Source organism: Dipodomys merriami, unplaced genomic scaffold, assembly GCF_024711535.1.
Source record: "Dipodomys merriami isolate MVZ:Mamm:240054 unplaced genomic scaffold, mDipMer1.0.p SCAF_4, whole genome shotgun sequence".
Lineage (NCBI taxonomy): Eukaryota > Metazoa > Chordata > Mammalia > Rodentia > Heteromyidae > Dipodomys > Dipodomys merriami.
In genome coordinates, this window is record NW_027205603.1 from 54,337,071 (window position 1) to 54,481,249 (window position 144,179).

The 144,179-nt window shown below is 36.5% G+C and overlaps 1 protein-coding gene across 1 annotated transcript; it reads right to left on the reverse strand.

The window, feature by feature from the left end:
* Window positions 1–9,170: 9,170 nt before the first annotated feature.
* On the reverse strand, window positions 9,171–117,859 carry Cngb3 (cyclic nucleotide gated channel subunit beta 3). Its single transcript, XM_069991703.1, has 16 exons — window positions 117,783–117,859; window positions 85,683–85,837; window positions 84,660–84,812; window positions 83,748–83,956; window positions 76,831–76,881; window positions 72,236–72,322; window positions 67,682–67,746; window positions 66,846–66,968; window positions 56,649–56,790; window positions 53,986–54,145; window positions 51,594–51,691; window positions 38,902–38,985; window positions 32,043–32,161; window positions 12,987–13,133; window positions 12,579–12,753; window positions 9,171–9,428 (listed from the first exon to the last, which is right to left on the reverse strand). Exons 1-16 carry the CDS (start codon window positions 117,857–117,859, stop codon window positions 9,171–9,173), a joined length of 2,103 nt encoding a protein of 700 aa, XP_069847804.1.
* Between the last annotated feature and the right edge of the window lie 26,320 nt (window positions 117,860–144,179).

The following is a 144,179-nucleotide window of genomic DNA, read 5'->3' on the forward strand; positions in this document are numbered from 1 at the left end:
CATAGTACATTATAAACAACAGTGACAAAAAAAACCCACAAAAAAGCAAACAAAAAAACCCTCTTGTGTACCTATCTTGGGATTTGTTTTGCTTAGCATTTGGGTTGGTTCCATATCTTAGCTATGGTAAATAATGCTGCAATAAACATAGTTGTGCTGGTAGCTTTAGTATAGCCTTGTTTGTGATCATTTGGGTAAATGCCCAAAAGTGGGATTGCTGGGTCATAGGGGAGGCTCTGCTCTATGTGGAGTCTTTTGAGGAACCTCCATACTGCTTTACAAAGTAGTTGAACAAATTTACACTCCCACCAGCAATGCAGTAGAGTTCCCTTTTTTTGCCATTAATTTTTGAGAAGTAACACTTTGGAATTCAGTAAATCAGAGGAACTTGCTTATTGAAATAAATATTTGTGTCCATGGTGAAAAAGTGTGCTATTAAAAAAAATCATTGGTTTGCTGCTTCTTTACCCCTTTAATGCTTAAAGTGTTGATCCTCTGCTAAGTAGTGGCTTTTTGCTTTTTCTTCTTTCTCTGCAGACTGTATTAGGCTACATCACTTTATTCAGCTAGTTCTGTGCATCTTTCCTGTGATTGGTTATTGAGCTCAGTTCTGGTAGGGCTGGGGGAATAACTTTATGTTTAAATTAGCAAGTTAGTCAATAGAGTATTTGTTGGTTTGACAAATAACATGAGCATGGACTATAGAGAATCAAAAAATAGAGATTTGTGGGAGAAAGAAAAAGTATCAGAAAAGCTTGTATGATTAAAGTCAGACAAACACCCCACTACACATAAACCTTGTCCAACTGGGAACTTGAAATCTAAATTCCTTACACATATTTCAGTGGTTCAGTTCCAAAAGAGTAGTTAAATCCATGTGTGAGTTAGAACTCTGGGAAGCTGGCTCAAGGAATATCAGGTGGACCCCCTGTGTATTCTTAAGCTCTTTTTTCATGGTGCGTTGTTTCCAGAGCCTTTAAATAAAACTTCTAGTGCATATGAGTATGTTTTGTGGAGTATGGTGAGCCCTCTTGGAAAACATGGTGCTTATATTAACCTAGGACAAGTTAACAACTACTGTGAATCATATTTTTCATCTGAAACATGGTGAAGATGATAAAAAAGTTATAACATTCTCAAGGGCTATTATAAGAAAATTAAATCAGTTAGTTAATAGAGGTATAGTACTCAGAGAATATTTTGACACATTGACATTTGACATTGATGCAGAACATGCATGTATTAGTCAGATTTCCATTACTGTGACACCTATATGAGACGATAAACTTACGTAGAGAAATGTTTATTTTAGCTCACAGTTTTGGAGGTTCTTTCTATGATTAGTTAGCCCTATTGTTTTTCTGGCTGTGGCAAAGTAGCACATTCTTGTAGGAGTGTGTCACAGCAGTATTGCTCAAGTCACCAGGACACGGCCCTGGTCCCTCACCTCCAATGACTTAGAGACTCAATTTCTGAGACTCCACGACCTCTCAATAGCAACAGTCTGGGAACTGGTCCTTTAACACATGGAGTTTTGGAGGATACTCAAGATCCAATCTCTATCAATTCTATATAAGTGCTAACTATAATTATTTTGAGCCTGTCTGAAATCTTAGCATGGGAGACTTGTATTGCTTCAACTTTTAAATATGTATGTGTAGGAAAAATTTTTCCTGACTTTACTCTGATTAGAAAACATGTCTTGTTTTAAAATAGTTCTTAATTGCTTACTTCAGTGGATAACCCTGTTGTGGTATATGTGTATAATTGAAAAGTGATTCATTTGTGTACAATACAATATTTGAACTTTTGATGAGGCCATCTCAAATGCCCCATTTTGTGTTTATTTGGTGATTATTAGCTAACAGGCAAGAGGAGAGTAGCGGTTTCGCCTTCATGAAGATATTTGGCTTAAGCTAATGTTAAGTTTGGAATGTTTAAAGAAAGAAATGGTAGTGGGATGGGCTGGGAAGGTGCTCAGTGGTAAAATGCTTGCCTTGCATGCATGAGGCCCTGGGTTCAATTCCTCAGCACCAAATAGCAAAAATAAAAAAGCAGGAAGTGGCGCTGTGGCTCAAGTGGTAGAGTGCTAGTCTTGAGCTGAAGAGCTGAGGGACATCGCCCAGGCCCAGAATTCAAGCCCCACGACCAGACCAAAAAAAAAAAAAAAAAGAAATGGTGGTGGGAAGTGGATGGATATTGGTTTAACCTACATCATCTTGCTTGGAAGCAGGCTACATCATAAACTTGATGATATACAGCATGCCTTTGGGAATGAAGTTGGGAGGTTGTTCTGTACCCAAAGCATTTTGAAGACTTTGTAACTGGTACACATGGAATAAAGTATAGAATATTGAAAGATAAAGAAGCTGAATGAAGATAGGAAGTATATGAGGGGAGAATTCAGTCATAATACTCAATGTTAAACTAGGAAAATTGAGGGGGTGGATAGAGGTGGGAGAGATGGGAGAGAATGATGAAAGGGGTGATATTGATCAAGATGCATTATAGTTATAGACTAGCATGTTGAATTCACACAACCACTTAAGGATATTAAAAAATATAACTTAAGAAGAAGAAAAAGAAGAATCCCTGCCATCTTATTAAGCATATCTGAATGAGAACTTTCTGGTAATTTGTAAATCCTAAGCTAGGAGAATGAAGAGAAGGTAAGATGAAAATCTGGAAGGTTCTACACATTGTACACCAGATGATTATTTCAGAACAGGCTCAGCCATGAGACTGAGGCCTGCTGGAGTGGTAAAGGCAGACTCAGGAAGTCTAGGGCCATGGACAGGGAGAATGTATATTTAATTTGAAGATCCTGTGTACTCAGCTGCTTTTTAATTGCAGACACACACAATTATTCTATGCTAGAAAAATGAAGTAGAGCAAAAACCACTGGGATTTGCCTCTGATTTTAAGCATCGAAGTTTTTAATAAGTCATCTTTTTTCAATATTGGGCTTAAACTCATGCCTCATGTTTGCTAGGCAGGTGCTCTACCACTTGAGCCATACTCCCAGCTCAGATTATCTATTTCTTTTTCTTTTAAATTGTTACTGTAAAGGTGATATACAGAGGGGTTACAGGACCATAAGTCAGGTAATGAGTACCTTTCTTTCTGAAGAGTATTACTCCTTCCCACCCTTTCTCTCAGTTTTTCCCTCCCAAACTTCCTACTACAAATTGTATACTTCATTTTCAACTAGTGTCTAGTGAGTATCATTGCTGTATTTGTTCAACCTTTGTCCCACCCTCCCTAAAACAGATAAACTTACATATAAGACAAAAGGCACAGGAAGCAAAAACAGCCTCAAAGGAGGAAAAACAAACAAACAAAAACAAAAAACACCCTCTTGTTTCCATTTCTTGGAGTTCATGTCAATAAATATCATTTTATATGATCACATGCACATGTCTGTTGAGCCTTTGTGATACTCTTGTAAGCATCAGATTATTTATTTCTATTACAATTTACATTTTCCTCTGTCACTCTCTTTATATATTTTATGATCTGTTCGATTTACAGTAATGCAGAAATTAGGCATCAATAGAGTGCTGTATTATATGTTATTTTCTGAAAATGCAATGCATATGTCATATTTCCATAGACATCTGTATACTTTTTAGTTATATGGATTTTAATTATATGGCCTCATGTGTGCCAGGAAGTGCTCTGCCACTGCCTGACATATCAACATACAGTGTTTTGTCTATGCTTTAAATCTAGAGCCTATAAAAACTACTTTTGGTAGTCAACAAAAGACAGAATGCTCAGAAAAGTTTGTTTACTTGAATCATAGCCTCAGAAACTTTGCTATATGAAATCTTATCAGCAACACTGATGCATTGCACATTTGTATCCATTTTGACACACAGAAGTGGCCAGATGCATAACTTTAAATGCAAGACATTTTGGATACAACAGTCTCTTTTTCTGACTGTAGTAGTTTCTGTAGTCTGTTTCTAAGCTTAATATTAACCTTTCTTGTCCCAGGCTTTATGTTAACCCTTTAATGGACAGTCTTTTTAAAATCTGTCTGTGTCACAGATCACTCCACTTAAACTCAACTTAAACTCTCTCTTCCAATATTCCATAGTAAGCTTGTCCTTCCTCTGTTTGGTGGGATACTATTTACTCAGGCGAGTGTTTTCTTTTGTTGCAACTTAATAAACTTGGCTATGTTATAGTTATTTCCTGATGGTGCTTTTTGCAGAAGGGTTTTATAAAAATACACATGCATGGAATTATGGAACATATCTTTTGTTTTGTTTTTCCTTGTTTTTTAAGAACCCACCTACAATATCCATGTTGCAGTATGCAAATCTAATCCATTAAATTCAGTTTCTGAATAGAGCTCCATCTTATAAACATATCTGCAGTCCCACACTTCATATTGTTTTTATCCATTCTCCTAAGTTGCTTCCAGTTCCTTTGTGCTCTAAAAATACTGTCTCTCTACATGCCATTTCCTCTTATAGATCTGCTGGGGAATTTTCTGCTGTATATATACTCTGAAATAGATATACCACCAGGATTTTACTAAATATATTGCCAGAATAGTATTTCCAATGTACATACTTGCCAAAACTTGGCATTATTTTTTTGCTTTCCAGTGTTCTCCAACTAGATGGATATAAAATGGTTTTCTTTCTCTTCTGATTTGTATTTCTGTGAGCACAAGTGAAGCCAAGAATATTTCCTGTGTCAATTGTTATTTGTTGTTCCCCTCCCATAAAATACCTATTCATATACTCTCTCGCTTAAAAAAAAAACAACTTTGTTTTCTGTCTTTATACTAATAAAGCTTAGAAGTCAGTCTTTGTATTGTTATAATTTATAGCTAAGCAAAACCAATTTATACTTAGCCAGAAGTTAACCACAGTAGAATGATGTACAGTATGAAAGTACAAAAGACAATCCATTATAATTGCATCATAATAGGTTCAGAGGCTGTTGGGAGAAATAAAAATGTGCTCAGCTTGGAATCCTAGAAAAGAAATGATAAAAAAGAGAGACTATTGTCCAGGCTAAAGCAAGCAGCACAGACAAAGGCCTGAAGAAGGAAGAGATCAGTTTAAACAGAAGGTATGGTTGTGGTAGTGTTAATTAACTTTGAATAAAAAAGATTTAATTGGTAGAGAGCTAGTAGATCCCTGTGATAGTTAATGTTAGGCGTTAACTTGACAGGTTCACAGGGTACAGGCAGGATGTAAGACCTTGCTTGCCAGTATGTCATTGAGGGGGTTTCTGGATGAGATCAGCATTTGAATTGGAGGACTGGCGAGCAAGAGTGGGCATCATGTAATATACGGAAGTAGATGGAGAAAGGAGAATTCCTGTTCCAGCTGGTACATTATTAGTCTTATACTGACTTAGACCAGAATCATTATGGCATCTGCTTTCCTGGTCCTCTGGCCTTTGGAATCAGACTGGAATGATACCACCAGCTCTCTTGGGTCTCTCTCATGCAGATTGAAGATCATAGGTCTTTCAATCTTCACAACTGTGTAAGACAATTCCTAACAATAAATCCCTTAATCATGAATATTGAAATGTCATAAAGACCACTGAAATGTCTCTATATAATATTAAAACATTGAATGTCATGTGAAAGACTAAAATCTCTATATGCAATATTAAAATATGTAATAAGTCTTATATATAGCTATAAATTTTTATTACCATAAGAAATTAGCTCTTGCAAGCACAGGATGATTACAATTTTCCATCTTCAAGCTGGAGACCAGGAAAGCCAGTAGTGCAGCTTACTGGTTTTGTTTCTCTGAAGAATCTGAACTAATATAGCCCCCTGGGTAACATGATCAAAAGTGGGGTTTCGGAAAGTTCTGATTTTCTTATGACAAAGGACTGAGAACAGATTGTAGGTAAGAAGTGGATCTTTATTTAGAATGAACAGAAAATATTTGCTAGGCATTTACATTGGGATTAACAAAGAAAGAACTATTAGAAAGGTTAACAAAAGGAAAAAAAATGACATGTAAGTAATGGAAGAGCTATTGATTATTCTTGTATTGAGGGTTGAACTCAGGGCCTCATATCTTAATAGACCAGCACTGTCCAACTTGAGCCACATCCCCAGTCTTCCTTTTTTTTTGTTTTACAAAGAACAAAGAAAAGTTTATTTAGAGTATTTTTCTCTTCTCTTCTCTTCTCTTTCTTTCTTTCTTTCTTTCTTTCTTTCTTTCTTTCTTTCTTTCTTTCTTTCTTTCTTTCTTTCTTTCTTTCTATCTCTCTCTTTCTCTCTCTCTCTTTCTCTCTCTCTCTCTCTCTGTTTCTCTCTCTGTTTCTCTGTTTCTCTGTTTCTCTGTTTCTCTCTTTCTCTCTTTCTCTCTTTCTTTCTTTCTTTCTTTCTTTCTTTCTTTCTTTCTTTCTTTCTTTCTTTCTTTCTTTCTTTCTTTCTTTCTTTTTATTGTAAAAATACCTTACAGAGGGGTTACAATTACATCTCCCCACCCCCCCTCCAAGGTTGTAAAGTTCATTTTTGACATAACGACTTGTACATCTCATTGTTGCAATGGATCCATCTGTATCCCTATTTAAACGATTTGTTTTTTTCCCTTCCCCTCCACAAATTATACCAACATCAAATACAGTGAGAACAGGGATTATACCGTGGGAGAGGGACATACAAAGCAACAAAGAAATCATCTTATAAATATGTTAGAAAGAATTGCATGAAAGAAAAAGCATTTGAATCTTTATCTTGGGGTTCATTTTGCCTAACATCAACTTATCTGACCTTTTCTGCTTGTCTCAGACATATACTAGTTATTGCAAATAAGGGAAACCATGGGACCTATGTTTCTTTGGGCCTGGCTTACTTCACTTAATATAATTTTTCCAAGTCTTTCCATTTCCTAACAAATGGCCAGCCCTCCTTTTTTGCTGGTTATTTTGGAGATGGAGTCTAGTGAACTTTCTGCCTTGGCTGGCCTTGAACCATGGTCCTTCAGATCTTAGCCTTCTGTATAGCTAGAATTGCAGGTAGGAGCCACTGGTACCTATATAAGTTCTTATACTATTTTAGTGTGTATATTGGGAATAAGAGGATGATGATAATATATAAGGATAATTTTGGAGGAAGTTTAAGCAATAGAAGAAGGTTGCAATGATGTTATAACTTTTATTTGAAGAAGTTACAGAATGTAAGGTGTTCATGAGTTCATGAGTTTTATTTATTTTCCTTGTTAAACTTACTTTCTATGTTTTCTAATCACTCTTTCTACACAAAACTCCCATTCATTAAGTATTTGTCTATATTTCCTTTTGTAAAACTTGTCTTATTTTGTGCTATTAAAACGCTGTATTAAAAATGGCAGCTTTAGGGCTGGTAAGGTGGCTCAGTGGTAGAGTGCTTGCCTTGCATGCATGAGGCCCTGGGTTCGATTCCTCAGCACCACATAAGCAGAAAAAGCCAGAAGTGGCACTGTGGCTCAAGTGGTAGAGCACTATCCTTGAGCTGAATAGCTCAGGGACAGCACCCAGGCCCAGAGTTCAGGCCCCATGACCGAATTTTTAAAAAAGGCGCTTTATCTCCAAATGATATATATTGTTATATCCATTTGCACATGGTTTGCTGAATACCATGTTGTAGTCTCTTGGGCTAATACAATTTGTTAAAAATCCTTTCACAAAGCACTACTGCAGTGGCCATCTTCTGGGATTTGGAAATAGCCTTATTAAACAGACCTTGATGTTATACACTAATGGCATTTATTAAAATGGAATTCTATATGTATTATTACTTCCGACATCAGCTTGGCTTTTTTAGTCTCCTCACAGCATGCTGCTTTGGTAATTATGCTAATGCTAGCTGATTCATGAGGACAACTTCCTAAAATGCACTTAATTAACTTGGAGATTTTGTAAACAGCTGTACGTGTAGGTTCCGCAAATCGTGGGGATATGTCAATCTGACATGTGTACAGTCTGCCTTTCTAACCTCATCACTTTTTTTTAAAAAAAGCTAAAACTTAAAACAATATGAAGCTCCAATCTGGTACCTTCTTAATGAAGCAAGTGCTTCAGGAAGTGTAGGAAGTGTCACTTTTATTATTATTATTATTGTTCTATTGGTACTGAAGTTTGAATTCAGTGCCCCTTTCTTGTTAGGCAAGCACTCTACTGTTTGAGCCACACTCCCAGTCCTTTTTGCTTTAGTTATTTTTCAGGTAGGGCCTTGTGTGTTGTCCAGGGCTAGCTCTGTGCTGCTGTCTTCCTATCTCTGCCTCCTGTGTAGCTGAGATTATAGAAAAATACCATTGGTCATTTTTTGCTTTTGTCTACCTCAAACTGCCACTGTCCTACCTCTGCCCGCCAAGTATCTGGGATTACAGCTCTGGGATGGCACGTTAGCCAATGTAAAGGTGAGAGAGCATCTGATTCTGCCAGTCTGAGTCTGTTGGGCAAGAGGCGATAGGTAGATATTTTTGTTTTTTAAGTTAAGAAAATACTAACATGCATTTCATTGGAAAAGAGTATAATTTTTCCATCATGTTTCTGCAATGTGATTTTGCCAATTTGTGGGTCTCGGTGACCAACATTGCTGTTTGGTGAACATCAGATTTCTTTTCAAAAGGCTTCCTTTCTGTTTCCTTTCATTCTCAGCTGCGATACTAGTAGATATTTTCCTGACTCATCATTCTCATTTAAATGGAAATCACTTGAATTTTAAACTTATTTGATATAAAATCCCATATCCCACTGCAGCTCACGAGGTGTTATTCTACCTAGGACGGTTAGCCAGAATAAACCATTCTCTGCCAGAAATTAAACAAAGTACATTAATTTAGGTGAAAACTCAGGATAGTGGATTACATAAGCCAAGACCAAACTAATCAAAATGGGAAGAAGAGACATGATAAGGAGGGAACAGAAGGAAAAAATAAAAACTACCATATATGATTGTAAGAAACAGCAGTTGCACAAAGATAATGACAGTGGAAAACAGGGTGTTTTAAATAATCTCATTACCGTTGCATGAAAATGACATTTTCAGATAAGTCATAGAAGCTAACCTAGAGATTTGCCTGGAGTTTCTCAAGGAATCCAGCAAGGTTGGTTCCTCTTATTGGTGTAAATGACAGTCCTGGATACAATCTCTTTGGGAACTGGCAAGGTTACATCTCAAGAGAATCAAACATTTATTGCTCAGCCTTTTCCTTGACTTCAACAGTCAGAACCTCTTCCCCAACCTGGGTGGAAGGAGCCATGCTTATGATGAGAGATTGATGGGAAGTTCCTCTGGGTAAAACTGCCCTTCTAATCAATGGGGGCATTTCTTCTGCTGTAGGAGGACTTGCTCTGCATTTGTCTCTGTCCATTGCTTTCTCTGCTAGCTCTCTTCCTTTATCTTCATATTCTTCCCCTTTGCCCTCTCCTTTGGAATTTTCATTTTCTTTCTGGAAAAAAAAGCAGGCACAAAGAATTGGCATTAAAATTGCAATCAAAGATATTGGAGTCATGACCAGGACAAACACTGCTTGAGGGAAGTAAATGTGTCTGTTTGCTTCCAATTGTCATTGGACTATGTTTACTGGTGTGCTGGAGGAGGAAGCTGAGCTGTTTTGTGGGGTTACATTGTTAGTCTACATCACATTTTTCTCTAGCCCTGACAAGGAAGTCTGTTACTGTTGCTCCTTGTATTCCTATCATTATTAGATTCAGGACTTGAGAGACTTTGCTTTTACTTTTAATTTTTTTTGCTTATTTCATCTATTTTATGGAGATGAAATAAATATTTTTTCTTTAAGTGGTTGTACAGAGGGGTTTCAATTCAACATGCCAACTTATAAGTATAATTTACCTTGATCGATGTCACTCCTTCCATCTTTCTCCCAACCTCAAGTTCTCTCATCCCCTCAAGTTACCAGTTCCATTTTCATATACAGTCATTGAATTTGGATATGAAATTTTTAGTATTTGTGTTTACTAAAATATTAACCAAATACTATATAAAATACCTGTTCTCTGTTCCTTACTGATAATGCTTGTAATTAACTTGCAAAAGGCTTACCCAAAGTTTGATTCTTCACAGATAGAATTGAGATTTTTAAGTTGACACATTTACTTACATAGTTCTTTATCTTCATATGTCTGTTGTGTAGATGATTATTTCTGGGTTGATATTCAGTGAGATATTTGTCTTTCACTGTGTATCTTTTTTTCACTACAGTTTGGATATGTAAAAATTAAAGAGGCAAACTTAAGTCTATTGAATAGGACTGACTGCATATTTACTCATTTTCTAAAAGGTCCATAGCTACCCATTCCTATTGTTGTTGTAAAATAATGACTAAGTTTAAAAAAACCAACTTTCTGCTCTATTTCTCAATACCTTTATTTCTCTCATAGCTTTATTAGAAGAGTCAAAGAAATCCAGAAACAAAAGAGAGGAAAAAACAATCACATTTGAGTACTTTTACATTTTTAGGAATCAGAGATGTAAGTCTGAACTCCGAGTAATCATTTTTTGCATTGTAGCTAATTATGATCTTACTTAAATTCTTCAGTCTGAATCTCAGCTTCTTCACCCATGACATGAAAGGCTTGTGTAAATATATAGGTATTTTTCTGTCATTAATAATTTTGACATTTATTGATTGAATATTTGTGAAAATGTTTACTGCAATATTGGCCACATAATGTATTGAAATTTCTGTTTATATGGTTTAGCTGCATGTGTATTGTTGACTCTTACTCATGGTAATTCTGTGTTTTAAAAAAGTTTTTATTAAGTAGTTGTACAAAAAGGTTACCATTCCATACATAATTCTGTTTTATGAGGTGAAGTGAGTACTGGAATGGCAAATATGAATCATTGCTCCCAGAGGAGATACAGAGTTCGTCCTGTGAGTCTTTGCCCTTGTGGTGGTTTTGTTTTTTTTGTTTGTTTGTTTTGCAGATCCCGGGTCTTGAACTCAGGGCTGGGTACTTTTCCTGTGCTTTTATGTGTTCAAGGCTAGCACTATACCATTTGAGTCACAGCATTACCTCCAGCTTTGGTGGTTAATTGGAGATAAAAGTCTCACAGATTTTCCTTGAATCACCATCCTCAGATTTCAGCCTCATGAGTAGCTAGGATTACAGACATGAGCCAGAAGTGGCTGGCTAGGCCACGTTTTGTTAACTGATCAATACATAACTATGTTCATGTATGTTTCTATATACTTTTTAAAAATTGGTTTGATGAATTGTTGATTCCTTACACTAAGCTCATAGACAACAGCTTTATAACTAGTGCTGGAATAAAATTTATCCAATATACACATTTTCTGTGTAAGAAATACCAAAGTATTTTTGCACATAGGAACTTATGAACTTTAGTGCTATTTGGGGGGGCACTTTTTTCTTCTTGTTTTATTCTTCATCTTTAAAAAATTATCTTTAAGTAGTGTATAACAGAGTTGCCATTCACAAAGGCAGTTTACAAATACAATGCATCTTGAACACTGTCGCTCCTTTCAACATTCTCACCCACCCCTCCCTTACCCACGCCTTCCCTCCTCTTCTTAACTTTCTAGTATGCACATTGCATTTTTGGTGGCATTTTCCTTGGGGGTAATTTTAAACAGCAAGATCACCAAAACTTTTTTTTATTGTCCGTCGTGGAGCTTGAACTCTGAGCCTGGATGCTGTCCCTCAGCTCTTCAGTTCAAGGTGAGTGCTCTACCATTGGAGCCAAAGTACCACTTCTGGTTTTCTGGTGGTTTATTGGAGATAAGAGTTTCAGTTTCACAGACCTTCCTGCCTGGGCTGGCTTTGAACCATGATCCTCAGATCTCAGCCTCCTGATTACAGTCATGAGCTACCGGCCACTGACTAACATCACCAAAACATTTTTAAAAGCAAAAAATGAAATAAACAATGAGCACAAAACAGATCACAAAAGGATCATTCCTTTGTAGTGTAGAGGTGAAACAAGAACTAGAGGGGCAAGAATTCTCCCTCACTTTGGAGTATATGTATCAGATAGATATTTTTTTCTCTTCTGCATATGAATTTGTTCATGAATGACCACAAAATTATCAGGAGTGTTCATTTGTATATTACAAATATATTGAGTAAAGAGATTCACAAATAAAGGAGCCATAAATAATAAATTTGAGGAGCTGGGAAGGTGGTTCAGTGGTAGAGCGCTTTCCTTGCATGCATGAGGCCCTGGGTTCAATTCCTCAGCACCACATAAGCAAAAAGAAAAAAGCCGGAAATGGCGCTGTGGCTCAAGTGATAGAGCGCTAGCCTTGAGCTGAAGAGCTGAGGGACAGCGCCCAGGCCCAGAGTTCAGGCCCCACGACCGGACCCCCCCCAAAAAATAATAAAGTTTGACAGAATTTGAATATATATATGTATATATAAAGGTAATCTATGTACACTTGTGAGGATTTAGTGGGATGATATATGAAGATAAAGCTTCAATAGGGACGTATATGAAGTAGTACTTATTAGCATTAGATTAGTCCACATTAGTCCAAATTCTGAAATGGAATTAGAATGGGAGCACATCTGTGCTGTCACTCTCTATCACAGCCCTCCACTTATTCCCTTAGTACCTGAGCTGCTTGTTCTCTTTTCAATGTGAAGAGTCTTCCAAGATCTGCTTTTCCTGGGCCTCTCAGAAAAGCTTGAAATATCTTGGGTGTCTCTTTTTTTGATGGGAAGAGACAGGCGAGTCCTTTTCTTGGAGGGGTTATCTCTGTGGCCTTACCCTTCTGCTTTAAAAGCACCCTGGGGACAGGAGAGAAACATTGCTTTGGGTAGCTCTTGGAGAATTTCTATAACATCTACAAGAAAAAAAAGGTAATTTCTCCTTCTTGCGAATGTTCAATGGATACTGCATTGGGCTGTGTTTAAGAATATTTCATGTGACTGACTGCAGTCATAACACACCCATCCTTACCTTCGATTCTAAAGAGTAAAGCTCCCTTTGTCTATATCGAATGGAGTTTTCAAGTCTGTACCTGGCTTTCTTCATGAGGCGCTTTTTGGAATCTGGATAATGCTGCAGAATTTCTTGGAGGGTCTTTTTGTCTAGCGTTAAAAGGTTGGCAAATCCATGGGCCACCACATCAGCAGTTCTACGGCTTCCCCCTCCTGTTGCGAGAAGGCTACAAGAGAGAAAAGCAAGTCTTGGCCATCCGTTTCATTCCTCCCATCCAAGTACTAACCAGGACGGACCCTGCTTAGCTTCCGAGATCAGACGAGATCGGGCGCGTTCAGGGTGGTATGGCCGTAAGACTCCGTTTCATTTCTCTATGGAGACGTTTTAACAAAAATGAATAGCAAATATTATAAACATTTCCACTCAGCATATTTGTTCTTCATAACATAGGCCTCATGTTCAATGGGAAATTGTTGTTCCACTTGAGGAAAGAACATGTTCCCCACCGTAGCCCCTGAAGCCTGTCCTATCTAAGAGTAATAGGAAGCTAAGTACGTCTAGTAAAGGTCACAGCACAGGGACATATTGTGCAAAGACTGAGACTCATTAACCCTTCAGTTTTTTCCCCTCCCCTACACTTTGCTTCCACACCAATAGGAAGGATGACCATGGATTATAGCAGCAGCTACAATATGCAAATGCTCCTGGAGGAGGAATGCCTAAGGAAGTGACATCATCGGGGGAGACAAAAACCATGACACAAGAGGCATCTGAAACTTATGCATCTGTAGATATGGCAAACAGTTCACACACTTTAACTCCTAGTCAGATAATCTAAAACTTATTCCTCTATTTATCTCAGATCCTATCATCTGTAGCATCATGTTGTGCTTTCAACCATTACCAGGAATGCTAAGAAGCACAAAAAAGAAATAGCCTGAAGAGACATAGTATGGCTTAGAAACAGACTGAATTAAGACAACATTTGGAATAAGAATTCCAATTAAAATTAAGTGTGCTAGGTGTAACAGTGCACATCTGGTAATCCAAGCTGCTTAGAAGATGAAGGTAGGAGAATTTTGGTCTGAAGTCAGCCTATGCAAAAGCATGAGATCCTATCTGCAAAGCAAACTGAAAACAAAAGGAGGGAGTGTGTGAATCAAATGGCAGAGTGCGGGGCTGGGAAGGTGGCTCAGTGGTAGAGCGCTTGCCTTGCATACATGAGGCCCTAGGTTCGATTCCTCAGTACCACATAAGCAGAAAAAAAAAGCGGAAGTGGCACTGTGGCTCAAGTGGTAGAGTGCTAGCCTTGAGCTGAAGAGCTGAGGGACAGCGCCCAGGCCCAGAGTTCAGGCCCATGACTGGACCCCCCCCCCTCCAAAAAAATGGTATAGTGCTTGCCTAGCAAACACAAGGCTCTGAGTTCAATCCCCAGTACTGTCAGAAACATATAAACAAAAATAACTGCAATTAATCTGTTAAGAAAAAAACAAAAATGCTTAAATAGGGATACAGGTTGACCCATTGTAACAATAAGATGTACAAGACACTATGTTGAAAATGAACTTTACAACTTGGGCAGGTGGTGGGGGCAGAGTAGTTGTGGAGGTGGGAGGGAAGGGATGGTAGGGGAAAAACAAAGGAGGAGGCAACAACGCTCGATAAAAAATGTACTCATTACCTTACTCATGTAACTGTAACCCCCTGTACAGTATTTTTATAATTTAAAAAAGTATATAAAGAAGAGAATTACAGAAAAGAAATCCAATGGAAAAAGTAGATTAGTCATTATGCAAGAGCCCATGACAAACATAAACAGAAATGGAATTCTAAAAAAGAAAAGAAAGCAAAAAGAAATGTTAAAAGTAAATGACACTAAATAGAAATGAAAAATGTCTTTAATGTTACCATCAGTAGACTGGCCCAGGAAAGACTCAGCTAGCTTGAAGATAGGTCAACAGAAATTATCCAGAGGATAAAATGAAGAGGAATAAACAGAACTGAACATTAAGAACTATAATATAATGTTAAAAGCCAAACTATACTTGCAAGTAGAATAGCAGGAGAAGGAAAACAGAATGCAATACATCTTTGAAGCAGTGAGGGCCTAAAACTTTCTAAAACTAATGTCAGATACCAAACTCTGGAAGCAGGAGACTGGGGAACACTAATCAGGAGAAATATAAAAGCAAACCAAAACTCCAAGCTATTCCTAAGCATATATTCAAGCACAAGAAACTAAACTAAAACAAAATATCTTCAAGGAGCTAGGGGGAAGAGGGTGGATACCTAACATATACAGAAACAGGGATAAGAATTATAGTGATTGTTAATCAGTAATCATGCAAGCCAGAGAGTGGAGTGAAAGATTTTATATGGTTGGAAACAAGCCACTAAAAATTCTCTATCACTGAACACATTCTTTAAAGGTAAAGAAGAGTAGCCTGGCACCAGTGGCACATGCCTGTAATCCTAGCTACTCAAGAGGCTGAGATCTGAGGAATTTATGTCCAATAAACTACCCAAAAAAGCTAGAGGTGGTGCTGTGGCTCAAGTGGCAGAGCACTAACCCTGAGCACAAACAGGCTCAGGGATAACACCCAGGCCTTGAGTTCAAACCTTAGGACTGGAAAAAAAATCAAGAAAAAAAGTAAAGAAGTATATAATCATTTGAATTTCTTGGATGTTTGTTGTAATATTTCCTGTGGCATCTCTGATCTTATTAATTTGAATCTCCTCTCTTCTTTTTTTTCATTAATCTTGCAAGTGGTTTGTCAATTTTATTAATTTTTTCAAAAAAACATTTTGGTTCATTGAGTTTATGTATAGTTTATTTTCTATTTCTATTTCAAAACCTACACTCACAAAAGAAGGAAAACTGAGCAGAAATGAAGTTTTAGATACATACAAACTGCCTAAATGGAACCAAGAAAATATAAACCTTCTAAACAATCCAATAACATGAAATGAGGCAGAGTAAGTAATCAGAAGTCTTCCATCAGGGAAAAGACCTGGGCCCAGATGGATTCACCACTGAATTCTATAGGACTTTTAAAGATGAGCTAATACCAATACCTCTCAAGATGTTCTGTACAACAGAAAAAGGGAGAGCAATTCCGACTCATTTTATGTAGCCAATATCACACTCATCCCCAAACCAGATAAGGATCCAATGAAGAAAGAGAACTATAGACCAATTTCTTTGATGAACACAGATGCAAAGTTATTCAATAAAAGCCAACAGAACCCAGAAACAACAAAATCATACATTATGACCAAGTAGGCTTCATTCCACAGATGCCAGGCTGGTTTAACATATACAAATCAGTAAATGTAATTCACTACATCAAGGACAAGAACAACATGACTATCTCAATAGATGAAGAAAAAGCCTTCAACAAAAATACAACATCCATTCATATTAAAAGCTTTGGAGAAATTAGGGACTGAAGGATCATTCCTTAAAACAATAAAGGCTATATATGACAGACCAACAGCTAACATCATACTAAATGGGGAAAACTAAAACCATTTCAGGAACATGGCAAAGATGCCCACTCTCTCTACTCCCCCTTCAATATATTCTGGAATTCTTTGTTGTTGTTGTTGGTTGTGGGGCTTGAACTCTGGGCCTAAGCACTGTCTCTGATGAGCTTTTTAGCTCAAGGCTAGCTAATGCTCTACCACCTGTGCCACAGTGCCACTTATGGTTTTCTGGTGGTTAATTTGATATAAGAATCTTACAGGGACTTTTACACCTGGGCTGGCTTTGAACTATGATCTTCAGATCTCAGCCTCCTGAGTAGGTAGTATTACAGGAGTGAGCCACCAGCACCTGGCACTATCTGGAATTCTTAACCAGAGCAATAAGGCAAGAAAAGGACATTAAAGGATTCACATAGGGAAATAAGAAATTACACTATCCCTATTTTAAAAAGTAAAGGAAAAACAAAGACTTCTCACAATAACAAAAACAGGAAATCATTTGTTACAAAATCAGCATGCATGAAACATTAAAAGAAATTCTTCAGAGAGAAAGGCAATGTTATAGATTAGGAACTGACTTCTCCATCAAGAAAGAACATTGGAAAAGGAAGAGATGAAAGTGAGATAAAATATTTTATTTTTCTTATCTTTTTCTTGTTTGAATTACATTTACTTTTTCCAAATAAACATTTATTCTTACTTTTGAATTAACATTTGAGTGGATTTCTTTATGACATTTTTATGCATGAATATAATGTATTTTGATCAAATTCATCCTTTTCAGCAAATTCTCTTGTATTTGTTTCTTATTCTAGCCTCTTCCTCCTTTTTCTTATTCTTTGTTATTCTCAATTTAAATAAAAGCTAATTGTTTAGCCACTTCCATAATCCTACTTATTCAAGAGGCTTAGATCTAAGGATTACAATTTGAAAACAAGTAAATCCATGGGACTCTTATCTCCAATTAACCACCAAGAAAGCTAGAAGTGGAGTTGTGGCTCAAGTGGTAGAGTACTAGCTTTTAACAATAAAGGTCAGGGATAATACTCAGGTGCTGAGTTCAAGCCGCAGGACTAGTGCACGCATACACACTCACACAACACAGACACACTAATTTTTTAAATACTACGCATTTGGTCATGTATTTGGTAATAAAGCATATGATTAAATGCAATGAGTGAAAAGTGTCATAAGAGCTAAGGGAAGAGAATGCGATGAAGCTCTACATGAGAAAATTTTTTTTGGGAGGGGGTTGGTCATGAAACTCTGGGTGTGGGTGTTATCCCTCAGCTCTTCAGCTCAAGGCTAGCGCTCTACCACTTGAGCCACAAGGCCACTTCAGGTTTTCTGGCGGTTTATTGGAGATAAATCTCATGGACTTTCCTGCCTGGGCTGGCTTTGAACTGTGGCCCTCAGATCTCAGCCTCCTGAGTAGCCAGGATTACAGGCATGAGCTACGGGCTCCCAGTTTAAGTGCTATAGTTTTATGTGTACGTAGACAAGTTGCTTTAAAATGCATATTTAAAACTTTAGGGCAACATTAAATCTTTCTGTTTATGTTTTTGACATGGTCTTCCAAGTTAATCACAAACTTGGAATCCTCCTGCCACCACCTCCATATCGTAGGATTATAGCATAAACTACAATATTGGCAAATGAGAGTTTTTAATCCTGACCAATCTTCTAGGGTTACAGGTGTGTGCTGCTGGCACCTGTCTAAGTATAATGATTGTGTTAAGAGAGGAGATAAAAATGAATCATACAAAATGATCAACTAAAATTAGAACAGGAAATAGATTCTGGTGGCTCACATAATCCCACCCTCTCAGGAGGATAAAATCCAGAGGATCATGGTTCAAAGGTAACCTAGGGAGAAAAAATTCACAGCTTCACAGAAATATGGCTCAAAATATGGCTGAAGTGGTAGACCATCAGTCAGTAGACCATCAGTCAAACAAATGTGAGGCTCCGAGTTCAAACTCCAGTATAGGCAAGAAAAACATACAACCCAACAAGAACCAGACAGATGTGATGTACATCTAAATCTTCACACTCAGGATGTAGAGACACAAGGACCTTGAGTTCAAAGCCAGAGCCTCTGTTAATAAGACACAGGTTCTATCTATCTATCTATCTATCTATCTATCTATCTATCTATCTATCTATCTATCTATCTATCTATCTATCTATCACAACTCTATTCTACTGAAATTCTTTCTTTGCAATGGCTATTGATATCTGAAGGACAATGATCAAATGAGTCTATTGAATTCACCTTCCTGAAGCCTCAAACACAAGGTAACCCAGTGGTTAGGCAGGGCTGGGTGGCACTGGGAAGCTTAACTGGAAACTGAGAGCCTCTAGGAGTGTGTCAGACTATCAGAAGAGAGCGGAAGTAACATATTTAAATGTCAAGTTATTTTGAGATTTTTCAAGCTTTAATTAAGCTTGCCTACAGGTTACACGTTTGGAGTGCTTGATGAGGTTTTGAGCGGAAGAAATAGTCTGTCTGCCAGATGGATTTTGCCCAAACTCTCTCAGCAATGTTTAAAATAGCATCTCCCCCCCCCCCCCCCCCCCGTTGCCCACAAAATGCTTCTCCAGCATTCTACCAATGGAAAGTTTCTCTCACTAAATCGCTTAGTAAGAAGGTTCCTAAAGATTCTCGGCTGAGAATTTCTTAAAGAGCCCAGGCCAGAAGACAAAGAGTTGAGGTTAATGTGAGTGAATTGAGCAGTGGCCCAGGAAACAAAGGAACTGATTCTAATTCTAGACCTAAATCTATTTTCTGTGACCTTAGACTCTAGGGCTTTCTTGATTTTCAATAGAATTCTGTAAGCATTAAGTCCCTATTATGTATGCAAACTAGTGACATGAGGTAGGGAAAGAGGGGAATAGAGGAAAACTATTAAAGCATGGTGTGATTTTGTGAAAACAATACATGGCTTAAGGACCAAAGAACTTTATCATTTTCTAAGTGTGTTTAATTACTAATATTTCCTGTAGAAAACAAAGCCATCTTTAGTCTATTATAGGAATCTGATTATTGTTAAAAACTAGTTGAGCCATTTGTGGTGGTGTTCCCATGTAATTTCAGCACCCAGGAGGCTGAGGCAGGAGAGTCACAAGTTGGAGTCCAGTTTGGGTGACTTAGTGAGCATCATGCCTGCCTTGGCTGCATAGCAAGGCCCTATCTAAAAAACAAAGAAACAAAACAAAACAAAGCAATAAAACAATAGAGTTCAGTGTATTAACATGTCTGTAATCTTAGCTACTCAGGAACAAGAGGCCAGATGATTTGGAGTTTGAGACCAGCTCAGGCAAAAAGTAATAAGCCCCTATCTCAAAAACAAAATCAAACTTAAATAAACTTCAGCTATAACTCAGGTGATAGAGCCCTTGCTTAGCAGGTACAAAGCCCTGAGTTTGATCTGTAGTACCACAAAAGAGAAAAACAAAAAACTACCTCTTTGTAGAATAGTCAATTATGAAGAAACTGGGGTGAGGTAAGATTTAGGGCTGAATAGTTTTAAGCCTTGTTTGCAATGTCTGATTGGACATTAAGCTACTTGTTTTCTACTAAGTATGCCGAAGTTGTATGAACAAAAGTCGTTATATGAATGCTACAGAGAATAGTGTATTTAGACACTATGAGAGAGAACCTGTGTGTAAATATCAAGAACAAGCAGCTATTTGAACACACGCACACACACACACACACACATGCACACACACCATACACATTGCTATGATTTGAAAGTGTTTCCTAAAGTTCATTAGAATCTGAATTTCTAAATTCACCTATGGATGGTATTGGAGATGGGGTTTGGAAACTTAGTAGAACTAGATCTATCAGCAGAGCCAGCAGTCTTGCATTGTCTTGCCATGTGGTATCTTCTGCTGAGATAGGATTCGGTACAAATGTCCTCACCAGAAGTTGAGAGAAGATACTATGCTATGTCTTGGTATTCTCTGCTTGGGAAGATGTCCCAGAGCTATGAACAAATTAACTTCTGCTCTTTATAAATGATGGATTTCAGGTAGTTTCTTTTAGCTACAAGAAATGAGTTAAGATGTACATACATATTCACATACACATAGGCAGCTTATATGTATGTTTGTTTCTTTATGAAAGAGAATATTCAGATTCTTACTAGTCACTTACTGGTTCTAAGCAGTTTGCAGTACTGCCACACATGACAATACAAAATTTATGAAGTATAATGTGACTGAAACCTCCTAGGATTGAGCAATGCACACCCTGCATTGTTCTTTCTAGCTAATGTATTCAGAAGGCACTCACCTGGAAAAACTGACTATAAAAGAACTTCTATTGGATGGAGAAGCAAAAAAGGATGACAAAATAGAGAGATAGATGAAATTAATTTTAAAAAGTCAAAGCTTTGCCAATAGAGGCTTACACATTTGATTTTAAATCATTCATGGTAGAAACAGAAATCATTTCTTGGTTTTCAAGCAGGGCTCAGTGAAGAGGCCATGTTGTAAAATGGGGGAAAAATATTGTATTCTTGCAGTAGATCACAGTAAAATACCTGGGACTATAATGCTGTGCATTGTTTTTAAGCATAGTTCCATAGAAGTAAGCCAATAGATGCAGTGCTCTGGTCAGTGCAATGTGTTCCAGATATCCTGTGCTTTTTGGTTGTTGTTGTTTCTCTGAAATGATCTGTGATATGTTTAGAATATTTGAAGAAACAAATAATGCTTACACATTGCCTTTTTTTGATGGGCTTCATTTATTCATTCATTCATCCATTCATCCATTTATTCACTTATTTTTGCAGTGCTGGGAACTAAACTCAGGCCTCATACATGTTAAGCACTTGCTCTACAACTGAGACACACTCCTATCTCACCACTGGACTTTGTTTTTTTTTTAGTTTTTTTTCTTTTGTATGGATTTGAGATTATATAGGTGATTGTGTTTTAGAGGTTAATCATGAAGAAAAAGATAAAGAATTCCCTGTATGAATTCAAATAAAAATAATTAAATGAGATATAAATGAATTGTATGTAGAAATGATATGCTCCTGTAATAGATTATTTCTTGGGTTATAAAGATAATTAACATCTGTCTTTAAGCTGTTTTCATCTATGAGTAGAATAAGTTCATATGAAGGCAATCAGACCAGTAAATATTAATAACAATATTAATAATGTAAGATAAATAACTAACACTGAGTGCTCACAGTAAGCCAGGGTTTCAATTGTGTATGAGTCCAGATAACATTTTTTAGTACTATGAAGTAGGTTATACATTGTTAGGACTCTGTTTTGCCTGAGGAAAAATGAAGTCTTAATTAAGCAACTTGGTCAGGTTTATAAACCGCAAATTATAACATTGGAGTGAAAACATAGCCATTCTGCCTTCATTGACATATAAACACAATTCAATATAAGTAATGTCTTGATAATTGGAAGAAATGGAAATATTTCCTAAAAGAAAGTATTTCTAATCTCAATACATTTGCTCATGCAGAAGTATTACCTAGAGTAGAAGAGAGACTAATGCAAATACTTGAAATAGATAAAGTGTCACATCAATAATGAGGGAGAGACTAAATGTTAAATATGTGTTCTCTTTAAGCACATTTCTAATTGGGTTGTATTTGTTGGGATATGAGATTAGATAACCCATGTGTATTTTTTTGTGTGAGGTATTCTTTTATGTGTGTGAATGTTATTGGTAAAGACTATTTTTCTTCTCCAGCTTAACTCAGAACAAATTCTAACCAAACTTTTGTGAGTGAGCAAATATCAGAAGACACTGGGGGGTCACCACTGCCTGGGCTTCTGGCTCTTTGCAGATTCTCTGATATTCATAAACCATGTGCTGAAAAACACACATGTGTTGGCTTAGATTTATTTTTTAATAATATATCTTGAGAAATGTCTGTACACATGGATTTTTGACAAAGCTGTGGAATTTTAGATTTCACAGATAGAGAATGAACAGTCCCTTTACAGGCTGTTAAATTCACCTTAAAAATGAATGAAAAATGAAAACTGTGAGGGAAAATTCCCAGGAAGAATTTTTTTCCTTGATTCTTCCTGGGAATGTTATATTTGCTGGGTATTTTGTATTTTCTTCTCTGCTTACTTACCTTCTTTCAGATTCCATAGGAATGCTTTTCTATGACAGTTTGGTTAGAAAATACTATATTGAGTAAACAAGTTAAGTGTGTCTTTGGATTCAAAACAGCTAGCAAGGTCTTACAGATGTACATTTCTTTCTTTTTTTTTTTTGAAGTAAGATTTATTTTCTTTATTAGACTGTCATTGATAAGTGAAGGGTAATAAAAGGTAATTGCCAATTTTTGGGACCTCATAACACTTTTCTCAAAAATCCACTTTAATATGAATTTTAACCAGCAATTTTAACCAAAAAATGAACAGATTAATTCATAAATGGAGAAGTCACAGTAAAAATTTGGCAGAAATTCATTGGTTAAAACACCAATAACTATGGATATAAAACAAAGTAAACATAATTCAAGTTCAGTATATTATAAAAATACACGATGTTTAATTGTATAGTATGGAATGAAATAAATATTTGCACAAGAAAAATCTAAAAACATAAATTTTTACTTCTGAAGTACATCATTAAAATACATTTAAGTTATATTCATGAAAGATTCAAAAGCATTTTAAGAGGCTTCAGAAACACCAGAGATATTTTTTTAAAGCAAATATATACCACATATAAAAATAAATAATGGAACTCTTGTGCATGTGCTTAAAGACAATAAAATAAATAATGAGAAATAGATTTCAATTCTTTTTTTCAAATGCTTTTATTTCGCCATTTAATTTTTTTAAAAGATGACCAAAACAAAGAAACAAAAATCTATCTTAGGAGACCAGAGTATTTAAACTGGGAAAAATAAGTATGTAGACATCTTTTTTGTTTTGTATTATGTACTTGTTGAGTTACAAAAAAAGTGAACATTGTTCATGTTGCAGATGTACATTTCTTATAGAATGTTTACTATAGAAATGTTTTTCTTTTTAAACCAAATCTCTTTATGTGGTTTTGTTTAATAATGATATCAATTGGATAAAGTTGTTCTTATCTGTACTTATAGATATGGAAGCTGAGTTTTTGAATGAGCTAAGTGATTTAAGAACACATACTGAAAGGGATTTACCACTGAAAATGAACAAGCAACATTGGAGATGGCTGTGCACACCTGTAATTCCAGCTGCTTGAGAGATAAAGATAGAAATGTGGCAGTTCAATGTTGGCCCTGGGAAAAAGATAGTAAGACTTTATCTGAAATAAAGCTAAAAGCAAAAGGTCCTAGGGACTTGCAAGGCTTTGGGTTTGATCTCTACCACTGGAAAAAAGAAAGAAAGAAAGAAAGAAAGAAAGAAAGAAAGAAAGAAAGAAAGAAAGAAAGAAAGAAAGAAAGAAAGAAAGAAAGAAAAAAGAAAGAAAGAAAAAAGAAAGAAAAAAAGAAAGAAGAAAGGGAAAGAGAGAAAGAGAGAAAGGGAGGGAGGGAGGGAGGGAGGAAGGAAGGAAGGAAGGAAGGAAGGAAGGATGGAAGGAAGGGGATAGAGACAGACACAGATGGACAGACATGGAGAAAGAAAAGAAAGAAAGAGAAAGAAAGAAAGAAAGAAAGAGAGAGAAAAAGTAAAAAAAAGAAAAGAAGGAAGGAAGAAATTAAAATCTAAGAGAAGAGATAACTTGAAGGTGTTTTCCTTATACAACATCTGCAGTGATAACAAAGAAGTCACTGTTTTTATTATTGATTCTTATTGTACAATTTCTTTGTCAATGGACATAGGAGGAAGCCAATCCAGCTGGCATGGAGAGTTATGTTAGGTCTGACTGCTAGGATCTACACTCCTCTGCTGTTCCATGTCATGACAAAAAGCGGCCATTTATCATTGCATCAAGTCTCTTAGGAGGGCTCTTGAGACTGTTTGAACAAATGTGAAAAATTATGCTGATAACACAGGGATATCAGAAGACCTAAATAAATTATGCTTTTTGTTTTAAGCAAAAAGATGCCACACAATCAAAAGGACTATACTCCAGAGAATGTAAAATAATGAAAATGCAGACAAGCACTTTTAAACTCAGGAACCATTCACATATTTGAAATAGGAAAAGTATGGAAATGAAGAGTGTTTTCTCCTTAGTATTTAACCAAATATTCTTACCATTGCTCATACACATGTCTACCTACTACTTTTGCCTCTTAGGAAATAAGGACAAAACTTTAATAAAAGTACAGCAATGCTATACTGATGAAGAATAAGAATATATATTTAAATACTCTGAGACATACACATCTCCCTGGACCACTATTTTAAAATTGACTATTAGTAAAAAAAAAAAGTAGGTAAACAATGATTTGACAAGAAAACAAGGATTTAAAATAAATTTTCAAAATTATATTAAGTGAAGTAAGCCAGGCTCAAAGAAACAGCCCCATGGTTTCTCTTATCTGCAATAACTAGTGTATGTCTAGGACAAGCAGAAAAGATCAAAAGCTATGTACATATGATCTTATAGGATGATGCTAAGCGAAATGAACCCTAATATAGGGACACAAGAGGTTTTATCTTTCTTGCTGTTGTTTTCAAGATACTTACAATGTACTATGTGATTTTTTTGTTTCTTTTGTATGCTTTCCTGCTCCATGGTATAATCCCCATTTTCCCTGTATTTGATACAGTGCCCTGCATCTTGTATATACATTTTTCTTATTTGGGGAGGGGAAGGGAAATAACAAAATGCTGAAATAAGGATACAGGATGACCCATTGTAACAATGAGATGTACAAGACACTATGTTGAAAATAAACTTTACAACTTGGGGGGTGGGGAGGAGGAGTTGGGGAGGTTGGGAGGAAAGGGATAGTAGGGGAAAAATAAAGGAAGGGGTAACAATGCTTGATAGGAAATATACTCATTGCCTTGCTCATGCAACTGTAACCCCCTCTGTACAGTATCTTTACAATAAAAATATATAAAAAATAAATTAAGTTTTCAAAATATTTAGCCTTTTCACAATAATACAAAGTAAATATCAAAAAAGAAATCCTCAGAATTGGTGATCTGGCCTGGGTAACTGATGTAAGAAACAGACCATAAATATCTTGTGTGAAAACCAGAATATGCATAACCTATAAGAATATACTAATATCTAAATTCTTTCCAAGAAGTTGTTACATATGATGGAAAAAGCACGGTGAACAAAAAAACTGCAGAAGGCAAATGATCACATTTATGAAAATAAATAAGCCCATAGGAAATTAATTCATTTGCCCAAAAATGTACTGAGTATCTATTATTTTCCAGGCCCTATTTAGAGAAATACGAATTAAAACAACCTATTAAAATGCAAACCCAATGAGATTAATAAAGTAATATCAGCAATATTGAGGAAAAATAGCTATACATTGCAGGTTATATTGTAAATTGGTTCAGTTTTTAAGAAAATAATCTGCTTATATATTACAAGAGTTATAGAAATGTTTCTACCTTTTAACCTACTTATTCAACATTTGGAAATAAACCTAAAAGAAGTAAAAGAAAGAAAACCAAAATACTTTTACAAAGATAAATATAACAAGATTATTCTTACTAATAAAAACTGACAGAAAAGGCACAAGGCTGAATATGCATATTCATGATAAGAATGAATATATATTTGTACATTTACAGAGATAGAAAGATAATTGCATCTACTTATTTTCTCAGTAACTCTTAGGCATTTATATGGGCCAATTGCTGTCCTAAGAGTGAAGATGTACATTGGGCAAACTACATATGGGGTCTCACAGGATTTTCGGGGGTCTTTGTGCAAACTAGAAAAATGTGTCCTTACTGGGTGGATGCAAAAAGATCAGCTAGAAGAATGCACCATTTTGTGTTTTTGTTTTTGTTTGCAAAGTAAAAGGCACTTACACATGAGAGAGAGAGAGAGAGAAGACACTTAGCAGAGCTCATGGCTCAGGAATGGAATAAGGGCTGTGTTTCAGTCCTTACAGCCCCTCATTGGATATCCTGGTATAGGGATTCCTCCCTCTCCTCCCCCCTTCTTCATTCAACTCCCTCTTCTGTCTTTTGTATATTTGTTACCAGATATAGGACCCATCAAGATAATCTCATCTTGAGATTCTTAGCTTAGTGATATCTCCAAAGATTCTTACTCCAAATAAGATCATATTCACAGGTTGTGGGAGTTTGAATATGAATATGAATATAACAAGTTTTTACAAAGACAGCCCTTCACTCCACTCTACACACATCAAGTGAATAATTCTTTTCATACTCCACAGTTGGGCTACTAGGGCTATGTAAAGCATCACTGCCTCCACCCATCATTTGAAGAGTACCAAAGGGTCTATCATCAGTCAAACCATTGTTAGTTTGGTCATAAATGTCCCCCAAAGGTCCATTTGGGGGGAGGCAGAAGACATGGCAACCAGGATGGCACTATTGGGAAGTGGTAAAAAGAGGTGAGATCTAGGGGGAGGCCTTCAGGTCATTGAGGTTGTACCCATAAAGGGTGTGGGATACAGTAGTGGGATCTCAGCCCCCACCCCCCATCCCTTCTTCCCTTCCTTTCCTTTCCTTTCTTTTCTTTTCCTTCTCTTCCTTCCCTTCCCTTTCCCTTCCCTTTCCCTTCCCTTCCCTTTCTTTTTCTTTTTTTCTTTCCTTCCCTCTTTCTTTCTTTCTCTTTCTCTTTCTTTCTTTCTCTTTCTCTTTCTTTCTTTCTCTTTCTCTTCTCTTCTTTCTTTCTTTCTTTCTTTCTTTCTTTCTTTCTTTCTTTCTTTCTTTCTTTCTTTCTTTCTTTCTTTTCTTCCTTCCTTCCTTCCTTCCTTCCTTCCTTCCTTCCTTCCTTCCTTCCTTCTCTCTCTCTCTCTCTCTCTCTCTCTCTCTCTCTCTCTCTCTCTCTCTCTCTCTCATTCTCTCTCTCTTTCTTGATCCATGGCCATGGTATGAACTGTTCTGCTGTGCTACATGCTTCTATTGGAACATACCATCTTGCTACAGACCTGACAATACAGGGCAAATTCTCAAGCCATAGTCTATCTATAAATCTATTTTTTTTTATAAGTTGATTTCTTGAGGCATTTCTCACAGTGGTTGAAAATTCACCAACACACCAATATCCTGAAATCATTGTCAAGTCTGAAAGACACACTGGTCCTTGTGAAGTCTTTGTAATGCCTGGTGTCCTACGCGTACTCTCATTGTTGGACCCAGTTGAATCCCTTGGTACTGAAGCTGTGATTTTACCATCACAGTTGTTTGTGAGGCCCAGGAAATTGTTTCCTGATCACCTTTGGCTGGCACTGTATGGCCTAGAAAGAAGAAAATGACTGGTCCTTGTGAGACACTCTGCGTTAGGTTATAACGGATCCTGAATATAATCTGCTTTTGTCGTTTTTAATCAAGCTACAATGAGCATTAATTAATTAAAACTTACTAAATGATACAACTTTAAAAAATAGAAACAGCATAGAAATAAAAATGACCGTTTATTGCATAGTTATCATGTAGCTATTAGTAATATAAAGATAAATAAGTGCTAGCTCTTGTATTTTAATATCTCAGTCTGTTGGAAAGATCCATCTAAGCAAATTAACTATAAATCAGCAGTAGTCACTGTAATGAAGGAACAAATGAAATACTGCAGAGGCAAAGAACAGGGAGCTACTATTTGTTTTGGGTAACTAGAGGTAGCTTCAAAGAGATGGCATTTGAATTAGTTTTTGAAGGATGAGTAGGATTTTTCCAGGGGGAGGACATTCCAAGGTGAGATGAAACAAGTACAGAATCTTAACAGCAATACAATGGTAAAAATTCAGTCATTTCAAGAAAAGTGAGATTTCTACAGATGCAGAAGGCAGACAAAGACTGGTTAAATACATTCAGCAAATAAGACTTGACCCTAACTATACATGTAATAAGGACAATGGAGCCACTACAATGGTGTCATCCCTTGGCAGAATCTGGGTCCTTCTTTTAATAACGGGGTGTCTGTTCTTTTCAGGTGTTAATCAGAAATGTGGTCTGGATTTTCTTCAGGACAGGCTATAAATTTATATTTCAGCCAAAGCTTTGCTCTTTTCGATTAATATATAATGTCCTTGAAATCCCTCAGTCCTTTTCTGTTTTATTTATTTTTTTCCTAAGAAAAAACAACCATCTCTAAAAAAGCTACATGATCGTGCAGGATTTTGCTCATTTTCAGCAAAGGTCACAGCATTTCTGAGTAGTAAACACCATTACTGGATTCTTCCAGGGTCTGGGTGTTTGGCAGGCCTGGTTCTTTCTGAAATAAATGACTAGTGCTCCAGAGCTGGAGGACAGCTGTGGGGCTAGGAGGCGTCTGGACATCTGGAAGAGACAGATGCATCCGGTTTCTCATCAGCCACAGCCAGAAGCGAGTCATTGTAAACCCCTCCATTTTGCTTGAGTCACCCGCACTTTGGAGCAAGTTTGGAGTGTGTCTGGCCTACTGGTGTCCATTTGGCTTTGGAGACTAAATGGATAACAGGAAATTTATTCGAGAAGGTGCTGTCAGGAATCGAGGATGACTTTCAGTTGCAACCCAGCAGCACCTGAATTGTATCCCTAGCTTATTCCTGTGATAATATCAGCAATTGATATACTTGTATGAATAAAGCTTTATTCTTCAGAGAATACTCAACCCTTGGGAGAGGCTAGCTAATTAACTTCTGCAGCGTTTCAGATTAGACTTGGCATGTTTTATGGCCTTGAAGATAACAGTGATTATTAAGTCACAAAAATATTAAATCACCTTTGCAAGGATTCCAAGGAAGGAAATGACAGAAAATAGACAAAGAACACAGGGCTTGGACTTTCTGAGAAGTGTTTACACAATTTCCCCAGAGTGGTACCTTCACAGGAGTGATTACCCAGTTAGACAGGAGGAAAAAATTTAAAAGGCAAAGCAATATTATCAACAGAGACATACATACTTCAGTATTCAAAGGAAACTTTAGCTATGCCTATAGGAAGTCATCTGAAGTTCTTAGAAACACAGAGAAAATATGTGGGCAACCTAAAGTCAGAGTTTAGAAAAGGCCTTTTCTTCTATAGTATTGTGTCTATAGACTCAGATCCATGAAGACTCACATTTGGATGTTGTTCCTATCACTTCTGAGTGTCTCATCCTTGGCAATATGCCTTGCCTTGGAATAACCATTCTCTTAATTATGGAATGGTTAGTAACTACCTGACAGTATATTTTGTCCCCCTCTGAAGAACCAGCTTTCTACGTCAAGACACCACATCTTTTACTTGAATCACTACAATTGATTTCTGACTGTCCTCTTCTGTCTTCTTTTTGTATTATTGCTCCTCTGCTATCTCTTCATCTCTTCTATATAGCCATTGGAATTGTCTCTTAAAATAATAATTCAGAATATCTAATATTTTGACTATCCTTTTCTACCAGCACCCATTTCTTACCATCTTTAAGAGGCTGTGCCTGATCTAGTCCTTGTTCATCTTTGTGTCCTCACCTTGCCATTAGATCTTTGTTCTTGTGCTCTAGCCACATTGTCTATTTTTGTCTTTTGACAAAAAATGTCTGTCCATCTGTCTGTCTGTCTGTCTGTCTGTCTGTCTGTCTGTCTGTCTGTCTGTCTGTCTGTCTATCTATCTATCTATCTATCTATCTATCTATCTATCTAATTGTGCCATATTGGGGCTGAAACTCAGGGCCTGAACACTGTCCCTTAGCTTTTTCCATTGAAGAGTAGCACTCTTTTTGCTTGTTATTAAAAATCAGAGTCTTGAAGGGTAAACAAAGGAGGAGGCTGCAATGCTTGATAAGAAATGTACGCAATAACCTGCCCATGTAATTGTAACCCCTATGTACAGTGTGTTCACAAAAAATAAATTAAAAAAATGTTATCAATCCCCCCAAAAAATCAGAGTCTTATGGACTTTCCCGCTTAGGCTGGCTTTGAAACACCATCCTCAAATCTCAGCCTCTTGAGTAGCTAGGCTTACAGGCATGAGTCACTGACACTTAGCTCAACAACCTTGTTTTATCACTAGGCTTTTTGCCTCTTCCCAATTTCTTCCACTTAGTCTCTTAAGTCAGGCCAAGCATTATCTGTCCAGAAAGGCCATCCCTGATCACACAATCTAAAGTAACATTCCTTGTCACTTTATAACAATTTAGTATGTTCAGAGCCATTACCACAATGTGAATTATCTTATCTACTTTAAGGTTCCAGTATTGCCACTTTCTCCACACTAAACTAAGCTCTGGGAAGGACAATGTTCTGTGTACTTTTTTGAGCCATGCATTTCCAGAGTTTAGAACAACGTGTTACAATCTGACGCGGACTAGGCACTCAATGAATATTATTTTCTTGGATGAATAATGAATGGTTTTAAATGCAATAATGCTTATGAAAGTGTTTAGCTCACAAAATCCTTACATTTTCTTTCTGCATTTTTGTTTTTGGAGACATTCTTGTTTTAGGATAAAGTTTTCCTGGCCAACGGCAAATAATGGTAAGAATGGTTAATATTTGTGGAACTTTTAAATAGATGTAAAAACGGTTCTAAATGCTTTCAATGATCTGACTGATTAGCCAACCCTCTAAGATATGTATTATTATAATTGTAATTATCTGAAGGTGAGGGAACAGGTGGATATGGGGTTGCTGTAATCCCAGTACTTGGAGGCTGAGGTACAAAGAGAGTTCCAAGTAAGCCTGGGCTACATGGATACATGGAATGATAATGGAACTGAAGAATAGAGGGTTTGTGTGGCAGAAAAACAAACCTATGAAGTGAAGAAAGTAGAATTTAGATTCAGGCAATTTGATGCTACACCTCTGAGAAGTTCAGGAAGCTACTTAGCTTATCAGATCTTTCACTTTTCAACTCTCCTCAACTTTCCTGTCATTTTTCATTCATTCATTCTTTCACTCATTTATTTGTGTATTCATTGAACATATATTGAACATCAATCTATTTTATTCTGGGCACTGCCTTACATCTTGGACCTAGGACTAAAAAAGCAAAATGACCCAGTGTCTTTCTCCTGTCCTTCTGAGGGAAAGGAAAGAAAAGAAGAGATAAGTGGAAATGTGAACATCCTTATTTTACCAAGGCTCTCAGCACAGTTAAACATTGGACAAATTCAAGCTGAAAATTTACTTATTGCATATTTATAAGGTGATTTTTTTGTTGCTTTGTATGTCTCTTCCCCACGGTATAACCCCTGTTTTCACTGTATTTGATGTTAGTATAATTTGTGGAGGGGAAGGGAAAAAACAAATCGTTTAAATAGGGATACAGGTTGACCCATTGACACAATGAGATGTACAAGACACTATAAAGTTCATTGAAAACGAACTTTACAATTGGGGGGGGGTGTAGTTGTGGAGGTGGGAGGGAAGGGATGGCAGGGGAAAAATAAAGGAGGAGGCAACAATGCTCAATAAGAAATATACTCATTACCTTGCTCATATAACTGTAACCACTATGTACAGTATTTTCAAAATAAAAAAACATTAAAATTTATGTATTAATCCAAAGATTGTTATTTTATAACAGTAATGGACTTCAGTATTTTAGGTATTTTACTTCAGTATTTTAGCTTTTTACATACCTGATTTCTCCAAACACTGTGCCAGCTTTCAGAGTAACCAGAACCTGAGCACCATCAGGGCCTCCAAGAACTTGGATTTCTCCTTGCTTGATGATATACATTTCCCTTCCAATTTCTCCCTGTGGAACAAACATAAAGAGGAAGTAATAAACTTGATTCTTGAAAATTATACCACACATTTTGAAATATACACTCTTCTAGAGGAGTGACTGCAAAGGAAGGAAGCAGGAAACATCACTGTAAAAGTAATTTTCTGAAGACTTGAGGTGATGGCTGACATTGGTTGAATGTATCACGTGAAGGAAATTGTCTGGAAGACAATAGTTCCCACGCTGTGATCTCCAAGTCACCACTTGACATGTGACAGTATTTCAGTCAGCACACTGCTCCAGGAACAGGCATGTCAGAGGAAGTAACCAATTGCATATATGGTTAATGCTGGATTTGGTGATCTCTGCAATGCTCTGAAGAAGGTGTCTGGACTCTTCACAAGCCATGAGTTGTAGTCATTCATAGGTCAATTTTATTCTTCTATCTTTAACATTAATGGTCTGATTTTGGGACTTGAGGCATAGGAGACCTTTCGGATATTATTTCAATTTCATATTTGGAGAGATTGTTAATACACCAGGTTGTTTTTAATGTTCTTATTTCTCTGTGAAGTCTCCTGGAAGTGAGGGTCATAGCTGGGTGCTGATGGCTCACGCCTCTAATCCTAGCTACACAGGAGGCTGAGATCTGAGGATCACAGTTCAAAGCCAGCCCAGGAAGGAAATTCCCTGTGAGACTCTTATCTTCAATTAACCACCGGAAAACTAGAAGTGGTGCTGTGGCTCAAGTGGTATAGTGCTTGCTTTGAGCTGAAGAGCTCAGGGACAGTGCCTAGGCCCAGAGCTCAATCTCCATGACCGACCAAACAAAAACAAAACAAAACAAAAAAGAAGTGAGGGTCATGATCCATGTCCAGTACTTGCGAATTCAACTCCTTGAATGTTCACATAGTTACTGGCTAGTGGTATTATTCTGTGTACATAAAGTAGTATGAAACAACAAGTCAGCATTGTATAATATAAATGCATTGATTTTTGATGTGCACTCAATACCTGGTTTAGTCTGAACTACAGTCTGTTAGGTAGGTATGTGATCAGTCCCATTTGAAAACTCTGGACCTTAGATGAATTTCTTGAGCTGGAGGTATTTTGGTCAGGTTTCTGTTATCTATTGAGGAAAAAAATTAGCTGAGTATCCTTCACATAAGTAGAACCTAGTATGCCTATGCTGGAACTCTCTAGTCTTTTCTCATGTACATCTTTTTGTCATTATTCCTGACTGTATCTTTGGGTACACATTTCTTAAGCTATACACATAGATTTATGCTGAATTATATGAGTACGTTGGGTAAATCGCCAAATAACGAGTGACTGTGGAGTCCTTGGGCACCTCTCTTATTGCACTTTTTAAAAAGGATAAGCATGACTTACAAGAACCTTTATTACACTAAGGTCAGGAAAGTCTGGTTAAGAATAAATAGGTCAGTTTGCATAATACTAGATGAAATACTTAGATAACAAATCCTACATGTCAGAGTAAAAATATTAATCACTCCCAGCTATTGCTTTGGCTTGAAACTTGTCCCCCACATTCCAACTTAAATTCCAAACCTATAATTTATTAATGGCATTTGGAGATGAAACATTTGGGAAGTGATCAGGTCAGGAGCTCTGCCTTCATGACTTGATTAATCCATTCATAGATTGATTTTCACAAGATTGGCTTTACTACAGAAGCTTTCTTGAAAGTTTGTTCTGTTTTCTTTTTCTTTTCTCATGTGAGGTCAGGTCATGATTTAACAAGAAGGCCCTCAGCCATAGTTAGCACCATGTTTAGAAGGTCTTGAACAAAGTTGCAAGGCTAGTAGTTGACATCATAAGAATTGGCAACAACTATGTCACCTAACTGTAGAATACATGCTTATACAATACATTCAGTGATGAATCCAAATATCAGGACTGATTTCTTAAAAACAAATGAAATAGTTACACGTACTTTTTTTTATTTTTAAGGCAAGATGTTTGGAAAATTAATTTTCCAAGAGGTACTCTGAGATGTAATGAGGAAGACAGGGTCATATTCCTTATTTTTTGCATGAAGTGGTTCTCAAGAAACTGGAATGATTTTTCGAAGGCAGTTATTACAACTGACTGGAGGTGAAAGTACATAATGGGTACTTAAATATAGTTCAGCACTTTTAATTATTTCTTAATGATCATTTCAATAATTTTCCAAGGAGATCTAGCATAATCAACGAACCAAAACTTCCACTATTTCTTGCATATTTCTAGGCTAATTTAAGCCTTTCCTGCAAGTCTAATTAGCATTCAAATGAAGTAGACTTCCCTCAGAGAGTAAGAGCTGACAGCATGTGCAAAATAAGATCGAACTTAGCTCTTGCGGTTGGTTTATGCAGTAATTTGGAGAAAGTGTAGAAATGCAAAAACTTCAAGAAGAATGAGGTAAACCTTAGTGAGAGTACATGTGTACATGTGTGAATTTCAGGGTTCCTATAAGAGAAGGTCATTTTCAAGGTTAGTAGAAAGATTAGTGCTTTGTACAGTGTAGTTTTTGGACCACAGCATGTCTTAAGAGCTTTTTTAAAGGTGAAATTTTCAGGTCTCAATGCAAGGATATTGAATCAGAATCTCTGGGAATGAAACCCCAGTAATTTGTACTTTAAGAAGGTCTCTGGGTCATTTCTATATGACTACATAGCATCCAGAGAAGATTGCCCAGGTAGTCCTGAAGCTGTCTAGCCTTTTGCCCAGTGACTGAAGAAAATCAAAGTTTTCAGAGGCCAATGAAGAACCAATGGAGCACGCTGTAGAAGGAGCTATGACAGATAATATAAGCCAGTAAACTTTACCCAGTAAGTTTAGTACAAACTCCCTCTCAAACCCTGCCATTTTCCAATTATTTGGGAAGTGGTGCTGTAGCACAAATGGTAGAGCACTAGCCTTGAGCTGAAGAGCTGAGGGATGGTGGCCAGGCCGAGTTCAGGCACCACAACAGACAAAAATAATGAAAGAAAGAAAGAAAGAAAAAGAAAGAAAGAAAGAAAGGAAGGAAGGAAGGAAGGAAGGAAGGAAGGAAGGAAGGAAGGAGGGAAGGAAGGAAGGAAGAGAAAGAGAAAGAAAGAAAGGAAGAAAGAAACAAAGAAAGAAAGGAAGGAAGAAAAGAAGAAAGGAAGAAAGAGGAAAAGGAAAAAAAAGTGATTCACATAGGGAAAGAAGTCAAACTATCCCTATTTCAGATGACATGATCTTTTATCAAAAGGACCCAAAAGACTCTATCCCCAACCTCTTGAATGATAACTTTAACGAAGTATCAGTATACTAAATTAAGCCACAAAAATTATGTTAACAATGTACAAGCAGAGAGAGGGAAATCAGGAAAACAACTCCATTTTCATTAGCCTAAAAAAAATCTGGAATAAGACTAACCAAAGAAGCAAAAATACCTTTATAGCAAAAACTGTAAAAACAGTGAAGAAAGAAATCAAAGACAAAGCTAGGTACTGGGGACTCATCCCTATAATCCTAGTTACTTAAGAGACTGAGATCTGAGGATTGCAGTTCAAAGCCAGCCCAGGCAGAAAAGTCTTGGAGATTATTTTCTCCAGTGAATCACAGAAAAAACCCAGATTATGGATGGCTCACATCCCATAATCTTAGCTACTCAGGAGGCTGAGGTTCTCAGTTTGAAACCAGTCCAGGCAGGAAGGTGTGTGGGACTCTTATCTCCAATTAACTTCCACAAAGTACAAGTGGAGCTGTGGCTCAAAGTGATAAAGTGCTAGCCTTGAGCCAAAGCACCCAGGGACAGTGCCAAGGTCCTGAGTTCAAGCCCCATGACTAGCAACAACAACAAAGTAACAAAGTAACATTTATGGAAATGAACTCCAGAAAATGTAAATGAAGTTTTTTTCTTTGTTACTATTTTTATTTTCTGTACTTTTTGTCTTATTTGTTCATTTATCTGTCTTTAGGAGAATCAGTGGTGGGTGGGGGGCACAGAAACGAAGAACAAAGGGAGAACAAATGCAGCAATGGTACTCAACTAGACACTATGTGGAAAATGAACTACAAAATGTATGTATGGACGGGAGGAAAAACCTGGGAGAGAGTGAGGGAAGGGTTGATATTGTCCAAAAAGAAATGTCCTCTTTACCTGACCTTTGTAACTGGAACCCCGTGTACATCGTCTTTATAACAACAATAAAAAAATTAAAAAAATCAATACCCAAACTAAAAACTCAAAATTGTGTTTTGAAGTTTTCCGGTCTTATTTCTGCTTCTCTTCCAACTTCTTCTCTTCTTTGTATTCATGGAACTGTTTTTTTTTTTTTTTACTACTGGAAGATAAAGGTGATGTGATAAAAATTAGAAATGAGAAGAGAAAGCGACATGTACGCTCTGCATTTCACACTTTGTTAAGCAAATCTGGATTGCTTAGGGGCACAAGTGGTAAAGTTGCCAGGAGTTATTTCCATGTGCAGTCCCATTGGTATTGGAGCAAATTGAAATGGCATTTTTGGTGCATTAAGGCCATATCATTTCAATACAGCGCTTACCAAGGGGGTCTGTAAATGAACAGTGCTGGGTATTGTAGTTTCCATTGCAATGAAAACAATTTCACTTTACCAGTCTGTTTACTTTTAACTTCTATGAGTCTGTGTGGAATTATATATTCCTACAAATAGTATATTCTTGAAGTCTGTTTTGTCACACTTTGTCCTTCCATTTGTCCTTCATTTTCCCTCTTTTATCTGTCATAGTTCCTTTGGAGTTGGTCTTCTCTGATGGTTTTCCATTGACATATGAAAACGTTTTTTTCTTTCCCTAGATGGAAGAGACAGCCTTGGTCTATTCTTACATTTTCTTACTTCTCTTTCAGTCAGCTTCTGTTACAGGTCCAGCTCCCTAGCATTACCTCAAGTTCCATCTTCTCTCAGTAGACTATTTCCACCTGGATTTGATATCACCTGGTGTCTTGAAGTACTTCACATTATATTTGATTTTGTCTTTTCCCATTTTCCCTGTCACTTACTCACTGGCTTCCATTCTTTCGCTATGCTAAGTCCTGTCTTACTTATTGGCTTATGGCTTCAGCTCTTTATCATAAATACTATCTTGTTCATTGTTTTAATTTTTTCCCCTTTTTTCCAAAGAGCTATCTTTCTTTAAGTAAAAAACAAAGTCAAACTGACAACCACCTTCTGTCCTGCAAACTAAATTAAGTACCTCATCCACTACACACTCTCCTGGAGACTTCTATTTCCCTTTGGAATTCAGCATTTATTTTGTATTATACATTTACACAGTTTAATTTATTGATTGCCTTTCTCTCCCATTAGGTCAGAGATTTGGCTGAGTGTTAGAATCATATGGAAACTTCTTTCAAATTTAGATTTCATTTTAGCTCCATCCAGCCAACTTAGTTCCTAGATGTGGGTCCCAGATTCCAGTGTTCAGGTGACTCTGATGTGTATAGTGAAGCATAGCATTCGACTGCAAACCTCTGGATCACCTTTGCTCTGCTCAGTTCCCAGCATGGCGCATGATCCAGAGAACTCAAAAGTTTCTCCTGATTTTCATTCAATAGGCCATTCTAAAATCTCTCTGACATTTATCTCACTGTAGTTCCCTGCACGTCTCCAGACATCTTTGTTTCCCTCTGCTTTAGCTCAGGCAGGGTTCTTTCCTGTCCTCACAACACCTATTTCTCCTTTGACCTGACTCACTCCAATTCATTTGTTTAAAAAAACTTAGTATAAACATCTTCTTTAGGAAATTTTTATCAGTGTCAGGAGGGAAAAATTGTCTTATTTAATGTCCTAAAATGCCCATGCTTATTTTACCATTATTTTGGATTGAAATACTTCTCATTCCTATTCATCCTTGAAAACTCTCCAGTCTTCCATAGGTTCAAGCTTATCATCTTGCTGTATTTTTCATTTTATTAATGTCTTTACCATGGAGTCAGATTCTCTGGCTATAAAACCCAAGGTTCTAATTACTTCTCTCATCTGAGAGATGCACAAAAATATTTATACAATAAGAAGTTCCTTTCTATAACAACCCATTTTGAAATTGATATATTCATAGACTGGAATATGATGCAACTTTAAAAATGAGGTTTGTAGAGTAGTTATTAATGTGTAAAATGTTCATATGACACATTACTGCCTGAAAAAACAAATTTCAAACATTTGTACAGTAGGATGCCACTTCCATGAAACAAGCTGTAGCTACCCATTAATTTGTATAAAAAGATAGGCATAACAGAAGAATAGTGAGTATATATGAATTGTGGATTTTTTGTGTCTTATGTATGTTCTGTTTTAAATTACCAAATAGATATTTGTGATCACAAAATGCACAGGAAAGTTGTCAAAAGCACTGATTGTCAAAAGCATTGATTATTGACTAGCTGGTTGCACAAATGGAGGTAACTCATAGTTCACCAAAGACATAAAAGGGTAGAATCACCTATCACTTCTGTAATATTCCTTCTCATTAAATATCTGGGATTAATGGGGTGTAGTGATTGGTAATTACATTTGCACAAGGCAGATTTTCAGACCTTCCACACTCCTATCTTGTGATATATGTAATGAGGTCTGTATTGTCTTGTTCCATTTTTAGCTCTAAGAGTACATGAATGTTTTATAGAACTATATATCATAATTAGTTCTGTTCTGTGGAAGTCATCCTGGACTTTTATTTCAACTATGCTCTTGACCTATGCCAGAATTTCTCAGATGTATTTATTAGTTGTGTATTTGAAAGTTGTGAGCACTCACCTTTTTGCAGACAAAGTCACCAGGTAAATAAATAGTAGATTTCAACTTTAGCAACATGTCATAAATCATCTGGGTATCACAACCCTGTAGAATGGGAAAAGTAATTTTATATACATAGATAAAAGACCAGTATTTCCAATGAAAATCACAACATGGTGAAAATAAACAGCAATAGATACTTGTATTAGCATTGGAAGACGAACTGCAAATGATATGGCCTTGCCATGACTCAAGCTTGAGATAAAAAGTGATACTTACTGTTCTATCGTAAAAATAAAAAATCTGATCAAGTAGATATGGGATGAATCTCTTTGTACTACTTATTCCTATGTGGTCTTTCAGTTTATCAGTTTCCTAAGGTGTAAAATTATTTATTAAAATGGTACATATTCTCTTTTGGAGGTGAATATTGAGATGATCATTGTTCTAAGCCAGTCTGGGCAAAAAAAAAACCCCAAACAGGTAATGAAACCCTATCTCAAGAGAAAAAGCTAGGCATGCTGGCATGTGCCTTAGTCATAGTAGGAAGTGTAAATAGGAGGATCATGGTCCAGGCTGACCTGGGTAAAAAGTGAGATTCTTCTCTAGAAAAGAACCAGAGAAAATAGGGATGATGGTGTGGCTCAAACAGTAGAGCACCTGCCTAGCAAGTTTGATGTCCTGAGTTGGAACCTCTGAAGCCCCTAAACCAACCAACAAAACAAAAAAAGGTACTTTTATATCTTACCAGTAAAATATAAGTTGGCAGCATTTTGTGTAGTAATTTTTGTAATCTCATAATAAACTGATATGCTTCATACTTTGCTTTTTGTTCAGACCACTTTATTACTTATATTTTTCTATCAAATGTTATTTTAAGTACTCTCCACTCTTTCAGCCTACAAATACACAATATTGTATCCATACTGATGGGGATGACCACTGTCCCCAGCCATTGAGTGAGGTAGTCTGAGTAAAAGGTTTGTTTTTATTGTTTCTCTCTCTCTCTCTCTCTCTCTCTCTCTCTCTCTCTCTCTCTCTCTCTCTCTCTCTCTCTCTCTCTCTCTGTGTGTGTGTGTGTGTGTGTGTGTGTGCTAATACTGAGACTTGAACTCTGGGTCTCCTGCTCTTGCTAGGATTTTTGAGTCATGACTAGTGTTCTACTGCTTGAGCTATAATTCCATTTCTGCCATTTTACTGGTTAACTGGAGATAGAATTTGTAGATATTTCTGTCCCTACTGGCTTTGAACTCTGATCCTCAGATTTCAGCTTCCTGAGTTGCTCGGATTATAAAGGTGAGCCAAAGACTCCTGGTTCTTGCAAACTTTTATGCCAAGTTTTGAACTTGTGTTCAATCTCCCAGTCTCTACTTTCCTAGTAGATAGTATTACAGGATTACACCACTGCAACTGCTTGTCTTTTTAGGATAGGGCCCTGCTTCCTGTAGGAGAGTGAAATACCTACTTTTTGTTTGTTTGTTTGTTTGTTTGTTTCCAGGCCTGGGGCTCGAACTCAGGGTCTGGGAACTGTCTCTGAGCTTCTTTTTTTTTTTTTTTTTTTGGGTCCAGTTGTGGGGCCTGAACTCTGGGCCTGGGCGCTGTCCCTCAGCTCTTCAGCTCAAGTCTGAGCTTTTTTTGTTCAAAGGCTAGCATTCTACCACTTGAGCCACAGCGCCACTTCTGGCTTTTTCTGTTTATGTGGTCTTGAGGAATGGAACCCAGGGCTTCATACATGCAGGGCAAGCACTCTACCACTAAGCCACATTTCCAACCCTGGATGTCTTTTTAATACTGAGAAAAATGCAAATGGTGTTTTATCCATCAGTGGATATAATATTGTGTATTTGTCAGCTGAAATAATATTTGATTGCAAAGAATACAACAAATAATGTGGTCTGAACAAAAGCAAGATATGGAACATATTATGAGATGGTGAAAAAATACTACACAAAATACTGCCTACTTATATTTTATTGATAAAATACAAAATTCTAAAAATGATAAGAATGTCCTAAAAAATTATCTTCGTAGCCTCGTTGTGAAGAAGGGACAATGAACCTGGGAAAAAAACCTGATGAGACTTCAATTTTAATTTTTATTAATTTAAAATGGTAATAAAATAATTTCTTTCTCTGCAGAGAAATACATTTCATCTCTCCTCTCCAATTTTTCCTGCAAGCTCACTGGCAGAAAGCACTAATAAGAAGACCAAATCGATGGGAAGTGTTAGACCAATCTGGGAGATAAGCCCTAAAATAGATAAGCAAACAATTAGTGTTATGTTTATAGGAAGACACAGCACTCCATCAATAGCTTTCAGCCCAGGGCTTAGATATTCTCAGAGAAAAAACAGTGGAGCTATTCTGAATATGACTTTTTATGAACATTCTGGGCTAGGACGTGGAGTGAATCACACAAACTGAACGTAACAGCTGCATAAAGATGTAGAATTTGTCTCACCCATGAAACCATTCTGTCTGAGGATGGCGTTCTGGAAAGGGGCCGCTGCTGACTTTGGACAGCTGTGGTTCAGGACAAAAATCCTTCTCATCTGGATTTCGGCTTAGTGAAATAAAGTTTACATTATGAAAGCATTCTATTTTATGATGTGTTGGAGGGTGTTTCTTTTTATTTTTTTCTGTAAAAAATCGTATTTTTCTCCAGATACGCTTTGCTTTGTTACTACATCATTAAAACAAATTCCATCCTAGGGCTAGCTTTTCTTTTCTTTGTGATTTAGTTCCTTTCCTTTTCCTCCCTCTCTTCTCTTCTCCCCTCCCCACTCTTCCCTTTACTGGTTAATTGAAGATAAGAGTCTCACAGACTTTTCTGCTTCAATTGGCTTTCAAACCGCAATCCGGTAGGGTCTAGGATTACAGGCTGAGCCAGAAGCTCTGTGTTAGCTCCATTTCTTTGACAGAAGTCATTAGGAAGTTTTCTGTTTAGCAGAACTGAACTTCCTATGGTCAAAAAAAAAAAAAAAAAAAGGAATTGCTTCTAACATTTGATTTCATGCATCAGCTAATATTTGCTTAGTGTCTAGTATGTCCCAACCCTGTGAAACCCTGGGGATACCACCGAGCACAACCCTTATTTTGGTCATGTTTACAGCAGCATTGGAATTTGAATGCAGGGCCTTGTGCTTGCTAGGCAGGAGTTGTACCACTTGAGCCACACACATAGCTCTTTTGATTTAGTTCATCTTTCAGATCCATACTTTGGCCCAGAACTTCTTTGGACTGGGATTCTTCTATCTGCTTCCTGCAGAGATTATAGATGTTCTTTCTATAAAATGAAGATACCTGTGCAACTGTCATATTGGTACTGAATATTTGTACTAAATTGTATTGTTTTGTTAACTTGTTTAATTTTTTCAACCTCCCTGTGAAACCTGGCATTAATGAACATATTGAAATCACTCTTGTTTTTCAGAGAAAAGTTGGAAGTGTCAGGAAGGCTTTCTGACTTTTCCTCAGGTCACACCTATAACAGGTGTCAGAGACAGACCCTTCTTACTGCAGAGTATGGGTTTTGTCTATATCCATATCAACTTGAGGTCAAGGTGTACGTATTCTCTGGGGTATCCCCACAGCCCCACCAAGGTTGGGACATGCTGCACATAGATAAATATGGGCTGATGTGGGGAATAATATGTTAGGAGCTCTGTAAAAACTGTGTTACCTATTTGAGTAAAGATTGTGGATATTAGAGTTAGGGGAAATCCTAGCTTTGTTCCAAATGCAGCCTATCTATAGGTTAAATGGCTTGTTGCTATTCACAGAAAGTTATTTTTAATAATGGAAAAGTGGCCACAATGGTAAAGTTAGTAAAATTTATCATTGGAGTGTCTACTGTTTTACTTCTATAGGACATAATCATTTCTAGGCTCATTTTTTGCTTTCTTTGAAACAGAACTTAATATATTATCAGTAATGTAGAACCCATATTTCAGTATTAGCTGTGGTCTCCAGGGCTTTTTCCAACTCAGCTTTGTTTATGGTGAGAGGAAGTGATTTGGCCTATTTAAAACTTGATCCTCAGAGCTGAGAAGGTGGCTCAATGGTAGAGCACTTGCCTTGCATGCATGAGGACCTGGGTTCGATTCCTCAGCACCACATAAGCAGAAAAAAAAAGCTGGAAGTGGCACTGTGGCTTAAGTGGTAGCATGTTAGCCTTGAGCTGAAGAGCTGAGGGACAGCACCCAGGCCCAGAGTTCAGGCCCCACGACCAGACCCCCCCCCCCAAAACAAAACAAAACAAAAAAACTTGATCCTCACTAAAGGAACAAATGATGGCAGCAGTGAGTCTCCAAGAAGTCTGAATCTAGTTGCCCATGCCATTGAATTGGCCAGGGATGAAACTCATCAGAAGCTGTTTGGAGCAGCCACATCTAATGTAACAAAAAAAAAAAAGCCATATGATATAATGTCACATCTTATCAATATTGAGCTTTAAATCATATCTGGCCTAACTCTACACTTAACCTTTGCAAACACTAGTGAATGTCACCTTTCCTGGGGAACTGGCAATACTTGTACTTTTCCATGAGTTTCAGGTTGTCATGGTGAGAAATCATAAGATGGATGGACTCTTAAGGATGAGGTGAATTTATCTTTCTCTGATCAAATAGGGAAGAGCTTGATTTTGCCTATGTGGGAAAGTACATCAGTCTGATGTCTCAGTTATAAGGTAATGAGAATTGTAATTTCCTATGTGCTAGAAACTGATATAAGCAGTTTAGACACTTGACACAATCACCACACAACAACCAAATATGCCATCTTATTTAGTTTCCTTAGCTAATGTGGGGACTCTGAAGAACAGGATGGGTGCAATAACTGGTTACTGTCTCCACTCAGTGCTTTCACACAGAGAAACTAATTGGGATATGTGGCTAAATGGAATTCTTCTCAGATATAAGATTGCTGTTCAAGATACTTTATAAAACCTTGTAATCATGCTTTATTATTGATATCCCTGTGGTAAAAATAGCAGGTGGTAAAAAGGTATAGTTTTGTGGTAGCATGGACATCCGGTGATGGTGAGTAAATGCATGATAGCTTGTCTAAATGGGGTGTCACTGCTGGAGATCTGAGTTTGAATGGTACAAGTAAGTCATTTTGTCATTCCCATCTATTCCTGAGCCAGGAATAGCAGCACTGTTTGCTAAATAATCACAAATAGTGAGTCATAGGTCACATCAATGAGTCTTTTTTGGGCTGGGTTCTGTATTTCAAACAGAGTGGCAAACAGACACATTTTTCCTTCTCTGATAGACAGTGGTATCTAAGCTACAATTTTGTTCTCTCTAGGTCCTGTGAATTCCCTTTGTTTGAGCTTAGGCCGTTTCTATAGGGTGCAGTCTTAATTCCAGCCACTAGGTGGCACAGCAGAACTCTCATTACGTTTTCTATTTCTGGCACTTCAGTGACAAGTGTGATTTCTACAGCGTTTTTAATTTGGTAAAATATAACTAAAAAATAAAAATCAGAATAATAGCTCATCATAAAAGAAGAAAAACCACCAATTTCATCAAAGTAATATCTCCTTACTAGTTTAGTACCTATGGTTAGGCCTTGGATAAAATGAAATCTGCAAGGCACAGCATCCATTTTGTGAAAAATTAAAAAAAAATTACAATGAAAAATTTCATGTTTAAGCTGTTTCAAAACTGTGATCACCCCAGGTTAAAGCAGATAAATGTATCAGTAAACCATAATTGACCAGAGCAAAATTTTAGTTAAAAAAAAAGCCTTAGATTCTACTTCCCTTAGGGGAAAATACTGGTGATTCAAGATCTTTTGTAGGTGGAGAATAGGAAAGAACATTTAAATTTAGATCTCTAACAAATGTGTAAAGTCTAGTTCTGTGAAAATGGCCAAAGAAGTATCACTTCACACTTGAATTTTTTCCCTCCATCTTCAGTACAGGATTTTAAAATTAGCACCTTGAACTCGAATAGCTTCCTTACTGTCTTGCATTCTACCACTTGAGCTACATATTCAGCCTGGCATTTTGCTAATTTAATTAAGGATGGATCCTAACAGACTTTCCTGCCCAGGCTGGCCCAACCTTCATCCTCCAGATCTCAGCCTTCTGAGTAGGTAGGATTACAGGTGTGAGCCACCAGCATCCAGCGAAATTTAACTTTTGAGTCAAAATGAAACTTTCCCTCATTGCAAAGCTTTGATTTGAAGTTTGATCCTATTGGGAAGTGGTGGAGCCCTTGGGAGGTGGCCGGGGCGGGGGAGGGGGGGGAGCTCATAATAGAAGCTGGATTATAGAGGACATATCTGTGAAAGGTATATTAGTACCTCAACTCCTGCATGTTGTCTCTTTGCTTTCTGATCCTCATAAGGTAAACAGCCTCTTCCACCACATGCTCCCACCAGGATACACTGTGGTGCCACAAGCCCAAAGAAACAGAGTGGAGTAAGCCTCTGAAATCAACAGGCAGAATAAACTTTTCCTCCTTATTATCCCAGTGATGAAAAGCTAACATACCCACCACCTACCACCTATCTCTGGTTAGGTTCATAGACCATAATATACCAAGAATTCCTGTGCTTACTCTCTGTCCATTGCTTAGAGCTCTAGTTTGCTTCTTCTGTAACAATCAGAATAGTGCTGGATGCCAGTGGCTCACTTCCTGTAATCCTAGCTACTCAGGAGGCTGAGATCTGAGGATCACAGTTTGAAGCCAAATTGGGCAATAAAGTCCATAAGACTCTTATCTGCATTAAACCACTCAGAATAAGTCAGAAGTGGTTTAAGAGGTACAACACTAGCTTTAAGCAAAAAGAAGCTCGAAAAGAAGCATCTAGGCCCTGAGTTCAAGCCCCAAGAGAGGCACACATACAAAAACATCAGGATAGTAACAAAACATATCTTGGAAAAGTACTAGCTTGCTTGCTTTGAAAAGAAAATAGAACAGACTTCATTTATTTAAACAACAGAAATACTTTTTTCTCAGTTTTGGATACCTGAAGCCTGATAAAAGCCAGGTGTTGTCAGGATCATTCTTTTCTGAGGTCTTTTTTGTAGGCTTGCTGATAGTTACCTTCCCTGTGTCCTCAAATGATCTATCTTCTGTCCACAATTCCCTTGCAAGTCTCTGTATATCCATATTTCCTGTTCTTATGAAGACCATAGTCTCTGGGTCAGGACCAAGCATACAGGTCTCATTTTAACTTAATCATCTCTTTAAAATATAGTCATATATCTCTTCAAATATAGTCATATGTTAGGGGTATAAAATTAGTCATTTGAATTTTGGAGGCAGTGGACATAATTCAGGTTCTAGCAATTGAGTTTTGTGAGAATTAATTCAAAGAAGGTAATGAGGTAGTTTGCAAAATGTAATACATAATATATATTCAAATAAACAAAAGCTGTTATTTTGTGCAAATATATGTATCTCTTTTAAAATTCAAGGTGAGTAAAAGTTTGATTCCTTGCATTTTACTTCATCCCATACTCAATTGAAAATGCACTGGCAAATGGAACTGGGGGTAAAGCAAGGTGCCAGCACTGTTGGAATTGAAGGATTACATGTGATTTTCATCTGGTATCATCCTAATGGTAATTAGGATGCTATGGCATTGCTTACATTCCTTTTGCTAAAGCCTTATGATATCCATATTCTACTAAGAGACACAAATTTCACAAGGCTGAATGGCAATGAATACAGAAACATTTGCACTACACATTTAGTTCTAATGTAAAATTAAAGCACACTTGTAGTACTAGGGTGAATTTCAGTGTAATATAAAATTAGAACAAAAGAAGCATGTGTTCAAAAACTAAAGCAGGTTTATTTAACTTAGTATTGTACTCTGGTGCTAATAGTATCTATTTGATCTATAGTCACACCCAGATTTACAAAAGAGAAGAAGGTTCTAAAAATTTTGGCTAAAGTCCCAAAATATAAACTTGATAGCATTCTTTTTGGCATTTGTGAGCTTAGTAATTATGAATCTCCTTGGTAACCCTATCTGCAAGGATACAAAATTCACCTTTCAACCTTCTATAGTAGTGCTGGACCTCTATCTGTTCCTATTTCTATCTTGCTTTTCAAAGATACAGAAGATTTGTTTCCAGGAGAATTCAAGATGGAGTTTGCAGTCATTGTTTTTGAATCTAGATAATCTGGTAACTTCATGTGGCATGATGTTTTGTGTTGGAAAAACTGAAGTGTGTCCTATCTGTTTTCTCATTTCATAACTGCCTATGTAGCCTATCTTTCATGGACCCTTCTAGATTCTTCTTTGTTTACCACCCTACACTCTAGTTCCAAAGACTTCTTTCAATGAATATGTCTATTTTTTCCACCTTTGTGAGCCTCCAGACCCTCTATCTCTTGACAATTCCCAAGTGCCCTTTTGGGCACTCACCCCTTCTTTGTGGACTCAGCTCCTGGGGTCCAAAGGTGGCTCACAGAGAGCTCAGATGACTGATTTAGAAGCAAGGCCAGCATCAATAAAGTCTATGTTATAAGACATAGGATATGGGATTATCAACCCATTTCTTCCCTAGAAAATAATAAATGCATATAAACTGTAAAGTCTGTCTCCCAAAAAGTGAATTTAAAAAGATTCCATACCTGCTTACTTTTTACTTCACTTGGCTTTGGAAAAAAAACCCTCAACCTTCATTAAACAGAAATATAGATAAAATGGAGTCTTTCTGGGAAGGAATGCATCTTTAATGGAAATGTCAGGAAAGAATCTGTTTATATACACCGCTAGCAAGATGTGGAGATTGAACTTTTTTTCAATCAGATACTACTGACTTGATAGATTTTCAAAACCATATGTAAAAGTGGAGGCAGAATTGTAAACAGAAAAGCTGGAACTTACCCACAAAACTCTTTGACATTTAACTTACAGTATTTTTTTCCTTTAGGATGAAAAACCTAATTGATGTCATTTTTAATTTAGTTAGATAATAAGGCATAAAGAACTTTAGAACATTTTAAAACACTGTCAATATGCTCTAGTGGGTTTCGTGTGTTTTTGATCAGAGCATGTAAGACAAACAATTTTATTGGGCCTAGGACACAAATAGATATGTATGTGTGTATTTAAAAATAAACAGCAGAAACACATTTTTGTCCTATCCTTTCTTATGTGTGAGGTGCTGTTATATATTCACCACTTTATTAACTAGTTGTGACTCACTTAGATTCATTTACTTAGGCATCAGATGATCAGCATCAGATGACCAGCTGTAGCATGCCAGTTATTTTTCTATACAGCCCTGCCAAGCAATGAAGGACCCCCATTCATAGCCTTCCTGAGAGGTCAGAATTTTGTTTGTACTTTTTAATTGTAAAAATGCTGTATAGAGAGGTTACAGTTACATGAGCAAGTAATGAGTACATTTTCTATTGCTCATTGTTGCCTCCTCCTTTGTTTTCCCCCTACCATCCACATTCTCCCCCTTCCCCCCCTCCCCCACCAAAGTTGTAAAGTTTGTTTTCAACATAGTGTCTTGTACATCTCATTGTTACAATGGGTCAACCTGTATCTTTATTTAAGCATTTTGTTTTATCCCTTCCCCTCCTGAATTAGAGAAGTGTACATACAAGATGCAGGGCACTGACATCAAATATAGTGAAAATAGGGGTTCTATCGTGGGGGAGGAACATACAAAGAAACAAAAAAAATCACATGGTACATTATAAATACGTTAGAAACAATAGCAAGAAAGAAGAAAAGATAAAGAAAAGCAAATCAAAACAACATTGAGATTCCATCTCACCCCAGTAAGAATGGCTATAATCAAGAAATCTAATAACAGCAGATGCTGGAGGGGATGTGGCCAGAAGGGAACCCTACTGCATTGTTGGTGGGAGTGTAAACTTGTTCAAGCACTTTAGAAAGCAGTAGGGAGGTTCCTCAAAAGAATACACATAGAGCTCCCCTATAACCCAGCAATCCTATTTGTGGGCATTTACCCAACTATCACCAACAAGGCCATACTAAGGCTACCAGCACAACTATGTTTATCGCAGCATTATTTGCCATAGCTAAGATATGGAACCAACCCAGATGCCCCTCAGTAGATGAATGGATCAAGAAAATGTGTGTGTGTATATGTATATATATATATATATATGTATATACACATTTTCTTATATATATGTATATATATTATGTATACACACACACACACACACACACACACACACACACACACACACACACACACACAATGGAATTCTATGCCTCCATCAGAATGACATCACCTCATTTGTTAGGAAATGGAAAGACTCAGAAAAATTTTTTGCAGGCCATTCCATGATGAATCTACTCTCTCAGGCTCCATGTTGAGAGAACCCCTGCACTAGAAATTGGAAATTACTCTCCTATAATCTCCAAGAATGGACACCACTATGCCCAGCTTGCTTTTTGAAGTAGGGTCTCGCTAATTGTTTTGCTCCAGCTGGTCACAATCCTCCACCACAATCCTGTTATCTCAGCTCCCAAGGAGCTGTGATTCCAGACATGAGCCCTCCACAATTGTGTATTTACAAGGTACTCGTTTCTTCATGCATTACAAGTTCTTTTATGTCTACATTGGAATGGTCACGTCAAGTACCATGACTTAAAATACATCAATGTGCTGATGGGTCCAAATTTATTGTTTAAGCTTGAGCCTCTTCTTGGAACACAAATTTATGAATCAAACTGTCTACTTCCATGTGGAAGTTTAACAGTTACTGCAACTTAACATCTGTCTTAATCAGTTTGAACAGCTCTAATAACATATCATAGATGAATATAATTGTGTTTCTTATAGTGTTGACAGCTGAGGAGTCCAACATCAAGGTGCTAGTATGTTTGGTGTTTTTGTGTGGGATGCTCTATTTTCTAAGATAGGCTCTGGAAAGGAGGCATTTTGTGTCCCTTATAAGACTAGAAAAATTGTATTAACTTGGGGCTGCTTTTACAGAGGTGTTAATCACACTCAGGAGGGCAACATCTCCATGACTTAATTACCTAAAAGCCATACCCGCTTCATATTGTTGCTTCCGGGATTGAAGCTCCACATGGGTTTTGGAAGAGATAACCATCTCCTTCACTCTTTTCTTTTTTATACCATAGTAATTCATCCCCAATTCCCAGCATCATTCTTGTTTTCCCCCACTCCCCTTTCCATGATCAAAGAGGGAAAACTGTAGGCTCTCCCCTGGCACACACTCAGTATTAGTGTTCTTCTCACTGATTCTGCCCCCACAACCCTGGGTCTGGTCACCAGCATCTTTTCTGAAGACAGTTATGCTACCTTCCTTTTTGCATCTCTGACTCAACATATGTCATTCTTAAGGTGCACTGTCAAGCCATTGAGAAAGATAATCCTCTTCAAATTGGTCTCAAATAAAACATTTTCTCCTCAAGGTCTTCAGTATCTTTGTATCTTGGAGAACCATTCAGTCCGAAGTTACACTTTAGCCTCTAAGCTCTTCCATGAGCATGATCTCTTGTGCAGCCTCCCTTGGAATTATTTTCTCTGACTGCTCTTATTTTCATCACTCTTTTGGTCTTCTCAAAGTGTGTTCCTAGTGCAGAGCTCTATCCGGTTTACCTTTCTGTAACATCTCCCTATTCCTCTCTTTCCTCTCTGTGTCTGCACTGGTCACTCCCATGGCTTCTATGATCCTCTTTTCAGATGTACTTCATCAGAAAGACCCATTATGATCAGTGCCATCCACATCCACCTCAGTCCCTTTAAATTTGTCTCATGGCATGATGGCTTCCTCATGTTATATATTATTTCTCTTTCTCATTTTTCTGGAATTTAAGCTCCTTACATGTAAGTATACCAGCTGCCAAAATGGTGTCCCCAAACCTAATAAAAACTTAATAAATATTTGTGGAATGATCTAGTTGAATAGATGAATCAAAGAATGTCACACAGAACTCAATTTTAGGAAAGGAAAAGTTTTTCTTTGTGCCAGTCATAGGGCTTGAACTAAGGACCCAGGTGCTGTCTTTAAGCATTTTTTGCTCAAAGCTAGAGTTCTACCACTTGAGCCAAAGCCCCACTTCTGGCTTTTGGTATTAAATAAAGATATGAGTCTTATACACATTCTTGTCCAAGGTGGCTTCGAAGTGTCATCCTCAGATTTCAGCCTCCTGAGTAGCTAGGATTATAGGTGTGAGCCATTGGTGCCTGGTAGCAAGGAAAATGTTTATGCATCATAATCCATAAAGGAAATAGTAAAATTAAAATCATTCAAAAGTTAAAATCATGTTTGTTCTTTTTCCTAAGAAAAAGTCACTAAATCTAAATTTAGCTTTTTAAAGGTCTAAGTGCAAAATACCAGAACAAATCTATGATTAGGCACAATTCTCTGATTGTCAGGCCAATCCAGAGCTAATTTGAGGCTTGATTCATCATTCATTGCCGGAGCACATTCGTAAATGCAAGGTGGTACACATACTAGCAAAGATAGAGAGCTGTAGAGTTTAATTATATTTAAATTAATGCAAGAAAAATCTGAAGAACTCTTCTTCGTTGACACCAATTAGAAGAAAAAGGCTTCTAAAGAGTAAGTCATCTGTTGAGGAGAGACCTGTAATTTATTTGGCTCTCACAAATTTTCTAGGTTATTTTGACTTTGCTAAAACATAAGGCAAAAAATCATGTCTTGGAAGAGATTTTTCAGATAAATTGATCTTAATTTCTAGTACTGTTAAAATACTTGCCTTGAATAAGTCGACTTTGTTGAGGACGCTGAAGTTCATATCAATGGCGATAGACAACTGCATTGTGGTTGGCAGGGACTCAAGAAAGCCAGACTCATCTTCGTGAAGATAAATATGGGTACCCCAAAAGAAAAATAATTAGGGAAATAACTTACCAAAGTGTAAGTAGAAAATATGAAAAATGGAAGAAATAAAACACACATGTAATAAAACAATCAGATTCTATGGTTTCATGACATCTATTGGATCGACATAACTAGCACAATTGTACTACTGTGTATGTATATGAAAGAAAAAAAGTATTTTTTTAAAACTCTGGCCAACATACTAAATAATTTCAGAGTCTTTGCTTGCTGAAACTTTAGATAGGGAACTTAATGATTGGAGGACAAAGCCTAGTGAACAAACAAGGGTAGGAAATAAGATCTAATTTTTATTTTCTGTGTTTCTTGTCTCCAGCCCTAACTTTCTAGGGATGGTTAGTAATAAGGAGCAGCAGGTGGTGTGTGAAGGCTTTCAGAGCTCTGTCATGCACATTATCTTATTTGACTCTGTGACATCCCTAAGGATAAGCATTATCATGGCTACTTTGCAGACAGAATGAAAACAAAAAAGAACTAAAACCCAGAGAGGCTGTAAGTGACTTGCTGGATTGCACATAATTAGTAGGTGGCTCAGCTGGGAACAGGATCTAAGGCAGAAATGTACTAAGTGAGTAAATTCAAATTATTGTTACTTAGTTGCTTATTAACTCAATACAGAATGTGAATACATTACAGATTTTGTTTTATATTAAAGATTTTTATATGTGAATTAAACAAGGGGCCTTCAGACTGACAAAAAGTTTCATAAACAAAACTGCCTCTGCTTAATGTCTAGTATACCCAGGGTTTATGAGAGTTGATTAATTTTTATGTTTCCTTATATCTATTTAGAAAAGAGAAAAATCACTCTGTTAAATCCCTATTTTAATTCCAATAGAGACTGGATATATAAGCATAAAAGCATAGGGCTGTATTATTCTAGTTACTTCCTAGGTTGGACTAGCTACAACTGATCAAGGGACAAATGTCAAGGCAGCATTCTTGTTGCTTTGGAGGATTTGTTCCCACTTGAACTGCTCTCGGGTAGCTGTTCAAGAGAGAACTATGCTTAATCATAGTCATTTAGGGGGAGGTTCTAAACATGAAATATATCTTATGAGTGAGTGACAGAAAGTTCCATTATAAATGACCAGTGGGTCCTTTCTGCTTAAGAATATATGTCTGTTTCTTTTCTAAAATACTTTTATTGTAAAGGTGATACACAGATAGATTACAGTTATGTAAGTCAGGTATTGAGTACATTTCTTTTGGAACAGTGTCTGTCTCTGTCTCTGTTCCATGTCTGTCTCTGTCTCTGCCTCTGTTTCTGTCTCTCTCTTTAATGATACTTGGTATTGAACTCAGGACCCCAGAAGTGTTTAATAGGCATTCTGTCACTTAAGCCACTCTCCCGGCCCCTCTTAGGTATGTCTGTAACCTAAGAATCTTATTTTTGTCCTAGAGTCAGTAATTTTATTTAAATGTCTCATTGGCCCTAATTCCTATTTTTATAGCCTCCATTAAATGTTGTATTTAATTATTAACTAGCATATTATCTTCAATTCTCTTCATATCTTTTTATATAAAATATTTTAACTCCAGCATTGTGCTATAACTTGTAGACACTATTAATTAGAACCAACTCTGCCCTGCACTAGAAGAGTGTGGCCTGAGTGTTTATGTCCTTTCATGGGAAAGGGTGTGGGGGGGCTTGCAGGAAGAGGAAGGGTTTGGAGAACAGGTGCATATCTGGCTTACAGTGGGCTAGTTGTTGGTTCTGTACCCTTGATCAAATTTCTTAGGAGCCTCTGCTGTTTCCTTGTCTCTTAAAGTGTGCCTAAATTTTCAGATTAAAAAGATTATTTTTTAGCCAGGCACTGGTGGCTCATGCCTATAATCATAGCTATTCAAGAGGCTGAGATCTGAGGATCATGGTTCAAAGCCACCTGGGCAGGAAAGTCCGTGAGACTCTTATCTCCAATTAACCAGAAAATCGGAAGTGGCACTGTGGCTCAAGTGGTAAAGAGTTCACCTTGAGCTGAAGAGCTCAGGGGCAATGCCCAGGCCCAGAGATCAAGCCCCATGACCGACAAAGTTTATACTGACTGAATAAGTGTTTTCTCTTTCAAGAATTATCTATTCCAACAAAATATAACTCATCATTTAAGAAAACATTTCCCATGGTATTAAGCTAATATCTTAATGACCATTTAATTATTTTGATTTTTAATTCATCTTCTTTTTTACTTCACATAATTTTTTATATGATTAGGTTTACAAGAATTTAATCAATAATCTATCATACATACCTAATATTCTTTGAGAATCCCATGTGTATTCAAACCAAGTTCGAACACGATTCTGCACCCTTTGAGGAATGGAATAATTGTTCATGTAGGCAATGGTATGATCCATACAGACACGGAAGTTGTTCTGACTGGCTGTTGATGCTCCAATTATATCTCTCATCTAAAATCACAAATATGGTCACTCTGAATCCAGAAGAGGAATTGAAAGTTACTAAATTTGCAGTTGAATTAAGTGTTTTTATATATCCTTTTATTATTATTACTATTATTATCTTTAGATAGCTGTACAAAGGAGTTTCAATTCAACATGTCCATTTGAATACAATATATCTTGATCAGTGTCACCCTTCCCATCATCTTTTCCCATCTCTTCCAATTCCAACTTTACAAGTTGCCTGCTTCCATTTTTACATACATACATTGAATATTATGACTGTTTTCTCCGAACTTTCTCTCTCCATTCACCTGCCTCTCCAACTGACTTGCACTAATAAGACAAATTCCAGCTTCTAATTCCTTAGCTTCCTGATTTTTTAACATACTGCTATTGGATCCTCATGTCATACCTTTTCCATAAAATATTGGGTAACAATAAGACTTGTCATATCACCATACTTGTGAGGACTCAGTCATATAGTATAGGTGACTACACACACATGTATATCACAGAGGAAATTGTTAGTTGCTATTTAGAAACCAATATAGCCTGTGCATATTTGAGAAACGTGTAACAAAAGGTGAGGAGGAATTAGCTAGTTCATTTTGGTGAATCTCACACTGCAAGCATTCCCCCCAGATTATCCAATGTGGTGTACTACACAGACTCACTTCATCACGAAATTGCCACCTCTGTGTTTTCTTTGTGTTGTTTAGACAGATGAAATCAAATCTCATCATGCTTAAGGCACAGCATTCAGCAGAAGCTGAAGTGTGCTGAAATTACTGAAGCATCTTCTACTGCTGTGACAATACTTAAGAAACTGTCAGGTTTAGTTCTTGGATGTTTATAACTCAGCCATAAAAACCCACTCTAGGTTAAAAGCTCATCTTTAAGGTCTCAGCACAAAAAAGATATATTGCTTAACTCTTCCTCTCACATAGAAGGAAGAAAGTGGTTGTAAATTTGCTTTGAGTGTGGGTTTATAATAGGAACAAAGCCAGAGCCTCACTTTCATGCCAAGTTTGCTCATTCATCTAGTAGCTATGGAGCCTTTCTGCTTATGAAAAAAAACCCAACTATATGATTTCTTTTGAGTCTTGCTCAAATAATGACTTATATTGTAATGTCTTTCTAAATTTCTGTTTTTAAAGCATTAATAAGTTCTCTTTCAAAAGTATCTTCTGAAGAGATATGTAGACAATCCCACTGTATCTATCTTTCTGAAAACCTTCTTCCACAATCAAAAGAGATTGTTACTCCTAACTGGTACCTAACTATATATATATATATATATATATCCAGTCATCTAAGGCAGGGAGACTTAGAATACTGTGGGTTGGCTTGGGAGACTTAATAGAGCATTAGTTGGAGACAAAAGACAAGAAAGCATTCATATTTGGTTTTGAAGGCCCAAGGGTTTTTGTAGCAATAATAATAATGGTGTTATCCATCAGCAATCTGGAGTTGTGTTGGTGTAGGAATTGAGACTTATGTCTTAGCCCAATCTAAAGAAGAATATGGGGGTATGAGCAACGAGCAATCAGATTCTATGAGTTGCAATAGAGAAACGAATATTTCAGTTAAAAAATTTGCAGTTAAAAAGTGATTAGTTTTAAGATGCAGTCACTGGTACAAATACTTGAGGGAATTTTAGTGAGGAACAAAATATTTTCCAAATGAAATTTTCTTTACACCTTCTTTTTCCAGTCCATTAACTTGTTTAGGGTGGAACTACCACATCCTGTTTATCTACATTTTCCATATTTCCCTTTTTTGAATTGTATGGGTGTATATCTGAAGACCTCTTGCCTATCTGATGGTTATATAATTCCTAGAGATAGTGATGAATATTCCACGGAAGGTCATCTACATACAAATGAATCCAGGAGCTGATTTTCCCAGTTTCCTTCTTTATAAGGTCTTCAAATGGACTCCACATTCAGGCCACTATCTCTCTACACTCAGTGCCAAGAATGATAGAAATTGAAATAGTTCTACAATCAAAGCTTCTTGAAAAATTACTCACATTAACTAGCCATAATCCTGCTTCTCTTTCCTTACCTACCCCTGTCCTGGAGCTTCCCTAGTTGATCCAGTTCCTCTCACTCCTCATAGAGTGATGTGCTCCTCCTCTTGAGACCTATGAGTGTAACAAGCTTACTTTTTCATTGGAATTGTATCTCAATTTGTTTCTTTCTCTGAAAGTCATAATGAACTTTGCTGACAGGTTTTCTGATAGATGTAATGGTTAAGAAATGAAAAGACAATGCTGATTTAAGCATGTTGTTTTTACTGTCATTAAAGTAAATGAAAGATAGTAGGGACAAAGTAGGAAGAAGAAGTGGAGGAGAAGAAAGAAGAAAAGGAAGAAGAAAAGGCAAAGAGGAGGGATGGGGCAAGAAAGAAGAACCATCAGGAAAAATTTAATTATTTTCTCCATAAAATTTACAAGTACTTTCTAGTTTTCAAAAATGAAAACCCTAGGGATTCATATTCAACTCACCTGGCCAATCAAGCTGGAGAACACGAACACGCCACAAAAAAAATTCAAGAGTTGAAAAATAATTTCAAATGATGTTTGTGGTTCTGGAAGGCCCCCAATGGTTATTAAACTTCGAACTGCCCAATAAAAACATCTCAGATACCTGTGAAAATAAAAAAGAAAATACATATTTTATTGAATATTTTCTTTTTTAGGTTATGAGATATCATTTTGTTTGGGAGCATCGATAACTACTAAATTATAACAACTTTCTTATTAATCAAGGAGTTTTCTAATGTAAACTTCTTAATAAACATTGTGAAATGACTAAGCAATTAAACCCTAGGAAAGTTTTAGTCTACTTCCCCCCAAATTTAGTAGTCTAAAACAATCATTTTATTATGTTCATATTTCGTGAATGAAGGGTTTATGAAAGGTTGCTCAGAGATGACTTGTCTATGTTCTGTGATGGTCCTTAGCTGGAGAGGCTAAGGTTGGAGATTTCTTAAAGATGTAATCTTAGGTCATGATTCTTATTGTTGGATGGGTTGCTATATTCTTCTGTATAGTAGAATATAATTGGAATGCCCAAGGTAGCCTCTTCCCTTACAGATCTAAATCTGGGTTGGGATGGTAGGGAAATCTGAGGCTGGTGATTACTCTCTACCTTTTGCTTCCAAGTGTGAGTAGTTTGGGTTTCCTCACAACATGGCTGCCTCAGAGGAACTAGACTTCTTATTTGGCAGCTGCTTGCCCCAGAACTAGTAAAATATTTTGTACAACCCAGAAATCCTATAGCAACTTAATTTCTTATTATGTTTTATTTGCAAACTAAATCATTTAGGCCTGTTCTCTCTCCACTGAGAAATAGCAAAAAATTTGAAGCCATTTTAAAACTGTCCAACAAGTAAGTTTGAAGGAACATTATAGAGATTAAGTATATTTATGCTGATTGGAAAACGTTTTATAGTTTGAATTTAATTGTTTTTGGTAATTGCAAATAGGACAGATAAATACCTTCCTATGTTATCTACCCACACTTTATTATATTATTGATATGAAAACCACGGTGGAAACAGCAGTGAACTACATGAGAAACATCTTAATAGGAAAATTAATATTGAGTACAATAGATAATTTATTTAGAGCTTTAGTACTGAAGTAAGCCAAATATTCATAGAGATATACAGGATAAAGATTCAATACTCTATTTGGACAATTGCAAAATGAAGAGGCTGATGCAACTATAACCCAGAGAAGAAGAACAGAAAAGAGTATGATAAAGATTAGAAAAGCACATTAATTTGTCTGTATTTTGTTGTAGAGTTCATGTAGTTCATAGTGATCTAGGAATAAAAGTTAATATTAAAACCTTGCTGTGGAATTACAATTATATATGTTATTTTTTGTGCATTATTAGGTATTCCATTTGTTAAGCTTCATGCAATTCCGAGACATCTGGGACAAGTGTTCTCATTGAATCCATAAAAATGATCCCATATGTAAGGAATGGCTTCAGATATTTTAGACTCACTTGCATTTAATAGGTCTGTATTATCAATTTTAGTGTCCATGGTAGACACAGAAATATAGAAAATTTTACAGAAACTTGTGTCCTGGTTGGGCTTTTATTTGTTTATTCTAGTGAGTGTTATTATTGTACATTCGTTTTTGAGAAAGGATGATCTATTCCCTGTGGAACGGTGTATATTTTTATGATCTTCAAGTATTGAGAGGTTGAGGTTTTCAACTAATGAAACAAAGTGAATCAACATTTAAATATAAACAGACATAGAAAGAAATGACACCTTCTAAAATCCAACACCTTTTGAAGGACATGGGAAATTTTTGAAAATCTGGTGGTTATAAGAACAGAAAAGAGGAGTCTGGAGAAAGAGGTGGAGAAGAAGCTGGGGGCTAAACAAACTCTTGTGTAGAAACTAGTTTTAGTGTTCCAGTGAAAAGTCCAAGCCTAGAGAGTCACACCATGTGTGCCATCATAGTACAGAGATTTTGGTCAGAGAGGAAAAATTCAGGCAGCTTGGTTAAAGAGACAGATTCGAACACTCACTGGGGTCTGCAGTGGTGGTAGTGGCAGCCACCACATCAACAAAGAGAGCCCCAGACAAAAGTGCAAGAGGTGGTGGAGAGAAGATTCTACTCACCACCAGCAAGGACTGACAAGGAGCAGAAATCTTCTTCCTGCTGACCATAGATAGTCACAGACCATGGATGGCCCGAAACCAAGGGAAAGGCTTAAGTACCACACAAGACATCCTCAGTCCTTCTCATGGAGCAAAGGTGGGAAGGTAGCCCCTCCCCACCACTGGAGAAGAACTCTTTGATAGTTACAATGACTGGCCCAGAGCAACTAGCTCATAATTCAGGCCTAGGAAGAAGACAATAGAAGCCATTCAACTGGTCAAAGGAACCAGACCTGCAGGGTTCAGCTCCACCTCAGGAGAAAGTTGTGCTTCCCAGGCAGAGAAAGCTCTGCCCTTGGAAGAGTAACTTTCTTTACTGGGTAAACAGAGCCAGAGGCTGCCCCTCCCCACTGCAGCCTAGGCACCAGACCCAGTGCAGGAGGGATAAAAGAAACACAATTGAAACTCAGTAAACATAAATCCTGAGAATGGCTCCAGGCTGGGCTGCATGAGTGTCTCAGGATCTAACCCCTCAGAGAAAAGCTACTGATTCCTGACAGGCCTCAACCCTACCCACAACCTAGCCCCATCACAGCAACTCCAAGCTAGAGGAAATAGCCATCTCCTTCTTCTGTGATACTCAAAGCAGATCTCCCTCCCACTGAACTAGCCTGGGAGGAAGGTCATAAAGTCCCTGGTAAGGCAGAGCTTCTTTCTGCCTGCTTAAACAAACTGAAACCAATTAAGCCACAGGAAAACCAAACACCACAAGCAGACCAGAGACTCTACCAAGAGACTGGTTACGGACACAGGGGAGACACAAGATGCCCTTCCCACAAAAAAATTGAAGAACTCTTTGTTTTCTACCTAATTTTTAAAAACTAAAAAAAAAGTTTTTAATTTTTTAAATCATTTTATTTTTTTTTTTAATCCTTGTTTTGCTCTTTTTGCTTTTGGTCCTTCTGTATTTTTGCTTTACTTAATTGCAGTCCTGTTCATCCCCAGATATATACCATCTTCGATTATTAGACCTTATCCTTCATTGTGCGCATGCTTAAGTCAGATATTCATAATTCACAAACTCTCAGCCTTAATTCCCTTAATTGTAGTATTATTTCTTACACTTATATAATTTTTTAAGGATTTCATTTTTTAATTTTTATTTTTTCCTGTTTATTTATTGGAGATAGGAGTTTCACAGACTTTCCTGCCAGGGCTGGCTTTGAACTGTAATCCTCAGATCTCAGCCTCCTGAGTAGCAAGGATTACTACAGGCATGAGCCACCGGCACCCGGCTTTTCTTGTTTCTTTATCTGTCTTCTCTTTTCCTTCTATCCTTTATGATGAAAGCTCTGGAAAAACAAGGAATCCATGGAACATTCCTCGATATAATAAAGGCTGTGTATGACAAACCTACAGCCAGCATTATACTTAATGGCAAAAAGCTAAAGCCATTTTCTCTAAATTCAGGAAGGAGACAGGATATCCACTCTCTCTACTTCTCTTCAATTAAGTATTAGACTGCCTACCTAGAACTATAAGACAAGTTGCAAATATAAAGGGGATCCAAATAGGGAAAGATGAAGTAAAACTCTCCCTCTTTGCAGATGACATGTTCTTGTATTTAAAGCACTCCATGGACTCCACTCCCAAATTCCTCTAGCTGATTTGAAACTTTGGCAAAGTAGTAGGGTAAAAAATTAACCCTCAAAAATCAATTGATTTTTTTTGTATGCCAATGAGAAGAGTGCAGCTGAAATCAGGAAAGCAACTCCTTTTGTAACAGCCCCCCCCCCCAATAAAATACCTAGGAGTTAACTAAACAAGTGAAGGACCTCTATGATGAAAACTTTAAAAACCTGAAAAAGGAAATTAAAGCAGAACTAAGAAAGTGGAAAAATCTTCCATGCTCCTGGATTGGGGGGATTAACATCGTGAGAATGGCAATACTGCCAAAGGCTATCTACAAATTCAATGTGATACCTATCAATATCCCAACCTCATTCTTCAATGAAATAGAAGAAGCAATCCAAAAATTCATATGGAACAATAAAAGACCCTGGGTAGCAAAAACAATTCTTAGCAGAAAGAACAGTGCTGGAGGAATATCAATACCAAATTTCAAACTCTGCTACAAAGCCATAGTAATCAAAACAGCTTGGAACTGGCACAAGAACAGACCTGAGGATCAATGGAATAGGACCTAAGATGCAGAAATGAGCTCACAGACCTATAGTCACCTAATCTTTGATAAAGGAGCTAAAAAAAAGAATTGAAGAAAGCCTCTTCAGTCAATGGTGCTGGCCAAATTGGTTACACACCGTAGAAAACTAAATCTAGATCCTTATCTATCACACTGCATCAAAATCAACTCCAAATGGATCAAAGACCTCAAAGTCAAAGCAGACACCCCGAAAACATTACAGGAAGGAATAGGAGAAACTCTAGGGCTCCATGGCACAGTTTGAAATTTTCTTAATAAAGTCCCAGAAATCAGAAAAGGTTGGACAAATGGGATTGCATGAAATTGCATAGCTTTTGCATGGCAAAGAACATAGCTAGCAAGATCAACAGAAAACCCACAGACTGGAAGAAGATCTTCACTAGCCATACAATGGACAAGGGTCTCATAGCTAAAATATACTTAGAACTCAAAAATTAACACCCCAACAAAAAATCCTCAAAGAAGCAACTGCCTGATTAATAACTGGGCTAAAGACTTAAAGAGAGACTTCTCTGAAGAGGAAATAAGAATGGCCAATAGACAAATGAAGAAATGCTCAACCTCTCTAGCTATAAAAGAAATGCAAATCAAAACAACATTGAGATTCCACCTCACCCCAGTTAGAATGGCTATAATCAAGAAATCTAATAACAACAGATGCTGGAGGGGATGTGGCCAAAAGGGAGTCCTACTGCATCGTTGGTGGGAGTATAAACTTGTTCAAGCACTTTGGAAAGCAGTATGGAGGTTCCTCAAAAGGCTCTACATAGAGCTCCCTTATGAACAGCAATCTCACTTTTGGGCATTTACCCAAACGATTACAAACAAGGCTATACTAAAGCTCCCAGTGCAACTATGTTTATCTCATAGTTCAGATATGGAACCAATCCAGATGCCCCACAGTAGGTGAATCAATCAAGAAAATGTGGAATTCTATGCCTCCATCTGAAAGAATGACATTGCCCCATTTGTTAGGAAATAGAAAAAAATCATATTAAAGTGGATGCCGGTGACTCACGCCTATAATCCTAGCTACTCAGGAGACTGAGATTTGAGGATCATGGTTCAAAGACAGCCCGGGCAGGAAAGTCCTTGAGACTTATCTCCAATAAACCACTAGAAAACCGGAAGTGGCACTGTGGCTCAATCAAGCTTGCCTTGAGCTGAAGAGCTCAGGGACAGTGCCCAAGCCCAGAGTTCAAACCCCTCAACCGACTCCCCCTAAAAAAAAATCATATTAAATGAAGTAAGCTACGCCCAAGACACATAGGTCCCATGGTTTACCTTATTTGCAATAATTAGTATATGTCTAGCAACAGCAGAAAAGGTCAAAAGCTATGTACATATGAGCATATAAGATGATTCTAAGCAAAATGAACCACAAGATAGAGACACAAGAGGTTTTATTTTTGTTGCTGTTGTTTTTAATGTACTTAATAATGTACTGTGTGATTTTTTTTTGTTTCTTTTGTATGTTCTTCCCCCATGTTATAACCCCTATTTTCACTGTATTTGATTCCAGAGCTTTGCATCTTGTGTATACATTTTTCTAATTGGGGAGTGGAAGGGAAATAACAAAATGCTGAAACAAGGATACAGGTTGACCCATTGTAACAATGAGATGTACAAGACACTATGCAGAATATGAACTTTACAACTTGGGGGAAAGGGAGGAGTTGGGGAGGTGGGGAGGAAATGGATGGTAGGGGAAAAATAAAGGAGGAGGTAACAATGCTTGATAGGAAATGTACTCATTACCTTAGTCATGTAATTGTAACCCTTTTGTATAGTATCTTTACAATAAAAATGAATATTAAAAATTAAAAATATTAAATGATAAAAAAGAGCAGAAAAGATAATGAACTCTTTAGTAGGGTTTGACATCACTGTGCAAAAAGAATAAAATTTTCTCTTACCAGGCTTCTTTAGACTTACTAATGCCATAGTGAACTTGATGTCAAAGACAACTATCTTGAAGAAGTGTAAAAGTAATTTTCTGGATTGCAGTTAACTTTTCTGATTCTAATTTCCAATATTATGTTACATAATTTATTTTGATCACAGTTCCTGGACCTGTGCATCTCTTTAAATTAAGGAAATGTATTAAATCTAATATTGCCCAAGAGTGGGGAGGGACTAGATTTTCTCCCTACACAGTCAATTCTATTATAAGAATTGGGAGTCCGGTCACTTCCAAGGTTACTTCAGTGTTAACAGAAACAAATACACACTCTGACTTTTTTCATTTTCTTATTTACACATGTTAAAAATAACAGTAAAATGTAAAATTTTGACATTGACTTTCCAGATCTAAACTATGAGCCTTGAACTTTTTAAAAATATTCAATTGTCTGCAGTGTTAATTGGAAATTTTCTGCCCTTATGCTTTGTGGTTTATTATTTTTTTTCTCAGCCATGTCTTTTACCCAGACAGGCACACAACCAAAGATAGGATTTGTAATTTAATTAGAAGGCATCACATTGATTTTCTAGGATTAGCTTAATTAGTCAAGTGTGTCTATTTCTAATATCTACACCCCAGGCAGATGGAGTTTTTCCAGGAGATTCTATCTGGCTGATTAAATACATAGACTACACACACACACACACACACCCACACACACACACAATGAAATTATACATGTGTACACACAACTCCAAGTTAAAGCAATAAAGCAGAATTTTACATGAGAAATTTAAAGTGGAACATACAAATTCTTCCTCTCTGAGTATCTAAGGAATGGAAAAACTCAGCAGCAAAAATAAGAAACAATCTGATTAAAAAAGGAGAAATAACATATATGGACATTTCTTTAAAGAATATATGTGAATTCTGCAGAAGGATATGAAAATATGAAAAGCTCAATATCATTAATCATAGGGGAAATTGAAGTCAAAGCCACAAAGATAACATCACAGTTAGTAGGTCTATAATTAAAAGAATATTTTATCTTCCATGGTGGTATTCTAATTTGCATTCCCAGCAGCAATATATGAACTTCTTCTTTATCTGCATCATTGACAGCATTTTTTTTCTCATTTTGATTACAGCCATACTAACTTGGGTGAGATGACATTTCATTGTGGTTTTTGTTTGCATTTTTATATTTATTAATGGCATTGCATACCTTCTCAGGTACTTGTTGGGTATTTATATGTCTTTTTTCTAGAAATATATTACAAGATCATTTGGTCATTAAACTGCCATCAAAGAATGGAAGAGGGATTCTTTTAGCTTCCCAGTTTACACACACACACACACACACACACACACACACACACACACACACACACACACACACACACACACACACAATCACAGGTTCTTGAAATAAGCTCATGAAATGGAAAAGAGAAATATTTCCTTCTCCCTATGCAGAAAATGAGAATTAAAGACTCAAAATGCCAGCTGTTATCTGCTGCTTTTATTCTTTGTGAGCTGGATGAACATATATATATATATAGTCATAATGTCTAGCAACCTCCCACTGTTAGAAAATATTTCTGAGTTGTCATGATGGTACTGCTTACTACTCTAAAATATGGAGGTACTTTTGACCTCCTTGAAACTTAGGTGCCACTTACTGTTAGTCTTTAAAAAAATGTATTCATCTATGGATGAATAGTTGTGCTGTCTCATGTTTTTTGGTTATTATGAGCAGAGCTTCTACAAATTTTTTTATACAGATTTTTTTCTCTGGCTGTATATTTTAAATAATTATCTTGGGTCTGGGAAGGTGGCTCATGGTAGAGCGCTTGCCTTGCATGCATGAGGCCCGGGGTTCGATTCCTCAGCACCATATAAGCAAAAGAAAAAAAGCCGGAAGTGGCTCAAGTGGTAGAGCACTAGCCTTGAGCTGAAGAGCTGAGGGACAGCACCCAGGCCCAGAGTTCAGGCCCCCCACGACTGGACCCCCTACCCCCCAAAAAATAATTATCTTGGGTAAATATCTAAGCTTGAAAATGTTCAGTTGTAGGTAGGTGTATGTTTAGTTGTAAAAGAAATGAATTGATCTTTCCCAAAATGGTTGTGCCATTTTATGTAATTCCCAAGATAAGACTTCTCAACAAATGGAATTTGACAGATTTGCCAAAGTTAAGGTAATAAGATTTACAAGATAGAGTGTGGAAACTTTCATCAATTCAAGTAATAAAATATCATATTGAATATGTCTATTTTTGTGGTCAAAGTGTCTCATGCAAGAGTTAATTTTAAACATAGTAGTGTATTATCACAAGGAGCTGAGTACTTGGTAAAACTAAGTAATAACTTTATTTCTATACTTCAACAGGTTAAAATTATGTTTTGTAAATCTGAAAAATATAAAAAGATAGGCAATACTAAGGTAAATGAAATCTGTCACTGTTTAAAAAAGAATATATAAGAGATCTACTAGCTTTGTCAACTTTATTGGATTGAGAAATGCCTAAGTGATTAGTAGAGCATGCCGCTGGGTGTCTGTGAAGGTATTTTAAGAGAGAATTGCCAATGTGGGGAATGCCTTGTCCAGAATATGAATGGTATCTTCCTGTAGTCTGGAGGGCCTGGACAGGGGACAAAGGCAAACACCTGCTAAGGTAGGCATTTTTCCTTTCTGCTTTCTGGCTGTGATGAAGTGAACAGCTTCCTTCTCTTTTTCTCCTGCTTCTGTTGCTACACAGTAATGGACCTAGCCTATACAGATTGTAACCTGTAAACCTATGAGTCAAAATTGTAAGATTAGCCATTGTAGTAAATGTGTATTTGATATAATTAGTATATTAATTTTCTGTAAAATTAGTTATTTACATCAAAATAAATACATAAAGAAATTTAATCCACCTTCTAAAGAAAATTACTTATTAATAAATTTTGGTTAGGAACCTATAGGTTTGGTTATAAACTTTCTAAGATTAGATTTATTCTCTGTCTGTTTCACTCTCTTTCTCTCTGTTTCTGTCTCTTGCTCTCTCTCTCTGTCCTTCTTAGTTCATGGGTCTTCTAACCATAAGTTTTAAAAAATAAATTCTGGTTAAAAGCTCTAAAATTTTAATTCCTTGTACATATCCAGTGTCCTTTAGGTAGGTAGTGTATTATTTTGCAAGATACTTTCTCTACTACTCTATCATATAATTTTTTCTCCACCTCAAGGGTGGAATGCTGACCTTCAATTGTGGCTTACTTTCTTTCTGCAAGGAAATTGCCTTAGAACATGTTCAATGTCACTTCATTGGAACAGAAATTCCTTAATGTCTACTTTATATCAAGCCTTCATATTTACATGAAGAAAACTTTTTTTTATAAGTATCTCAGTTGCCATTTACTGAATCCTGATTTTTTTGCATTGCATGTTTCAAATGGTTTCTTTTATTTCCCAGACACTTACATAGTTAACTGTCAAATTTTATTTATGATCCTTGTTATTCTCTGTTTTATTGAGTTAGTGGGTATAGCTGACTCATAAACCTATAAAACCTTTCAGTAGTAAACTAATTAATCATTGCACCTGCCCTCTAAATAATTAACATTGTTCATTACTAGCCACCAGCATTGGAGATAATAAAAAATCCCTTATTACTCAGATATTGAACATAAAAGCTTCCAAACTTTTTTGGTCATAATCCTGAGTAAGAAATGTATAACACAAGCCAGCCCAGGAAACACATATGTGCACACATGGATCCCTAGTATCAGAGAGATTGATATCTTCTAACTCTTACTTAAAAATACAGTGACCATAGTACTGGGGTTTTACTGTTCATGAATGGGTTGCTATTGACAATGAAAAGACACTGACTTTAGAAAAATCCATGAACAGAAACAGAAACTTAAGAAAAATCAATAAAAGCTTCTTTCAAAATTGAACTTACTTGTTTCCTTCACCATTATAAACCCATTTAGTTGTGCCAATTCCTTCATACTTTGAAGCACAGTAATAAATGCAGGCATTGATGTGCAGAATAAACAGCAAGTATCCAGTTGTTCGAATGATTCTGTCAGAGGGAATAAATGCACAGTAAGGATTCATGTGGTTTCTGGAATACAGCCTACTTTAACATTTTCTTTTTCTCTAACTCTCCACTGAAACCCCTTGTTTTAGATTTGCCAATTGTTAGCTCTCATTAGTACCATAGGAAGTGAAGGTACTTTGGAAGATTGTCTGACTGCAGAATTTTGAGTAGGACTGACAGAGTGTAAAAACCAAATATTCCCTTCTTTTCACAGATGGTGTAAGTCACTCTGTGAAAGCCATGCCTCAAGGGTCACCTCTCCAGTTTGAGTCCCATAAAATATGTCATGCTGATTTAAGTGGCTATCTCTGAAAAGCTCTCCTGGGTCTTTATGCAACTATGAACTGTGACTAGAGGTCTCTGTGTAAGAAGTTCATAATAGCAAATGAATGAAACTTAGAATACAAATCAATTGTCATGAGAGAGATGGAAAGCTGACTTACAAGAGCCTGTGTAACTTGCTAAATTAGGTAATAAGTCCTATTTCTCAATCCAGTTTTCTTCTAAAATCTGGTATGATTTCCATGTTTTTTTCTTACTTGAAATACCCACATCTTCTTTAGAAATATACTTTATATAGCCCCAATCTGAAATTGTGCCATTTTCTTGAGTATGATGGCCATTTTGTCGGAAGTGCTGCCTAAAATGTACCATTTATCTTTCCAGTTCCTGCAAGTATATAGATTATACATTACCTGTAGACATATGCTTTATTCATTAGAGATTCGAGGTGATGGTTAAACTCCAAAAATGAAGTATACTATGTGGAAAATATGCAAAAGAAATTTCAGAGTATATTAATTTCAGATTCTTCTAGTAGATACAAGTACATAAAACACATGCTATTTGTTACAGGCAATGATTTTATTCATATATCTCTAAAAGTCTTGAGTCTTGATCCTATTTAATGGCATTTTCCTGTGGGCAGTAGTATTTTGCAGCATGGAACACGGCTTCCAGAGCTTTGTGCTTTATGTCCCTTCTACTCGCCATTTATAGTCTTAATTGTAGCAATTGTCTATTTCCATTTTAGTGTATAGAACTTTATTTCACAATAATTAAAATCACAATCCCCTAAACCTCAGTAAAAGAAGAAAAGCACAATGCAATACATTGAAGTCATATGTAGGAACTTCTATTGCTGAGTATTAACATTATTTTAAAGCAAGATGTGGTAAATGTATACTCATTTTTAGTGTATATTTTTATTGTAAAGATACTGTACAGAGGGGTTACAGTTACACGAGTAAGGTAATGAGTACATTTCCTATCGAGCACTGTTACCTCCTCTTCTTGACAACATATAAAGTCCACTAAGAGTTAGCTTCAGCTAGCCATTCTTCACAATCTTCAAAGGTGCAGTGAGAGTTGCCATTTCCCTCAAGGTTCTTTCCTGTTTATGTCTAACCTTATCTCAACTCTTATTGCCTTCATGCACTTCTACCCCTCTGCATCTCTTCCCTTTTCAATGCAGTGCAAGACAGGAGCAAAATCGTGAATCCCTGAGACATATGCCAGTCCTATTGGTATATATCTTACTATTTCTCAATCTGGGTTGCCTCTTCTGTAAAGCAAATGCAAGTAGAGAACACACATGTCACGTACACTGATATCATCAGTGTGCTTGGCATTGTAGAACCTTGTAGACAGGCAGGATGTTAGATTGCTTAGTTCAGGAGGTCACCCATTTCACTTCGCATCATCTCATATGGCCATATGATGATGTGAAGCGAAATGTATTGTAATGTACCATGTGAATTTTTGTTTTTTGTTTGTATGTTTTCCCCCCATGGTATAACACCTGTTTTTGAATCTACATTTTTTTTCTAATTTGGGGAGGGGAAGAGAAATAACAAAATGCTGAAACAAGGATACAGGTTAACCCATTGTAACAATGAGATGTACAAGACACTATGTTGAAAATGAACTTTACAACTTATGGGGGGAGCAGGGAGGAGGTGGGGAGGTGGGGAGGGAAGGGATGGTAGGGGAAAAACAAAGGAGGGGGTAACAATGCTCCATAAGAAATATACTCATTACCTTACTCATGTAACTCCTCTGTACAGTATTTTACAATAAAATATTCAAAAAATTAAAAAAGTTCACCCAATATACATGTGAGTGTACTAGAATATTAAGGATTGATATTAGTACATGTCATAGCAATAGCTTTTAAACTAGAAATATAAGCAAATGAGTTGTTTCACCCTCCCCCGCCCCCAAATTCCTGAGTGAGAAAATATCCCTCAAATGCTCTGAGTACATTCATTCTAATTTGTGATTCTTTCATTTGGGGCATCTGGACAAAAGAGAAATATAGTTTAAATGTTTATAGACAACATTCATACTTAAATTTTTTTGCATTTAGAACCTGAAGACAGATGATAAATATTGATCCTAGATATCCCTTCCAAAACATCCTTATAAGTAAGTGACATTCAGGACTTTAAAGCTGGGTAAGAAGTACTATGTTGACTTTCATAATCTCTATTTTTTAAAAACAACTTAAGGCAATAAAAGGCTTTCTAACATTTTAGGTGTACAGAGGTGGGGTCTAATGAGAAAGTATTTTATAAGGTTTTATTATAATGTCAGATAAATGCCCAAATTCTTAGGCACCAAAATATTTCTGAAAGTAATTGTCTTTGAGCTAGTGCCTCCTGAAACGCTTGGGTAGAACTATAAATTGGATGAAGAATGGTTGGACCCTAGGCTGCATGGAACATTTGTGCTCTGCTTCAAATTTATACTCACGTTATAAAGGAAAATAATAAGTGCCTAGAGTTGTCTTGAGTATGTGGAAATATGGGTAGAACACATTATAAAGCATGGAAGGGAGGGCTTTTCTGCCTGATGTCCATCTGCTAGTTTGATTCTAGCAAAGAATTTATAGTCAGGTAAGTGTGATGAAGTCCAGATACTGCATCTCATCAGGAGATTATCTGAATAGATCGTCACCAACCCATTATTATTTCTTCATTTCTGATTGTAGGAATAGATGAGATCATTTATTCTTTTGGTAAAGTATGTAGCCCAAGGGTGTATTAAACAAGTGGCAGCTAGTGTGATTTGCTTCAGGATACACTAGTGTCACCATGCCATAGTATCTTTTCTTTCCATGATAAAAAATTATAGTCAACTAAATTTTATAAAATCTTTTATGCTTTTTTAAAGGCTATCTTTGGAGAGTCAAGTTATCATTGCTATTCTTAAAGATTTATATCAAATTTCAAACCCTGATTTTTCTCAAGTTCTTTCTAGGTAACTAAAAAGATGATGTATTATGAAATATTCATGAAAATTTTAAGTAGATAATTTTATAGTTCTAAAATCAATATTAAACATATCTTCAGAGGTCTTCCTCTTCTTCGTGCCCCAACTATCCTGATTTGCCTTCCTTTTTCCCATTAACTACTTTTATTCTTTTCTTTTTGTTTTGTTTTTGGTAGTCTTTAGGTATTTTTTCCTTTCTTTGTAATATGGACAATAGTATTATTGTATAGATGGTTCTGTATCTAGTCTGTTTTACCTTTTACTTAGCAATTTAATTTGGAAGTCTTTCCATTTTACTCTGTAGAAAATCCCCTCCTTTTTGGGCATTTACCCAAATGATCACAAACAAGACCATACTAAAGCTACCAGCACAACAATGTTTATTGCAGCATTATTTACCATAGCTAAGATATGGAACCAACCCAGATGCCCCTCAGTAGATGAATGGATCAAGAAAATGTGGTATATATACACAATGGAATTCTATGCCTCCATCAGAAAGAATGAAATTGCCCTATTTGTTAAGAAATGGAAAGACTTGGAAAAATTATATTAAGTGAAGTAAGCTAGGTCCAAAGAAACACAGGTCCCATGGTTTCCATTATTTGCAATAACTAGAATATGTCTGAGTCAAGCAGAAACGGTCAGATAAGTTGATGTTAGGGGAAATGAACCCCAAGATAAGTATTCAAGTGTTTTCTTCTTTCTTGCTATTGTTTCTAACATATTTATAAGATGATTTCTTTGTTGCTTTGTATGTCCCTCCCCCACGGTATAACCTGTTTTCACTGTATTTGATGTTGGTATAATTTGTGGAGGGGAAGGGAAAAACAAATTGTTTCAATAGGGATACAGGTGGACCCATTGCAACAATGAGATGTACAAGACGTTATGTCGAAAAACGAACTTTACAACTTTGGTAGGAGTCGGGACAGATGGGAAGGAATGGTAAGGGGAAACAAAGGAGGAGGCAACAATGCTTGATAAAAAAAACGTACTCATTACCTTGCCCATGTAATTGTAACCCTTCTGTACAGTATTTTCACAATAACAAATACACTATACATATAAAAAAAGAAAATCTGCTCTTGCTATGCATAGCAGTGCATGGCAATGATCGTTGTAGTCCTCCTACTTGGGAGGCTAAGAAGAGGAATTAAAGTTTAGGACCTGGACTACACAGTGAGACTTCATATGAAAGGTAGAGACAGAGAGAGAAGAGAGAGTAAGAGAGACAGAGACAGAGAAAAGAAAGGAAAATTTCCTTTATATTTTTTTAAAGGTACAAAGCAGGGCTTGGAAGGTGGGTCAGTGGTAGAGTGCTTGCCTTGCATGCATGAGGCCCTGGGTTCGATTCTTCAGCACTACATAAGCAGAAAAAACGGGAATTGGTGCTGTAGCTCAAGTGGTAGTTCACTAGCCTTGAGCTGAAGAGCCCAGGGACAGCACCAAGGCCCAGAGTTCAGGCCCCACAACAGACAAAAAGAAATAAAGGTAAAAAGTACTCCCTTGTATACCTAGGTGGAAAGACATTTAATTATTTCCTTCTTGAAGAACATTTTCAGTTGTAGACAAATACGAATGCAATTTTGTGATGCAAAGAGGTGTGATTGCATAAATTTGCATAAAGGTTATAGGTAACTACATATATGTCCTTTTACACAGTCTCTTTGGGATTTTGTAACTATTTGATGAAAAAGAAACAAGTAGAAGAAATATGAAAGACTCATCATTTGTAATTATAGTTGCACTTAGAAACACAAAAACATTAGTCATTCAGATTAAACAATCCCTATAAATGGATATAGGATAGGACAAAAAATTCTCTATCAGTAGATATAATGGCACTTTACTAAAAAAATCTGTCATAGCTTTCACAAGGACAGAAAAATAAGATAGCTGATAATTTTAAGGTGTTTTAAATGGCTTCAATATTTCTGTTATGACAAGAAGGCAGTTAAATGAAATTATCTTACCTTTAATATCCTATTGGTTCTAAATATTGGGTTAAACCCAAAGAAGAGGTAGAAAACATCAAAAGGCATTATTGATGCAACATCCAGCTGTTGGAAGAACACATCTACCATTATATTATGTTTATATAATTTTCAGTGTATGTAGGGTTTTATACCAACATATGCCCCCAAATAGCCAGCTACAATAAATTCATTGTTAATTCAAAATTTCATAGAGATAAATGTGCAGAGTGCCATTGAAAGGCATGCTGGGTCCATGAAAAGAAAAATTCCTATTGTATTTCATTCCCACCTTCACGCACCTGATTATTGCTTAGCTACAACCTTGGCTAGAATTTTTGTTGAGCTTTCCCAAATACTTCAGTGATCATTTCATTTCTTCAGTAGTCTTTTCAATACCAAGATCGGAATTAAAAATCAAGTCCATTCCTGATTTTGCTTGAATCTATTACATATTGCATGTATTTTTGTTCCCAACAATTCTCCAGTATATTAAGTAGGTTCTACTATTGCTGTTCATCTATGGTCCTCAATGCTTTTTCCCATTATCTACTTTAGATTATTTTGCTACAAGTTAGCTGCTATGGGAATATCTAGCAGACACTATTCAAGATAAGACACAAGACAAGGAAGATATCATTTATTCAGCAACTCTGATGGGTAAAGACATTGAAAAAACCATTATTAACTGCTAAAAACCACACATTCTAAAAAGTTGTCATGCATTTATACTATTCTGGCCTTCTTTTATTCTCGTAATTCCTAAGGTAAATGATCAGGGAAGTGACAATATCACACTTGCATACTTTTGTGTGCAATAGCAAGGAATTCTTTATATAAAGGAATTATTTACTTTAAAATTTATGTGGTCTTAAAAATACAGCACGTTAAGCATTTTAGCCTATCTTAAAACAAGAGCAGTGAGGAGGATATTGTGGATTAGATAATATGGAATTGAGAAAATTAATAACATAACAGAATTCTAAAGCCAATTACCATTGAACAGAAATAGTACTTGCAGCCAAGTGCTTGTTACTCACCACTAATTGGAGTCTGAGAATGTGAGGATTACAGGTTGAGGCCAATTTAGGCAGAAAGGCTCACAGACCTCTTCTCAACCTAGAGCTTGGCTCCATAGTTATACGCCTTTCATCCCGTAGTAGGAGGCTGAGATTGAATCATGCTTATAGGCCAGACTGAGCAGAAAAGTCCATGAGATTCCATCTCCACAAAAGGGAGCTGGATATGGTTGCAGGCCTCTGATGTTCTAAAGACTATGGAAGCCTATATAGTAGGTGATTCTCAACTCAGGCAGGATAGAAAAAAATCGCAATTCTGAAATGAATCACTATGAAATGAAAAACTAGGCTTGAGGCCTGGCTTATTAGATTCACACCAGCCTAACATATGGGAGACCCAGAGTTCAAATCCTTAATGTGAACAATAACAATAATGGAAATGGATCTCGTAGTTAGGATCAACAAAATTATCTATTATAAACACATTACTAAAGGTATTTGTTTAGACATTATGTCATTTCATCAGGCATCATTGATTTTACCTTACAGATATTGATTTCTGTGAAAAGTTGAGAGGCGTGTAGAACATTTCCTAGAACAATATGCTACTAATAAGGAAGCAGGAGCCTGGGGCTGTTGGCTTGTATGTTTACCAAAGAATCATGGCTTCCGCTTCAATTAGAATATCAACTTTTGCTGGGTGGCTCACTCTTGTAATCCTAGCTACTTAGGAGGCTGTGATCTAAAGATAGTGGTTCAAAGCCAGTCCAGGAGCTAAGTCCCTGAGACTCCTATCTCCATTTAATCACAGAAAAAGCTGGAAGTGGTACAGTGGCTAGCCTTGAGCAGAAGGAGCTCAGGGACAGTGCTCACGCCTAGAGTTCAAACCCCAGGACTAGTAAACAAAAGACAAACAACAACAAACAACCCCCCCAACAACTTTCCTTGGTTTCTATGAAGTTGCTTATTCAACTTTTCTATGCAGTCATAGTAATTTTTAATCTTAACCCTTTGGGAAGAAGTTGTATAGACAGAGGTTATTTATTTTTCATTGCAGAAACTTGAATTGAGTATTTGTCCAACACTAAAACTCTGTATAAGTCACTCTGTAAAGCATTTGGGGTTAAAATAGGAGCTAAGGTAAGATTTTTTTAAAATTTAATTTTTTTATTTTCTTTAAGTAGTTGTACAAAAGAGGTGCCATTCAAAGAAGTAGTTTATGAATACAATGTGTCCTGATCAATGTTATATCTTTCAACATTCTCATCCATCCTTCCCATCCCTTCCCTTCTTTCACTTTTCTTAATTTTCTATATATACATTTAACTTTTGACTGCATTTGTTTCTTCTCTTCACTCATCTACTTCCCCTCTCCTAGATCCCACTCATCCCCCTTTAAAAACCCATTTTCTGAGGTTTATTTTCTTGACCTTTGATTGCCTTTCTAAGGAATTATACTGTATGAGTTCTCCTTCTGAAACTACCTTATTTCAGTTAGTACATTTGTCTATACTTGAGTACTACCCAAAGTATTTACTTATATATTTATAAGCGATGAGAGAAAACATGCAAACTTTGTATCTCTGGGCCTAACTTACTACACTTAACATAATTTTTCCAGGTTCTTCCATTTCTTTGCAAGTGATGTGATATTATTCTTTCTATAATACAAACAATAACAGATGCTGGTGAAGATGTTTGCAAAAGGAAACTCTAAAACACTGTGGGAATGTAAACTTGTTCAACTGCTCTGGAAAGCAATATGAAGGTTCCTCAAAAACTAAACATAGAACTACCTCATGATTAAGAAAGTCTACTCCTTGATTGCTAAATTAACAAGAGTGAAATTACCATAATAAAAAGGAATGGGACCAGGAAAAAAAAAAAGAAATTCTACTCCTGGGAATTTCTAAAAAAAATCACAAACTAGGATACAGTAAAGCCAGCAGCACAACCATGCTCATTGCAGCACTTTTTACCACAGCTAAGGTATGAATCAGACCCAATGTCACTCAAAAGACAAATGTTTCAAGAAAATATGGTATATTACTTCATTTTTAAAAATGTTTTGGAGCTTGGCTGGTAGATCACACCTGTGATCCTAGTTTCTGAGGAGGCTGAGATTTGAGGATCTCAATTCAAAGCCAGCCCAGGCAGGAAAGCCCTCAAGAGGCTCTTATCTCCAATTAACCACTCAAAAATTGAAAGTGGCACTGTGGTTCAAGTGGAGAGCACAAGTCTTGAGCACAAAGAGGCTCAGGGACAGTGTTCAGGCCCTAAGTTCAAGGCCCACAACCACCACCACCAACAAAAAAAGGTTTTGGAAAGCAGAGATTTTCCAGTGTCAAATCTGGAGAAAGAACTTTTTATTTACTCTCTGAGTAGGGGAATAATTAGTTAATAAACATCATAACATCAACCACTGAAGTCTTACCTTATTATAGACTATAATCTAATGAACATTTAGTGTTAAGTTGATATTAGTAAGTACAGAGAATAAAAAAAGAATACTTACAACTGCAAGAAAGAAAATCCAAGTTACTCATTTTGGTGGGACACCCACCAAAATAACGGCAGATTTTTGTAATAGAAACTTTAAAAGCAAGGGAGGCTTGTAATGATCTGAAAGTTAAAAATCTTAATCGAGAACAGCCAGGAAAGCTGTTATTCATAACAGAAGGGTAAATAAAACCATGAGCCAGGCTCACACTTGTAATCCGAGCTACTCAGGAGGCTGAGATCTGAGGATTGCAGTTCAAAGACAGCCCAGGCAGAAAGGCCATGAGGCTCTTAAGATTTTTGCCCATGAGAATTTAACCATCTATAGTGGAATAGCCAAGTACAAAATAACAATAATGCAATGTGAAAGAGGAAGTTAAAGCCTCAGTACTTGCACAAAACATTGTTATTTAAGAAAAGAAGATACCATGTTACCTAAATAATCGCTTCTTTTCATTTTTTTATTTTGCTATAATGAACAAGAAAAAGATGGGAATTGTGGTATAGGACTTGGAGACTAGAATACTTTAGAAAAGAAACACAGCACCCTATCTTGCTTTATTGGTATTTAAATTGCGACTAGAATGTGGCATTTATTTATTTATTTATTTACTTATTTTAGTGTGGTAGATACAGACTCGTATTTTGAATTTCTCATTTACACATTTAAAGGAACATTATGAAATTACTGAGAAACAACAGTTTTGGGTCCCAAGCCAGGTATAGTGGTTCATGTTTGTAATCTCAATACTCTGCTGAGACAGCAAGGTTGTTCTTAAGGCCAGACTATATGTAAAATCTGTGGCCATTCTGGGCTGCCTAGTGAGGCCTTGTATTTTAAAACAAAACACCCCAAAACGATTAGCTATCTCTGACCTATTCTAGTTTTAAGTGTTGCCTCATCTTTGATTTTTTTCCCCTCAAATAAATTTTGTAAATTTGTCAAAAAAGAGAGAGGTCTGCTTTGTCTCACTTGTATGATCAAAAGTATGGCTATTTATTCATAGAAATAGAACTTAAAGTCAAATTGACAATGGATGACTTGAATAGATTTGAAATTACTTGTAACTCACTTACCTGGAATTTTGTAGAATTCCTGTAGTGTCTCTTTAATTCATTTGACTCTACCTGCAATAATAATAATAATAATAATAATAATAATAATAATAATAATAATAATAATAATAAATGCACACATATACTTTTTAATTTTTAGCCAGTTTCATGAGTTATATCCTTTTTGCTTTAGGTTTATAGTTATTTCTCTCTATTGGTTTCCTCCAACCTCAGCCTAAAAATACGCTCCTTCCTCTCACATTTAAAGACATAAACTCTTCCCTGACTTTCGTTTTCTTTTGTTATTGCCTTACTGTTTTCCAGTGCTGAGATTCTTAGGAAAGCCACCATATCTTCCCCTCACTTCCGGTGTGACTCAGGGTACTAAAATGGCAATTGTGCCTTTTTCCACTTTTCTTATACTATCCAGACTAACAGGGCAAAGGCCACAAGTAATGTCTTAATTATGGCACTCAGAGAGTCCTGTTTGCACTTAACATCCTGTTATGGCACTTGCCACATTTCCAAATGATGCACATATTTCTTGGATTCTTTAAAATTGGTCTGCTTTATTAAATAGTAATAGTGTTTAAATGCTCAGTAATTACCGAGTGGATGAAATGATACCAGAATGAAGAGATGAATAAAAGTTTTCCAAGTATTTGACATTTTTTGAGACAATTTTGTCCTTAAAAGCACCTACTCTTTGGTGTTTTTAGAATTGGTTCCCTTCTTGTTTTGGAATACACTTACTTCCTTGAAAACCCCATTCACTCTTGTAGTTTCAAAGACCACCTTATATGTTGATGTTACCAAATGTCTACTTCCATTGTTTTTGTCAGCTGTTTGCACCAACCCTAACTCCATGATTATCTCCATTGTGATCCCCCACTGCATTTCACACCATTTGAGTACACACCTCTACACTGGAGACCTCTGTTTCCCTCAGCCCTCCTCCAACAAGCAGCCCATTTCTACATATTCTTCCTTGGGAAGTGCTTCTGCATACATTTTTTCCTTTTGGCAATGATTTCCCTGTCTTAGGTCTTCGCTGCCTTTTATGTATTGTACAATGGCAGGCAGATCTACAAATCTGAGTACTTAACAGTCCCTTTTGTGTCAAATCCTATGGTGTTGCATGATTTCAAGAAAAAGAAAAACACAAGCACACAGAGTTTGCCTTTTCTGCACCTCTTGAATTGGGTAGGCATCTCCTAAGCATATACACTGTTCAGTTGTTCCCCAGTGTGTCAGAGGTTGTCACCTTAACTCTTTACCCATGCATATCTCAGAACTCAAAGCATATATTTAATTACAGCAATAGAATTATACAGACAAATCCAACTGTTCATCAAGATTTGAACCCACGGGTTCATCTTTGTCAAGACTTTTAACAGAAAATTTCTGCAATTTTCTTTTGTTTGTCTCTCACACGGAGGCTATGTCAGAAACAGGTACAAATAGTCAATCTCTGTTTTCTCAGTTCCTTCTAGTGTCTGACATTTAATAGGTACTCAATAAATATGTTCCATGTTCCATATGTGTAGGATGGCACTTAATACTGAGCCCTAAAAGAACTAATGCTATTATTGAATTTACATTTTCAGGTTTCTGTGATACAAAGAAGAAACTTATCATGACTCTTTAATGAGACATTATTATTATACTAAAGTAATAGGATTTGATCATATGGAAGCAACATCTCCTAACAATTATCATTCATGATGTTTAAGTTCAGAAGTCATCAACTTCTGCTGAGTAGGGTCAAAATTTAGTTAATCAACTTCCTCATTACTCTGCTTTTGGCCCTTTGTGGGCTATAATTTTTACATTCATGTACACTTTAACTTTATAACATGCTTATTTTAACAGTTTGTATTGTGAAATAAAATGGCTGTTGGAGCCACAAGTAGGTAGAGACAGATTTAAATTGATGGCTTTATAAATTATAGGACAACCTGGAGGAAAATCAGTCAGTTCCTTCAAAGCTTCTATGGGATAGAATAGACATAGGTCAAATGCCAAGTTGTAAATGGAATGGCACTATTCTCCCTTCACCTAGAAGGAACACTTTTAGTACTTTTATCTACTTACTTTGAAAGTAGTTTACAGCGCTGTGATTGAATAAATATAAATGTGAGTCAAATTTGCTAGATTAAATCAAAGTGTCATGTAGTGAATCTAAAAATCTCTTTTTTTTAGAGTGGTAAATCAATGTGTCATCATTAGCTTTATGAGAATCAGCATGCTCCCCGGTAACAATTAGGCAGTTATTTTTTAAATGTCACCTTATTTAATTCTCTCTTCTGTTTAAACTTCCTCATTAGGCAGCAATGTTTCTTCAGGGGAGGATGGCTTTAAGGAAAATATACTAATTGCACCTAAATCGTCCATCAGCTAGTTTTTGAAGAAACTCTACTCAGATGTCAGCATATTTTTTATTTGCCTTTTCTGATAAACAATTCTGAAATTTAATGCAGAACAGACAAAGTCCTTTGAAAAGAATATCATCTGAAACAATGATCATGCAGATTAAAAAATAATTATCTAAGGAAAGAAAATCCTTGAACCAATTCCTTTTCTAACCTCAAAGAGCAGCCTTGGGACACGTTTGCAGAAATGAGGTGAATACTATTCTAACTTTCAAGAGATGTATCAAGTAAGAGAGGGACCTAAATAGGTAAATAGGAGACAAAGAAAGAAATCAAGTGTGTCAAGTGTGTAAGTATTCATTTAACTAATTTAACAATTTGCTCTGTATTGAAGACCTTGGGTTTCATGTCAATATTATATAATTTAATAGTTATAATAGGTGTGCAAGTGCTCAGTGAGAAAATTAATGTTTTCTTTAATAATAGTAAATTATAATAGTGAAATTTGACCTTTGGTTGTCTCTGTTATATCATAGGTAGTCTAATTTTTATTGAACAAAATTAACAGAAATTGGAATTAGGCATGTGAAATACAGAGAGTGCTTATTTTTCTTCAGGTCATCTTATAAACAGTAATGAGAATTAAGTGACTGCAACAGAAGGTTGCAACTGAGGTTTACAAGTATTCTACATTTATTTCCAATATCTTTCCTCTGGAAATACGGAAGTAATTCTACACACACTCATGTATATGGCAGCAATATTCATGACAGTGAAGTTATATAATCAAGCCTATGTTCTCATAAATAGATGAGTAAAGAAAATGTAGTATATGTAGACAAAGTTTTAAATTCAGCATAAAGAAGAGTGTAATAATGTCATTTGCAGAAAATGAATAGAAATGGAGATCATCATGTTAAGTACCATAAGTCAGACTCAGAAAGAGTCCCATATGACTATCAACAAATAAATATTGAGGGAGGGAGGATACAAGAAAAAGGAATTGAGGAGTATAATTGAAATACATTATGTACATGTATGAAAATGTTATAATGAAATCCACTTTAAAATATACAAAAAAGAGTGTTCTAAAAGATTAAGGACCAGCACAAATGTTTCTTGAATGTAAATTCTTGTATACACATTGGGAATTAGGTTGGAACTGACAGTGGATATTATTTAGAAATGAGACAATCTGTTGGGTAGCTAAACAAACCAATCACAAGATCTGTAGAAATATTAAGAAGTTATGTAGTTAAACATTAATTAGGCCTTCTGTTGCAGTCACTTAATTCTCAGTACTGTTTATAAGATAACCTGAAGAAAAATAACAACTCTCTGTATTTCACATGCCTAACTCCAATTTCTATTAATTTTGTTCAATAAAAATTAGACTACTTACGCTATAACAGAGACAACCAAAGGTAAATTTCACTATTATAATTTACTAACAATATTACTTATAGAAAGCAAATTAATTCTATAAGCAAATATTACTTATAGAAAGCAAAAAATTCACTGAGCACTTTCTTTTCCACTTAGAAAGTGAGATTAGTACCAATTTTGCACACCTACTGTAAATATTAAATAATATAATATTGACATGAAACCCAAAGTCTGCAATGTAGAATATGCAGAACAAATTTTAAATTAATTAAATGAAAAGGTACTTACACACTTGATACAACCCTCTGTTGTGAGTGTTAGTCCTTTGGCCTGTTGTCTGTTACTCATTTATTTACTCTTTTTTTTTTTTTTTTTTTTTGGTGCCAGTGCTGGGTTTTGAACTTAGTCTGGGCACGGCCCTGAGCTATTTTGCTCAAGGCTAACATTCTACCACTTGAGACACACTTTCACTTCTGGCTTTTTGTTGGCTGTTTGTAGACCAGAGTCTCTTGAACATTCTTGCCTGGGATGGCTTCAAGGTGTGATCCTCAGGTCTCAGACTCTGAATAGTTAAAAATACAGGTGTGAATCACCAGTGTCTAATCATCTGTTTACTCTCAACTCCTTGTAGAATGTTAATTTTTCCATCTTCCAACCTTGTTGTAGTATGTATTAAATACATACATATATATATGCATATCTATGCATATAGGCAGTAGGTAAATATGCCTACCTGGTATTTAATATATGCCTACCTAGTATTTAATGTAGGCATTAATTGTTTGCTGGACAAATACTTTGGTGATGTTCATCTCATATATCATGGACAAATTAATGTGGTGAAGTCTGTTATGTAAGTCTATGGACTAAACAGTAAGCAAGTTTCAAAGTCTTAAATTACCTACTATAAATTAAAGAAACCATTAAAGTTCTTATGAACAAACAAAACAATTAGATCCTGCTTTGTATTTGTAGCTTGTGATAATGCATTTTAAATAGAGCCCATTGAATGTGTTTTTATTGGTTATTTTTCTTGGTTATAACACACTATTGTTTGCAAAGGCCTCTTAGAAAATTGAAAATAAAAGTCTCCCCTTACTGATTTTGTCATTTTCCATTTGTCAAACATTGATTTTCTCCCCTTTGTGCATCTAATGGAGGTTGAAATTAGTGCTCTTTTTTCAGCATTGTTTACTTCTTATTTGTGCACCATCATCATCATTCATCATGCTGCCAGTAGACTCGGGGGATGGTGCTGGTAAGATAACTAATGCTTTCAAGTCAGCACAGGCAATATTTTGAGGAGATTTTTGCTGCAACTTTGGCTTTTCCTTTTGAATTGCTTTTGAATATAGGGGGCACTCTACAGAAGATACACTAATGAAAGATAGTATTTTTTTTTGTATGTATATCATATTGGTTGCGGGGCTTTAACTCTGGGTCTGGGTGTTGTTCCTGAGCTCTTCAGCTCAAGGCTAGCTCTCTACCACTTGAGCCACAGCACCACTTCTGGCTGAGGAATCAAACCCAAGGCCTCATACATGCAAGGCAAGCACTCTACCAGTGGTCCACCTTCCCAGCCTAAAGGATACTTTTTTCAGCTCTTTCATAATATGAGGTCTTCTAGAGACTCAAAGGGAAATATTCCAGACATTAAGGAGCCTAGTTCTCTCTCTAAAACTATGTGTGAGCTGAAGTTACTCCTTATTCAGTCTTCTCTTTCTGCTTGGCCACTGGAGGATCTGATCTGTGCAGTCTTTGCTGTGACTGTGAGAAGCATGTTGCATAGTCCATCAATCAGAAGTAAGCTTTCTGCTGGGTAGCCAGGGAAGGAGCCAGAAACAGGTGCTTAGAGATAGAGGTATGGACTTGTAAAAACCTACTTTTAGTCAGGTGCCAGTGGTTCATGCCTGATTCCTACCTACTCAGGAGGCTGAGATTTGAGGATTGATTTTCAAAGCCAACTCCAGGCAGGGGTTGTTAAGACTCTTATCTCCAATTAACTACTCAGAAAACTGGAAGTGGCACTGTGTCTCAAGCAGTAGAGTGCTAGCTTTAAGCAAAAAGGAGCTCAGGGACAGTGCCCAGGCCCAGAGTTCAAGCCTCAGGCCCAGCAAACAAACAAAAACCAAAATACACTTTTCTGCTTGGGCTGGCTTCCAACTACAATCCTTAGATTGCCTCCTGAGTAGCTAGGATTACAGGAATGAACCAGGATACCCAGCTAGAAAGCATTGCTTTTTAAGGTAAAATGTCCCCAAGTTCTAGACCTTTGACTTGATTTATATACTCACATGCAGGCTCTGGACTTGCTGCTGACTATAAAATGATAAAGCAAGCACAATCTGTCTCCATAACAAATTACAGTCAAGTGCTTTCTTTTCTTGCCAGCTGTCTCCTTAGAAGGTTGAGTAGGTGCTAATGAGTGAAATAAGGCCTTTCTCTTTCATCTTGAATACTGAGGTGAATGGCAAACAGTGTTGTGATAGAAGCCAACTGTTTCTCAGACTGAAGCTTGACTACTGGGAGAATATATACTCAATTATTTTTCTTTCTATGTTGATAACTTATACACTTAATTAAAGACATCCTGTAACTAAGATATGTGTAGATTCTGACTTTTCAGTTGTGGCACTTAGCTTTGTACTCTCAAATATTATCTATTTGTGCAAAATTTGCCGGCTTGAGCTAGCATGATTTTGGAGACAAAACCTGACACTGACTCCTGGTGCTGTTACTTTTTAGCTTTGTGCATTGAGCAAACCACCTACCTCCAGCAAAGCTCAGTTCATTTATCTTTACATTGGGCTACTAATACCTGATTTGCAGTGTCATGGTAAGGACTGAGACATAAGAACAAATTGACTACTGTAATAATGACAATTGACATTTCATACTACCTCACTGTATCCCAAGACAGCTTCAAGCACTTTATGTGCATTGATTTAAACATTTCTATTGGTATTATCAAGGTACCTCATCTGAAAGATGAGGAAACTGAGGCAAGAAAGATGCCTATTCTTTAGTATGCAGTGAGCACTCAATGACTCTTTTGATATTTTATCGTTGTAATTATTCTTACTGATGGGTTTCCAGCAAATCAAACATTAAACTATTGTTAACTTATTTTTTTATAGTCCAGTGAGATATTGTTAGCTTCTTTTCCCAAACCCCACTTACTATTATTTCTCCTCCTTTTACAAACTGGAGTCTGGGCTGGATTAATAGCATATCACAAAGGTAGATGCAATCACAGACAATGTCCATAACAAGCCAGTAGCATGTGTTGTTGGGCGTTTGATATGGAAAGACAAGGCGCAGTGGTATCAGCCAGCAGTTCCAGTTGTAAGCCACAGTGACAAGCAAGAGCCACAGGAGATAGAGTCGATCTGGAAAAGAAGCAAGTAAAGTCATTCAAATGGCCTGGAATAAATGTTAAGAGTTCTCTGGCTTAGGTTGGTTAAGTTGAGGCATTCCACTTTGGAAATAGCAATTTTTAAGAAGGGCCTCTGTTAAACATTCAATCCAATTCTACCTCTAGAGTGGATTTGGGAAAGAAGAAACCCAAGAAAAGTCAGAGGGACCCCCCCCCATGGGGGCAATAGTTCCACACTCAGCAGATAAGCCTCAGGAAGGCCATGACAGGAGGGATGTGGCTCTGAGTGGGGAGACTAAAGAATCACTGCATGAAGGCAGCCCACTTCCCTTCCCATATTGCCTTCTTCTGCCCTTGGGAAGCCATAGGAGGGAATTTGTTTGATTAGAATAATTAGCTGTGTGAAGCCATGGGAGAAGATGGACACGTTGTAATGATTTTTTTTTCTTTTGGTGTCAGTACACTTATTGCTGAGTGCTTTGGGGCTTTCTTTTCAAAGGTAATTAGGGACAGACAGGCCCTAGACTGCCTTTTAAAAATAAGCATGGATATTTTATCTCTTGTCTTCACAAACCATCTTTTGCTGATGATATAGTTTAAATTATGCTTTCTAGATAAATTCGGAATGTGGCAAGACAGAAGCTATCTGTGACTTTTGATCAAAAGGACTCTTGGTGATAGCCAGCCCTCTCAATGAGACACCCCTTGAATGGTACCTGTGTGTGCATCTATGCTGCTTGGAATTCTAAATCTCTTTAAGTGCTCTCCCAGAGGCACCTTCTGGAATTTGCAACACAAGACACCACAGTTAGGTTCTTTTTTTAGCTTGGAATTGCTTTCTTGCGTTGATGATGCAGCTGTGGGCTTTCCTTTATAAGAGGAAAAAAAGGAAACATTTTTAATAGGTTAAGTTAATACAAGTTGATTTCATGAGCACAAAGCTGGGATTTGATGACGCTATGATATTTGAAAATCTTCCCCTTGCAAACTCATGTGTTTAAAAATAGTGATGTTGATTTAACTATATGGATACTAAAACATCATGGCGTATACTTTAAATATGCATAATGAAATAAAGCAATGGCATATATAAAAATATTCAAGTAATGGTAACACTGGAATTTAGGAAATGTACAGTAAGTTAACTTGCTGATAAAGGGGTGGCAGAGGTATTACATACATATATATGAAAGGTGAAAAACTCACCCAGCTCTCGGTTTGGTGCCAAAACATATCCACTGCACATATTCTTCAAGCTATGGGAGCATACAACTCAAAAATTTTCTTTTCCAAATATAATGACTACAATGCATTTTAGTCTCATCTCTTAAAAAAATAGAACATTATATAATATGTACTCATTTTGAAAACACACTCTCCTCTCAACTCTATCTCACATAGTTACTAATTTGATTTTTGTCTGTTATGAACCCAAACTTTCTTTTTCTTCTTTATTCTATATATAGATACATATTTTGCATAGATGTAATCACAGTTTATACCACTTTTATAAATATATTTCTGTAATTAGTAGGGAAAGTTGAGAATTGTCAGACTCCTGTTTGATATTTGCTGATGTTCTTTATTGCATACTGAAGCATGCAATACTTTTGAAAAGCATAGCTATTATTTAACTTTTGCAATACAAAATCCTATGCAGATATTGCTGCTGGATCATAGAGCCTGTATTTTCAGTTCACCTGCAGAGGGTCAAATGCTTCAAAAAAAATGATGATTACCAGTGGGTGGGCTAGGTTCAGGTGAAGATATTTCTCCCTCGGTCAACTTTCTTTTGTACAGGGCTGTTCTTTGGTACATTCTCCTTACCAGGTTGTGCAACTGGGCATCAGCATACTCATTTATTACAGGGGTCCCAAGTGGTTTGCTCTTTGCACTAAATGAGAAATTAAAAAAAAAAAATGGAGATAAAGATCTATGCACAAGGAGATACTTAAAGGCTGTGGTTGAATATGTTAATCCTCTTTATCTATTCAAATTAGTAACGTCCTCTATTTGTAACTCAAAAGAAAAATGCAAACACGTTTAATGGAAATAGTTCTGGTAGCATATAGACTTCTCACTTAGAAATTAGAATCCATCAACTTGCTTTATCAGTACAGCTACTGATATTGGGAAACTTAGAATTCATAGCCAGGAAGGTAGTGATCTTGACAATTAACTCAGTAAGTGGTTTTAGTAGGGCTGTGGCTGTAGCTTAGTTTTTGAACGCTTGTCCTTGTACAATATGCTAGGATTGATCTCTAGCAATGAAAAAATAGTTGTGTCACCAGAAATAGTAAAGAGGAGAAGGTAGAAATTTAAGACGACAAGGATCTCCTGATGCTCTGTATACATGTTCTGCATATCAATAGTGAAAATAATATGGTGGTTTTACTGTTATAAATATTTCATGTTATATGACATAGTTCACTTCCAGATAAAGAGAGGAGACAAGTTGCACTAGTTTAATCACATTGAAAGCAAATTCTCCAACTGGTGCCAGAGAAAGAAGTCAGAGTTTTGAATCCCAAAAAGTAATGTTATGTTAGAGAAATCCTCCACTTCTGACAGTGACTAACTCAGTAAGAACTTCATGAGCCTCTGAAAGGCTCATGAATGATTCTGACTTATCACAGGAGCCTATTTTTGCCAATCACCTGAATGAATTTGAATAGTATTGTGAGTCTCACCTGGACTAGCTGACACCTTTACTTCAGCCTTGTGAAGTTTTTAGGTTAATCCAGCCAGGCTCACCCAGATCTGTGGAACTATGAGTTAATAAATAAGTGTTGCAAGTCAATAGAAAAATAATAGAGCTGGTGTATCCAAAGGAGCTTTCTTTCGAGAAGACATTCAAAAGGACACACAGAGAGTACATGGTGTAAGCTAGTGTATATCAGAAAGATGTGGGTTTCCTCAGAGGTTTCTGTCAGTGATCTCACACTCCTCTTTTTAAGGTCTAACTCTCCATGTTAGTTTCATGCATCTTATCCACTCACATCCATGTAGAACTTTCCTATCTTATAAATTGGAGACCTTGGGGTTCACACTGGAACTGGGTAACTGGTAGAGTCCACTTAGGGGAAATCCTAGTATGAGCCTCTATTCATAAACTGCTGTTTGGTTCTGGAATTGTCGTTTCTATGATTGTTTACAGATTCCTCCTTCCTCCTTCCTCCTTTCCTCTGGTTATAATGCAATTTATCGCTCCTTCAAACGATAAAAGTCCTTTCTCAGCATTCAGATTCTTTATGAGTATCACACTAGGTGAGGCACATATAAGCCTGCTTAGGAATGGTGAAGACTGAGCTGCTGTGGAGGGAAATTTAACGGGTATGAATACAGAAATAGTGGCAACTAGGTACATAAAACCAGAGTGACTTCTTGATGTGGATTACAGTAAGTTCCATTTCATTGATTTCTTTTTGCAATAATTTGTTTTAACTTTAAATTTAACTGATGTATAAAGCATAATAATATATATGTTTGTGAGGTAACATGTTATGCATCAGATCATGTATTGGTTCTTGAGATCTTACTATGCTTAGAAGCTTATTCGTCCATCAAGGAGTTATTAAATTTCTATTTTATGTACTGCAAATACAAATGACTTAGCAGCTGGTTCTATGGACATTCATTGTTCATTGGGGGGCAAGAACTGATATAATAATTAGCTAATAATAGATAATAAGGATATGAAGAAAGTAGTATGTTCACACTGAATTTAGCTGGGATACTAAGGAAGGACTTTTTCAGGTGAAGCTTATTAGCGATTAAATGATAAATAGTCCTTAGACAGAGTAGTTACAAATTGGCTCTAGACCTTGACAGCAACTCATTCAAAGATATGAAAGAACATGACATGTCGTTGCAACTGGTGTAGCAGGAAGAGTGGATAGTAGCTACATCTGGAAGAGCAAATGAGTGGGGTGAAGTTATGATGGTCCCATATGCTCCATTCAGGAGTTTTGACCATCAGCTACAAAAAGGAGCCACTGTAGACTGTAAGCTAATGACAAACATGAGCAGATAAATTTGTATTTTGGAGAACTAAAAATAATCAAGAATGAATTGAAAAGTAACAGCATGAAAGCATAAAGCTGGGGCAAAAAATTACTCTCACGTAGATGTGAGCTAAGAGCAAGAAAAAGAGAGGTGGAAGTTCAGAGATAGAACATACTAGACCTGTTGAATGCTCTCAGGGTTTGGCTAAGTCTCTTATTTGCGATAACTAGTATATGTCTGAGTCAAGCAGAAAAGGTCAGATAAGTTGATGTTAGGGAAATTAACCCTAAGATATGTATTCAAATGTTTTTTTTTCTTTCATATGATTGTTTCTAACACATTTATAAGATGATTTCTTTGTTGCTTTGTATGTCCCTTCCTCACGGTATAACCCCTGTTTTCACTGTATTTGATGTTGGTATACTTTGTGGAGGTGAAGGGAAAAAACAAATTGTTTAAATAGGGATACAGGTGGACCCATTGCAACAATGAGATGTACAAGATGTTTTGTCGAAAAACGAACTTTACAACTTTGGTGGGGGGAGGAGGAGGATTGGGTGATTGGGCTGGGGGGAGAGGGGAGGATGGGAAGGAATGGGAAGGGGAAACAAAGGAGGAGGCTACAATGCTTGATAAGAAATGTACTCATTATCTTGTCCAAGTAATTGTAATCCCTCTGTACAGTATTTTTATAATAAAAAAATAAAAAAAGAATCAAGAAAGACTTAAAAGTTTTGTTACAAGAGCCTAGATTCCTGAAGGTGATACTAACATAAATGAGAATGCTTATATGCAGTGAATAAATAGAGGAAAAATGAATGTGTGTGTGTGTGTGTGTGTGTGTGTGTGTGTGTGTGTGTGTGTGTGTGTGTGTGCTTGTCTGTGTCTGCATCTGTGTATCTTTGTTTAGGTTTGGTTCAAGGTGATTGTCATGCCCAGGAGACATTCAGAACTACAGCTCTGGTGACAGCAACTTGGTGGTCATTAGTGTCTATAAGGGAAGTTAAAGCAACATAATTGGATGATGTCATTGCAATTGTGAAGTACTCAAGGTCAAGAACTTTTGTTTATTTTCTGCAAGACCTTGGACAAGGTAGATTTTTAGTAATTGCTTATTGAGTAAACCAGCTACTTCTAACCTTTTGTTTGAACTTACTTAATACGCCTTAACACTTTAAAAAAATCGATAAGAAGCAGTATTCAAGGTTTATGCATCATTAACGATAACATCAGATATTCAAATTGTCAAAATGTCTAATTTAAGCCCTAAGACCTACAGGGAATCTTTATATATCTCCAACTCCTGAATTATCTATTGGCTCTAATTGACCATCTAATTGCCACTTAATCACACCTGTTGATGTTGTGTAACCTTACCTTGTGGATAAGACACTGGAAAAGTACTAAAAAGCATGCTAGCATTTCAATTATATTCCAACTCATATATTTTGGTGACATCTAGAAGATTGTATCAGTGTATTTCACTTTTTCTTTTTTTCTTGCTTCCTTTCTGGAATAGTTTTTGCTCTTGCTATGTTCTGCCTACATACATATGAAAACTATACATATGATTTTCTTTAGATAATTGGAAATTAATGGGTATGCCTTATGTAATTGTGCTTCATTTGAGCTACACTTGCCATTTTTAGCTCATGTTATTTGGTCTATGGATTTATTTTTTGCCTGTCATGGGGCTTGAACTCAGGGCCTGGGCACTGTCCCTAAGCCTCTTTGTGCTCAATGTTAGTGTTCTTCCACTTGAGACACAGCACCACTTCTGGCTTTTTTGAGTAGTTTATTAGAGATAAAAGTTTCATGGAGGCTTTTCTGCCCCGGCTGGCTTCAAACCACGACTCTTATATGTCAACTTCCTGAGTAGCTAGGACTATAGGCGTTAGCCACCGGCATCCAGCGTGGTATATGGTTTTAACAGAATTATTTTTCATAATTATATGATACAAGATTTGGTAGTAGCAAAAATATTTTCAAACAAATATAAAAGGAATGTCTTAGTTGCTCATCTCTTGAGAAGCATATAACTTCTAAAATTTATTTATATGCTTATCTGGAGGAATAAAGAATTGTTTTAATGAAATTTGGGGTATTTTTTTTAAATTTAATTTAATTTTATTTTATTTGTGAACATACTGTACAGAGGAGTTACAATTACATGGGCAGGATAATGCATACATTTCTTACCAAGAATTGCAGCCTCCTCCTGTGTTTACCCTTCACATCACTTCCCAGCCTCCCCCCTCCCCCCAATCCCAATCCTTCTCCTTCCCCCCCTTCCCCCCCCCCCTGCACCGACGTTGTAAAGCTCGTTTTGGACATGACAACTTGTACTAATTTGGGGTATTTTTAAGATAAAGGGAGAAAACTCATTTTTAAACTGTTGATAAAAAATAATAGAATTATACTGGCATTCCTTATTTCTTTAAATTAAATCAGAAAAAAATAATCATATGCTGGGCATAGGTGGCTCACGTCTGTAATCCCAGTTACTCAAGCAGTTGAGATCTGAGGATCGTGGTTTGAAGCAAGCCCAGGCAGAAAAGTCTGTGAGACTCTTATTTCCAATAAACTACTCAGAAAAAGCCAGAAGTGATGCTGTGGTTCAAGTGGTTGTGTACTAGCCTTAAGCAGCTCAGGGATAGAGCCCAGGCCCAGAGTTCAAGGCCCAGGACTGGCCAAAAAAAAAAAAAAAATCACATAGTTGGCAATTGTTTCTGAGTTAGGTTTGCAGAGATCTTTTCCCTCAAGGGAATATGTTATAGGAAGACTTGGATGGGTGAGAAACAAACTGTTCTTTTGGTAAAGTGGGGAAAAGACTTTGTAAAAGGTAAGATAGGAAAATAAAGCTGTGGTTTGCATGGATCCTCAGAAATATCATTTTTAAGAAAGGCACACCTGTAAGGTGTAAATTTTGAGATAGATTCATTGTTATGACTATTATTATTATTCAGTAGTTATACAATATATTCAGTATATATTTATTCAATATATATTATATATTCAGTAGTTACAAGTCCATAAGTCAGGATATGAATACAATGCTTCTTGGTCAATTTCACTCCTTTCTTCATTTTTGTGGCCCTCCCTGCTACCCCCAAAATGATTCTTTATAAACCATTTTTGGCCGGGCATCAATGGCTCACCCTTGTAATCCTAGTTAATCTGAGATCTGAGGATTGTGATTTGAAACAAATCAGATAGGAAAGTCCACTTAATCATTAAAAAGCCTGAAGTGGAACTATGGTTCAAGTGGTAGAGTGCTGGCCTTAAGCAAAAAGCTCAAGGACAGCACTAAGGTCCTGAGTTCAAGCTCCAGGACAGGTGCACGCATGCATGTGTGCGTGTGAGTGTGTGTGTGTGCATGCACACACACAAATTACATTTAGTGAACAGAACTCTGCTTTCAATTTGGGAAACCTCAGTGGGGGGGGCACATTTTAAGTAATTGAAATAGCACAATTCTGATTTTTTTCAGTTTTTTATTGCTATTTATTTATTTATTTTTATTGTGAAAATACCGTACAGAGGGGTTACAATTACATGGGCAAGGTAATGAGTACATTTCTTATCAAGCATTGTTGCCTCCTCCTTTGTTTCCCCTTCCCATCCCTTGCCATTCCCCCTCCCCCTCTCCACTCCATTGCCAAAGTGTAAAGTTCGTTTTTCGACATAATGTCTTGTACATCTCATTGTTACAATGGGTCCACCTGTATCTTTATTTAAATGATTTGTTTTTTCCCTTCCCCTCCACAAATTATACCAACATCAAATACAGTGAAGGCAGGGGTTATACTGTGGGGGAGGGACATACAAAGTATCTGCCATAAAGCCTACACATTTTTAGCAAATTTTACTGAGTAGGGATATAACTCAACCAACACCTTCTCACATTCACCCCTAAATACTATGACAAGTTTGAATTGTTTATCACATTTCACTTTTACATATGGTATTGTTTGTATACATTCATTTGTACATATGGTAATGTACATATGTACATTATGCTGCATGATTTCCTAACCTAAATTAATCTTGATCTGTCTGTAACGTGCTCCAGTTATCTAAGGCTCTAAAAGTTGTGATTCATTCCTATCAGCAGTCTAATCTCTAGAACTTCCCTTCTGTTGATCTTTAAGTCTTGGATGTTAGGTCCATGATGTTAGCTATTTCTTTTTATTAATACATCATGCTCTAATAACCCATAAATATAATGACACCTAATCCTATTAAAAGTTAGATAACCGTTTTAAAGCTAAAATAACAAAGAAGTTACATAAAGCATTGCTTAGTAGATTGTTAATACTAATGCACTTCATCTCAATAAGTATTTTAAATTTTAGAGTTTCATGAATAGGCTATAAACAAGTAGGGTGACTGTGTTTTCTACCAATTTCTTTTTTTTTTTTTTGATGTATAATAGAAGCTTGAAAAAGCCTGGGAATATTTCACAGGTATTCCTGAAAATTGTTGCCATGGGGAAATTCTGAGGTGCCCTTTGAGTATCTCATACATTTATTTAAGAGATATTCATTATATACCTACTTTGGATCAGGAAAGGTAATATGTTTTGTATTTACTGTGAAGCTTTCTTAGTTAATATTTCTTTCTTTTTGAGTACACCCTTTGTTCTTATTATCTATTTTATGTGAATTGACATTTCCTTTATTTGTAAGATATTCTATTTGAATATGTTATGAACTGAATGTATGTTTAAAACCCTAACATTCAGTAGGACTATATTGGCAGATAGGGCTCTTATAGGGTTTAGATGAGGCTGTAAGTGTGATCCTTTGTCTGCTAGGATTGGTGACTGTAAGAAAGTGAGACAAGTTGACCCACTGTAACAATGAGACTACAAAACACTGTGTTGAAAATGAACTTTACAACTGGGAGGGGGGAAGGGAGGAGTTGGGGAAGTGGGGAAGAAAGTGATAGTAGGGGAAAAGCAGGAGGGGATAACAATGCTTGATAGGAAATGTACTCATTACCTTACGCATGTGATTGTAACCCCTTTGTACAGTATCTTTGCAATAAAAAAATGTTAAAACCAAATAAAGTGAGAGATACCAGAGGTTCTTTTTGCTATATAACCCAGAAATAGGCTGTATGGAGCTACAGCAAGGAGGTACCATCTATAACCCAAAAGACAGCTATCCCTAGAAAGCCTCAGATTAGAACCTTAATCTTAGACTTCCAGGTTCTGGAAGTGTCAGAAAGTAAATCTCGACTAGGACAGCACTAGCATACAGATACAGAATATAAGTATCTAGAAAAACAAGATACTTTTTCTTTTTTTTTTTAGTGTCAATCCTGGGGCTTGAACTTAGGGTCTTGGTGCTATTCCTGAGCACTGTTTTCCCTCAAGGCTAGCACTCTACCACTTAACCCACAGCTCCACTTCTGGCTTTTTGGTGCTTATTCGGATGACCAGCGTGAGCCAACAGCACTTGACTGGATAAGGTTTTTTTTAATTAGGCAAATGGGGGGCTAGAGGTGTGATTCAAGTGGTAGAGGACCAGCCCAAGCAAGGCCTCACATTCACCCTACAGTGCCGTTTCCCCCTCAACAAAAAGTGAAAGAGAAGCAAAAAGGAAAAGGAGAGACAAAAACAGTCTTAGAAACTAAGATGTTGCTACCAATAATTTGGGAAATCTGAGACATTTATGAAAGAAAACACACAGATTCCACTAAACCCATTTAGTGGTCACTAACTGTGACAGGGTCCAAACAGTGTTGCTGTTATAACCAATCAACAAAACCACTGTGCATACCACAAGAGGTGATTGTTGCAAAGTGAGAGGTTTGTGGAGTGTTTAGGAAGGGGCTATGGTCATCCATTAGGGTGAGTACATGGCGAAGTGTATTTAGAGTTGTGGACTAGATTGTCTTTCCCACCACAACTGTATTGAGTGAACAGAAGCAAAAACAATTATCTCTAAGCAGAGACAATTTGATGGTAGAAACACAGCTATCTCCGAGGTAGATGGCAAAAATTAAAAGGAATGAAGGACCGTTTTGCCAGTAGTTGTGTTCTAGTCATTTCAAAAATATTTTAGCCTACAATCACCATAGAAAGCCCAATCAGAAAAGATACCCATAGCAATGTTATATCCAGTAGCAGAGGAAGGTAGGGCAGTAGACTGACAGGAGCTTGGCAGAAGTGATCCTCTTTACATAGGCAATAAGTGGTTGGGGAAGGCATGACTTGTAGGCAATTAAACACAATCAGAACAATGAAAAGTTTGTCTACTTTCTCTTATCAATACATACCAATGATTTTAAATAATATTGATTAACTAATCTCACTCCAAGGTAGACCGTTGTACTGTCTCATCTTTTTATGTTACTGATATACACAAGTTATGAGATATTTCAAAGTACAAGCCTCAAATGATCAAAAAAAAGTACAAAATCAATACAATGAAGTTCACTGAAGAAAATAAAACAAAACAAAAATCCCAAAGCTTAGGAAAGAGTTGTACAAAAAAAGAAATGCACTCATTAACTGACTTATGAAATGGTAATCCCTCTGTACAACACCTTAAGAATAATAATATAATTGTATTGAAAACCCAGAAAAATGAACATATGACAAAACAGAATTAATAGCACAGTAATTTAAAAAAAGATCCAGATGTTTGTAGACACCAGAGGATGTCTATTTTGTGTTAATTGACATAGATTATTGTGAAAGACAATCAATTAGGGACTTACAGATACAAAGACACCAAAATAGTAAGAAAACCAAAGATAGGAGTTGAACATAATTACTTAAGAGACACAACTGAAGAGAGAATTGGTGAACTGAAATTCTCCTAGAATGTAGCCCAGAAAGACAACAGGTAAAAAGTATGTGAAAGAAGGTAAGGAAGGACAGAAGTAAAGATGGGTAAGAAGGGGATGGAGGTTAGCTCTTGAAGTTCTAACACTTAATACCTAGAGGAGACATTAGTAGAGGAGGAACAGATAAAAGATACATTATAGAGGAACATTTCTGAAGAAATGTGTATCTTCAGATCAAAGAGGTCATCATGATCAAACACATGATTAAGAGAAAACTCTAACCGATACTCACATTAAAGAGAAAAAATCCTAAAACCTTACAGAGATGGCAGAAAACTCACAGTGGAATATGTAGTGTCTTCTTTCAGGTATTATGTTTTAGATCTTAAATACATTATAGGCCCAGCTACCAGTCTGTTGTAGTGGGAGATGGTGAAACTTTTAGTTAGTGGACCTGGTAGAAGGAAGTAGGTTATCGGACTGTGCCTTTGAAGGTTAGTGAACCCTTGTACCTCTTCTTTTTCTCTCTTCTCTTTGCTTCCTGATTATGTGCTGTCTGCCATGACGTTCTGCTTCACCACAGGTCCAAAGCAATAAGCCAACTACCCTGAACGAAAGTCTGTAAAACCGTGAACCAAAATGAAATCTTTTCTCCGTTTAAATTTTTTCCAGGTATTTTGTTAAAGTGGTAGGAAGCCAAATAATACACTAGGATAGTTCAGAAGTAAAAAGTGCTTAAGAAGAGGAAAAAGCAGATGAAGAAGTTGGAATGCTTTTTTGTTAGTTATAGAATGAAGAGGTCTGGTTAAAGGTTGGTTGAGAAACTCTTCATTGAGGAAGAGTTTAATATGCTGTAGCCATAGGCTGGGCAATGTGTCTACCTTACTACGGATTTGGGGGGAGAATGTTCAGGAGACATAACTTTCTATGAAGGAAAGGAAATCAAACTAGATATCAGGCGAGGCCTGTTGCTTTGTCATTAAGGCACAAAAATTCCAATCAGTACTAAAATATGGTGGACCGATGTCTTGGATTCTGACCCAATTTCTCCCACTGAGTAAATGAGAAGAAGATAAGGAAAGCAAGAAGCAGGAAAGATCGAGAGTGTAGCAAATGTCCCTACCCAAGCAAATGTCAACCACCCCAAGGCTTCACTTTCCCTCCATATTCTGTCTCTTCCTTCCTCCCTACATTTAGTACTAGGGATCAGAAGCAGGGTGTCTAATGCACTGAACCACCTACATGATTCTCCAGTCCTTTTAACTTCCAGTTTGTTTTTCTGCTAGAGTCTTGCTAACTTTTTACCCGGACTGGCCTTGAGTAGCTGGGACTCCTGTGGGAGCCATCCCCCACCCCTCTGTTGTGGTTTTGTCCTTGCCTTTGCAGCAGTGGCTGAGGTGTGGTGATGGAAGCAGAAGCTCATGAGGCAAAGATCAGCTTCATTCGTAAGGTGGTTGATGGAGATGTACCTGTCAGTCAGGGAGAGGATTCATTCAGAGCAATTCAATAATCTAAATGCAAATGAAGGCAATTTGTAGAAAGAAGGAAGCCACCACTGTGAGTCAATGATGTAAACCACATGTGAGACTCAGAAAAGCCAGAAATAGCACAAAAGGAAATCAGACGCAGGCAGGAGAAAGTGGGGATGCTAATATTCAGAGATATCATGAAGACGCTAAGGTCATGGTTCTGCACATTGGGGCGCAGAAGGCTCAACTCTGGTGATGTGTGTGTGTGCCTGTGGCCAGCTTCTAGAACCCTGGAACATCAGAGTTCCAGACCCACTTATTGAAAATTCAGTATGTGATCGTGAAAACTTCTCAGATGCATTCTTCCTAAGGAATGACTAGGGAGTGAATGATTTTCAAGGTTTCATTTCCTGGACTGGAAAGTATTTGCATAACTTTTTTTGAAAGCATCAAGAAAAACACCATCTTCATTCCAGATAAGGAATTAAGAATTCCTAATAAAGAAAGAACGCGGAGTAAATATTCAGTTTGACATTGAGATAAAAGAGAGGGCAGTGCATATATTTAAGTCTACTCAGTGTCAAATTAATGGTTGAATCTTTTCCTTTTAAATAAAAAGCTGTGAAAATCCAACGAATTAATCTGAAACCTGAGAGGCAAACTATACATACTGAGGAAAGTAGGTAGCAAATGGGCAAAATTTTAAATTTGATTTTCAAATTTAAATGAAAGGCTGAAGTGTTCGAATTCTACTAAAAGTAGATTAATAAAAAGCAAGATGAAGATCTGGGGAGGTGGCTCAGTGGTAGAATGCTTGCCCCGCATGCATGAGGCCCTGGGTTCGATTCCTCAGTCCCACATAAGCAGAAAAAGCCAGAAGTAGTGCTGTGGCTCAAGTGGTAGAGTGCTAACCTTGAGCTGAGGAGCTGAGGGACAGTGTCCTGGCTCAGAGTTTAGGCCCCACAACTGAAGAGAAAAAAAAAAAAGCAAGATGAAGCTGGCATAGTGGCGCACAGCTGTCATGTTACCTATGTGAGTGGTTGATTGAAGATCAGTAGGCCAGATGGGGCAAAACGTTCACAAGACACCATTGCAACAGAAAAAGCTAGTATTGTAGCATATGTTTGTAAACTCAGCTACAATTGGAAGCATGAATAGAAAGATTACTGTCCAGGCTTTCTTCCACACAGTGTGAGACCCTGTCTGAAAAATAACCATAGAAAAAGGATTGGAGGTATGGCTCATGTCATAGAGCTCCTTCTTTGCAAGTAAAAACTTTAGTTTAAACCTCAGTACTATAAGTCCCCTACCCCTACCACCCCAAAAAGAGCAAGAAAAAGCAAGATAAAAATTAAGTTGCTGATACTGTTAAAATACAGTGAAAGAACTTGACTGGTATTCTGGTTTTATATTGAAACTTTCCTTCAGATGCAAGTATGTGGTAATATCTTTCCTTCTCCTTTTAGATATTACATTCATGAGGAAATCTGTACTGTTTTGCTCACTGCCATTGTCTTGATTGTTGTCTGCTATTTGCTGCTGAAGATGGACCTGCAGAACATCGGGGAAACTATTAATAAGCTACCTACTGAGCTTTAACAGGTGGAAAAGAAATTTAAAGGAGGAAAGATATTCTTTTCAAAAATGGTATAGGAGTAACTAGACATTCATAGGGAAAAAAACATTGTATAATAATTAACTTAAAATGGATCATGGACTGAAATAGAAAACACAAAGCTATAAAACTTTTGGAGAGGAGGAAAACCCCTTCTGATTCTAGGGTTAAATTTGACACAAAAATCACAGCCCTGGAAAGAACAAATTAAATGATTACAATAAGAAACTTTTGCTTTATGAAAGGTTCTATTAAGAGAATGAGAAGACAAGCTACAGTCTGGTAGAAAATGTTTGTAGACAAAGGCCTAGCATCTAGAATGTATAAAGAAATTAACCATGAGAATCTCGTTAGAGAACAAGTTTTTGTTCCCTTTTGGTAGTGGGGATTGAATCAGGGCCTTGCACATGATAAGCAAGTGCTCTACCAGTGAGCTGTATCATTAACCTGCAGTCTCATGATAAAGTTGGTCCAAGACATGAACGGGCATTTCATTGGAGAGCATACACAGATGTCTAAGAAATATGTAAATAAATATTCAGCATCATTGGATACTAGGGAATGCAAATTAAAACCATAGGGTAATTTCACTTGGTCCCTTTCAAAATAGCTAAAATAAATAATGAGAATGCTAAGTTTGTGAACAAAAATGATCACTCATAAATGTCTTGTTGAAATGGAAAATGGCATAGCCACTGTAGGAAAAGTAACCTACAGTTATACTTGAACATTTATCACAGAGAAATAAAAGACTAGTTCACACAATACTTATACAAAGATATTCATAATAGCTTTATTTGTAATAACCCTAAGCTGATTACAACCTGAATGTCCCTCAACTGGTGAATGGTTAAACAAACTGTGGCATGTCCAAGTCACAGGATACTTTTTGACCCTAACAAACAGACAAACGCACAATAAGAAATAAACTATTATAAAATAGGGATACAGGTGGACCCATTGCAACAGTGAGATGTACAAGATGCTATGTCAAAAAAATGAATTTTACAACTTTGGCAGGCGGTGGAGATGGGAGGGCAGGGATGGTAGGGGAAAAACAAAGGAGGAGGCAACAATGCTTGATGAGAAATGTACTCATTACCTTGCCCATGTAATTGTAACCCCTCTGTATAGTATTCTCACAATAAAAAACTCATTAAAGAAAAAAGAAATAAACTATTGATGCACAGCTGGATGCGTGACTGGAAAATCATATTGATCAAAAGCCATTCTTAGGATGTCATGTTCACACAAATAATATTCTAGAAAAACCAAGGCTTTTGCCTTTTCCTATAAAAAAGAGAAAGAGGACTTATACTTAACAGTTGGCCTCTTGTCTGTAACTTTCTAGATCTAGACATGCAAGATGACATAGAAAGCAGTGTTTCTCAACCTTTAATGTGAATAGGTCAACCATTAACATGATTCCATTTATAAATCATTTTTTTTGCCATGATAAAAGTGTAGATTGATAGTCAAAGGTCACTTGAGTAGGGTGTAGACATGAAGAGAGAGATAGTTTGCTCATAGGATGGCCACATATGGGCTCTTTGTAGTTATAGAGTTATTTTGAATCTTGAATATGGTGGTGCATTCTTGAACTTGCACATGCACCAAAGGCATATGAAAGTAAGTAAAGTAAATGCACATATAAATGTGTATACAAGCAAATCAGGGGAAATGTGAATAAAATTGGTAGATTATCAGAGTTAACATCTGGGTTGTGATATCTGGTACTATGTTCTGTAAGATGTTACCATTGGGAGAACAAGGTATCTTTCCATATTATTATATTTAACAAGGATATCCAAGTTAAATGTTTAATTAATCATCAGCCTGAAGCCAGGCTCCTTACTTAGTTATGTTTAGCATACTTGGGAACAAACATGGAGTTCCAGTTGCTATAGAATTGTTTGTGGAGGAGGGACATACAAAGCAACAAAGAGATAATCTTATAAATGCGTTAGAAACACATGCATGAAAGAAAAAAACATTAAAATACATATCTAAGGTTCATTTTCCTAACATCACATTATCTGACCTTTTCCGCTTGACTCATACATATACTAGATATTGCAAATAAGGGAAACCATGGGACCCATGTTTCTTTGGGCCTGGCTTACTTCACTTAACATAATTTTTTCCAAGTTTTTCCATTTCCTAACAAATGGGGCAATATCATTCTTTCTGAGGGAGGCATAGAATTCCATTGTGTATATATACCACATTTTCTTGATCCATTCATCTACTGAGGGGCATCTGGGTTGGTTCCAGATCTTAGCTATGGTAAATAATGCTGCAATAAACATAGTTGTGCTGGTAGCTTTAGTGTGGTCTTGTTTGTAAACATTTGGGTAAATGCCCAAAAGTGGGATTGTTGGGTCTGCTTTTACTATATTTGATGTCAGTATAACTTGTGGAGGAGATGGGGAAAAACAAGTTGTTTAAGGATACAGGTGGACCTGTTGCAACAATGAGAAGTACAAGTTGTCATGTCAAAAATGAGCTTTACAACGTTGGTGTGGTGGGAGGGGAGGGGCAGAGGATTGGGTGGGGGGGTGGGGGAGGAGGCTGGGAAAGGGTGTGAAGGGTAAACAAAGGAGGAGGCTGCAATGCTTGATAAGAAATGTATGCATTATCCTGCCCATGTAATTGTAACCCCTCTGTACAGTATGTTCATAAAAAAAATAAATAAAATTAAAAAAAAGAATTGTTTGTGGATTGTAGCTTTAGCATTCCAGTGTGAGCTGATCAGGTCCTAAGGAGACCTGTGGAGTTGGAATCTACATTTTAAAGGATGATTTGTATGGACATTAAAAGCTGTTAAACATTGTTTCTGGAATAGTCATGGATATTTGTCGGAAAAGTGCAGATTAGAGCTCAACTTTATCTATGCTTAAACATTCTATTTTCTTGCACAAAAGGTAAAAGTTCTGATTGGGAATACTAGCTGAGTCAGTGTGACATGTGATTCTTATAAGACCAATGAGATGGGCTTTCGTGTCTTTTATTTTTTTAGATAAACAAGTGAATTTCAGTCTATCTAGTTGATAAACCATGCATGAAAATAAGTGCTAGAAGGTTATAAACAAATTTACGCCATAGAAGAGAGAAAAGGAAATTAGATTTACATGTTTGTTTATCCTTGATTTTAAGAGGTCAAATGAATCTCATAATGAATATTTTATCTTATGAAGCAGGGAACAGTCCGAATTCATGGAATACATCTACTACAGAATACGGTTATTTGTGTCCTATTTTGGTGCTAGAGGGTATTTGTTAATATTTAAACAGAACAATACTAACTTAATTTGCTCATCCATAGGGTAAAGCTAATATTTTACCGAGGTGAAGAATATTACAAACTATAGGTAACTACTTTTGGTTCTCCAAGAGGAAAATAAGGAAAAATGAAGAACACTGTTTGAAAGAGGAACATAAGTTTCCCAAGGTTTTTCAGAGAGGCGGATCCATCTCCTGATGAACATTGTCATCAAATCTTATAGTCAGTATGGCTTGCAGTGTCTGTGCAAATACATCTGCATAGTCTGTCACATACTGTGTTCCACTGAATATTCACTTCAAAAACCCTAATGTCTGAATGACCTAACAGCACATAGCTGTAAACCTCACTCATAAATCATGTAGGCATGGTTGAGGATGTTGGCCAGTTGATCTATTTGTAGTCAGGGCAGATCTTGGATGTGCATCACAGATTTTTATGTAAATGAGGAACATCTACAGTCATATGAATTTGCATCTGCAACTTGATTTTTCTTAGGGAATGTGACAGAATCATTCTGTTGGCCACAAGCAAACTGTAAAAGCAATGTAAGAGAGATAATATCGTTAAAGTACTGAAAACACCCTATGGATCTACTTTTTTTTTTTTTTAATTGCTATTTGAGAAGAAGAGGTAATTGTCAGCAGCATTGTGCCTGAATTCTTTGGGAAACTGAAAAATGATATTTATCTTTTAGTCAATAACACCAACCTGTGGTAATCTACATTGATTGGCAGTTGAAATTATTATGGATCTTATAATAGTAGGTTTTTACTCTTGTGGTAAGGTATTGGCTTAAGGCTTTTAAATAAGAATATGGTGATATTGGTGGTGAAAACTGCCGTGCCATTGCTGGAGGTAGGTATAGAGCTGTTATAACCATGAACAATAGGCATCTTTATTTGCTAAGAGGAAGAGAAATGTCAAGTTTTGCAGTGTTGTTAGACCATTTAATTTTTTATCTTTCTTTTTTGTATTAGCTGACATTAATTAAACAGAGGAGGATTTCACTGTTACATTACCACTCATTTTTATAATATATTCAACTGATTTTACCTTCTCTATCACTTTCCTTTCCCTACTCCTCAAACAATTCAACAGGTTTCATTGCTCTAGGTTAATACATGCAGATAATCTACTTTGACCACATTCATCTTCTACCATCTTCCTTAATAATCCAACCTTTTTCAGTATTACTTATAACTGACTGAGAATTTGGGAACTTTTAAAAAGAAAAAGATCAGAAAGTCTAGAGTTGTCATTTTAACATAACATCTTCAGAGAGGGGCTCTGGAATGTAAGTTTTATTAACTTTTCAGTGAAGTCACTTAGATATTTTAAAGAACAGTTCCATGTTTTTAAGATTTACCACTCAGAAGAGCCACTTCATGTCAGTGAGTAGATGTTTATAATTGAAAAAAAAAGAAAATAAATATTGGCAAGGATATGAAGAAATTGGAACTCTTGTTTGACCTCATTGTTGAGAAACAAAGTGGTTGAGCAACTATGAAAAACATTATGGCAGCTCCTCAAAACGTTAATCACAGATTTCTCCCATGGCCCCCCCAACCCAATTCAGCTCTTTAGGTACATACTGAAAAGACTTTGAAACTCCTTAAGTAAGGACAACTCCATAAGCAAGGACATATACCCACATGCTCATAACAACACTACTCACAACAGCCAAAAGATGGAAATGGCCTAATACTCATTAGTGGAAAAGTGATTAACAAACAATAGCATTTATTTCTCATACATACCATGGCATTCCCATGGGATATTTTTTTTTTGTCTATCAAAAGAATGAAGTGTTCATACAGACCACAAAATAGATGAATCTTAAAAACATAAGGGTAAGTGAAGGAATGTGAACCCAAAAGACACATATTGTGTGATTCCATTTGTATTCTAGATGAGTACATAAATAGATGGACACAGAATACCTATTAGCCGACACCAGGATTCAGAGTTACAGAGACAATGAGAAACTGATTGATAGGTGAAAAGGGTTCTACTTGGTGGAAACATTTTGAAAAAAGAGAGGATGGTTGCAGAACATTTCAAATTTAGTAACTGTTACGTAATTGTTCTCTTGCCAAAAGATAATTTTTTTGTTATATAAATTTCTCCCTCTATCAATTCTTTAGAAAACTCATCACATTCATCCCCTCAACAAACCTCTATTGATACACTAGGCTTTTGACTTGGTGCTAGAGACACAATGCTAGAAGACCTTGCCCCTGGGAAGCTGATTGGAATACTCGAAAATGTTATACTCTTTTTCTTTTTTAGGTGGTCAAAAATTATGTTTAGCACTCCATTCTAGGACTAGAGATGCAGCTCGATGATACAATGCTTGTCTAGCAAGCATGGAACTTGGGTTTGAACCCTAGTACTAAAAATTGGAAAGTGAAAAGAATAATCAAATAAGCCAAGCACAGTAGTTCCAACCTAGTTACTCAGGAGGTGAAGATCAGGGAAATGCATTTTGGGATACTTCATTTCAACCAAGGTCTGGATGCAGTGGTGCATGCCTGTTATCCTCAGTGACAGGAAAGAATGAGTAGGAGGATCTTAGCCAAGGCATAAAGTGAGGTCCTGCCTTGAAAATAACCAACATGAGGGAAGGGGTAACAAGTTTGACAAGAAATGTACTTATTACCTTACTTAAGTAACTGTAACCCCCCTGTATGTCACCCTGACAACAAAATAAAACTAAAAAAAATGTACTCATTATCTTACTTCTGTAACTGTAACCCCTCTGTATATCACCTTTACAATAAAATTTAAATCAAAAAAAAAGAAAAGAAAAGAACCAACATAAAAAAGTTCTGGAGTCATGATTTAAGTGAAAAAGTGCCTGCTGAAGAAGTGTGAAGCAATGAGAGCAATACCACCACAAAAACATCAAAATAGATTACATATGTGTATGGAAAATGACATACAGAAACCCAAAGAATTGCAAGAATAAGCAGGCGATAAGAAAGTAGTAAGAAAGAAAGTAGAGGAGGAGAATATGGTCAAAGTATACTATATTCATCTATGGAAATATCTCAATGGAAAACCTTTGCTAACTAAAAAAAGAAAGAGTTCTCTGTGACTGTGGTTGTAAAATACCAGGAAACCCACAAGCTCTTCTAATGCTGTTGAAAGGTTTGACATCAAGTTGTATGCTTTTAGTTTCCTGATTTTATGCCATATCCCTCTTTGGAAATCAATTCACCCTCCCCCCAATTTCATAAATGAGATGCAAAGTATCTGTCAATAAATATTCTTCTAAACGTTATTTGTTATTTAGAGATTCCTTAGAAATCAAATATAAATATCATTTCATCAGGAAAAAATGACATTTGAATCAACTGGCGTGTGAGCATTGTCATGATGTCATAGATGATGGTAATTAATTATCTTTTAGGAGTAGTATAGAAGGCATATTTCAAGCTTAAATATATTGGAGGCTCTGACTGGGTCAATAAAACATTTTTAAAAATGTAGAAAAGCATTGTCTATGGAGTGTGGTTCCACAAACAACTTGTATTTCACCATGTGTTCTATTTTATTAAAAAATTTTAATAGGAAAAAGTTTTTCATTGCACAGACAGAATTAAACTTGTTTAGCCTTTTTGAAAGGTAGTACATCATTTGCACCAAGATAAAAACTCCCCAGCTTGTTTTATTTCTCAAAGCAGATTTAGAAGTGGGGAGTGGGAGTTGGTTAGTGGGAAAGGGGTGAATTAATACAAAAGGAACTAGGAACTTGGGATTTCCAATGAGAAAAAGATGAGAGTTTGAAAACAAGGAAAGTTTTGAGCTGGTGAAGTTGAGGAGCTCTGTGGTCATGATGATCCATTTGAATGATTTCACAGTTGAATGCTGGATCAGGCCAGACCTCAGCAAGTTTTCAGTTAGTTTGAAAAGGTAGCTTGTTACTGGGGACATACATTCCTTTTCTCCCTTATTTACTTCCTTCCTTATTTTTTTTGTTTGAAATTTCATATTCTGAATTTTTCTGTACATCCCCTTACTCTTCTAGTTTTTGGTGTATTGTAAAATCCGCTAATGCCTATTTTCTTACAATTAGTGATTAATGACAGGGGAAGTGATTATTTGGATATGTCTTTATATTTTGAAGTTCAGTGAAGTGGAATACAATTTCATTTTTTTCTTCTGAAAGCATAATGCTTAATTTCTTTAAAACATGAGGATTTATCTTTTGCTATGATCCATTGGTTATAATATACATATTGCAAAAATAATCTTCATTTTTTCTTACATTGCTATAGTGCTTGATTCATAAAGTATAAGTGAAGTGGGCCTAAATTTGCAGATAAATAATAGTGTTAAGATGATCAAGTACTAATACATTGTATATTCTTGTAATTCCTAACAAAGTTGGTATTCATTGATTCTTGTTGAATATTTTATGGATATTGTCCCTGGACAAATAATGTAACTGATTTTTACAACAATCAAATGAAAAAATTTCTGAGAGCTATAAAATCTTTCATTGTCCAAAAAAACCACAATTAGTTTGAATATATTCCTTTCACTAAATTTCTAGGGCTTTAGAAGTATTTTACTTGAGCACTGCCCATAATCTCCATAATCTTTCTTAAAGTCCTGAGAAGAACCATTTGAAACCAAAAGTCCAGTTCATCTTCTTTTCTGCTTTTCTTCTTCATTTCCTCCCCATCTCTTCTGTCCATTCCCTTCCCTAGCCTTCCTCTCCATATCTTAATGTTTTCCTCTTTCCTTTTGTTTCTCCTCCACTCCCTTCTTAATCTCTTTCCTCCTTTTAGTTTCTTTTCTCTCATTACTTCCTTCCCTTTTCTCCTTTCTCTTTTTTCTTCCACATTAAGCCAAATGAAAAAGCAAAACTTCCATGAAATTTTTTTTTCTTTTGGTAAGAGAATACATAAATGCTATAAATATTTCATTGCATTTTGAAGAAAGGGAAGTCTAAACAGTTCCAAAGCAAATTATTATAAGAGCAATATATAATATTAAAGAATTTTTTATTAGTTTATTTCACTTAAATAGTATATACATTGTAGCCTCTGTTCTTTGTTTTGTTGTGTGTTAGTGAGTAACAACTCTGAATGAAGCATTTATATGACAGTTGGAAATTATTAAAGTATATTGCTTTCCATTTTCAAACACTTACATACTCAGTACCATTTACTTAAATGTTGAAAATTTGCCACTGGGAAATTTCCATAATGAACATTTTTAGCTAGTTGTGTTTAAATGATAAGTAGGATAAAAAATTACTTTTTTCTTAAAGAATATAACTTTCTCTATTATTATTTTCTTTTTACAAAATGTCTCTGCTTCAATTAAAAAGATTAAATTATTTAAATTCGCATTCCCTTTATCCTCCAACTTACAGTAACCCCAGAAGTAATAAAAAGATAAACTAATGACCCCAAAGTAGATGATCTGGTAAGATAAAGAGACATTGTTTTCAGTGATTTTTTTAAAAGTTTTTAATGTTTTTTTATGTTTTCAGTGATTCTTAATTTTTATAATTAGCTATGAATATTTTTTATTGTTAGAGCCCAATATGCATTTTAGGAAATATTTCAACACTGAAAGAAATTAAATCTAATGAATTCTGTAATATTAGCAATGTTGAAATATTTTGGTAATTGAGGCTTAAAAATCTGAAGTTCTAGTACAGACTTCATTCTTTTACTAAATCCTTACATGTATCCTTATGTCAAATATAGTTTAAATAGAAATAATATCACAGACACTGTATATTCCACTAAAATCTTTGCCTTTTCAGCCTTGTATCAATGTTGTATTTTAAAATACTTTCTGTATGAAAATGAGCTTTGTTTTTCTATTTTACTTGCTAGCAGTTCACAATTATCCAACTTGAAAAATTTGCATGTAATATCTATTCCTTTATTCTTTTAGCTTCAGCTAGTCCTTTCTGTAGAAAAAATGTGCTTGGCAAATTTAAGAATAAAGATCATGGGGGCACAACTTCAAAAATTTAAATTTAAAATGCTCAAATATGTCAACATTGTTTTTTTTAATTTTTATTTATTTATTTTCTTGTGAAAATACTGTACAGAGGGGTTACAATTACATGGGCAAGATAATGAGTACATTTCTTATCAAGCATTGTAGCCTCCTCCTTTGTTTCCCCTTCCCATCCCTTCCCAGCCCCCCCCCCCAATTTCCCCCCCCAAAGTTGTAAAGTTCGTTTTCATATAACAACTTATACTTCTCATTGTTGTAACGGGTCCACCTGTATCCTTATTTAAACGACTTGTTTTTCCTCTTCCCCTCCACAAATTATACCAACATGAAATACAGTGAAAGTTAATACTACAGAGTTCATGAAATTTAATTTCTTTTAGGGTTGAAATATTTTCTGAAATCCACATAGAGCTCTAACACTTATAATAATCCATAACTTTATCTGACTTGTGGCAGAGAAGGCAGGTTTTGGAGGTCAATTCAGAAGTTTTCTAGTACAATTTATCTTAAACAAGACTCTGTTCCACTTCTTATCTGGACAGTAACTACTCAGTCTTTGAAGATGAACCCTCTGTGGACTGCTTGTAGTAATAAAAAGAGTAAAATACCAGGCAGATTACAGCATCATAACATACTATGCAGTCATAACCACCTCATCTCACAGTAGACTTTTTTTTTTGGGTCCGGTTGTGGGGCCTAAACTCTGGGCCTGGGCGCTGTCCCTCAGCTCTTCAGCTCAAGGCTAGCGCTCTCCCACTTGAGCCAGCGCCACTTCTGGCTTTTTTCTTTTTGCTTATGTGGTGCTGAGGAATCGAACCCAGGGCCTCATGCATGCAAGGCAAGCGCTCTACCACTGAGCCATCTTCCCAGCCCTCACAGAAGACTTTAACAATCATTCGACAGTTAAACACTTGGAAGTGATCACTTCTGCTATAGTATGTTCATACTCTTTTGTTCCTTTGTTAGGGATTTTTCCATTAAAGATTTCCAAAGTATTTTTTTAATTTTAAAAATAAGGAGTCATTATTGAAAAATTGGAAATTATGGAAAAGGACCATAAAATTAAAAAAAAAAACCCGATTAGCAGTTTGGTGCATATTAAGTCTTTGTTCTATGCATAAATACATACAACTTTGTATCTATTTTTTGTTATTAATCATCTCATAGGCTTTTGTTGTAAGAATTTCTTAAGCTGGGTAATGGTGGTTTATGCCGTTAATTCTAGCCATGCAGGGGTCTGAGATCTGAGGATGGAGATTTGAAGCCAGCCCAGACCAATTTATTAGCAAAAACCTGGAATTGGAGGCATGACTCCATGCTTAGTGATAACTTAAGACATTGATTTCAAACCCCAAACTTTGTAAAGATTTTGATGTCTGCAATAATCATATTTGCCTATCTACCTTAAGATGCTTGTTTTTTTCTGTTATGGACAGCAGAAAGTATTATTTTTAAGGTACTCTAAGGTGAATAAGTGGGAATGCTTGAGGCTAAACAGGAAACTATTCTGGGGCTTTGTCTGCAGAGAGAGAACCTATTATCACTTTTGAAGGCTGACAGACTCGGTGATTTTGTGATTTGGTCTAAAGCATGGTAGTCTATCAGTGAGACTCACTGCATTGTTCTGTCACGGATGCACAAGATGTGCATCCACATCTTGTATTACAGGCATGATGTCGTGCTTATAATAGATATTGCAACATCTTTTACCATGAAGATTTTATACACATTAGAATAGTGTCTTAGAACATATTCTCCCAAATAGTAGCATTGGATACTATTTTGGGGCATGGCTATGTCTAAGAATCTTGGTAACTTGCTGGTGGTTTCTAAGAAATCGTATTCTTGTTTGAGAAGGATTATGTTTTTCTCTTCCTTTTCGAGCATTGGATATTCTTTTTTATTTTTTTTAACATTTCTACTAATTTGGCAGGCCGAGAAATAGCATGTAATTTTAATGAGCTGATTTTCATTACTCTTAAGCTAAAAATGTGATATCTACTTACTGACCACCCTTTTCCCACTTGTTAAGTGCTACAGCTTTTGAAGTCATTTTCTTTGTCTCCCCTTTGTATAAGCTTTTCATGTGTTCTGTAGGTGTGAATAATAAACAGATTTTTAACTGTTCTTTGTGTATCTGCTCTGTTCTTTAACACAGGAAAATTTTTATTTTCAGATGCTCCAATCAAACTACATTTACTTTTACCATTTCTTTCAGATTAAAAATGCATCATGTATTTGATGATGATCCACTTTAATTTTCATGCAATTAAACAATTTTAATTTTACCTTCATTCCTTTGAGATCTATTTGGCTCTTTGTTTTGAGTTGAGAAGGTAAATATTCTTTCCTTTATTACAAATAATTCCTCACCTAACACAACTTTACAAATACTCCTTTGTTTTCTTGTGATCTGTGAATGTCATCTCACATTTCCTTTTAAGGAGTTTATTCTTTTTCTAGCATTTAGATTACTATTTTGAATTAGACTCTTTACTCCTTAAGCCCAAGTATTTTTAAAGTGCACAGAAGTCTTTCTTTCTTCCTTTCTTTTTTTTTTTTTTGGAGGGGGGGGGTCCAGTCGTGGGGCCTGAACTCTGGGCCTGGGCGCTGTCCCTCAGCTCTTCAGCCCAAGGCTAGTGCTCTACCACTTGAGTCACAGTGCCACTTCCAGCTTTTTTCTTTTTTCTTATGTGGTGCTAAAGAATCGAACCCAGGGCCTCAGGCATGCAAGGCAAGCACTCTACCCCTGAGCCACCTTCCCAGCCCCAGAAGTCTTTCTTATAGTTATATCAGAATAATGATTTTCCTTTCAGGTGGGAATGAAAAAAAAAAATCCAACCAGACTGTATATTATGTTGAAGAAGCGAATTGAGAGTAGAATAGCAAGGAAAAAAGGAACTTAAGGATAATTTATTTTTTCTATAATGGGAATTCACTGAGTGCCCATAAGTCCTGTTCTAGTTGTTTCCTTCAACCCTTACTCAGGGCTTTCATTTGATCTCAGCTTCCCAAAGATTCTGATTTTGTGTGCTGCCGCATGACATCTAGTAGATGGGCACTAGAGGGCAGTATAGTTGCATGTTTGTGTGTGCTACGGGATGCTTTTCAAAGGTGGTTCTGAGCAGAGCTGAGCTTTGTTGTGACTGACTATGCCTCTTTTTCTTAACTTAATCCATCATGACTTGGTTCAGCAGCCTACTTCATGATAGGAGCTAGTGCTGAGAAGACTAGGGAATATTGCCACAGAGTTTGTGCAATCAAGAAAAGCCTTCTTTGGGTCTTACACTATAAGCTTATAAAATCATTTGCATCTTTCCACAAAAAACAGTAAGTTTACTATTGGGATTATAAGTATTTTTACTTTTATTTTATGCTTTTTTGTTTTCAAAATTTCTACAGTAGTAAATGTGAAAGAGAAAGAAAAATTACTATAAAAGTTAAAATCCTTATTTCTAGCAGACAATCCTATTGCAAATTATTAAAGGACTGTGCTTATCAGATAGAAGAGCAAAAATTTACTAGGCTGCTGTTTCTTGTACTGTTAACCAGCAATAGAGAGAAGTTAGCTATCATGGAAGAGTGGGTGGAGAAGAAAGCAAAACACACATCCCAGGAAATCAGCTTCATTCAGGTGGCCTGGGTGGGAAGCTTGGGCTTTGTGGCTCCAGACTTCTGACAGAGGTTTCTTTCTAGTTGACTAGGACTTGCTCTAGCCTGGAAAGTTGAGAGTGAGGGGGGGGGAAGGTAAGGGGAAGGGGGAGAGTGGAGAGGGGGAGGAGGAGGGAGAGACGGAGGGAGCAACCTCATCTTGTAGCATGATGTGCTCTGGGACTCAGGATACAATTTCTCATTGATCAGTTGTACTTTTTTTTTAATGGAGCCATGGTCCTCCATAAAGTATAATCCAAATTAGATTTTGTGGGCCTACCTTGGCATCTGTCATTTTTGATATGATTTCAATGGAAAAATGTATTATGAGCTTCTAAGAACCAGTGACTTTCAAAACACTTTTTTAAAAATGGTATCATCTGTATGAAAAAAAATAACAAGAAGATAGTAGGATTTTTTAAATTCAGAAGTCACTAACAATCCAGGAACTGGAAATGTGGTATTAGCAGCAACATTTAAGAACAGATTGTTGTTAAAAATTAGATTTGAAATGAGCGTAAACTAGCTCATGTCCAAGCATTTTAAAATTATCCACAGACAATAAGCCTCCCCCCAAAAGCATCTTGGAAGAAACACATTGTCTATGATTTTTAATTATCTGCTAAATTCCTATGCCAGCATCTTACTCTGAGTAGAATTCTCATATGTATTTCTGCTAGTGAGTAGGCAGCTTTCTTCTTGGGCCAATTAAACTACTGTCTTGGAAAGCTTTCATTTTTGTTGTTTGGGTTTTGTTCTGTTTTGCACAGTGTTCACCAGCTCAAATTATTCTATGGATCAGTAAACTAATCTTTGAAGATCAAATAAATCTCAGGTGTGAGGAAAAATGAAGATACTGTTAGAATGATCCCTGGTATGTCCACCTCTCATCTCTGGATGCTGTGTATGTTTCACAGTGAATGGGCGTGTGGGTTACTGTGTTTCGAATGCAAGATTATCCTGGATTACTGGTTGGGTCCAGTCTAATCATGTAAGCCTTTAGAAGCAGAAAACCTTCTCTGGCTGCAAAGCCATGAGTGGCTATACAGAAAAAAATTGTGAAAGATTAATAGCAAGGACAGATTGGGTTTCAGGGACAAAACCAATCAAAATATGCAGCTCCAACAGCCCCTCCAGTGAGGAGCTGCACGTGGTTTATATATGGCAACAGGAATTTTGGCTTGAGGTGTACGGTGAGATGGAAAGTTGTGAAGGCCTATTAATTATGTATTTGCCCAGTGTATGGAGTTGATACAAATGGTATGGATCATAGCGAAACACATAACATAGTCTGAGAGAGGCAGAATCAGATGCGGATGAGAAGAATCAAAGAGAAAAAAAACCCCAAAATGATGCTATTGTTTTTTTGGTCTGGTAAGCTTTTCATTAAGTCCTGGATGCAGACTTGTGAGCTTTACCACAGTCTTTACGGAGGCTCACACTAAATGTAGTTTTTGTATAAATTACTTGTGCACAAACAGAATACAGTTCTTTTTATGTTGTGGTTGATCTTTTTTTTCAGGGAATATTTGGAAACTTTTCTCATTGGAAGTAGAGCATGATGTACTTTTGCAGGTCCTGCTGACACAAATATCTGATCTAAGAAGGATGGATTGATGACTGAGCAGAGATAGCTTAGCCTTAGGAGGTGGACAGGGCAGACAGCTTCTCTTCCACTCCGATGGATGTCTGAACAAGGCCTATTGAAGTCTATGTGGACCATATGTTACATTTTCAGTGCCTTTCAAAACACATGTTGGTACGGTTTAAACAAAACATTCATTACTTACAAAATACCTTCTGCTTCTAATTTTAAAAGCATATGAGTGAAGGCACTGCTCATTAGTGTGAGAAAAGTGCTGTATTGAACTCCAAGTAGGAAAAAGTGCAGCAGCCTTGGGAACTCTTTCATGTGGCCACCGTTTGTGTCTTAATCTGAAGGGAAGCAAAACCTTTCTCCAATTAGCTTTTCCCGGAATAGAAGGGCTTACTGTGTGTCTCACAGCCTGGTGCTCTTGTTATGTGGACTGATACTTCCTGAAGCCCAGACTTAAGCCATTTCTTTCTTTTCATTCAATTTTTATATCATGTCCTAGACTCTTGAAGTGAACACCAGAGCAGCTACCCTCTGATTACTGTGCTTTTGTGAAATCTGCTTATCCCATGAGACATTAGAATAATTGCAGTTGAAACCAACTATTGTAGATAGGAAATCAAATGCATAACTTTTTGTGCTTATGGAATCAGTTAAAACATGAGAGTTCAATTTTGTTCTTTACCCCAAATAGCTTGAAACCACATTCATTTGTGCCTTTTTTTCCCTATGAGCTATTGGAAAAGACAGTGGTATTTATGATTAAGTTATGACATGGAACTTGATCAAATATATCCATGAAATGTGTGCTGAGTTATTTAAGGGAAATGAACTTGGCAACAGAATAAACTTAAGGATTTAAGAATAGTAACAAAGTGATGGGAAAAATCTCATCCTCCATTCAAAATTCTGAAACTTAAGAATCTCATTCATTCATTGATACTGCCATTTAGGATATATTTATTATAGACCTACTATATGTCAGAAAGCCTTTTGAGAACTGAGACTATAGAAGTAAACATAACAAAGATCTGTCCTCCAAAGCTTTATTTTCTAATAGGAAGAGATGGATAAAGCAGGTATTTAAATAGCTTTATAGAATATAAACCAGGAGTGGTAGTTAAGATTCCTGTCATCTCAGCATCATGCAATGGAGAGAATGTAACTAGGTGTTGTAGGACAGAAAGAGGACTATTGCCAGTGAGCTGAGGGTGGGTAGGTCAGAGGGTAAATCCCTTTACATCAATAGACAGGCCAAGGGACAAAGGTGCTGGGCTCATTCTGTGGAGTAATAAGAGCTGAGGTAGCGAGTTCCAGAGCGCATGCATGCTATATTTGTTCATGGAAGCATACGGGACTTTTCTTCTGGTGGCTCCTATTTTATCTACTTGTCCTTTGTTGCTGGCATCGTTATTGTGCTATAGCTTTCTATTGGTGTTTTAGCATCACTAGTGCTTGGCTGAGTACAAACAGGCCTGTTCTGCAAGCTGGTGGCACTGATGAACAGTTGTGATGAAATGAATCATTAGGCCAGGTAGAGGCAATTTGCCTAGCTGGTTGTTGGCACATAAACTAATTGCTAGGCTATTACTGTCTCAGCAGAATTAGGATGAACATTTATCGCGAGAGAATTATTAGATGTTTTAGCTCTCTGTTTTATGTTTTACCACATCGTAGAACTAACTGTCCAGATACGATGGGGTGCTGGAAGAGTGCAAGAATAAATGAAAAAATTACCCTTTATATAAAGAAAGAACAGATACCAATCATTTGAATTTCGTATAGTCAACCAAACCTCTTTTCTAGGCTTTGCTGTATGTTCATGGGTAGTGAACATAGCCTTACTTGAAAACAACATCTTACTATAAGAATAATATTTAAACCTAAATAAACCTGATGCACCTGATGCATTTTTCTTGTCAAAAAGTTAAAAAGACACGTGTGATTTCACTTTTTAATTGCCCTCATGGGATTCCACTAGAGTAAAACCCATTATGTTTATATTCACACAAGGGTTACCCTCAACTCCCTGATTTAAGGCCAGGACCCTGTGCTCAATATTTGTGATGAAATTCTCTATCCCTCTGGCAAAGGCTTCACACTAGAAAATCGTTTTCCCCAATACATTTGCTGTTATTTTCTATAACACGTAAGTCCCTTACTCACAAAGGGAGGATGAAGGGTGAGGGAATATCATAAGCTGCCATTCTCCACTTTGACTCTCATAGGCCAGCTGGATTTTTAAAATATTTTATTTCATTTATGTGGTACCGAGGAATCAAACCCAGGTCCTCATGCATGCTAGGCAAGCGCTCTGCCACTGAGCCACCTTCCCAGCCCTGATTTTTGTTGTTTTTCTTTATGGGCTTGCTTTCCTCAGCTTCTCTGTGTGGGCATTTTTGCTGCTTCTTGAAAAATCTATGTGCTGCAAGTCTGTGTCTAGTTTTCCCATCTCCCGTGGCTGAAAGGTCCTCTCACTAGGCAGGAATCTGTTTCCTTTCCCAGGTGACTATCTGCTACTTATCTCTCCTGTCAGCACCAGGTGACATGCTATCTGTCTCTTCTCTTGTTTCCTGCTAATGCCAGTCCTAAGCAGACCAATCACTTTCTTTCTCCTAGAAGAAGATTTTAAGAATCACTGTGACTCACTCACTTTTCCTTTCACAGTGAGGAGCTTCCATTTCACTCATTTTAACCAGATCTTCCAGATTCTACCAATCATTTGAATTTCATATAGTCAACCAAACCTCTTTTTTAGGCTCTTGCTGTATTTGTATTTATACGATTTGTATTTTGATTTGTATTTAGACTATGACAGATACATTAAAGAGGTTGGCTACAGAGATGTCCTTTTACCATGAAAGACTGCTCATTAAATATTGTCAGACAAAAATATCTAAGAATATTAACATTTAAGATTATTAAAATATAAGTGAAACCCTATAAACAACAATAAAAATAAAGGAAGGAAATTCAATAAAATCAATGCAATTGTTCAAATAGTTCTGTTAGTTTTGATTTACCTCTATAAGTATTTTTTTTTTTTGTCAGTCATGCAGCCTGCACTCTGGGCCTGGTCACTGTCCCTCAGCTCTTCAGCTCAAAGCTAGCACTCTACCACTTGAGCCAAAGTGCCTCTTCCGGCTTTTTCTGCTTATGTGGTGCGGAGGAATTGAACCCAGGGCCTCATGCATGCAAGTCAAGCACTTTACCACTGAGCCACCTTCCTAGTCCTTCTATAATTATTTTATGCTGAAAACATTAATCAAAAGTTTTTCCTACAAACCACAACTCTAAGTTTATGATGGAATTATATGTATATATATATATATATATATATATATATATATATATATATATATATATATATATATATGGTAGTGGTTTTCTTTAGAACTCATTTAGTCTTTTGAGGAAGAGATGGACACATTGCTGCATTTTGTTTGGCCTTAAGTTTAAGGGAATTTCATTTTGCTTTCTTATAATGTCAAAATATGGACTTCTAGATAAAAAATTAAAACAAGTCAGCCTATATGCATCACATGTTCCCCTATCCCATATGACAACTCTCAGCTAGGCTGATTCTTTGTGAAAACCTTGCTTACAAATTCAGCTTGGTATTCCCTCCAACCTGTCTCTATTATTGTCAGGTTTGCTGAGCATTTTTCTGATCCTCAGTGTATCTAATTCATGAGTGCTACAGGCCTCCCTTGTAGATGTCTGCTCTTCTCATGCAATTTTCAAAAATGTTCAATCAATATCAATCGATTGTATCACGGCTTCGCTCACTTTTCTAAGTACTCAAGAAGATCCATTTTTTGAAAGTTGTAATTTAAGTACCGTAAAACAATATAACAATTGCTTAATTTTCTTCTTTCTATGTTGACAGGAAGGGAAAAAGAAAAAAAAGAGACACAGAAATTGTGTCTGCTCTGCTTTTTTTTTTTTTTTTAAATGACAACAGGCATCTGAGCCGTCCTCTCCCCAATAGTAGTTTTCAGACAGGACATCAAGCTGGATGTGTAGTCCTTGTTCAGGGTCACTGCACATATTCAAAAATTTTGTGTTTCATGCACTGACTCATGTATAACCATCTACCGTAAGAGTACTCTTGAAGCTTCTGAAAGTATTCAGCTTCATCTTGGTGAACAGTATTTAATTTGTGGTGGCATTATTAGGGACTTTTAAGTAGAGAAATCACAGTGGAGGTCATAGCAAAGAAATGTAACACATAATGTGGAATATAGAACTATTTCATTATTTGTCATAGGTTGTATATTTAGATCTACTAATATATATAGTCTGTAATGTGTAGTGTAGAAGTCTTTTCTTTCCCAGCTGGTTTCAAATTTTGATGCCAGTCTCAGACTCTTGAGTAGCTAGAATTATAAGTATGAGCTACTTATGCTAGGTTGTTTACAACTTTTTTGGTAATACTGTCTTTTTTTTTTCTAATGTAGTAAACTTTATCAAGCATTTGTATTATTGGTTTTAGACCTCTGGCTCACTGGGAATTTATACTGGTGTGTGGCATGGGAGTCAGGTTCAGTTTTAGTAATTTTCATGTGGCTATTCAGTTACATTCAGTTACGTTACTTAGTGTGGTCTCATGTCTTTCTTAAGAATTTTAGATGTCAACTTTATACGCTATTTTTATGTAATTAGTTCTATTTGTGTACTTATTATGTTTTATTGATTTATTTATTCATATGCCAATGTCATACTTACTTAGGATTTAGTAAGTTTTAGTAAGTTTTAACTTAGGCATAAAATCACATCTGTAATTCTTAGTTTTCATTATTTTCCTATTTTTTGCTTTCTTTCTATTTTTTCAAATGAACTTTATAATAACTTTTTATTGACAAAAAAAGACAAAAAGAGGAAAACCCAAAAAGAAAAGCAAAAACAGATATCTTACAATATTTCTTTTATTTCTCAGTTTTGGTATGCAAAACTTTCCTAGTTCTTCCTTCCAAGCATTCATTCACTTTGCTTTGTTATAAGGTGAAGTATTCCAGAAGCCAGATTTTGGGAGATGGGATATTGGAGTCTTTAGTATAACAGTAGCAGTCTGCCGGCCACCCGTGGTTACAAAGGCCTGTAGCCCCCAAATACATGTAACACAGATAGGAAGCAGGCTAGAGAGAAAAGAAAGAACAAAAAACAATACCAGCAAACCAATTCAGCTCCAATGGAGAGCTGAACTGGGATACCATGATGACTGGAGAAGAGCCAGCAGACAGGATACAGGAGATGACCGTGAAGTCTCACTGACAAGGTAATGGAGCTTGGACTCGCCTGGTAAGTTTAAATAGGGTCATAGCAGGGGGCAGATCCACAGGAAATTCCCCGTCCTGGGCACTAGATTGACAGATTCAGTAACCTATCAGCCAAGTGCCCTCTTGCCTCCAGGGATCTGGGCGTGCTCATTACCTGGGAGGCAGGTGATAGGCCAGGGCATTTCCTTCCCCCAGCGTGAAGACGAGATGCCAGACCCTATCATCCACCATGTGACCAATATGGCAATGGACAGACCTGACCTTCTTACTTAAGTCTATGACTAAAGTTTTGACCTCAGGGTTGGTTACTTAAATGGACATTAAAAATGTTAACTATGCCAGATGTTTTCAAATTTTTAGCTTTGAAAAAAGTTAACTTTTAGTTTCATGGCGTAGTGGTTGCACAACATAACCTCTGTTTTCGCTGCATTTGATTCCGGTGCCCTATGTCTTGTATACATGTTTTTCTAATTTGGGGAGTGGAAGGGAAATAACAAAATGCTGAAATAAGGATAAAGGTTGACCCATTGTAACAATGAGATGTACAAGACACTATGTTGAAAAACGAACTTTATAATTTAGGCGGGGGAGAGGAGGGGAAGTTTAGTTTGTGGAGGTGGGAGGGAAGGGATGGTAGGGGAAAAACAAAGGAGGAGGTAACAATGCCCAATAGGAATTGTACTCATTACCTTACTCATATAACTCTAACCCCTCTGTACAATACATTTACAATAGGGCTGGGAAGTTGGCTCAGTGGTGGAGTGCTTGCCTTGCATGCATGAGGCCCTGGGTTCGATTCCTCAGCACCACATAAGCAGAAAAAGCCGGAAGTGGCGCTGTGGCTCAAGTGGTAGAGCGCTAGCCTTGAGCTGAAGAGCTGAGGGACAGCGTTCAGGCCCCATGACCGGACCCAAAAAAAACAAAAGACACTAAAAATTTAACATTTGTTGAGACCTACTTTACATTCAAGAAAACTAGTTTTCCATCCTAGATGATTTAGTTTTTGTTGTAGTAGAGGTTGAACCAGTCTGGCTGGTTTAAAGATCTTAATTTTCTTATTAAGTTTTATTAGGATATAATTGGGATAGAGCTACTTATGTTGAACTTCATGCTTTCTGAAAATGTTGAAAGGGATTTATTTCTTGAGCTGTTTAGTAATTTTTTACTGTAAACTCATGTTCATTGGAACTTACTCTGTGGAGACACTGAGCTCACAAATTGAGTCATTTAAAATATTTTGTTTTATAAGAATAGATAAAAATTTCCCAGAGTAAGTAGTAATTCTTAAAATTTTGTATCACTAGCAATTATCTTCTATTTATACAGCCATTCATTGGAATATGGTTTCATATTTTAGCTAGTATTTGAAATTATAGTTTCTCCAAACTTTCTACCAATATTTTTTGTTTTTTTTTATTGTGAAAATACTGTAGAGAGGGGTTACCAATATTTTACCTTTCATCTTCTCAGAAATATAAGTTAGCAATCATTATTACAAGTAAATTGATAATCTGTTGTTTGAAGTGTTTTGTTGCTTACTTATATAAGAAACATTTAATGATGCATATTTCTCATTATGCATCTTACAAACCTAATAAATATATATCTGCTTTCCCTTTTTTAGTACATGATTACAAATAGTCAAAATAAAAATTACTTTTTGTTTTTGTAAACGTGATCACTGACATGCCTATTCTTCTTCAACTAGCAAGTCACATATGGTCTTTTAAGCATCTTTCCTGCAGTGATTTTTGCTTTTTTTCTAGTGAAGGGACAATAAACATCAGGGTTCATGAGTGCTGATAAGATTCTGAAATCTCTTCTGCTCTCATTGTTCCTGCTGTGAAATGATTGCCTATTTTAAAAACCACCCAAATAGAGACTGATTGCTATTGGGAACAAAGCAGACTATACATAGATCTAACCTTCCTTCTCAGCATTGTGAATGCAATGGTGATGTGTGTGTTCACAGTACTGTGAGCTCTGTCTTGGCTCTAACCTCCTAGTCAGAGGCTGAGCATTCAACTCACAACTTGTTTCTCATTGAACCACTTAACTTCTTAGCCATTCCACTGTCTCCTTTACCAGACATACTTATTTGACATTTCCAAGCAAAACATAACTTCTTTTGCTTAACATTCATTAGTGTCCATCAAAATAATATCTTTTTATATTAAAAAATAAGAATGTGCTGGGATAGGATGCCAGAGCAGGAATTTTCTTGGTCATGGATTGATGGCATTCGTGGGTCTTTGCAGGGACGAATCCCATGTCTTTCAGAAGCTAAATGATTTCACTTGACAATATAACAAGTTGTTGTTTTTTTGTTTGTTTGTTTGAAGAAAACGCAGTGAATTTATTTTCTCAGATGGACAATTGAGAGAATGTTGTGAAAGGATAAAAAAGGAAAGGAAGAATGAAAGCTAGTTTAATACAAATAGATTTCCATCAGAAAAGTGGACATGTAATATTGGATATCTTAAAAAAATCTTCCTTGTCTGATGTGTATTTCAGATGAATGTTATTACTGTGTTATGGATAAGAAACTATTTTACAATCTTACTGAGGACTGGGTTAAAAAGTCACAGAAGTGATTTTGCTTCGTGAAATTTCTATATTTATAACAAGTCAAATTTTGTCCACTTCTTTTTGTGTTTTTATAAACAGCTAAGTAGATCTAAAATGCTTAAAGATATACACATATTTTCATCTTATAATATTTGAGGCAAGAGTCAAGGGAGCATTGTATAAAGTCAGTGCTCAATTGTGTTAATAGTTAACATTAGATTCTGTTGCATGATGTTCATTTTTCTGTAAGGACAAACATACAGAAGTCCCAGGTTGAAATTTTTGTGGGTTCATTGAAGCCAGAAGGATATGAAATGGCAAGAAGACACTGTACTTGAGCATCATAAAACCAAGAACTATAGTTTCAATATCTGGTTTTGGCAGTAATGGGTTTGAACTCAGGGCCTTACCTTTACTAGGTAGGTATGCTATCACTGAACCATCCCTTTAGCCCTGTTTTGATTTCTTTATGTACATAATGAAACTAAGTGCAGTAATTACTCTTCTGTGCCATGCTGACTGGGTCACAGGGCTCAATGACACTTCTGAAAGTGTTTTTGTAGTGTGTTGGATGAAATTAACATCTAAATCAGAGGACTGAGTAAAAAGATTGCCTTTTCTTATGTGAATGGTCTAATCCAATTAGTTGATGGTCTCTGCACAGAACAAAAAGTGTTATCCTCCATAAGAGATTCTGGCCTGACTTTTCCAGCTTCTTGAATTTTCATGTCCTTACACAGGGAAATGAAACATGTACTCCTTCTGAGTCTTGAACCAGGAACTTGTACTGTCAGTGCTACTTGTTCTCAGACTTGGTCTTGAGCCATCAGCTTTCTTGGGTTCTCCAATTTGTATACTGTGAATCTTGAGACTTTTCTGTCTCTAAAATTTCAGGAGCTAATGCTTAATAATAAATTTCTTTATATATACATATATACATACATATATAGGTATGTATGTATATATTTCTTATTGCTTGTATTTCTCTGGGGATTCCAGCCTGATGCAGATATAGTGTTTATGCATATGCATGTTCCTCATGGTGTCTACTCTGTCTTCTAAGCTAAACAGAAACTAAAGATATAAGCAAAAGATCCTACTGCCTTGATTACTCAGAGATAGTCATAACCACAGCATACATCTTCCCTATACTAACTAACCAGCATAGACACATTAACCCTGATTTGGCCCAGGACTTAGATCAGCGGGTAAAGTAAATGCACTTAGAATAAGAAACCTACTTTTAATTTTTATTTAGTAACAATAGTAAACACTCAGAATTTAAAAGTTAAGGCAGGGCTGGGTCTGGTGGTGCAAGTTTATAATGTCGGGTACAAAGGAAGAATAGCTGAAATCTTCTCATAAGGCCAGCTTCAGGAGAAAAAATACAAGATCTTATCCAGAAAAGTAACCAAAGTGAAAAATGGTTGGGGGCATGGCTCAAATGGCATAACACCTGCCTTGTGAGCATGAGACTCTGAGTGTAAACCTTAGAATTACCAGAATAAAAATTGAGGCAAGAGCTGGTCACAATCTTGGTTATGATCTATATTTACTATCCATAATCAATCAAATCACATATTTATAATATATATATATATATATTAAGGAGGAGGAAGAGTTCCTTCAAATTTGACTTTGAATATGCTACTTTTTATTAACTCTAAGTACTAACGTCTTTACACATTAAAAGTATTGGTAAATAGCCCTTCTGTAGAGTTATTTTATCTTTGAAATTATCTAATCACTGCTCTAGGATTCTAGATGCATTGGCACTGGTAGCTATGAAATCAATACAGAAAGTTCTGGTAAGTACTACATGGCATTGGACGATTTAGATTATTTTTAGTCAAAGGTGATATTGGAACTTCCGGTACCCACTTTTAAGTTGCCCCTTTAGTGTAAGTGGGTTTTACTCCATCCTGGATAAAGGTATGAATATCTGGATAAGTACAAAGTACAAACTTGAAGCTAACTTGGGCTTGTCAAGGAATTTTCAAGCTGCTCTCTTGTAGGAAAAAAATATCTTAAGAAGGCATCAGAAAGTGATCTTGGTTTCATCCATTTTGCCAACTCAGGATAGAAATAGGTGATGAAAATCAAGTCAGAAGAAGGGCAAGGAATTAAACCTTGAGAGTCTAAAGTTGTTTACTCATGGTCTTCATGATGTGATATTTTTCCTCTTGTCCAGGGTTCTGAATAAGAATGGGGAGTCTTGGGTCCAATTTACATCTTACTATCTCTTCTTGACTATGTTATGTGGCTGTGAATATTTAGAATTTAGAGAAATCAGTATGCTGGTATTCACTAAGTTTATGAATACTTGTTGAATGGGTAGTCCATGCCAGACATTGAGGTAGGGGACTAGGGCTAGTAATCACCAACAAACTGACATCAATAGCCCCTGTCGCAAGAAAGTACATAGTTGATTGGAAGAGACTGAGGGACAGTGACATAAATTGCAATTCAAAGTTAATATCACTTCTGATATTACCTAGTTAGGAGAAACCAGGGAAAGTCTTCCAAAGAGGCAATGGTCAGACTGAATTTGGAAAAGTGAGATGGGGTTAACTTGTGGTAGTAGAGGAATAGAGAATTGAAGAGCAGAAGAAACAATATATTACAAAGCCTGTGGCAGAAGGGAAGAGACTGAAATGGGATAGCATGGCTGGAGCAGAGAGGAGAGAAGGTAGATTCAGAGTTGTGTGCTGGGACAGGGCAAAGTAAAATCAGGAAGGAGGCAGACCACGCAATTCCTTATCTGTCAAGTCCAGGAGGAATTTTGGGTTTGGGAGCTATATGTACTCATTGACCTACTTTCTGGGTAATGGAAAGTTTTCCATTTTCACATTTCAGAGGACTAAGAGTACTATATTAGAACATATATTAACAGGAATATCTCCCCTCAAATATTAGTTGTGGATTCAATATCAGTCTTTTGAAAAGTGATTACCACCACTTTCTTTTGGCAAAAACTTAAAATGCAGTTACATAAATGTTAGAAGGGGGTTGGTTCTGAAGGTTAAAGGGTTGATGAAAAGGGTGTGTATTGGTGAGAGAAAGGGAAAGTTCCACTTAGGAATTCAGTGGAATCTTATCTGAGCTGACCCTATTACTACAAGCAAACTAATTAACCTCTGTATGCTTTGCTTGCTTATCTGTGCTGGGAAGATAAGGCTGAGCAGCTAATAGAAGTGCAAATCATTCTGTAAACACCAACAATTATATAAATCATATAAATAATTACTTATCCTCGGGTAAGAGTCTAGTCCTTACCTCAGAGTTTAGGCATCGTCTCTGTGCCTAAATGATATGCCAGGTCTTATTTTTGTCAAGTAGTATTTTCTTAGGGTTTTGAGCTTGTGTTTATTTTCTTATGCAGACATAAGAAAATACTGGTTCTACTGCCGATTGCTCAGTCAGCTGCATCCTGTGCCCCAGATCATCATGGAAATGCCTACTGACAGGAAATGCTTTGGGAATGTTAGAAGAACTACTGAGGGAAGGAAAGTGGGGGTAGGGTGGGGTGGGATGAGGAAAGATGTACTTATTAAATGGCAAGCCTTCCTTCTTAAACATAAAAAGATGTTTTTATTGTTTCATAAGCTGATTGCAACGATCTGATTCAAGTTGGATCCACAGGCACATAACAAAATGAAGGCCCTCCTAGCTGTGTATTATTGTGGCTTTGTAGAGTCACATTTAATTGACATCACTTGGCGATATTTCCAATTATTTTGGGAGAAGTATTTATAAAGCTGTGTTCCTTCAATGGCATAAAGATCGCCTGTTTCTGTAATTATCTTTGGTTTTCATGCTGCTCTTTCCTTAGCTGAAAGGAAATCATAATCAATCTTCTGGAACAATAAAATATTTACAAAATTGAAATAGCAATTTCTTTGTGAATTTGGAAGATTCTCTTCAATTCTTTCTTTTGGAAGTACGTACCTACTAAACATGTGGGCTGTTTCCCGTGATGATATAGTGACTCAGATTTGTGATTATGATGCTTTTGTGGGTGGGATTTTGGCTTCTAGCCAAAATGGCTGCCATAGCTGGCTGGTAAAGCACAATGACTTGCTAGACAGAAGTAACCTTTAAGTTCTTGTTGAGTTCCTTTGGGTATACAACTATTGTAGCTCCTTTACCCTTTTACTGAACCAAAGAGGGAAATAGGTGTTTGCATTTTCTTTGTGCCAATACATGTTGTGTTTTTATAAAACTCTCACCTGATTGAGTTTTCTTGCTCAGTTTCCATTTCCTTCCACTTGGACACTGTCCCAGTTTGTCCTGCTGGACTTTGAAGGTCAGGCTTTGTGGCTGAATCTCTGAAGGATTTTTTCTCAGTTGATCCATCTATGGCAAGGAAAAAGTATATGGAAGAATGTGCGGCATTCTCCACACAGTTGTATTTGGTATAAGCTATGAAGATGTTGTCAGGCAGACCTCTCGAGGAATTCCTCCTGGCCTGACCCAGGAGGAGTTAACCTGGAAACACCTTAAGTTCAATGTAAACAATCCTTAAAGTGGGTTATAACATAAAATGTGTACATGATACATTTCTTTTTGATATTAGCAAAGCTTATTCCTTCAAATAAGCATTTCCTCCACATTTTTATTAGCATGAATTAGTATACAAGGGGTTTCATTTTGATGGAACCCTGCATGCACACAATGGACCTCCATCAGACCCACCTCCTCTGCCACACTCCCTCATTTCCTCCTCCAGAAGCCAATCTCAACAGGCTTTTATTGGTCTATTTTCATACATCTTTGATTTTCCTAAACTATTCATAATTCTAAAATTGATGCATCATAAAGTTCATTAAAGGAAAATAGGCAGAAATTATCTTGATGACATTGCTTTAAATTCACATTCTGACTTTTTAATGAAATCAAATCTTTTGATTTGATTATCTTTTGCTATCACATCTTTTCTAAAGAAATAACATGAATTAGTATATACTAGCTTCATTTTCAGTTCAGAAATTAAAATTTTCTCATCAAACCTACAAATATTTCCAATTATTATTAAAATGATAATTTACCCAGGAAAGAATCAATTCACTGGTAAATATTTTGATTATGGAGAAATTTTTAATTAAAGAAAATTACATAATATTAAAAGAAAGTGGAAAAGGGAAAAAGAAAAGAGTAATTTTAATAGTTATTCATTTCCCACAGTTTCTAATTAATTTTTAATTAGATGTAGTATACTTAGAAAAACAAACCTGAACACATTAATAATCAATCATATTTTGCTCTAGTACATTATACTTTAAAAATTAAGCAAATTCAGAATTGAAACTTGAATTTTCCAAATTGGTAAATCAGGGGACAATCACTTAAAAAATGTCATCACAAAACTCTTTAATATAGACTTTTTAGTGATTACACACGTTTAAAAGTTTATGAACAAAAAACTTAAATCCTTGAATTTCCCTTTATTTTGAAATTATATAGCATTTTTGTCTATAAAATAGAAAACACGACTAAAAAGGGAAAACTCCTGAAGCTCTCCTACTTATTTTAAGTATACAAAGTAGCCTTTAGTAGTATCACTGTATCTTTGAAGTGTGTAAGGGCTTCTTATGCACTTCAACGATATGTTGAAATGTCACAAAGGGAATATATTCTTACCTGCAGGATAGGGTTCTTTCTATACAGGCATATGTGGTCCATTATTGAGCTTATCACTATCCAATAGCTTTTAGAGTAAGAAACTATCTTTTTAATACAATATTTTTTACTAAGAAGTGTTTGATATATAAGAGAACAATCTATGTTTTTTATGTGTTTTCCCATTTCCCTTTAGCCAAAATAGAAAGGAAGAAGGAAGGAAGGGAGAAGAGAAGGAAGGCAGAAAAGAAAGAAGAAAGGAATGAAGGAAAGAAGGAAAATAATTCACGTTGGCAGCCTGTCCTGTTTTCCCCTACCCACAACCACTCTGGAAAGCAGTACGGAGGTTCCTCAAAAAACTCCACACAGAGCTCCCCTATGACCCAGCAATCCTACTTCTGAGCATTTAACCCAATGATCACAAACAAAGCCATACTAAAGCTACCAGCACAACTATGTTTATTGCAGCATTATTTAGCATAGCTAAGATATGGAACCAACCCAGATGCCCCTCAGTAGATGAATGGATGAAGAAAAGGTGATATATACATATACATATACATATACATACATACATACATACATACATGCATACATACATATATATATATATATATATATATATATATATATATATATGTCTCCATCAGAAAGAATGATACCTCCCCATTTGTTAGGAAATGGAAAGACTTGGAAAAAGTCATATTAAGTGAAGTAAGCCAGACCCAAAGAAATATAGGTTCTATGGTTTCCCTTATTTGCAATAATTAGTGTATGTCTAGGATAATCTTAGCAGATGAGCAGAAAAACTCTAAAGCTCTGTACATATGACCATATAAGATGATGCTAAGTGAAATGAACCCCAAGATATGGACACAAGAGGTTTTTCTTTGTTGTTGTTGTTTTTAATATACTATGTGATATTTTGTTTCTTTTGTATGTTCTTCCCCCTATGGTATATCTCTTGTTGTCACTGTGCTTGATTTTGGTACCTTGCATCTTGTATATACATTTATCTAATTAGGGGAGGGGAAGGGGAATAACAAAATGCTGAAACAAGGAAACAAGATGACCCACTGCAACACTGATACTCACAAGACACTATGATGGAAATGAACCTTACAACTTTGCAGGGGGGCGGGGGGGAAGAGTGGGGGAGGTAGGGGAGGGAAGGGATAGTGGGAGAAAAACAAAGGAGGAGGTAACAATGCCCAACAAGAAATATACTCATCTTACTGATGTAACTGTAACCTTTCTGTACAGCATCTTTACAAAAAATAAAATTTAAAAAATTAACTATGTCTATTCTAGTATCTTAGTCCTCTTGAAGACATATACACACATTCTTCTAAAATGGTACTACCTCTGTCTTAAAAGGCTGGTAGAAGTCTAGGATATTTAGGAATTAATTCCAGTCTAATTTGAGTTGTAGACAAGCCATTCATCATAAAACAAATCCATAATCACCTGCTGATGAAAAGGACAAACAATCCAGTTCTTCCCTCTTCTTGGATTCAAAGTAGAATGACTGTAAAACACAGGAGGTTTCATCCAAAAGGATATCCTCCGATTATAGTTCATCCTACTTGTCTTTTTTTTATCCACACAGCAAATTATTTGTTGGAACAGATGGTCAGAGTGTGTGCTTTGTCCTCATGAAAGAAAAATTTAAAATACAAGACAAATTTTGCTCTGGCATCTGTATGGAGCTTTGTCAACTGCACATTGAATTTCTTCCCAACTTCACACATGGACAACAGGATTCCCTTTACTGTAGCTGCCCAAATGAATAGTGGAACTCTTTCTGCCAGCATGCTCTCTGCACATTGTGCCGCCACTGCCAGATCTCATCAGCACACTTGGTCAAATTCTGTCCTGGAATGTGTATATACAGCACACAGTGAAATCTGGAATTAAAGAAGGACTCTGTTATGGTTGCTTTTATTGAATGTGTGAGATTGAGTACTATTGGGTTTGCCCTCTGCACACCTGGCTAAGTCTGTCTCCATGTTGGCCACATCTCACACTGGGCCTGGGTTATCCACTTCCAATCTGCTTAGCCCTTGTAGCAGTGTAACATGGAGACCAAAGCAGGTGTGAAACATCTGCTTGCCTCTTCAAGTGAGGAAATAAGTGATGTGGAAATGCATTAACCTTTTGTATTTTTTCATCAGAAGCATTAAGTAAATGCTGCAAATGGAGAAATACAAAGACAGAAACCTAATTTGGAATAAGGTTGTGAATTAGAAAAATACTTGATTAGCTTTTTTTTGATGGATATCAAAAGAAGACATGATAAAATGCTTTTATTGGTTGTAGTGCCCATCCTAGGGGATGATTTTACTTGATTGAATTTCTAATTCCTAGAATACAAAATTTGTTATTGGTATGTCTAAAAACATGAATCTCCTTTTATTAAGAACGAGCAATATCTGAGTAACTACATCCTTGATGAAATTACAGAGATTAAATATGAATACTTTCATTATAAATGTATCATAAATGATACTTTTTTAATCTCAGTAAATAAGTATGTAGGTAAGGTAATGATTAAATTAGATAATGATTAGAACAGTCTTAAGAAGTTTATCATTACTAGGCTAGGGGAATAGCTCAAGTGGTAGAGCTCCTGCCTGGAAGGTTTGAGTTCAAACCCCGTTACTGCAAAATATCAAAAATCAAATAAAAATAAAACAAAAACTTCTATCTCCAAGTGGTATAAGATTTGTATAACATCCATGATTTTATTTTTGTTTCAGTTTGTAGTCATTTTTATCATTGCTAGATAAAGTACTTAGAAAAAATAATTGTGAAATTCTGATCAAACCAAAATTATATTGTATGTTTGTAGATTATTAAGATGACAGAGGAAGTTGCCAAACATTATAGTAATATACATAAAATAGAATCTGAAAAATGCCCTAAAATGTTACTTGCAAGAATGAAAAATATGTGTACAATCTAATAGATTGTACAAAAATCCAGAGGAAGGCTAAGCATTCTGGAAACTAGTCTATATAATGAAAGGTTTTCTGGTTCTTAACATTTTGAAGATTAACCTGTGACCTAACAGCAATTTTAAATTCTTAAGGGACTATATATATCTTATATTGCAGAAGACAAATTAGAACCTGTTAATAGAATTTACAAAATAAGTAAGTCAAACACCCAAACAGTCTAATAACTCATCTGTCAGCAAAACTTATAAGCCAGCAAGAGAGCTTCCTTGGCTGGAGGTGTTCTAGAAAAAGCTGGAGACTTCTAAGGAAGAAGAGTAGAATGGCTCAGAGCTTAGGTGTCCTTCACTCAATGTTAAATTCTTAAAGGGTTATTTAGGAAGACTTTTTTACTTCATTATACATCATCTTGAGTATAGAAATGAACAAATGAACAAATGTAGAGAATATATATCCATCAGAGTAAGATTTGTCACTATGTCAGGTTTGTGGGCCTTATCCTGTCCAATGCCACTCTTGGTTTCAGGGACCTCCCTGTTGAGAATGATTCATCTAGAAAACACACTTACACCTTAAGACATGTGGTGAGTTGGCAGCACTGGTACTGAATAAAGAGCTCCAATCCCCACATCACTAATTCTCTCAGTGATTCTGCTTAAGTGGTTTTCTATAACAGTTCCTCATCCATAAAATAAATGCTTTTGTCATGAGGATTTCTATAGGGGTGAGATCAAGACCCCATTTAGAAAAATGTAACAGAAATATAAAATGCTATACCAGCCAGACCTGGTAAGCAGACAACTTGTCTTTAAAAAAATGTTTATTAACTCAGATCTGCCTAGCACTATTACCTGATTATATGTGGGACATGCAGTGATTCCATTTACTCAATAAAGTCCAGAGAGCAGGAAAATATGATGTGATTTCCCATACTTCAGAAGTATTCTTTAGCAGAAAGAAGCTGAAAAACAGAGTTTAATTGAATTATGCAAATTTGTTCAAATCAAGCAAATGGAAAAAAAGGACTAAAACATATTCTATCCATGTGGTTTGAATCTCTTAAGGTTTCAGTATAAAAAAGTATTAGCAGTAATTTTGTCACTCAGAGTCTGGTCTTCCATTAGATATTAAAATATAATGTTTTGTGTGTTTAGCTTCTCCTCTTTGTTGATAGACTTAAGCATTTAGATTGAGGCCATTGTCTTCATTAGGAAGGTGTGGTTACTGATGGAGTGCATAACTGGACATCCAACCTAGACCAGCGTGGCCTAATGGTTGTGTGAGGGCAGCAGGAAGAGCTCTCTGCCCATGGGAACAGTGGCTGTTATCTGTGTTAGGCAGATGATTCTCCCTGGAATTGACACTGGAAAATGAGTAAATGGGAATGAGCATGGTGCACAGTAGACCTGCCGAGAAAACACAGTGGTCATGGGAAATGAAGCTGTATTCACTGTGAGGGAGAGGCAGAGAAAGCAATTAGCTCTTAGGCTGCCTCTGTCCTGAATCTCTTTTCAGTTCCAGTTTTTCACAGGTTTCTCACAATGAGCTCCTGCCATCACCGAAGATGGCCTGGTTATGCCCTATCTCTGGCCAAATTGGCACAGTTGGGAATTTTCCTCATCATTTCCAACTAGAGAGTACATCCTTATTTGTTCTTTTGTCCTATATTAGACATTTCACATGCTGTCTATTCATTTCTCATTTTTCTATCATCCCATCAAACATTGTTTTGAAAATATAATTCTCAATAAATATATGACTAGTCCTGATTATATGAAACAGAAACTTTTGAGCAGTTTTGACAAAAAAAATTGGGTGAATATAACTGTTAGTATAGGAAGTAGACTATATTACTAAAATTAGTCATTGTAGTACCTCCCATGCCTGCCAAAACTTGTTGGTCATACAAATAATATAGGGATACCTCATTAAGTCTTAAAAGTTTCAGTAGCGTCTGCTTATTTTTCTAATCCACATAGATCAAATTAGATTTCATCTGCAAATTGTTACCGCCACGGACTGAAAACAGGGTTTCTCCTTAAATAAGCCAGCATTGCCTTCCTGCTTTTCTGCCCTCTCCTTTCTTTTAAATTAATAGTGTTTGTTTGTTTATTTATTTATTTTAAAGTAGGTTTTCAGTCTTCTGACTGTGGTCCAAAATGAGAGTTGGTTGATCCACAAGCTATGCCAGTTTATATCAATGATTGGGGCAGAGATGAGGTCTAGGACACCTCTGTAGACCTGGAAATGAACTAGACGTGGAGCCTAGAGACTTTCCCAATGGAAAACTATTTGACACAGGTGGCTCAGACAGGCCACTTCACTTCTATCACATTAGTAAATCTGTCTCAGATAGATTTCATGAATAAACAGGAAAGAAAGAGTAAGTGGATAACTCCAGATGATAGCCAGTCTAGAATATCATTCATCATGTGTGTAACCAACACTGTGTCTTTGCCATGTGGTAATTACAGGCCACAGAATGATCTGATAAAATCGGACAATAATTCATCTTGTTTCTTAATTATTAAGAAAGGAAATAGCTAAATAGTAAAAAATAGTGGATAAACCCCCAGTTAAAATTTGTGTTTACAGTCCCTGTAGATAGGATTGAATGCCTGACTGCTGTTGGCTCTCATCTTCATACAGCAGCAATTGGCCACCAGAGTGGCCCCTGGTCTATTTAGACAAAGTACGTGCGACTGTTCCTTATTGTATTCATATATCTTCTGTCACTACACAATTTACCAACCTCAATGCTAAATTCTTCCCATGGATAATCTGAGTTTCATTCAAAATCTAGCAATGGTGATATTATCTTTATTTTACACACAAGGAAACTGAGACTTAAACATGTTCAGTATCTTGGCTCAAGGATTAGAAACAGAGCTGTGATTTGAAATGCTCTTCCTAGTGTAATCTGCTACCTTTACTATGATTTTTCATAATTGCTTACAGGATGAAATATTTGCTTTTCAAAATTGTTACCTCTTATAAAGTGGGAATATTTTTTGTGCTGTTTTTTTAATTGTGTTTTCAATGGAGAAATACATCATCTGTTTACAAAATAGCTCTTGAAAAATACAAGGAGTACAGATACTATAAAGCAAAGCAAACTTCAGTCATGAGACACTACATACATCATGCGAAAGCAACAGTCTGATCTCCAAGTTATGAAAACTAGAATTAAAAAGTCACTACACAGAAAAGGTCCAAGTTTCCAGCCTGGCAAAACTTGGATGCAGTTACATGAATCGCTTAATAAACTGAAATTTTTCTCCTCAATGTGTAAACAAAATGACAAGACTAAATCTGTGCCTGGCAATGTCAATCTAACTCTGAAGCTACACAAACAGACACCTTTACAATTTGCCTGTTAGCTGACCATCGTTTTTCTTAGGTGGTGAAAGGAAAGGAAAGGTGACTCTGCAGAGCAAAGATGTGGGAAGTAGAAATATTGCATAGTAGACATTATAAAGTCACGGTGAAAAGAAAGCCTCAATTAATGCATAGCCTAAGGGGGAAAGGACTACACTCCAACTTTTGGAAAATTAATTTAGAAGGATAGGGGAAGAGATTAAGCAACGGCAGGTGAACATGAAAAATGCACATGTAAGAGAATGGAGCACAATGGAGGATTCACAAAACATGCTCATCAGAAACCTCTGATAGATTTGCTTCATCCAGGTTTATCAGTTTATACGGCATCCCTCATACTTCATAGAGATGGATGAGAATTCTGCTGTATGAAAAATTGTTTTCTTTAAAGAGTTACTAATCTGGTAGAACAAAACAAACTAAAAAGGAGTAGAGAGCTAACTAGATGTCAAGTGCTTGCTAGAAATGATTTTTAGAATGTTTTTGTATGTAAAATTTACTGACAAAGTGGGAATATTTTAAAGCAATATATGCTAGATTTCTACATCTGCTATAGCAAATCGCCACAAATATAATGGCTTTAAGCAATCCAAAGTTTATTTCCTTTTAGTTCTGGAAGTTGGAGGTTTAAGGGGTTTGAGGACTCTGAAGAGCCCAAGTTCCTTAAAGAGGGTTTAGAAGACCCTCAATCTCTTTCTAGTTTGATTACAGGGCACCTATGTGCCTTGGCTTATAATCCTTTCCTCTTCCTCCAGAATGCACTAGTCCAACCTCTATTTCATTTCTCCATTTTCTTCTGCTTTTGATACTCTTTTCTTCCTCTCACAGGGAGCCTTCATTACACTGAAGACACCAGAATAATCCACGTATTTTCCAATCTAAGATCCCTAATAACATGAAAACATTTTTTTGTTTTTGTTTTTGCAGGTAGAAAACTAAATCAAAGTGTTTTGGGGATTATAACATAGTCTGAGTAACCATTATACAGTATAGCATACAATCTTGTAATAAGAATGCAATTTGACCCATTTCCACACAAATAAGGTCACTTTCAGGCATGATAATCCATTATTAAGGTACAAAAATTATTACTGGTACAAAAATATTTGCTTAAAGAAGCATTTGATATAACAGTAGTAGATAAAAGCCTAAGAGAGATGATCGTAATCAGAAGATGACACTAGTAAGTTATCTTATTGGAATCCAAAATACGTTGCATTCCTCATTTCCATGGCAGATACAAATTAAACCAAGCTCTGCAGAAGATAAGAGTCCTATAATCAGAAATCAGTGTCTGCACATTTTGTGACATTGCACCTGCAAGTTTTGAAGAGTGTAAAAATATCAAGCATATATGAGAAGCTATCTTTGAACACTAATAATTTTGCTTTTTTCAAGACAAGATATCTTAAATATAGCTTAGTTCTATTGAATGTTTTGAAGATATGCACACTCTGCAGATTTAAAAGAAACCATTTTTTCCATTCGTACTGCAAAAGCTCCTCTGTTAAATGAAACTTCCACAAAGAGATTTTGCTACCAGCTAAGAAAAATTTTAGCTTACAGGCACACTTTAAAACAAGGATAAGTATAAACTCATTATCCTAAATATGTGTTCCTTGGTTTTATGCTACTGAAGTTGTATTTTTCTGAGTGAAGAACTGCAGATTTGAAATCACTTCTATTACCAAGTACCTCCTGAGAAACCAGAATTGTGTATTATCTTGATAATTCTCTGTCCCTTTTTATGACATGCAGAAGGGTCTTCCTTTCCTTTAAAAAATTTGAAGATTGGGGCTGGGAAAGTGGTTCAGTGCTAAAGTGCTTACCTTGCATGCATGAGGCCCTGGGTTCAATTCCTCAGCACCACATAAGCAAAAAGAAAAAAGCCAGAAGTGGCGCTGTGGCTCAAGTGGTAGAGCATTAGCCTTGAGCTGAGGGACAGTGCCCAGGCCCAGAGTTCAGGCCCCACAACTGACAAAAAAAAAAATTGAAGATTGAATTGTCTTCAATTAATGGTTAGAAAAAAGCAGATCTTCTATCCCTCTCTCTCTCCCTCCCTCCTTCCCTCCCTCCCTTCCTTCCTTCCTTCCTTCCTTCCTTCCTTCCTTCCTTCCTTCCTTCCTTCCTTCCTTCCTTCCTTCTTTCCTTCTTCCTCTTGGTATATGATTCATACTATTTGCAGGAATTTTTTTAAAAGTGCATTAAAGAATAAAAAATGAAGCATTATAATTATTTAATGTTTTCCTTTTTCATTAACACTTCAGTCATCAGTTATGAAATTATTTTATATTTCATTCATGTTGAAAAAGTTTTCATAAACATTCCCCCACCCCAGGTAAGCAAATGCTAATGGCATTTGGAGATAATGATTTCTTCTTCTTGTTGTTTATTTTTGTTTTGTGGTTAAGATGAAAATTCAGAAGAAAGTGATGAAAATGTATAGATGTATATAGATTATATATAGAGATATATCTACAGATATCTATAGATATATAATATTTACATATCTATAATATTAACTATGTTTTTGTTGTTGTTGCTTGTGGGACAAGTGCTTTCCCTGAGCAATTTGCTCAAGGCTAGTGCTCTAATACTTCAAGCTAGAGCTCCATTTCCATTTTTTTTTTTTTTGGTGGTTAATTCAGATGAGAGTCTCACAGACTTTCCTACCCTGGCTGGCTTTGAGCCATGATCCTCATATCTTAGCCTTATGAGTACCTAGGATTACAGGCATAAGCCACCAGTACCTGGTGACTAAATATTCTGAATAGTTAAATCTGAATAGTTAAAACTCAGAACTAGTCTTCAAATTAAATGAGTAAATAAATAAACATAAGGAAACTTAAACTGATAATGGACCATCTTATTTCCTTCTTTTAATTTCTTAAATTTGTTATACATCTATCTCTTACATTTTAGTTTTTTTCTTTTTTATCATTGTCTTTAGGTAGTTGTACAAAGAAGTTATCATTAACAAAGCAATTTATGAATAGAGTACATTTTTAAGTTTAAATTTTATTTAAAGGTGATGCACAGAGGGGTTACATTACATAAGTAAGGTAATAAGTATATGTCTTTTTGAACACTGTTACCCACTCCCTCATTTTCTCCCATTTCACACCTCCCCCAACTCTTCCCCCCAAGTTGTAAAGTTCATTTCTAACATAGTATCTCATGGGTATTACTGTGGAATTGGTTCACCCTTTGTACCACTGTTTCTATGATTCCCCTCCCTGTCCCCAAATCACATAAGCTTATATACATGACAAAGGGTATAGAAATTAAAACTAGTGACACCAGGGAATAAACCAAAGGGAAAAATGAAAGGAAAAATAAATAACTGCAAACAGTACAATAAGAAAAATCTAGTTTCCACTTCTTGGAGTTCATTTTGATAAGCATCATTCTATATGGTCATGAACACATAGTTATTGAGCCATTGTTATCCTTTCCTAAAAATATCCTTCTTTGTTTTCAATGCCTGAATGCTTAGAGTGCTGTTTAATTAATCATGCCCAAATGTAACTCTGTCTTTCACTATACATTGGACTAACTTCTAGATTTATAGACATATTCTAGTTATTACAAATGAGGTAAACCATGCAGCCTATGTTTCTTTGGGTCTGTCTTACTTTATTTAATATGATTTTTTCTGAGTATTTCCATTTCCTTATGAATGGAGCAATGTCATTCTTTCTGATAGAAGCATAGAATTCCATTGTGTGTATATAGCACATTTTCTGGAACCATTCATCCATGGGGGGAAATCTGGGTTGATTGCAAATCTTAGCTATGGTAAATAATGCTGCGATGAACATGGTTGTGCTGGTGGCTTTAGTGCAGGTTGGTTTGTGGTCATTTGGGTAAATGCCCAAGAGTGGGATTGTGAGTCATAAGGAAGCTTTATATTTAGTCTTTTGTTTAAAAATAAGTTTTTTTTATTGTGAAAATATCGTACAGAGGGGTTACAATTACATGAGCAAGGTACTGAGTGCATTTCTTATCAAGCATTGTTACTTCCTCCTTTGTTTTCCTGTTTTCCCTTACCATCCCTGCCTTCCCCTCACCCCACCAAAGTTGTAAAGTTCATTTTTTGACATAATATCTTGTACATTTCATTGTTGCAATGGGTCCACCTGTATCCCTATTTAAACAATTTGTTTTTTCCCTTCCCCTCCACAAATTATACCAACATCAAATATAGTGGCAACAGGGGTTATACTGTGGGGAGGGGCATACAAAACAACGAAGAAATCATCTTATAAATAAGTTAGAAACAATTGCAAGAAAGAAAAAAATACTTGAGTCCTTATCTTGGGGTTCATTTCACCTAGCATCAACTTCTCTGACCGTTTCTGATTGTCTCAGACATATACTAGTTATTGCAAATAAGGGAAACCATGGGACTTATGTTTCTTTGGGCCTGGCTTACTTCACTTAATATAATTTTTTTCAAGTCTTTCCATTTCCTAACAAATGGGGCAATGACATTCTTTCTGATGGAGGCATAGAATTCCATTGTGTATATAGACCACATTTTCTTGATCCACTCATCTACTGAGGGGCATCTGGGTTGGTTCTATATCTTAGCTATGGTAAACAATGCTGCAATCAATATAGTTGGGCTGGGAGATTTAGTATGGTCTTGTTTGTGATTATTTGGGTAAATGCCCAAAAGTAGGATTGCTGGGCCATAGGGGATCTCTATGTGGAGTCTTTTGAGGAACTTCCATATTACTTTCCAAAGTGGTTGAACAAGTTTACACTCCCACCAACAATGCAGTAAGGTTCCCTTCTGTCCACATCCCCTCCAGCATCTGTTGTTATTAGAGTTCTTGATTATAGCCATTCTAACTGGGATGAGATGGTATCTCAATGTTGTTTTCATTTGCATTTCTTTTATGGGTAGGGATGCTGAGCATTTCTTCATGTGTCTATTGGCCATCCTTCTTTCCTCTTCAGAGAAGTTTCTCTTTAAGTCTTTAGCCCACTTATTTATTGGGCAGTTGTTTCTTTGAGGATTTGTTGTTGGGGAATTTAATTTTTTGAGTTCCAGGTATATTTTAGATATGAGACCCTTGTCCATTGTATGGCTAGTGAAGATCTTCTCCCAATCTGTGGGCTTTCTATTATTGATCTTGCTAGCTATGTCCTTTGCCACGCAGAAGCTCTGCAATTTCATGCAATAAAGATGGGAAGTTATAACTAACAAAAAATGAATTGTGCCCTGTTCAAGTATTTATTTTAGTACAAATTGAAACATTGTTAGAATTATTATACCCAGTCTTGTCTAATAGAATATGATGAAATATTTGTTCTAGTTTTATGGCAATCATTTTATATTTCCATATTTAGCAATAGAATATTCATTTCTATTGACTTTTTGTCAGTTTTGTGTCTTCTTGATTAAAACATAGCATTTATACTAGGAAAAAGTAAAAGACAAGAGCTAGAAAAGGATGTAGAGATTGTAATGCAATAGAGTCTATAAAGTGAAGATTTTGTTTTGCAGGCAGTATGAAGGCACTTAAAGTTCTTGAGATGAAGAGTGAGAACAAAGTGGTAATTAATGGAAAGGAATATTGGGCTTGGATGAAAGAGGAGATATTGAGTGAAGCAGAAGTCTAAGCAGAAGCAACCACTAGACCCTGGGCATGTATAGGCCCAAAGAAATTAATAAAGGACTAAACCAGGGTGGTATTACTGGGGTAACACAGAAACCAAATGATTTTGAGTGTTATTATGCAGGAAGATTTGGTGAGTAATAGGACTCTTAAGTAGAGGAGTAAAATATGAGGATTTAAGCTTAAGGGGTTAAACACATAATATTACTAAAAACAAGTAAATCAGAGGAAGGGGCTCATTTAAGGAGAAGATAAAAAATTCAGTTTAAAAGGTGTTTACTCTGAGCAGTTCACATTTTTTTCTTCCTTCTCGCCTTCAGTTTTTTCCTTCCTGTCCCTTCCTCCTTTCCTTTCCCTCCCACCTCTCCCTCCCTCCCTCCCTCCCTCCCTCCTTCCCTCCCTCCCTCCCTCCCTTCCTTCCTTCCTTCCTTCCTTCCTTCCTTCCTTCCTTCCTTCCTTCCTTTCTTCCTTCCTTCCTTCCTTCCTTCCTTCCTTCCTTCCTTCCTTCCTTCCTTCCTTCCTTCCTTCCTTCCTTCCTTCCTTGGCAGTACTGGGGCTTAAACTCATGAACTTGCACTTGCCAGATAAGTGCTCTATCATTTGAGCCATGCTCTTGGCCTAAATGTTTTCTCTGAAATACAAAAAATATCTAAGTGTGTATGTGCAGTGCCTAGGTAAAAAAAGTTGGACTTGGCATTAAAAATGAAATTGTTGTGATATGGATTTCAAATCATCCATATATAAAAGAGAATGGTGACTATAAACACATGGGATTTCTCATGGAAAAAGTTCAGAGGGAGAGCAGTGGAGGTACCACAAAGAACCTTTGGATATGAACAATCTAGTTCTGTTTTATTGTTTTAATAATTCTTGTCATTATCTAAATTTACATTGCTCAAAATGTGCTTATTTGTCTAACATTGATTGCATTTTTTATAGAATATAAGTTTCATGTTAGCTTATATTGTAAAACTATTATATCTCCAGGTTATGAAATGGTGCTTGGAACATGGTAGGTGATAAACAATAGTCATCCAGGGGCTGGGAAGGTGGCTCAGTGGTAGAGCACTTGCCTTGCATTCATGAGGCCCTGGGTTTGATTCCTCAGCACCACATAAGCAATAAAGAAAAAAAGCTGGAAATGGTGTTGTGGCTCCAGTGATAGAACGCTAGCCTTGAGCTGAAGAGCTAAAGGACAGTGCCCAGGCCCAGAGTTCAGACCCCACGACCGTACCCCCCCCCCAAAAAAATAGTCATCCAATGGATGGATGGATGGATGGATTGAGAAATAATTCTCAGTTCTTCAAATAGCCTCACTGTGACTCTAGATAATTTTCTTAATGAAGGACAAATGTTTTATCAGACAATATATTTCAGAGCAAGATGAATTTTACTTTTTTTTCCATATAGATTACCTTGTGTTTTGATGTGTGACTCTTCAGATACCACTGACGTCCTCTTGATTTTCATATACTCTTTTTTGCTTTTGTTTTCTCCCTTCTGTGAAATAAAATAGAGACTCTATTCACATAAATGGAGTTGATCTCTTATATTGTCCATGCAAATTAGCTAAAAAAGAACAAAAAACCCTCAAAAATAAAGCAAAAAATAAATGTAAAATACAACTGTTTCCAATTAGTTATCAGTATGATGATTAAAACTGAACATTCATGATTTACTAAAAATGATAATTCTTAGGCATATATTAGACATCTTTGGGTCTATTGAACTTTAACCTCTATAATTTTTTGATTATGAAAATTCTCTGATTTCAGTGTTACCCTGGTTCCTGTATCTCCTGATTCTGGTCTAAACCTCACACAACTCTAACACAGGTCCAAACAGAGCTCTTTAGTGGTTGAACTTAAAATGGTAGAGAAAAGGCAGTTTCATTCCTTCATCTACCTCTTCTTTCTTTCCACGATTCAGTTTTGGCCCTACCTCAACATTTACCTAAGCATTGAACTTCACTCTGCAGTATAGCTATGTCACACTGTCACTCACATAAGGTCACATGTACCTGAGGGACAATAGTGAAACGAGATATTAAATCAAAACAGAAAGCTTGTCTTCCAAGCTATGCACAATCTGTTGGGGGAAACAAATACACGAAAAATGTAAGTGCAAGGAAATGTAAGTGATGAGATAATACTGGATGGAGACAGAACATGGAGTGGAGTAGTCAGTTCTATTGCTGTTGGAGTGAATGGAAAGAGACTATTAAAAAAGGAGCGACTCGATTTTACATAGATGATGTGTTTGTTTTCCAGGCAAATAAAGCACACATTCCAGTATTCCAATCAGATGTTATAGATTAGTTGTGCATGTGAGGGGGAGGGAGAATACTGTACAAAGTTGTTAAATGGGAAAGCAGTGGAGAAGACAAGTCTAGAAAGTAGACAGGAACAAGCAGGCAGGGTAAGTGCTGGGTGCCACAATAAGGAAGTTCTTGCATTATTTATAGACAGTGTTATAGAAGCACTTTAAACTGCAAAGTTATTCAATCAGATCATTCTATTTAAGTCTCCCAGTAATCATGTGTGGTAGGCCAGATTGGCATGGTAATGATGAAGATGTTATTGAGTAGGACACTGAGTGGCTAGTCCAGGTGTACAAAGCTTGAAAGGAACGAGTCCACACTACTCATCTACATTTCCTTGCACTCACATTTTTGTGTATTTGTTTTCTCTGATGAGATTTGCACAGTTTGGGAGACAAACATTCTTTTTTTTTTTTTTTGTCTGTCATGGGGCTTGAACTCTGGACTTGGGTGCTGTCCCTCAGCTCTTCAGCTCAAGGCGAGTGTTCTACCACTTGAGCCACAGCACCACTTCTGTTTTTCTGGTGGTTTATTGGAGATAAGAGTCTCATGGACTTTCCTGCCTGGGCTGGCTTTGAACCGCGATCCTCAGATCTCAGCCTCCTGAGTAGCTAAGATTACAGGTGTGAGCCACCGGGGCCCAGCTGGGAGACAAACATTCTATGATCTGACTTAATATCTTGGGTTTTCTGTATAGCTCAGATCACAAGCATATATCACCCCATCCAGCCTATTGGTTGAGATGAGGATCTCATTAATTTTCTTTTTTGGCCAGGTGTGACCTCAAACCTCCATCTTCCTAATATTAGCTTTCTGAGGAGTGAGATGTGACCCTCTATGCTTAGTTTAATTTGATTTTGATATTGAATCTCACTTTTTTCCCAGTTGGCCTTGAACTTGAGGTCCTCCTTGATTCTGTCTTCCAACTAACTGAGATCATAGGTGGGTGTCACAGTCTGCTACTCTTAAAGAATAACACTTTAAGCAGTTTCTTCTAGTTTTTTTTCTATTATCTAGTTATCCTACAGACAGAGCCATCTGGAAAGGAGAATTCAACCAGTATCCCAATGTCTGAGGCCATAGAGCATGATGGTTTAGCCCCTAGGTACTGATGTGAGGTAGAATAGGAACCCAGCCGATGCTTTGCCATTTGTTTTCTAAGTGCAAGTAGCAAATTAGACTTTTGTCTATTGTTTTGGCTTTTGTGAGGGTTACATACAACAGTATATGGAAAAGACTTAGTAAATTGCTTGAAACATAGTAATTGTAGTTAGCTATAATGTTCCTTAAGAGAATAAAATGTGGATTATTTTTTGGCGCTCTGTGTGAAAATAATAATAGGCAATGGTTAAATATAAATATTGTAAATTTCACAGAGGGAAAAAGGCAAGACTACTAGAAAAGTCATATCAAACTCAATATAGGTGACACTCTATATGTTTAAAACAAATAAATAAGTAACTGTTAAATTCAGATATTTTTGTTTTGACATAATTAGAAGGAAATCAAGGTGTTTTTGTGAAGTAATGCTCAATATAACCCTCCACTTCTCTCCACACAGAATAGCCAACATTAATCAGAATGTCAAGTAATCACGATGTTACCCATCTTCTAGACTCATTTAACCTGACTCATTAGACTGTGATACCCTAAGCCCTGGGGTACATTTCCACTTCATCTTGGCATCTCTCATCTAGCTTTCTCAGACAGGTAAATAGCTATCAATCTAAAAATCTTACGTGCCTCTTTTGGGTAATTCTAGTAAGCATAGATAGCTCTTTTCACTATCACTTTGGGCTTACACATTATTAATAATGATAAAAAGAATTGCCACTTCTACCAAAGCTAAAAAGCAGTTACTATTATCTTCATTTTACAAATAAATACACTAGAACATAAGAAAAGATTTGTCTAGAGCCGGTTTCTTCATCTTGACACGGTGGACATTCTACAGCAGAGAAGTCCACAGTGTAGGCAATTATTTGAGCATGCTTAGCAGCATTTCTGGACTTTGCTAGATGCCAATGTAGCACCCACAAGCTATGATGACCACAGCTATCCCTAGACATTGTCAAATGTCCCGTGGGTAGCAAAATTGCTTCTTGTGGAGAACGTTTGTTCAAGGGAATTTCTTGTTAAAATGTGATTCGCTCAGAGCAGAATGTCTGACTTAAATATTTGAGAAGGGATGCATTGTGCATGATAGTAGAAGTAAAAACCAGCAATAAAAGTCTTTTTTAGGGCTGGGAAGGTGGCTCAGTGGTAGAGCGCTTGCCTTGCATGCATGAGGCCCTGGGTTTGATTCCTCAGCATCACATAAGCAAAAAGAAAAAAGCTGGAAGTGACACTGTGGCTCAAGTGGTAGAGTGCTAGCCTTGAGCTGAAGACTGAGGGACAGCGCCCAGGCCCAGAGTTCAGGCCCCACAACCATACCCCCCCAAAAAAAACAAAAACAAAAACAAAAAAGTCTTTTTTAGCTTTTTCAAATTTCTAATATAATCTTCTAAATACTAATCTGCCTTCTAGCAAATTCTTGCAGAATGCATAGAAATACAGAGGATGTGACTTGAACAACGCACAACCCAGAGGATAGCAGGTCCCACTTGCAGGCCATCTGGTGAATCACAGCAGTTGTTATCTTCCATTACCAAGCAAGCAATGACAAGAATAAAAGTCAGGATGGGAGCAAACATACCTGGCACATGGATGGGTGTGAATAACTGCTCAGATGAGAGAATCGTTCATTCTCGCTGTTCTCTTCTATAGGTGTAACCTTGTTCAATTTGAGTGAGGTCCACATCTTAGAAATCACTGTCTCTTTTTTTATCACTGTGTGTCTCAAGGTAGAGATATGTACTCTGTTTTCCTTTTCCTTAGTAGACAAGCCAATTAGTGGTTTAATCAGGATTTTGTTCTGGCTAATTCCTACAGGCAACTCCCTAGCCAGTCAGGGCTTAGGCTTAAAAGCAGTAAATCACTTCTGCTTGGGTGAATCACACAGAACTTTTGATAATCAAAATGCCTCTGTGAATCATGTATGAGGAGAGGATAAAACAAATCTTTATGGTTGATTTGCTTAAATGTGATCATGCTATTGCTTATGTGTTTTCTTTCCAATTACTTATCCATCTTTATGTGTACAAATCTAAACAAATAATATATGCAAATGATTAAAAACAAAAAATGCCCAGAGGTTCTTTTAGTCTTGAACCACTATATGGCTATTTTTAAACTTCCTTTAACTCTTCTGCTCATGGTTGATCCAGGCTGCTGAAAAACATTCTTAATCTGTGGGGTGTGTGTGTGTGTGTGTGTGTGTGTGTGTGTGTGTGTGTGTGTGTGTGTGTGTGTGTGTGTGTGTGTGTGTGTGTGTGCGTGTGTATGTGTGTGTGTGTGAATTTGGGTATTAAACCTTTGTGAGGGATAGGTAGAAGATCAATGATTTTTTTAATTAAAAAATTTTTATTGTAAAGATACTGTACAGAGGGGTTACAGTTACATGAACAAGGTAATAAGTCCATTTCCTGTCAAGCATTGTCACCCCCTCTTTTGTTTTTCCCCTACAGTCCCTTTCCTCCCCACCTCCCCAACTCCTCCCTCCCCTGCCCTCTCCCCACAAAGTTGTAAAGTTTGTTTTCAATACAGTGTCTTGTACATCTCATTGTTACAATGGGTCATCCTTTATCTTTATTTCAGCATTTTGTTATTTCCCTTCCCCTCCCCAAGTTAGAAAAATGTATATACAAGATGCGGGACACTGGAATAAAATACAGTGACAATGGGGGTTGTACCATGGGGGAAAAATATACAATGAAACAAAAAAAATCAAATAGTACATTATAAGTAAATTAAAAATAACAACAAGAAAGATAAAATCTCTTATGTCCCTATCTTGGGGTTCATTTTGCTTAGCATCAGGTTATATGGTCATATGTACATAGCTTTTGACCTCTTCTGCTTATCCTAGACATATAGTAGTTATTGCCTGAGATAAAGGAAACTATGGGACGTTTGTTTCCTTGGGTCTGGCTTACTTCACTTAATCTTTCCAAGTCATTCTTTCTGATGGAGGCATAGAATTT

Coding starts and splice junctions, on each gene's coding strand:
- Cngb3 (XM_069991703.1), bottom strand. CDS start 117,859: ATGGTGGATGATAGGGTCTGGCATCTCGTCTTCACGCTGGGGGAAGGA. Junction 66,969..67,681: donor AATAAAGCATATGTCTACAG/GTAATGTATAAT, acceptor TCCCTCTGACAG/AATCATTCGAACAACTGGAT. Junction 9,429..12,578: donor AAAGAGAACAAGCAGCTCAG/GTACTAAGGGAA, acceptor TTTTTTTTCCAG/AAAGAAAATGAAAATTCCAA.